The 121,896-nt window shown below is 45.4% G+C and overlaps 1 protein-coding gene across 8 annotated transcripts; it reads left to right on the top strand.

Moving 5' to 3' along the window:
- Nucleotides 1-285: 285 nt before the first annotated feature.
- ADD2 (adducin 2) lies at nucleotides 286-93,766 on the top strand. 8 transcript variants are annotated; one of them, XM_054701706.1, is made up of 18 exons: nucleotides 286-468; nucleotides 1,534-1,662; nucleotides 4,348-4,452; nucleotides 56,158-56,273; nucleotides 58,996-59,215; nucleotides 60,986-61,124; nucleotides 64,647-64,798; nucleotides 65,265-65,345; nucleotides 66,980-67,129; nucleotides 68,399-68,542; nucleotides 70,376-70,474; nucleotides 75,186-75,362; nucleotides 79,221-79,478; nucleotides 80,406-80,525; nucleotides 81,750-81,839; nucleotides 83,736-83,883; nucleotides 85,158-85,277; nucleotides 92,184-93,766. In XM_054701706.1, the coding sequence occupies exons 5-18, from the start codon at nucleotides 59,030-59,032 to the stop codon at nucleotides 92,489-92,491; spliced, it is 2,172 nt and encodes a 723-aa protein (XP_054557681.1). In that variant the 5' UTR covers nucleotides 286-468; nucleotides 1,534-1,662; nucleotides 4,348-4,452; nucleotides 56,158-56,273; nucleotides 58,996-59,029; the 3' UTR covers nucleotides 92,492-93,766. The 8 variants fall into 8 exon arrangements, with proteins under 8 accessions (XP_054557681.1, XP_054557680.1, XP_054557684.1 ...); XM_054701705.1 differs by lacking the exon at nucleotides 4,348-4,452; XM_054701709.1 differs by lacking the exons at nucleotides 1,534-1,662; nucleotides 4,348-4,452 and having other exon boundaries at nucleotides 85,161-85,277.
- The last annotated feature ends 28,130 nt before the right edge of the window (nucleotides 93,767-121,896 follow it).

Genomic DNA, 121,896 nt, shown 5'->3' with positions numbered 1-121,896 from the left:
ACTGCGGCAGCGCGGGGCGCGGGCACTGCGGGCGGGGGCACTGCAGCACCGCGGCCCTGGGGCGGCCGGCCCGGCCCGCTCGAGGGGGCGCTGTGGGCACCGCCGCGCGTCCTTTTGTCAGCGCACACAGCCAAGAGAGCTCTCATTTCCTCCCAGCCGCGTGCGGGAAATGGATTTCATTCTGACGGGAGGGCTGTGAGGAGGCAGCGGGAGCGAAGCCTTTTGTCGGGGAGCAGCAGCCTCGGTGGTCCGTGGTGCCCGCTCGGGCGGAGCAGCCGCAGCGCCGGTGGCATCCCCGGCAGCCCGACAAGCGCGGGGCGCAGCATGGGCGGGCGGCAGGGCTCCGCAGATTAGCCGGGCGCATCTAAGCAGAGCCAAAAAGGAAAACAAAAAACAAAAAAGCAGCAGAACAAAAAGGCCAGCAGACCACAGTGGAAAGGCAGAGATGGAGACGGTGCCGTGCAGGAGGTAAGTCTGTCTCGGGAGCGGCGCCGTGGGCTCGCCGGCGTTTTGTTTATGTGCACGGAATTCGGGGAGCCTTGCGCATCCCTCCTCGGCGCGCCAGCTCGCGGGTCCTGGCCGCTGGGCTGGTGAGCGCGTCTGCGAGGCAGCCCTCCCCGGCAGCCGTGTTTTCTGCCGAAAGGTTTTGTTGCTGATGTAACAGCGGAGGTTCGGGGAGCCGGGATGCCGAGCACCGGCCTCCGCCCGGGACGCACCCCGCCCTGCGCGCACCGCCGCACAGGTGGGGCTTTCTTCCCCGTCCAGGCCGGCGGCGGCGAGCCTCCCGGGCGGTCTCCCTCCCCTTCGCGCTCAGCCGCCGCCCTCGGTCCTCCCCGAGCGGGGTGCGCCGGGGGGCCGGGGTGGGGGGTGACGGGGGGCTGGGCGCGTTCCTCCCGGATCTCGCCCCCCCCGGGCGGCCCGCTGCACCGCGGCTGCGGGGGGAGCAGGTGAGGCGTCCCAGCCGCCGCGGGCTCTCGGAGCAGGGGCGCCGGCACGGGAGCAGGCCCGGGTGGGCTTGGATTTCTAGGCGAATCTGAGGGGGAAAACGCCACTATCTCCGAGGAGAGCTCGCCAGTCTGCTCATCTCTTAGCTTCCATCTTCCCTCCACTCTGTTCCCCAGTCTCTCCTCGCCATCTGAACCCCGAGTGGAGGTCACCCTCCATACTGCAGGGAAGTGGGGGCCAGCGTGTGCTTGTTTTGAAATCGCAACCACTGCCTACCTGGTCTTGGGGGGAGGGGCGGTGGGAGGGGCGCACTGCTTTAGGGTGCTGATCAGGCGCTGGGGTCTAGCCTATTGTCTAGCCTTTTCTCCCCGTCCTTTTCTTCTCTAATCTCCACCCCCTGCTGAGAGAGGGCGAGAAGAAAGGAGGGTGGAGGGGAAGAGAGAGAGAGAGAGAGAGAGAGAGAGAGAGAGAGAGAGCGAGCGCCTCAGCCCACACACCCCATCAAAATCTTTTAAAAATTGTCATTTATCTCTGACACATGATTATTACCCATCTGTTTCCTTACTCCCACTCTTCCCTCTCTTGCAGTTTGTCATCTAAAATTCAACTGACTCAAATGAGCCTTATAAATAATAGAAATCAAATCTCAGTTTCTTAAATGGACATTCTGTGCTTTCTGATTAATCCCAGAGGAGAGGAGAGGACAGGCATCCTGGAGTAAGTGATGGAAGAAGGTGGGCTCCACTCCTTTTCTGTCTAGTGTGGGGGTGCAGTTGGGACAGATGAGATGTTTAACTTGGGCACCTAGGGGTATCCTCTTTAATGGGATTTGAAAATTATGTTTCATTTTAAGGTAAAAATTGTTGGTCAACATTTGTGACCAAGTGGTCTTAAATGAATAAGACCAGAGAAGATGTCAATACATTTCGAATGTCAGTACATTTTGGAGAACCACTAAAGATAAATCATTATTTTCTCCAAAACCCCACCATTTTTTGTAGCAAGTCCTATGTTCTTTCTTGCCCACTGAATTGCTTAACCCTACTCCAAGTGTGCTTGTCACACATACAGTACACAGCACTGCCTGAAAGGACACCCCACTTGCTGGTTACAGGCTAGGGTTGAATTTGCTTTCAATATTAGCATATTGCTGGAATGAGCAAATCTCAGCTATTTTTTTTTTCGAGTTTACAGGTGAGCAAACGTGTATGTTGGCAGACTTTAATATTAAAAATTTAAATATATAAAAACAGACTTTGAGAAATATATTTATTTATCAACAGCCTTATTCTACAAGGCATTTAAAATGGTTTACAGCGGTTCCTACACGATAGCCAGGCATATTGACTTAGAAGTAGATGGGGAAGAAAAAGGGAAACTAAGGATAAAAACAGAAAATGGTATTAAGAATGAGACTAACACAAAAAAACACAGGCATAAAATAAGACCCTCTAAACTTGCTAGGAGGGGAAAACAAACTCAGCTCTAAACTTTTAGCAACTCATGTAAAAAAGGGAAATTGACTAATTCGTGACTCATGTGTTTTATTTATTCATTGACTCATTCACTCATTTGTCCATTCAACAAACACTCTGCCAGGACCTACTATGTGCCAGGTTCTGTGAGATGTGCTGAGAACAATGGGGTGAAGCAGACTGGTCTCTGCCCAGATGGCACTTACAGATGAATATGCAGGAAACATATTCATCAGGAAATTCTTCAACTGTATATATAATTGCAAATTGTGATAAAAACTGAGAAGGAAGCAGAAAACATCACATGTTCAGAACATAAAATCACAAAACAAAAACTTCTTAAGAGGAGCACAAATCCTGCTTCTAAGATCAGTAAGGAACTTTAGTCAGATAGAGTGTTAGACTGATGTCTTCAGTCACCTGGTGAGACATGAGCTTGGGTTTCATGTGGCTCTTTTCATAGTGCCCTTCCCTGTGAGCTCATGGCCTCGCATCAGTTTCATAGGCCTCTGAAGTTCTGAGGATATTTGTATTTTGGAGGGGTCTGTGTGTTCTCTAAAATTGATGATTTTATTTCGATAATAACCTTGAATCATTAACATAATAATCTTTAATAATATAAAAATGTTCCAGATCATACTGGGGCCTGGATTTACCTCTGTAGCTTCCCATTTGAGCCAGGGACTGACCTGACAGCTTGGTCACAGCAGAGATGGGCTGGGGAGAGTTTAAATAGAGACATGTAGGGAGAGAGGTGAGTCCTCACAGGGCCCAGGCTTGCCAAACTCAAAAGCACAGCTCCTGGCAGCCACTGCTGCCTTGGCAAGGAGTGAAACACTCATATCTGCTCCACCTTCGTATAGACCACGTTGCAGCAATTTGCTAGCGGCAGATGTTGTAGAAAAATGCAGCGAAATAATTGCTGTTGCTGGTTTCAGCAATAATTGAAGTAGAGCTCCGGCTAATGCAGATTTAGTAAGCTCCCGATGTCCAGAGTACTTATGTCTAAAGTAATGACACAGGTAATTTGGTATAATGGCTAACTGGAACCAGACTGCCTGGCTTCAATTTTGCTTTTCTTCTTATTAACTGTGAGACTCCAGGCAAGCTACTCAGCTTCTCTGTTCCTTAGTTTCCTCTACTACTATGAGTATAAATATGTGGAATGATTTCATAATGGTATGGCAAGGACTGGAGTTATTACATGTGGAAGACTTGGAGCAGGTAGTAAGATCCAATAAAGGTTTGTGACCATGACTGTATTATTTGTATGAAAACAGCATTATTAGTATGAAATGGCACTTCGTAGAGGCACTCTAGGAAGGTTTGATAACAAAATTTTAAATTACGATATATGATTATCTTCAAGTAGTGAATGTATTTCTGAGGTCATCAGTATTGTTTTGCTTCACAAGTTATTAGTATTGGTACTATCGAAATTAAAATTCAGAATATGATTAACAGGTAATAACTAGACCTGAGGCTACATCTGTTAAGTCTAAAGTGATGTTTTAGTTTCAACAAACAGTACTATCCATGGCAGTATTCATTTTATTAATTTCACGTTTTAAAGTTTGGTAGATGTTTTATTTCTACTTGGCTTTAGCATTCTGGTGACATACAGCTGTAATGTTTGAGTGTTTAGAACTGGTCTTTATGAGTATGCATATGTTAATATTTTGACAAAAGTGACTTAGGTAAAATCTGGGACCATTGGAAATCTTTGCCTTCAAAAGAGAATCCTATGTAGTTGCAGCATTTTGAATTGTGTATCCCAAAGACTCTGTGATAGAAGTTTGAATCTCCAGAAGAAAGACAGCAGCCCCAATGCTTGACTCCACAAACCTTGGCTGCCATAGTTTCAACCTGAAAAAAACTTAAAGTAGCAATATCAAAACTGCCTCTTTTCAACAACAATATCCCCCAGACTCCAAGAGCACCTTTGGAATGACCAGCTTCCAGCAGAGATTCATCCTGGCCTGTCTTCCAAGATAAACAACATTTAATATGTTGGCCTATATTATTGAATAAGGTGAGCTCTCAGTGGCATTCACCACATTCGATTGTATTTGATTAAAACAAACTTATTGATTGCAAATTTGTTGATTGAATTTTCTTTGTACCTATGTGATCTGCCAGAGATAACAAGAAATATGTCAAATTTCTCACTGTAATTTATAGTTTTAATAGCTTTCTTTTTGATAAATACATATCATACACATGTACACTTATATGTACATATCACACATGCAGAGTTATGGTTGATGCTCTGTTACATAGGCCCCTGGTTGTCCAGGACTGATGATTTTTCCAGGATGGGAACTGTTAGTGCTAAAACCAGGACAGTGCCAGGCAAAAGAAGACACATCTATTTTAGTTTTAGAGAGTGGGGGAAGAACAAACAATGGGTCCAGGTTCTTTAAGGGTTCTCTAGAAGATAAGGTACCAATGGTGCTAAAAACATCAGCCGTCTATGACTCAACAAGGACCCCTCCTGGGAAGAAGCAGACAGGTTCTCCCAGTTGAGGACTAGAGTAATCCTCAGACTCAATGCACTGGATGGTCTGAGGTGTGGTCAGGGTGGGTGGTGATTTAAAGGGTTCTGGAAATCTGACAGCTTCTTCCACCTTGAATGGTAACTGGATCCCCAGTCTTGGCATGTGCTGAGGGAACTCCTGGTAAAGTAGAGCTTTAACATTGTCAGCTTTAAAAACCAGGTCAGTTCTTATCACCTCAATTGCAGCTGCAAATATGGACACATAAGTACATAAATAATTGCCACATGGTCCAGATGCAAATACCCTTAATGTATCAGATGTGACACAGGACCTCAACCCACAAGATCTCTGGGCAGTACCTGCAGGCCTGGAAGGCTAGGATATGGTGCCAGAAAACAAATGTCAGTGCTCCATACCATATCTGCAATGAGCTTCTGTGGGCAGAGCCCTGAAGTGGCTGAAAATATCAAGTAGCAAATCCCTCTGGCTGCTATAAATGGTAGCCCTGAGGACCATATGACACTCATGACTGGCCTATACACACACACACACACACACACACACACACACACACAAGGACTTGGATTCTCAGAGTTGTTAGCCATACAAGGCCATGTGCAAACTGGGGCGGGGGTCAGTTTGTAAAGACCAAAAAAAATGCAGACATGCGGGGAATCATGGGTCATCCAACCCCCCCATTTCCCACTTTGCCATTTTTGAGAAGAAGCTACTTGGTTCCCTCGAGGTGGCCAGAGTGATTCTAGTTATAGTGGCTTTCATGGGGCCCGGCTAGACTTTGGTCCCTATGCCAATGAGGTTGTCCTTCACCCTGCCAGCGCTAATCTTGGGGTTCTGCTCCACACAGTTGCATTGCTCCTGGCTAGAACTCTGGATAGCGCCAGAGACTCCTCCTCCCCCACATCCATCCACAGTGATCTTTCCAAAACAAAAATTTGATCTCATCATTCCTCTACCCTCAGGAGGAAGCCCCAATTCTTTACCTATCTCTACTGTTCTAAGTATTCCTTCACATTCTACTTGCCAGGCAGATTGAAACCCCATCTTTCTAGATACAACCCCACCCTCCCTCCAAACTTCCACACCTTTCACAAGCTCTTTCCTCCATCTTATATACCTTCCACCCACTTTTTGTCTGGTAAGTTGGTTCTTTTAGAAAGCCAAAAAAATTAACAAATTTCTAGCTCAATTGAGATTAAAATAAATAAATCTTTAAGATTAAAAAAGAGAGAGTAGTTCTAGAAGTGAAATAAAAGGGAAAAAAGATTTAAAATCCTAAAAACATTATGCATTATTGAATCTTAAAATATATGAAAATCTTGATGAAGTGGGCAATTTTTATGGGAAACATGAACTACCAATATTTGCTCCAGAAACTGGATGGCATGTTCCTGGATGGAGGAGGCGATGTTGCAAAGATGTAGATGCCTCAGATTTTGCCATGTGGGTGGCGGCCTTCCTGGGACGTGGGAATGATGCAGATTTGTTCCTATTTCTGCAGACCTTTGGTCATTTTCTGTGGACTGTTGAAAGGTCTAGTTTAATGTGTATGCTCAGTTGTGTTGTATTGAAGGGAAAGCTAGTATGTGTGCATATAAGTGTCATTTATCAGCTTTTTTTCCCCTGGAAGAACAAATGAAGTTATTAAACTTTGAGATGCATGGAATTTCATTTAACAACAGACAAGATTTCCACCCATATTCTTTCCTTGAGTGTGAATTGCATCATATTTGCTTTCTCTACTCAGTTTGGAGCCCATATAAGACTCTCTTGGCTTTTGCTTTCAAAAATCTATGGTGGAAAGACTTGGGGAAAGTGAGGGCGGTTCAATTCTTTCCTCTTCTACTTGTGTCAGATGGCAGAGCATCCATACTGATTATCTCAGCATTCCTTTATTTAGAATTTATTCCCCTTCCCTCTTAGCACCACATTTCTCTTAGATCCTTCCAACACCCTCATTTGTGTCCTAAATTAGCTACATCTGTTACCATAGTTATGCAGTATCCAGCTTAACCCATCCCACGCTGCTTCCTACCACGTTGCACAGGAGACTTCCTTTCTCTTATTTCATAAAGTTTATTATTATTATTTTTCTTCTTCTGTTCCCCAATTTTTACTGGTTTTGAGGCAACACATGTGCATAGTACACAAATACATCAAATAGGACTGAATGACTTGTAATGGGAAGTGATGATCACCACCCCACCCCAAATCCCTTATCCACCGGCCCACTTTTAGCTGTGTTTTCTATTCTGCTACAGTTACTTCTGTGCCTCCACACTGCTCTTGCTGAATTTATCACCTTGGATCCTCTTCTAGTGACTTTCTGCCATGAAAGTCAAGTGTGTGGTTTATTCACACCCCAACTACATCTCCTTACCTCCTTTTCCCTAGTCACCGCTCCCACTCCAAACAATGCATTTGTTAAAACTACCTTTCTTTCTTTCTTTCTTTCTTTCTTTCTTTCTTTCTTTCTTTCTTTCTTTCTTTCTTTCTTTCTTTCTTTCTTTCTTTCTTTCTTTCTTTCTTTCTTTCTCTTTTCTTTCCTTTCCTCCCTTCCTTCCTTCCTTCCCTCCTTCCTTCCTTCCTTCCTTCCTTCCTTCCTTCCTTCCTCCTTCCTTCCTTCCTTCCTTCCTTCCTCCTTCCTTCCTTCCTTCCTTCCTTCCTTCCTTCCTTCCTTCCTTCCTTCCTTCCTTCCTTCCTTCCTTCCTTCCTTCCTTCCTTCCTTCCTCCTTCCTTCCTTCCTTCCTTCCTTCCTTCTTCCTTCCTCCTTCTTTCTCTCTCTCTCTCTCTCTCTCTCTCTCTCTCTCTTTCATTTATTTATGCATACAAGAATGGGGGTGGAGGCCAGAGGTGTGGGGGGTGAGAGGATTCACCAGAGACAGAGTGAGGAACAGAACAGGCAGATCTACTGAAATACACTGCTGAGGGGAGCAGCAGGTGAGACAGGAGAGGTCTGCTGCACCATGTGGGTCAGCTTCCTGGTCAGGATTGAACTCATGCCACAGTAACTGGCGATAGCTTGATAGCACTGTTTCTTTAACCCTTGTGCTACGGGGGAGGCCCCAAACCAGATTTCTCATTCCATTGACTTGATGATGAGAACACTTGACTCTCTAAGATAAGACTGTTACCACCCCCTCTACACACCAGCTTCCCTGTCCCCTCTAACTGCACACTTACTTTGGCATTATCAAAGTTAATAAGATAGTAATTCTGTTTCATAGTATAATTGGTTTCTATGATTTATCTATAAAGTAATTCTAAAAGTCGAAAACTCAAAATGTCCTTTGACCAGGTGGGTGTTGCTCACAGCACAGTAGGTAACATACTGGGATTTTTAGATTCTTCTCAAGGGCTTCAACATCTCAACCCTTTGGCCACTAAGTGTGTTCTTTAAGAAGATCCAGTGAGGGCCTCCCCTGGTGGCACAGCGCTTGAGAGCTGGGATGCGAAGCTGACCACAGCCTTTGCAGCGCCGTTTCTAAGCCACTGGCGAGGGTCCCACATGGTGCGCAGACCTCTCCTGCCACGCCCGCTGCTCCCCTCAGCAGTGTACTTCGTCAGTCTGCCTGTTCTGTTCCCCACTCTGGCTCTGGTGAATTCTCTCACCTTCCCGCACTTCTGACTGTACCCAGTGCCTGTATAAATAAATAAATAAAACTAAAAAAAAAAAAAAAAGACCCAGTGATCAAGGGGCTACATTCAGAAACAGCACTATGTGTGACAGTTGTGACATGTGGTGGTAACTACAGCTGAGTACCTGGCTGTGGATCACTGGATGTGGGAGCAGGAAGGGAGTAGACAGGGCCTACATTCCATATAGAGTCCTGCAATTTATGCCCCTTTGTTCAATCTCTTGTTTTCTTACCACCCCTAGAATACCTGCCACCTCAGAGCGCAGGGCAAGTTTAGGGCTCTGCTGCCTTCCTGGCGCCAGCATCCTCTGCCTGACATTGAGGCTGAGGCTTCTTTTGCCTTCAAACTTTAGCTCCAGTCCCCCATCTTTTTTTTGTCCTCCAAAACATGTTGAATTGCTCCTCTGGTAATGACCTCCTTTTACTTCATCGTTGTGGGGTTACAGGTATCTGCCACTTTTTGAAAGTTTTTGCGAAGCCACTTTGCTTTTATGAGAGACCTAAATTAGTACCCTTTTTTGCTAGCCAAAAGAAATTCAAAGAGAGTTTTTGCTTTCATGACAAAAGATGAAAGGCAAAAATAGCATACGAGCATTTGTTTTGAAACAGTGATAATTGAGAAAGCAGCACCCCAAGAAATGAGTGTGGCATCACAAGAAGTGAGTACTGCACCCCAAATTCCTTTCCTGGAACTATTTATAGAGGCTCTGCATCTATGATACCATTCCTGCTTTAATTATATGTTATAGTTTATTTACTTTATTGTTAGTGTTATTTTAGGGTTTCTGTGTTATTTGGTATGATTTGGTTAGATCATATTTTGGATGTGGGAAGGTCAACATTTTTTCTGTATAAATTAATGGCAATTGTTTTTCTATATGCCATTTCAGCTTATGAAAATTTTCTTTCTTTTTTTTTAATTTATTTATTTATATAAGCACTGGGTATAGTCAGAAGCGCGGGAGGGTGAGAGAATTCACCCTCCCAGAGCAGGGAGCAGAACAGGCAGTCTGAAGAAGTACACTGCTGAGGGGAGCAGCGGGTGAGTCAGGAGAGGTCTGCGCGTCATGTAGGACCCTCGCTTACGGTCGGGGATCGAGCCCGCGCTGCAGAGGCTCTGGGCAGCTTCGCAGCCCAGCGCTCAACCGCTGTGCCACTGGGGAGGCCCTTATGAAAATTTTCATAGAAATGTTCTACTGTCAGATAGTGAGGAAACCTGTGTATATATTTATTCCCTTATGATCAATTTAATAGAGTCTGAGGAGGGGGGAAGAGAGAGAGAGAGAGAGAGGGGGAGAGAGGGAGAGAGAGGGAGAGGAGTAGGATTAGGCTTGCTATATTAAGGTAGAAACTTAGAACATTAATAGTCAATCTAACCATGCATATGAAACAAATTACTGACATGACCAAAATTTAAACCCCAGTGAGGTTTGCTTTTATTTATTATGAAAATGCCTCCAAAAAGTTCCTGTACCTGTAAGCTCAATTCTAATAACTTCTTCCATCAGAGTAGTCTAGACATAGTGAAACATTCTTTTATCTCATTGAAAAATTGATGACTTTTGTCTATATATAGTTCTAACAAGCTCAATTTCTCTTAAGAAGCTTCAGAAGAGTGGAAGTGGCAAGTCAGAAAGAAGAGCTTAGCTAATAGTCTAAGAGAGTTGGGATAAAAATGAGAAAGAGAAGATGAAAATTCTCCTGAATAACCTGAATAGCAGTTATTGCCATGTGCTACCCAAGATCATTTGTCAGAGCTGCCAATACTTGGTCGAGACACTGAAAGTCAGGAACTCAGTGAAAGCAGGTGAACTGGCAAAGCATGTCCTCCCTGGGAGAGGGACTGATGGACCTTTTTCACCTTGATGAGAAAGAGGGGTTTGTGGGCTCCTTGTTTAGAAAGCAAATCTAGAGTTACAAAGCACAAGAAATTTTAGTGGCCTCCACGTTCATCCAATTTGAAAGCTGTTGCTTCACTTTTCTGTCTTAGCAATGATCAATAAGACTGAAAACTATTTTTGGGATTCTGTTTTATATATATATATATATATATATATATTTAACAGGTTTATATATATATATATATTTAACAGGTTCTGTTAGAGTTATAGGCTGTAAAGCTGTTGCCAACTTTGAAGTCTGTACTTGTTATATTTAACATTGAACTGAGGATATATCAAGATTAAGGATGTTAAAGAATTAAATCTCTTTTTGAAAAAGTCTGTTATATTTATGGATGAAATGATGTGATATCTGGGATTTTTCTCAATAATTTTTTTTATGGGGGGATAAGTAAGGAGGATAAGAAGTGAATTAAGATAGACTATGAGTTGCTAAATGTTAAGGTTGAGTATTATCTATCATCTAAACTAGCATTTTTCAAAATGAAAGGAGGTGATATTAATTACATTAGAACAAGAGCATAACCTGGACTTTTTCCAGCAAACTGAAGTCTACTATGCAGCTAAGTGGTGGGTACTTGAGATTCATTATAGTATGCTCTGCAGTTCTGTATGTTTTTCATAATTAAAAAATATCTGCTCTTTTGTATGGTTGGCTGTTTCATTAAAATTAGAGCTTTAACCATGATGTGGAACAGTCAACTTCAAAGACAAATAAAAATAGATAGGGAACACTGTTAAAGGACAAATCTATTATGTTGATTTACAATAATGGGACAAAAATCCATAGATTATGCAACTGGGACACCCAGAAGGCAATATTTAATTAAGTCAACACTGTTAAGCCTTGGTTATATAAAGAGGCCTTATTTTTATTGTTGTGAATTGGATTCATCAGGATTTTACAGATGGGCACATGCAGTGCCCCAAAGAACAAGTTTGTTGGAAAATAACAAGCGGGGGCCTCCCTGGTGGTGCAGCAGTTGAGCGCTGGGCTGCGAAGCTGCCTGCAGCCTCTGCAGCACCGGTTCAATCCCTGGCCACAAGTGAGGGTCCCACATGGCACGCAGACCTCTCCTGCCGCGCCCGCTGCTCCCCTCAGCAGTGTACTTCTTCAGTCTGCCTGTTCTGCTCTCTGCTCTGGCTCTGGTGAATTCTCTCACCCTCCTGCGCTTCTGACTGTACCCAGTGCTTGTATAAATAAATAAATAAATCTTTAAAAAAAAGAAAGAAAATAACAAGTGGGATCAAAAGAGCAGAGTTCCCATTTACAGAGTAAGTCTACATGCTGATCTGGAGCAATATGGGTGTCTCACCTATTTGAGGTTCTCCTTTACCTTTTACCTGCTCATTACCAGGTTTTAAGAGGTCTCCATTCCCACTTTGTAATTCCACATGGCAGGGCAGGGCATGACTTAGTGGTGTGCAGCTGTAAGGTGGTGTGGGTAACTAGCCAGGAAGGGTGGGTACTCCTTTTAGATGTCAGTAACTTTGTTTTTTTTTTTTAATTTTTTAAAAAGATTTATTTATTTATTTATACAAGTACTGGGTACAGTCAGAAGCGTGGGATGGTGAGAGAATTCACCAGAGTCAGAGCGGAGAGCAGAGCAGGCAGACTGACGAAGTACACTGCTGAAGGGAGCAGCGGGCGCCAGGAGAGGTCTGTCGCGCCATATGGGACCCTCACCTGGTGGCCGGGGCTGGAACCAGTGCTGCAGAGGCTGCAGGCAGCTTCGCAACCCAGCACTCAACCACTGCGCCACCGGGCAGGCCCAGATGTCAGTAACTTTGATTCCACCAATAAGAGGGCCCAGGTGTGATTTTGAGTGAGGTCTTCTATGCCCTATTTGTGGGGGGGCTGCTGTGAGTGACTGCCCAGCTCTCAGATGGTACCTTGAAATGGACCTGGGAGTTCTAGGCAAGGCATGACCCATCACATGGTGCCTTCAAGGCTAGGGTGGAATCAGATACCAGTTCTTTAGAAATGTGTTTCCCAGTATTATACAGAAAATCACCTTTTAATTTATTTACTTGTGTGTTTTTTAATTCAAGCTTATTGAAATATCATATGTTTATAGTAAAATTTACCTTTCTTAGTGAATTCTTAAGGATTTTGACAAATACATACAGTCATGTAAGCACCACTGTAATCAAGATAGAAACGAGTTCCCTGTGCCCCTTAGTAGTGAATCTCTGTGCTCCACCCATAGCTGCTGGCAGCCACTCATCTGCTTTTGGTTTTGCTTTTCCCAGAACATCATATAGATGGGATGGTACAGTGTAGTCTTGTGTGTCTGACTTCTTTGCATTATATTTTAGAGATTCATCCCTGTTGTTACAGGTACTTCTAGTGAGTCCTGGACCTGGGACACGACGGTGAGGGAAATCAGACACGGGGGACTGTCATGTCCAGCATGCAGTGAATCTTTATTTTCTTAGTGCTCATTATATACCTTCTCAGAGTGCATTAGGCATAACATCAAAGCATACCATACGGTGACAACTTAAATGATTAACTATTTTACTTTGCTACTGATATCTGCCTACTCCAGACTTCTGGGTGCCAGGTGGTCAGCTCCTATATGCAATCTGATTGCTCATTAGCTAGAGCACGTAATCTAATCATTCGCTAACTAGAGCAGAGTAGTTTTGCTCCTAATTAGTTTTTGGCTGTGGAGAAACTGAGGCATGACTCTACGCAGGTCACTTTTTGGGCACTCAACACCAGGTCCAGTCACTCAGAGGTTTTCCTCTAAGACGCATGTGTTTTCACATGCCTTAGAGATTCAGGTCAAGGCCCTTCTGCTCGCTGCGTGGGGTCTCTGCCAACAGTACTGATAGTCCATGGCCTTTGAGTACTGAGGACTAGTCCTTTGGATGACTGCACTGCAGTGTGTTTAGCTTTTCACCACGAAAGTACCTTTGGGTTGTCTCTAGTTTTTAATGATTGTGAATAAAGCCACTGTATATATTGACATACAGGTTTTTGTGTAACACAAGATGTCAGTTCTCGTGGGTAAATATCTGGAAATGGAATTGCAGTGTGGTGTGGTACGTGTACACTCAACTTTATAAGAAGCTGCCATACTATCTCCAGAATGACTATTGTTTGCCTTCCCCCAGCCATGTATGCAAGTTCCAGTCATGCTGCACTGGGTCCTGCTAGGCTTTTCTTTAATTTTAGCCACCTCAATAGGTGTGACGTAGATTTGTGGTTTAATTTGCATTTCCCCAGTGATCTCTGATGCTGAGCATCTTTTCCTGGACTTGTGTTCTAGTATCTCTGTGGTCATTTCTTGTCTTTTAAAGTGAGCAAGATTCTGCTATTCTCAGGCAGAGAAAGTTTCCTTTGTCTCAAAGGGGGAGCAGGATAGTAAGGGGAGCACTATGGAGGGCATGTGGGGAGCATTGCCGAAGATATCAGTGGGGTGAAGTCAGAGTCTGGGGTATATGGTCTTCCTTCCTAACAGGCTGTTTCTGAGTTCTTTTCTGGAGGCTGTTATGATCTGTATTATGAGGGGCATCCCCGTTGGGGAGAGGAGGAGGGAGAAGGGAGGAAGACATTGCAACAAATATTGATTCTTTTTTAAAAACTTTGCTTGCTCCAGGTTCTGGTCTTTATATTTTTAGTTCAATAAATATTTCTTTAAAGTAGATACTAGCAGCCCAGATAGCAACCCTACTGTTCATTTGGGGCAGGGGAGGAGAAGAAGAGAGAATAACATAAAGGATGTTCAAGAAAATGTATACTTAATTTTGATTGACCTGGGGGCTTGAAGAGATACTTGTACTATTCACAATAGCTAAAACATGAAAGCAATACAAGTGTCCGCTGACAGATGAATCGATAAGCAAGATGTGGTAAATACATACGGTGAAATAATACTCAGTCTTACAGGAAGGAAATTCTGCTGTGTATGGGGACCAATGTGAACTAGCTATTATGGCGATCATTTTGCAATGTATAAAATATCAGATCATTATGTTGTATACCTGAAACTAATACATTGCTGTATATCACTTATACTTCAAGAAGATAAAAAAGATAAAGGAAGGGAATTCTGACATACTAGAGCATGGGTGCACATTGAGGACACACTAAATGAATCAAGTCAGTCACAGAAAGACAAACACTGGATGAGTGTTTAGGAGAGGCAAAATCATAGAGACAAAAAGCAGAATGGCAGTTGCCAGAGCCTGGGGGAGGGGAATGGATGGCTATTGTTTAGTGGATATAGTTTCAATTTTACAAGATGAAAAGTTATGGAGATATAAGGTGGTGATAGTTCCCCAATATTTTGAATGTATTTATGACCACTGAACAGCATATTTTACAAAGTTAAGATGGCAGATTTATGTTTTGTGGATTTTACAAAAATGAAAACTTTTGTGAAAATGTGTTTGAGGTGTACGAGCAATATGAGTGATTTGTCACAGCGATGGGTAAGTTTGTATGGCCTGACTGTTTATCAGTCAGTTGACAAGTGTTTACTGAACACTCTCTATGGACAGCTACTGTTCCAGGTGCCAGAGATGCTGCAGTAAACCAAGGGGTCACTGTAGCAAGGACAGAGTGATGCAAACAAACCAACAATGTCAGGCTGTTATGCAGAAGTAAATTCAGGCAACGGAGAGTGACGGGAGGAGGCTGAGCAAGAATGACCAGGAAGAAGAGGGTGGGAGGTGGGAAGTGGCATTGAGCTGACTCAGGTGGGTTACTGGGACTGGGTTGGAGGATGAGGCAGTGCTAGCTGACTGCAAGTATTTTAATTGGCTGAGAGTGGGGTTAGGTGGCTGTGGGAGAGTTGAGGAAAGATGAGGAGCAGGGACTGATCCTCTTGAAGTGTCTCTTCTGGGGAGGGCCAGGTTGCCTGGCAATGGTAAGGAGTCATTTGAAAGGGGTGGAGACAATTTTGAAATGAGTCCAGCCACAGAGTTGCGTGCAGGGGTCAACTATTCAGATGTACTCCTGGAGCAAGATAACAGGGTTTAAAGATGGGTCTGTGCAAGGTAAGAACAGTGGAGGAGAGAGGAACAGAGGAGTTTAATAATCACGTGGTCACCCAGCTGGACTATCTAATTTAAACCAGAGAAGGAGAAATGGAAAGAGTGGAATTTGGGGATATTCACTGAAAAAATGAGTAGCTGGTCTCAGGGACATTAAATTACTAGAAGGGGAATCTCAGAGTGAATAGGCTGGAAGGAGCTTGTCAAAGGATAGGGTGTGAAATCCAGATGTTGGAGGTGGTGATTCATTGGTGACAGCAAAATCTTGGGTATATGACCTTACGAGTGGTGGCTGAAACTGGGGTGGGATGAAGGGCGATTGGCGTTAGAGGGCAAGGACTTTCAAGGCTGGGTATTTAGTGGATCACTATATGGATGTGGATGTTGCAATCGTTATGAATGAGTAAGGACAGTGATGGAGGGGTAGACAGTCAGTCAGGAGCTGAAGTCATCAGTGAACAGGGGCGTGACCGGGAGAGCATAACAGTGGAAGGTAAGGGTGATGGGAAGGCTAGTTGGAGGATGTGCACTCCCAAGGCAATGGGGTTTCGAATCAGTGGAAACAGATGGAGGTGGCTGTAGGGCCCCCAGATGCTGTCTCCACTGCACCCAGGCCCTGAGTCTGTGGGATATGTGCTGTGGGAGAACAACGTGCTTAGGGAGGTGGGGGGCAGACTAGATTTTTTATTTTGGAGTCACAGAAATTGGTTTTCTGTAGCTAGATTAGGGAATGCTGCAGAGAATTATGTGATTGTTCTGGAAGATTTGTTTCCAAGCAGGAAGGAAGGTCACTAAGAAGGCATTATTGACTTTGGGCTTGTTCAAAACTCAATTAAAGGCTATTAACAATATCTGGTGTTGTTTACCAAAGTATGAGTCTCATGAGGAATCTCATGAGAAGAGATTGAAAAAAATCACATGAGGAATTGTGAGAAGAGAAGGAAAAACTTCCTCTCTTGAGGCAGCCTGTGTTTTCATGCCCTTAATTCTTGGATTGCCTCAGTGATAAATCACATGAAGTGGGCAGCAGGTGTCTGTCCTCTTGTGCCGTCATCTTGCTGTGTCTCTGTCTAGTCTAGCCCTGTTTTGCTGAGGGCGACCTTTAATTCAATAAACTGCTTACAGGAATAATGAAAATCGATGGAGAAGATGCATTTTCTCATAATTCATGGCTCATGTACAAGAACAGAACATTTTTTGCAGGAATCAAGCAATTGTGTTATGGGAAAGTGTGTGGTTTTTTAAATGCATGGCCAAAAGTCTCAAAAAAGTATCCCTCACTACCTGGCAATCCTGAGGTATTCATCTTCTCCCTCTTCAAAATACACTCTTCCTTCCTTTAGATCTCCCTTCCCCCCATCCCTCACCCATGACTTCACTGAGAAACAGAAGCAATGAGCTGAGCGGCCCCGCTTCTATCACAGGCGATCCTGCCTCTGGGCTCTGGGCTGCCTCTTCTGCTCATGTCAAGCACGCCTCTCCAGCAGTGACTGGAGTTTCCGTTTTCTACATCATCAGTCTCCCCCAAAACCCCCGCCTTCGACATTCCCGTTGGCACTCAGGCATGCTCTAGTATCTCCTAGGCAAGCATCTCAGCTGCCACCCATTTCTCTCTTTATGTTCTCAGCCAAATTCCTTGCAAGAACTGGCTTTGTTCACTGTCTTCTCCACTTTCTATTCCTGGGCTTCTGTCCTCTCTGTGCCATAGAATTGCTTTTATCAAGGTCATTGATGACCTCCATTTGCCACATCTAATGACCTCTACTCTCTCTGTCCTTATCTTAGTCCACCAGCAGCATTCAGCAGTTGACTCTTTCTGGCTTCTGAGGCCCACTGTCTTGGTTTTTCCCTTGACTTACTAGCTATTCCTCCCCCTTTGTGGGGTTCCCTTCTCCTCCACCATGCCTTGAAGTGTTGGAAAACCCCCTGGATCCACTCTGGGCCACCTAATTTCCTTCCATACTCTCCTTAAGGGAGCTCATCCAGATCTTAGCGTAAGACTCCGTTTATACACTGATGAGCCTGTCTCCCCAGGGCTCTAGCTTAGTGCCTCAAACTTTAACGTGCACACTGATCTCTTGGGGGAACTTGTTAAAATGCAGATTCTGATTCGGGAGGTCTGGGGTGGTCTCTAGATTCTGCATTTCTTTTTTTAAAAAAATGATTTATTTATTTATGCATACAAGAACCGGGGTATAGGCCAGAGGTGCAGGGGGTGAGAGGATTCACCAGAGAGAGAGTGGGGAACAGAACAGGCAGACTGACTGAAATACATTGCTGAGGGGAGCAGCAGGGAGACAGGAGAGGTCTGCCATGCCATGTGGGTAGCTCCCCGACAGGGGATCGAACTTGTGCTGCAGTGGCTGTGGACAGCTTCACAGTGCTGTGCTTAACCCTGTGCACCATGAGGGAGTCCCCAGATTCTGCATTTCTAACAGGCTCCCAGGTGATGCTGCTGCTGCTCTTGGGATCTAGGAGGAGAGCTGAGTTGAGCAGTGGTGCCACAGATGTGGACGCCTGACGGCCTCCTTGCCGTCTCCGCAGGAACATCTCGCAGGCAGCTGGCACCTGACCCCACCTCACCCTGTCCATGTTCTTGATGTCTTTCTTCAAACCCACTTTTTCCCCTGTATTACATCATCTTCCTAGTAGTTCCTGCCAAAAATTTTGAAATTGTCCTTAGTTTCTCTCTTCCCTCTACTTTCCCAATCAATCCATCAAGAAATTCTGTTGGCTCTATCCTCCAAAACATGCCCTGAATCTTTCCGCTTGACTCCATAGGCGCTGACATTTACTGAGCACCTCCTACATGTCAGGCTGTGCTAATGAGCGCTCTACGCTGAATGTTTGTACCCCTCCACATTCATATGTTGAAACCAAAATGTATTTGAAGATGGGGCCTTTGGGGGCAGGGATTAGGTTCTGCCCACATGAATGAAATCAGTGCCTTTATAAAAGAGAACAGAGAGCTCCCTTGCTGCTTCTGCGGTGTGGGGACACAGAAGTCTGAGACCAGGAGCAGGCTCTCAGCAGATACTGAGTTTGCTGGAGTCTTGACCTTAGACTTCCCAGTCTCCAGAACAGTGAGGAAGAATTTCTGTTTATAAGCCACTAGCTATGATATTTTGTGATATCAGCCTGGGCTAAGACAATGCTTGTGTTTATTGTGCTTATGTGTATTTAAAGTCTAATTACTATGCATATTGTACTCATGTATATTTAAGTCCAATTGCTATCGACAATGTATAAGGTAGGTAGTATTGTTCATCTCATTTTTGGGATGTGAAAAGTAGACTTATAATAAGCAATAAATAGATCTTTGTGGAGGGAATATATGAAAAAACTTTTTAACTGGTAACTAGTAACCCTCCATAGACCTGCAATGTATGACTTTAAAAAGTCCAGTGCATTCTTTTGGCTTATCTTTCTCCTCTGTTATAAATAAAAATCAATAGTATTAATGATATACTTTAGACATTAGGGAGAGAGTCTTATTTTAAGCTTCCTGTGTCCTTGCTCAGCACAAATCACGTAGCAAATGTCTGTGGGCGAATGTCCAAGGGATGTGCATGTTATAGAATTTATATTCTCTTTGCTTCCTCACCCCATCTTTGACAAGGGATACATGCATTTAAAATATTAAAACTATTTGTGTACATTGTAATGTACCTTAGATGAAGACACCCCCACCCCCTCCCCATGTGCCCTTGCAAAAAGCAGGGATTCTTTTATTTCTCATCACATCATTGTATTTTCTTTAACCTGTGGAGGTACATTGGGAAAGTGACATTCGCGTTCCAAGGTGCATTCCTTTCCTAAGCTTCCTCGGCAGGGATCAGTTCTGAGGGCATTGTGCTCAGTGGCTCATCACACTTGGGAAGTAGGATGAGACATGACTGGGGTTCAGGGAGAAGCAGCTGACATGGTCAAGTAAATGAAACTAGTTCACATGAAGACTGTCTACAAGGACTTGTGCTTTTAAACTGGAGAAGAGCTGTTTGTTTTTAAGGAAATCTTTCATAAACTTGTTCATAAAATTATCTTTTGTAATTTGAATCATATACTTGGATTTCTAAGTGGGAGTTTCTCTTAAGGGTGGGAAAGAGAGACACACTCAATTCATTATTGTCCTGGTAATTTCTATTACAATCTGCTCTAAAGAATCAATCTTCTCTTTTAGAATCTTCACTATGCAAAGGCCAGCCCTACCCCAAACATAACAGAGCATTCTTCTCTCTAAATCAGCTCAAAGAAATATCATAGGAAGTAAGATTCTTATAGAGAAGTGAACTTAGAAAAGCTCTAAAGGAGCCCGAGAGCATTAGCCAGGGCCTGCCTGTCGTTATGTTTCTGAGAAAAATCTGTCAGATGTCACATCTGTGAGATGTTTCACTGGAATTTCAGCATGTCAGAGAAGGGACCATAGAGATTGTCCTGACCACTCCCCGAATTATAAAGATCAGGCAAATGAAGCTGAGGGAAGACAAGACACTGACCCAAACCCAGGTCAGAAATTATACCCCAGCAAATCTGGGGTTCCTGAAAAGCTGCTCTTCATTTCTGTCTAAATGTCAACTTCTCCCTTTTTTAATGTCAGAGTTTTCATGATGCTATGTGATTTAAAGGAAAGAGAGATTCTGTGTTCCTGACAAGAATCTAAAATCTTCTGGAGGACAAGGGTGGGGCTGAGGCAGCTGTCTAGCCAGTCGGGGCTCCCAAGGGATTTACTTCTCATCCTTGGACACAGGGGAAAAAAGACATGTTAAGTCTTGCTACTATGTTATAATGTACATTAGTTTCCTAAGGTTGCCTTAATAGAGTGCTACAGCCCGAATGGTTTGAAACAGCAGAAATCTATTCTCTTACACTTCTGGAGCCTATACTGAAGCAGGGCCCGCTCCTTCTGCAGGTGCTAGAGTAGTGTCCTCTGTGCCTCAGCCGCCAGCAACTCCAGGTGTTCCCTGGCCTGCAGCCCCGCCTTGCCCCACTCCAGTCCCCACCTCCATCATCACATAGCTTTCCCCTGTGTCTGTGTGTTCTCTGCATGTCCAAGTCTCCCTCTCCTTACAAGCATCCCACCACCCCAATCCATTGTGCTTTCTTCTAACTTTCTGCAAAGAACTTATTTCTTTCGCACTCCTACCACCACCCCTTATATCCCTTTGACCTTTTATCCCTCATCCTCCCTCTTGCCTGAGAAATCTCACTTTATTTATTAGTGTCTAACAGTTTCAAAGACCCTCCTTTTAAATAAGGTCACATATCCAGGTTCCAGGGGTACAGAGTTTCTGGGTGACACTATTGAACGTAGTATGCAAAATTACAATGATTTTATCTTTTAACTTTGGCTAAGAATTTATGCTTGTACACCCTACAAAAGCATGCTGTTTTCTTAGTCTAGGAGAGAGAGATAGTCAGAGACAGAGAGAGACAGAGATGGAGAGTCAGACACAGAGAGAGACAGAGCCACTTGTGGGATGCTTCTTCCCTGAGTATATCTAACACTATACTCCAGAAATGTAAATGAAACCAGAGTCTCCATGGTAATGATATTTGGGAGACACTTGAGACTCTCTTCCTCTTGAAGCATCATTAAGCACCTGGCATATAAAAGTTGGGGAAAGTCTTGTAATGAGGACCCATATTTACGCCATCAATACCAAAGTTCATTGGACAGGGGACTCTCTTGTCTGTGATAACACTCTCTGTTGATTAAGAATTGCCTCCAGTTTCTTGAAAAAGAAAGCCAAGTGCAGTCACTTAGTCCAGTAGGAGTTTTGTTCCCTCCTCTGGAAAGTTCAGTGGTCCATGGTGGTGTCTGGCACCGACAGTGTGCCAGGGTCCTCCATCTCTCTGATCCGCCATGCTTAGTGATGGTGTCCATTCTTGTGAAAGTCTGCAAACCATTTACTCCATTTCCAGGCTCCTAACTACCTTCTAGACAGAAGGAGACGTGGTGAGAGAGAAGGGATACAGCATTTCTATCAGAAAACTAGACTTCCCCAGACATTCCCAGTAGATTTCTGCTTACCATTATTGACTAGACTGTGTCAGATGGTTGCTTCTAGCTTCAGGGAAGGTAAAGAACTGCAGTTGTTGTTGTTGTTCATCATTGGGCACACTGTACAGTGGACAAAATGGGGGTTTGGTTACGAAGAAAGAAGAGGAAGTGAATTTTGCCTAGGCAACTGGCTGTGACCACCACAAGTACAATCCACCCCACCCCAACACACACACACGCACACACACACACACACAGAGGTAACCAGGAGCTCTCTCTCGTTAAAATTCACCCCTGTTGTCCTTCACAAGAGAGTGCTTCCTGTAGGAGCCCAGGTTTTTAATGTTAGCCTCCAAGATTAATCCTGCCAAACATCGTAGCTCAACGCAAGCAGTTTGAGTGCCCATACTTTTATAGCTCCATGCTACACTGAGTGCCTTTTAAATTACTTAATGGTTGATGTGTGTTTGCACTCTCAAGCTAATTCCAGTTTCTTTAATGTGCTCTAATGGTATTTGGAGCTTCTCTCTCTGCCTCTCCAAACCCCTTAAATATACAGTTGCCATGTTTAAAGTGATACTGGAAGCCTTATAGAAGCATCGTCATTTCTTCTGGCCAACATTTAAAACAGGGAAAAGGCAGCGGCTTCCACCTTCTCAAGACAATGGGTGCTGCTTGTGGCTGGGGGGCCTCATCCTGGCAGGGCCAACAATCACTGCTGTGCTCATACATCCTAACTTCCAGGGGAGCCGGGGTACAGCCTTCATTCCCAGGTAGGACCAGAAATGGAGTGTCTACTATAGGAAAAGGAGAAAACCTTTTGGTTTTCGCTCTTACTCTGTGTGGTCAAGAGGAGCACAGAGGCCAGGGGGAAGTGAGGCTAATTAGTCAGCACAATGACCTACCCTAGTCTGATAAATAGAGCAGATAATAATGTCAAAGATAAAGCTACAGAGACATGAGACAGATTCTAAAAAAGGTTTCCTTTTTACCTCTGTTTGAATATGCTATATTTCTAATCTCACCCTCAGAGAGGAGTGAGGAGGAGGAGGAGACTGACAGGATAAGGCAATCATAAGATTATCAACCTTAAGAACAGGAATGTTCTTTTTAGCATTTCTGCCCATTTTTTTGACTGGATTATTTTCTTTGTTTTTGTTAAGTCTCATCAGCTCTTTGCAGATTTTTGTGATCAGTCCTTTATCATTAGTGTTGGGTGCAAAAATGTTCTCCCAGTTGGTGGGGTTTCTCTTTGTTTTTGTTATTGTCTCTTTTGCTGTGCAGAAGCTCTTTAATTTGATGTAGTCCCAGCTGTTGATCTTTGCCTTCACTATCACTGCTTTGGGTGATGTGTCTGTAAAGACATTTTTGAGGTCCATGTCATGTAGTGTTTCGCCTATATTTCCTTCTGTATATTCAAAAGGGCACTTTCACCCCTATGTTTATAGCAGCACTATTTACAATAGCTAAGCTTTGGAAACAACCCAAATGCCCAAAAATAGATGACTGGATCAAGAAGATGTGGTACATATACACCATGGAATATTACTCAGCAATCAAAAAAGATAAACTCAGGCAATTTGCAGCAACATGGATGGCGCTGGAAGGGATCATGCTCAGCGAAATAAGCCAGAAAGAAAAAGAAAAATACCGCATGGTCTCGTTCGTAGCAGGAATTTAGAAAACCTAAATAAGGGACCAGGAAAGACTAATTATTATACAGAAAAAAATCAAAATCAACAAGCAGCTATAAACCAGAGATACCCTATTGGGGGGGGGAGGAGAGGAGAGATTAGGGTCAATATAAGGGGGGGGTGCAATGCTATGGGGAATATAACCAAAATGAAAATGCATACATTGTGCAAAAGTGAAAAATGATGTAAGAATTATATAAAATAAAATATATTAAACATTAAAATAAAAAACAAAGAGGACAGGATTAGCATTAATAAATATTTAATCATTTCTTATTAAAAAAAGAACAGGAATGTTCTTTCCAAGTGAAGGCCTGCTGGTCTGGGGAAGAGAGTGGTAGAAATTGTGCCATTCTTCATTCTCTGCTGTGAATACAAACTCTTTCCTTTGTTCTGAGTGGAGGTAACCAACCTGAAATATCAAAAATATCTGTTTCTTCTATCAGCAAAAACATGTCAAGAATTTTTTTAGACCATCAAAATTGTATGCCATCATAACTTTCCAAGAATGTCACACTGGCCTCATATGCAAAGGCAACAGCTAAGAGGAGCAAATGCCCATGTACAATTTTGGTAGTTGACCTACTGTACCAAGGAAAAATTGCATTTCAAATTGTGAATTTCCCTGCAAAGGAAATGCAAAGGAAATGATTTATCACTGAGAAATACTTCAGGTCAATCTGAAATTGTAAATGATTTTCAAGCTACTGACCCAGAAAGAGATATTGTCCCTGGAACACAAATTATGTGTAGAAGGTATAAGGAAAGGGTAATGAAGCAGAAACAAGATGAGCTCCTCTCCACCGAATGACTGCGCTGTGGCATGACGGGAGAGCACGTGATGTGACATGAGAGCCTGTGCTATGGATTTCTGGATGGTAATTTCAAAGCTCTTCTTGCTGGACTCATCATTCCTGGAGTGCAGGGATCATTTGCTAAATGTTTGCTGTCTCCCAGCACTTAACCCAGTGCCTCATTTGGTCTTCAAAAGCTGTGAGATGACTGAAGTAGTGCTGCCCCAGTAAATTCATCTAAAAACAATTTATTTCATCAAAAACATTTGGCTCAGATGCTAATCCTGCAGCCCCAGACTGCTCAGCAGTGGGAAACCCAGTCAGGGAGCGGTTGCTGCCTTGCAGGTGAGTATGGATTCGACTTGGAACTTGGGATTGCAGGGACATCCCAAGGACCAAAGGGGTGCAGTGAGTATCCTAAGGCTACAAAACTAGCAAACTACCAATTAAACACTTAACCCCAGATATTTTGACTCTCAGGCCAGTGATTTGCCATTTTACCCCAATAGGGGAGTTGGCAGAGTCAGATTCCCTGTATTATAATAGCACCCTGATTGTCCTCACTAGCAGTGTCCTTTCACTAGTGAGCTTGGCCATGTCTTCTCACCTCTCTTGCTTAGTTTCCTCATTGTGATGGTCCCTACTTCATTAAGGTCATTGTGAGGATTAAAGGCATGAGTGCAAGGAGTTAGTGGCTGGCCCCATAGACTAGCTCACAAGTGCTAGCAGCTTCCAGCTCTGCTACTGCCAAAGCTTTTCATGTTTGCAACTCTTTTAAGGCCCTAGCATGAGAAGGAAACTGAATAGTATGCTGGGTATGAAATTGAAGAGAACCATCAGAGAGACTTACCATGATAAATAATTCCCCTACTCACTCATGAACACAGTTAGGGCTTGGAGGAGAGGTCTGTTAGTTCTGCTTGAGAGATCAGAGAAAACTTCACCAAGGGCTTGACATTTGAGTTTAGCAAGCTAGAATGCTCCTATTTGATTCCTTCTTAAAAGAATCCTTTAAAACACAAAAGCTATTTTTTTATTGGGTGTATTTTATAAGTGATAGTCACAACTGAAGTCTCACTGGCTCATTATTATTATTATTATTTGAGTTCTGTTAAGGGGATATTTATTATTTACAATTTTCCCCATCATTTACATAATCTGTAAAGTTTAAAGATAGATTTTTTCACAGTGAATTTAGATTAAAATAGTCCTTGTTTTGGCAATAATCTGCATGGAGAGGTATTTATGTAATTTATGCAGTTAATCTGCTTCTCTGTCTATTGACTACAGGGGCTGGACTCAATTTGTCTCCTCTCTGCAGGGTCTTTTGTTGTCCTTGGATACCCACCTCACATATGTCCCTGAGTGTATGCGACTGATTAATCATAAAAATAATGACATTCCTTGGAATAATTGGACAGTATATAAAAGCATCTGCTGTGCTTTCTCAAGATGGAAGGGCAGACAATCTCCCAGTTAGCTTAGACAGCTGCTCTCCCCAGGGGGCATGTGCGCTAAGGCCCATAGTCTGGCTGTGAATGGGGGTCTGATCCCCCCACCCCCTGCATGTGGCATTTCCCTGCTTTGTGCTGGGATGTTAGAAACACTGTGTTAACCTCAGAGGTGTGCCTTGTGCTTCCAGAGGAGACCAGTCCCCTATCTGTCTAAGTCCCATTTGCATACTCTTAAGGCCTCCTAGCCTCAATATAACTTGCTGGGTTTCTGTTCTATACGTGGTGGCACTGTGCAAAGAAGAAACGAAACAAAGCAAAAAAAAAAAAAAATACAACCCCACCCCCTGCAAACCTACAGTAAGGATGGGGTAGGGGCACACTAATAGTTCATATAGTTGAAATCTTCAGTTCCAACTGATTCAAACCTCAAAAGACAATCAGAGGGCACATCCAGGTTACCACCAAGCCCTGATTTTTTGGTCTCCTACACATCCCCCAAATCATACACTTTCCCCCATGTCCTCATTGCCCTGAATGCAAGCCCCATCGCTCCCATCCCAACACGCAGCCTCTAACTCGTCTCCCCCTGCCCATTTGTGCCCCACAGCTAGTCTTATTCACACTGAAGCCACTGTGAGCTTTCGGTAGGCGAATTGGAGCCATAACAGCTTCCTGTTTAAAATCCACTAGTGCATCCTAGCTCACAACACTTGCTCCCTCCCCACTCAACTTCAGCCACTTTGGACTTCTTTCTGCTCCTTAAACTCACTGAGTACTTTCCAGCCTCAGGGCCTTTGTACTAGTTGTTCCCTCTGTCTAAACCGCCCTTGCCCAGGTCTTCTCTGGCTCATTCCTTCTTGTTGTTTACAGCTCAACCCAAGTATCACCTCATCAGTGGGCATTCTTGCGCCTCTCTCTCTCTGTCTCTCTCTCTGTCTCTCCCTCTCTCTCTATATATATATGGATACATATAAATACATATATATGTATATGTATATATACATATATATGCATATATATGTGCACACAATCCTTTCTGAACAATTTTGAGAGCAAAGTACAGATATTATGCTCTGCTACTTACCCCAAGACTTTCCCTAACATGTATAAATGCAATTATCAAAACAAGGCAATTAACGCTGGCACAATCATATTACTTAATCTACAGATTATTCATTTTATCAGTTATTTCACTAATATCCCCCGTATAAAAATAAAACAATTTTTTTCTAGTTCAGTATTCCAGCAGAGCCATGTCTTTTGAGGTTCTTTAGCTGGGAACAGTCCCTCAGCCTGTCTTTATCTTTCATAACCTTGGTATTTTTAAAGGATGCAGGCCTGTTATTTTGCTGTATGTTCTTTAGTGCAGACTTGTCTGATGTGTTGTCATGATTAGATTCAGATTATATATTCTTGGTAGGAATACAAGAGTTGTATGCTGTGTTCTCCATGCATCCTATCAGTTAAGGTGGCATCTGCCAGTCTTCTGTAAAATTGCTTTATATCTCTTGTAATTGCTAAGTATTCCTTAGCAATATATATATTTTGAGACTGGGTAAAAATCCTGTTCCTCATCATAGTTTTGCCCAACAGTTGTGGTATCTTGCTTGAAAAAATTATCATTGTAGATGCCAAATGGTGATTTTATGTGTTTGTTTAGAGTCTATTTCCCCCAATTTTTAAAAATCATGGTAAAATTCACATAACGTATAATCTTAATTATTTTTAAATGTACAGTTTAGTGATTTGCTTTTTAAAAAATTCTCTTCAGAGCTTTTATTACTCTGTGTTTTAAAAAATGTGTTGTCTCGGGCCTCCCTGGTAGCGCAGCGTTTGAACGCTGGGCTGTGAAACTGCCCGCAGCCTCTGCAGCACTGATTTGATCCCCGGCCGCTGGCGAGGGTCCCACATGGTGCACAGACCTCTCCTCCCATCCGCTGCTCTCCTCAGCAGTGTACTTCGGTCCTTCTGCCTGCTCTGCTCCCAGCTCTGGCTCTGGTGAATTCTCTCACCCTCTGGCACTTCTGACTGTACCAAGTGCTTGTATAAATAAATAAATAAATCTTTAAAAAAAAATGTTGTTTCTTGGGCCTCCCTGGTGGTGCAGGAGGTTGAGCTCATCACTGTGGGGCTGTCCATGGCCTTTGCAGCATGAGTTCAATCCCTGGCCGGTGGGAGCAGCCAGACCTTTCCTGTCTGCCCACTGCTCCCCTCAGCAGTGTATTTCAGTGTATCTGCCTGTTCTGCTCCCCACTTTCTCTGGTGAATCTTCTCACCCCCAGCAACTCTAGCCTGTACCCCACTTCTTAAAAAAATAATAAAATAAAAAATGTGTTGTTTCTTATCCATCAAGGGTAGAAAGACCAAGGAAACAGGCCCTTATCTGTACTTTTCATGGTCTTTTCTCCCTGGTACCTGGAACACAATCTGACACACAAAAGACTCTCAATAAATACTTGATTGATGAATGCGTGAGCAAATGCATGGCCGAATGGAAGCAACATTTGGCTCCCACATGTCATCCCCACTGACCTCTTCAGGCTGCTTAGTTCTGCTCTGGCCACTCTAGCCTGCCATTGATTTTTCATGCACACCAGGTTCTACCACAAGGCCTTTGCATATGCTAGTGCCCCAGCTTGGAATACTTTCTTTTTTTTTTTTTTTTTTTTTTTTTATAGAGGCATGTTTTTCTTTATTTGTTTGTTTGCTTGTTTGTTTGTTTTGTTTATACATGCACTGGGTACAGTCAGAAGTGCGGGAGGGTGAGAGAATTCACCAGAGCCAGAGCGGGGAGCAGAGCAGGCAGAAGGACCGAAGTACACTGCTGAGGGGAGCAGCGGGCGGCAGGAGAGGTCTGCGCGCCATGTGGGACCCTCCTCCGGTGGCTGGGGAGCAGCCGGGGATCGAACCGGCGCTGCAGAGGCCGCGGGCAGCTTCGCAACCCAGCGCTCTACCGCTGCGCCACCGGGGAGGCCCTTGGAATACTTTCTTCTTCCTGCTTCCCTGTTGACTCTATTCTTGCCTACAATGTCAGCTCAAGATGCCACTTCCTCAGAGAAGCTGTCTCTGGCCTGCCTTACTAGGAAGCCAAATCATCCAGTTTATAGATACACTGACACACTGGTCTCTCCATCACAATAGCTATCACAGGCGCAGGGACCATTGTTTTAGTGATTATTGGTCAATGCCTGTTTCCCGCACCCACTGCAACTTTCATGCTTGCTGGGATGTTGTCTGGTTTTGCTCACCATTCTACCTCCTACATAGTGTTTGATAAATGCTTTTTCCTCACTTGAATCACTGGCAACATCTAACAACAGTGTTCATTTCTTTTCAGCAAGTGTTCAATTTGGATGGAGTTGATTGAATGAGCAACTCAGCCAATTGAAGTCTTCGGTGTTTGGTAGAACATTCTTCTCAGTGTGCTTTTAATAGTACAAAATGTTCAACAACGCTATTAAACATTTCCTTAGTCTTCCCTTCTCTCAGATATTTACTCAGAGTTTTAAAATAGTCAAATGCATTTTGTTTAGAGTGTTAAATCTAAATACTTTTGTTTTTAATAAATAGCAGGTTTACAATATTGTTTAATAATATTGTGACCCAAAATTGTCAAATTAAGCTTATTTGATTTATTAAAAATAACTCCAGACCTGCAACCAAGGTTATGTTCAGAGGTATTTAGCTGAGTTTCTTATCAGAAAAATAAACTTAAAATTTCTCTCTTCATTTGAAATATTTATTTATGTCAGCACCTTGCTTTGGACCAACCAATAAACTTTGTAATGAAAAATGAATATTCTGGAATTCACTCCTCTAAGTATTACAAGTAATTTTACTATATGTGCTGCCGAAGCGAGCACAGTATTACAAGTAATTTTGAAAAGAATATTTAAAGACAGTGTCTCAATTTGCTTAGCAAATGAAAGTCTTAATTTGAGAGGCATCTCCACTTTTCTAATAGTTTTGTGCTCGTCTTTGCTAAGTATGGGGATGACTTGAAGGAGGCTCTAGCCACAGCTTCTGGGGGGGCCTCTACCCCTGGGTTTTTAAAAGCAGATTTATGGAAAAGTAAACCCAAGAAATCTTGGGTTTTCAGAATTTTACAAGCTTATTTGACATTCCTTGCACCAATTGAGAAGAAAAAATGTTTTCTTCTCTTATATCTTGAAGCAGGTTCTCCCTCATAAATTGCCTGAGTGATTATAATGTACAAAGAAATGTTAAGGAAATGTTTAATAGCATTGTTGATTATAATATATAAAGAGAACCACAGGTACTGCCTCTTTGTCAATGAAACACTGACTATTTCCGGTAGAGGAAAGGTGTCTTATGGTAATCAACTCCCAGAGAAGTAGAGTGAAAATATCAGCAGATTGTATTTTGCACTCATCCTTCATGAGTTACACATTATGATGCACATATTATACATTGTACGTGCACACTACTGTTTAGGGCAATACATACAAAAATCACGCTCTTTGAAATGTTCAAGATAATTTGGACTATTGTCATTTTGATCCCTTTGATGGACTTTGGAGCCTACCCTAAGATGTCACTTCTCTGTGCTGATTGTGTCCTGTTCACCTAATTGATTAGACACACAATCTTGTATTCTCTGTGGACTGTGCTATCTGACAACGATACTGGTATATTTGAAGCAGACTTCTCATTGAACACATAGATAACAAGGTCCATAACATAAGACTGAATGTGCTTTTCCCAGAAGCATGTGTTTTTCCCTCATGGGCAATGTTAACTTAAATATTATATAACTTTAAAAAAATGACAGTGAGATAGTTGCTCTATGCTGGAATATAGCCAAGATCCTCATTTTCAGGATCATTAGATAGTGTTCAAACAATGTTCTAAGGCATGTACCTTAGAGCCATTCTGTCAGATTTCTCCATGTAAAAGCGCATCTAGGACTTGAATGGATTTTATTGCCTTAAAAGTGAGCCCCAAAGACAAATTATGGCTACTGCATTTTCTCATCTTTGAGTGTTTGCAGCCCTCCTCTTATTTTATTCACTGTTGTTCTGTAGCCAGTAAACGTTGATGCATCAGCAGGCATCAACCAAATTGGTCTAAATTTACATTTTCATTGAAAATCCTCTCTCTTCAACTAGTCGTCCATTTATCAATTTAAGGGTAATTCTTTATTTCACTTCACCTGGAAGAAACACTGTGTATAAATATGGAAAATTAGTTAGAACACACTCACTCAGCTTGGCCGTGTCGAGAGCTGGCTCCGAGCAGAGGGGTGTGAGCTGCTGGTGTCTCGAGGCCCTGCTCTTGTCCCTGGCAGTGTACTTGGTGGCACATTTTCACGCGAGCAGACAGGAGCAGGCTCTCTTTGCCAAATGATTGCCAACTCAGAAACAGAACTTTCCTATTCAAGGATGTGTTTTAGGCTGTTCTCAAATCTGCAGGAGGAAAAGAAGTCATGGAATAGAAGAATTAGCACAGGGTGTCGGTAGGATTAGATGTATTTATTTACATTAGGGATGTTCAAGGCATGAATTGTTACAGTCTTTCAAACATTTATTTTTTTATTATTTTTTTACATCATTGTTCATTTTTAAGCAATATTTGCTTCCCCCCACCCCCTCAGGTGTAGTCCCCATAGAGTTTCCTTCCCCAATGCACCTGGGCACCATCACCTCAGTCCCCTGTGCTCCTCCCTCCCTCCCTCTGATCCCTCTCCCGCCTCCTCCCCTGCAGGATGTCTCTGATTTATAATTGTCTGTTTTTTGCTTTGTTGTGTTTTGTACTGTTATTTTTTTACACTGATGTCTTATTTGGTTCCCCTATATTCCTGCTATAAGTGAAACTGTCTGATATTTTTCTTTTTTCCTTATCTGGCTTATTTCACTGAGCATAATTCCTTCCTTCTAGGGTTCATTCTTACTAAGTAGATTTCTTGTAGAAGGAAGGGCTTGGCCAGCCACAAGAGAAGTAGGGCTTCGATCATCACTGGCCACAGAGGTAGAGAAGGTACATCTTGGGGCAGGTGGGGGGTCTCTGCCCTCACCATCTCTCCAGCAACTGTGAGCAAACAGCTTTGTACCTGGGGGAGTATCTTCCTGCCTTGCAAGTTGCTCAAGGCTTTTGCCCAAAAGACTGTCTTATTTCTCAGGCATCATGATGTTTTGAATTTTTACCAGTTATTAGTTTTTTTAAATTATTTCCTTGCAGTATTTGGTATAGTCACACCTGTGTGAGGCTGCCATCCTGATCCCAGGCATGAGACAGATGACACTCCAGTCATGTAAATGGGTCTGCTCCTTCCCTCCCTGAGAACTGCAAAGCCAGAACTGGACTGTTCTCATTGTTTAGAATTATGCATGGGCCTTGTTGAAAATATTACTCTCCATTGAAGTTGCCAGATTAAATGCTAACATCCAACACAAACAAGCAGCCATTTTCTAATACAAAGCTGCCATTAAATAACATGCCATGTTCCTCCCACCCTCCTCTTACCTCTCCCAGTCCCATCAGCTGGGCTGGTCTGCTTGCAGGTGGTCTCCTCCCACCCCTTTCTTTGCCTCCTGCAGCCCACATAGATTTTTGTTTTCTGTATATAACTGATCTATTCTCATACCAACTCCCAGTTTTATATACGTGACTTCTTTATTGAGTTGCTAAGAATGTGTGATTTATTTTTAACCAGCTCTTGGATTAACTAGTTCTGTCTCTAATTTTTATTTTAATTCCTTTTTCCTTCCTTAAATTAACTGTTTTTCAAACTTTTGACATTGAATGCTTAGCTATTTTCATTCTAGTTAATAAAAGTATTATAGGATGCATGTTTATTTCTGAAGGTGAATCTATGGATATGTGTCCTCTGTCATTTTCTAAATAATGTGCCGTTGCAGTTTAGATTTCCTTTCTGAACAAATATCATTGAGGGAGTGTTTTAAGATTTTTAGGTGGTAGATTTTACTGTTAAAATTTATTACCTAATTTTAATGTTTGGTAGAGAGAATATGTCTTTCTCAACGTTTGGGGTTAATTGGAGGTTTCTTGGGGTCCTAATTTGTAATCAGTTTTTGTAAATGTTGCATTGCTGTATAATCCAAATATCTCTAAGGCCTCCAAATTGCCTTTAACATGCAATTTACCCTCTCTTTCAACATGCAGTCGAAGTGACTATTCCACAAGGAAGGCCTGTACCTTTCACAGGTTCCCCGAGACTTTCTGGGTGGAGGGACATGTACTTCTTGGCTCACCCTTTCCTACACGCTATTGCTGCTTCCGAACATGGCCTTATTCAGATTATTAGTCACAACAGGCTGATTAGATTCAGTTATCAAGGCCCTCCATGATCTCAGCAGGTAGACACAATAGAGATTTCTTTCTTGCCCCTGCAGTACAGCCATTGAGTTGGGGTGTGGGGACATGTCCCATGCCTTCCTTACTCAGAGACTTGGGTTGATGGAGTTGTCCTCATCTTAAAATTGCCTGTGGCTGAACAGGAGGATGTATCCTAAAATGGTTCTTCTCAGATGAACTCTTATTCATATTTCATTGACACACAAAGATACATGACAATGCTGAACTAGAAGAGGGCGGGGAATTATTCATTCTCTGCTGTACTGGAAAGCAGAGAGAAAACAGATACTGGGGAACATACTCAAGAGCTTGGCTCCCAGAGGAGCTGCCCTCTTTGTTAATACATTTGCCCTCACTAAACACCATTCTTTCTCCATTATTCTCCCAAAGCACCACTAACACAAAGCTCTTCTGCATGTCAGGCTCTTAATCAAAGGCTAGGCTCACAGAAGGTATTTATAGTGTAGGAGAAGTGACTTTTAAATTCACCATCAGATATCCATGACTCTCGACATTTCTTGGTCATTGTCCATCCCAGGGAACTTGTCAATGTTTCTATCTGCCGCTGTTTTCTGTCACATTCTTGTCCTGGAGCCCCTGCCTTTCCTTGCCCTCCCCCCACCCTCATCTTTCCATGATTTCTATTGGTGCACCACTTCTAATTTTTTGGTTACTTCCTCAGTAGGGAAATTTATTGCTTTGTTTCTCCATCTTCCACATCAAGGCCATTGAGAATTGACAAGTGAAAGAAAAACACTTGTTTTCTTCTGACACAAAATTGGCTGGGTTTTTCCCCAACCAATTCCCCAATACCAGCTGAGGGTCACATTCAATTCAATTCTGACATTGACCTGGCGCTAGGGTCAGATTCTCAGTCCCACAGGACTGCGTCCACTTCAGATACCAGTTACATGTCTGGGCCTCTGCATAGTTTTGACTGACTGCCTCTAAACCAGGGGTTCCCACAACCCCTTTCTCGGGTTGAATTGTTTGCTAGAACAGCTCAGAGACCCCAGGGAATCACTAAGTCTGCTAGCTTATTATCTAATAAATGGTATCATGAAAGACACAGATGGATAACCCGATGAAGAGGTACATAGGATGAGGTGCGGAAGTGTCTTGAGCACAAGAGCTCCATCCCTGTGGAGTTGGTAACACCACTGGCCTGGCTTGTGATGCATTTATCAACTTGGAGTCAGAACTGCTGCCCCCTGTGTCACAAGACTGATTGTATTCACTGGCTTGGAAGCTCCCTAAACACTAGACTTTGGCATTTTTATGGCGGTTTCATCACATAGGCACAATCAATCATTAGCCCCATCTCTAGCTGCCTCCTCTCCCGGGGGAGGCTTGAGGGTGGGGATGAAAATTGCAAGCTTTTAATCACAGCTTGGTCTTTCTGGTGACCAAGCCCCACCCAGGAGTTCACCATAATTCATTTATTTAGAATAAAAAAAAGTTTCTTATAATCCAGAAAATTCCCAGAGATTTAAAAACTGTGTAAGACACTCATCACTTCCACCACACAGGAGATGACAAGGATTTTAGGAGCTCTGTGTCAGGAAGTAGGGGCAGAGACCAGTATGTATATATATATATATTTTTTTTTTGTTTGTTTGTTTATACAAGCACTGGGTACAGTCAGAAGCACGGGAGGGTGAGAGAATTCACCAGAGCCAGAGCGGGGAGCAGAGCAGGCAGAGGAACCGAAGTACACTGCTGAGGGGAGCAGCGGGCGGCAGGAGAGGTCTGCGCGCCATGTGGGACCCTCCTCCGGTGGCCAGGGAGCAGCCGGGGATCGAACCGGCGCCGCAGAGGCCGCGGGCAGCTTCGCAACCCAGCGCTCAACCGCTGCGCCACCGGGGAGGCCCATTATGTATATATTTTTAATAGTTCACAAGAAAAGAGGCAGGAACTTATTTTTCATATTTTAAGGAGCCCCAAAAATTTCTCAGACAAAACAAAACAGAATTCCCATCTCTCTCAGGATAAACGATGCTTCCCCTAAAATGAAGAAATTTTGGTCAAGTGCTTTAACCAGCATTTACCCTACTCTCAATGCTTGTAGTGAATCTACTTTCCACAATGTAAATGTTCAATATACATCTTGCCCCCCAAATCTATTGGGTTTCTGAGTTTGTATTGTGAGAATGTTAACAGTGAGTGATAACTTTACATCTCATTAATCAACTATTCAGATTCCTTATGTCCTCCTCATTCCCCTATCGACCTCTTTAATTTGTCATGGGCTGGGAAGCACATTGATGTCATCCATTATTGTTGGGATCCTGTTATTTTTCCCACCAATTCTCCATAGTTTTTGCTTTATGTATACAGTCCAATACTGTTATTTGATACATAATAGTTCAATATTTTATTTTCATTGTTGGAATTCTCTTTTCAAATATAAAAACAATCTTTGCACCACTTAGAGGTTTTCACCTTGTATTGTACTGTCTTTGATATAATACTGAAACCTATGGCCTATTTTTATGTATTTCTTCACATGCATTTTTCCAGCTAATTATTTTAAATCGTATTGCATGACTTTTTCACATTTGTCTTTTTATAAGTACCCTGGAGGTGCATTTTGTTTGACTGCCACACCCAGTCTGCCATAGGAACTTCGGTGAGTCTTCAGTTCTCTGGGTGCAACATTGCTTTGGAATCCATACCCATTGCTGGCTATGGTGCAAGGCTAACACCGCAATCCCAAGGCAGATGTAGCCTGAGAGATGCCCACAGAGGTCATACGTGTGTGAAATGGAGCAGTTTCCACACCATGGTGGGAGGGTGGTTAAATCTTCTGGAGGGTGCAGACCCTGAGCCAGGAAACAGGCTGTGGGGGAGGAATATGGTCTCCCCTTCTATCTGATGCACTTTCTCTCTCCAGCTGACAAAGACAAAGCCCGTATCAGTCACTACTGTGCCTTTCTTTTCAACCACATGGGTCTTGTGACCAGTAAATGTTCAGCCATTGTTCTGACCCTGATCTAATTGTCATTCTTCATTTCCAGAGTTCTTATGAGGTATGACCTGAATCTGTATGTGAATTGCATCTTTTTTTTTGTGTGTGTGAAAAGCCAAGGGCAAGTGAGTTATGGATCTGTAGTAAGACACCATCTTAAATTGGAATTTTATCATATTTCTAATCATCTAAAAATTTCTAGTTGTGCTTTACTGGAATTTTGTTTCATTTAGAATGAAGACTCCCAAGTAGTATCTACTATCATTCTTCAAATAAACCAGCCGTGGGAATAACTGGAGGGCTTATGCCACATTGCAATAGATGACTCCAGGTCCAGTGTTCAGCTCTTCCACTTATTAGCTGTGTGTTCCTGAGCAAGTTACTCAAGCTCTCTGGGCCTCAGTTTCCTTTGCTATAGAATGGGGATAGCAAAGATCACAGGCAATCTGTGGTATGTCAGCAGGACCTGCTCTCCTCTGGCCTCACCTAGATGTAAGGACCTGAATCACAATCAGAGTTCTTAGGGAGACAGAATCAGAACAAGGGAACTTAAATGAATTAAATGTTTCAAGCCAGTATCAAGGCTGAAGTATCCTTTTTGTAACAGGGATGTTCCCCTCTCTTCTGAACTTTTATGAGCATCTGGGTGACTAATGGTTCTCCCTACCTCCAAATTGGTATTATTTAAGTAATCATTCAGCTCCCTTTTAAAATCAGAAATGGGAAGAAATACTTTCTCTTCATGTTCAAAATAAGGAACTCAATAAGATTTTTCTGAATTAGGCAGCTTCTTGCAAGGTATATAACAAGTTCTATGGTATAGAGTAAGCTAAATAACATGGTACTTAGCACTAAGATGTGTATCATGTATTATTTGGTGCAGAAATTTCAGCTGAATATGGTACAAGACTTCAGAGGACAGTCACATTTATACTGTGAAACCTGGAAGGGCATTTTGCAAAAATACTTTAAAAACTGTAAGTCAACAGAGTCAAGGAGATGTTTTAAGTTTTCTGTCTACTCAATGGGAGCAGAACCACTCAGTGGCCAGTGCTAGGACTTTGTGAAAGTGAAAGTCTCTGTAATGTCCCAGTAGGCAGGCCCCAGCAGGATAAGTGGGCAGAAGGCACAGCTGAGGCCAGGCCCAGGCTCTCTAAATCTAGAGCTAAGAACAGACTGGTTTCCTTGACAACAGAGATGAAGTCTGCTTGTCTGCATCTGGGAGTGGGCTTTGTGCGTCTGTGGAAAGCACTGGGATTTGGGGGCAAGAGCGGCAGTCCTTTCTTTATTAGTGCGGCAACTCATTTCTGAAAACTCTCCAACTCTGATTGTATTATTAACAATATTAAAAACTTCCCATGCGGAGCGTTGGCATGACTTATGTAAGCTGCCATATGGAATCTTTGCTTCTTTTTCACTGCCTTGTCTCTGATCCTTGAGGTATTTTACCAGGCAGGCAACACCTTTCTGATAACACATTTTAAGATGTCAATCAAATATGCATTCATTCATATTGTTCTAAATCAAAAGCATTTCTTCCTTTCTCAGCTAGCAATGATTTATGTGGCCTGGCTTCTAGGAGGAAATGAAAGTCAGCACTTGACAAGTGGATGTTGGCTCAAAACTGCACTTATCAGATGGCATCCTCAGCAAAGGCTTTAGGATCCAAACCCTTATTCTTGATGCAAACCAGAAGACAGGCTAAAAGCTGGTCCATTTTCTTTGCCCACCAGGCCCAATTTCAAGGCAGCACACTGTGGTATTTAATTCATGCACCGCCTTTCCCTCTATGCATTATTAAAACCTCCTTCAAAAGCTGCCTACAAATCGCAGGGGAGAAGACCTGCCAGCAGTGATTTTATGTCTTCAGAAAGAAGCAACATCTGCTGCCAGAAAAACTCAGAAAAGATTCTGCAAAATCGTAGCCTATGGCAGATCTAATAAAGATGGCCCTTGGACCCTGAGCTTATAAAAGCAGCTAATTTGTTCAAACCTGTCTTATTTTTGTGTGTCTATGTCAGTGCAGGGAATGTTGATAATATGGGTGGGAAACTGAGCAGGACTTATGTGCCAAGAGTGACTGTGATGAGCTGGGAATTAATTAGCAAGGAAGGCAAATTCACACAGATGTATGAGCAGACAGATGGAGGCCAGAACCTGGTACCTTTTCCATCAGGCATTTTAATGACTTTCTTTTATGAAGTTCACAGCATTGGGGCTCAAATTTAGCTCCCGCGTGTCCCCCTCCCCCAGTAACCAGGACAGAGCTGTGGTGTTCTGAAGTCCTCCGTAAGTTCTTTTGTTTCCTTCATCTCTCCAAAGGAAAGATACTGACTCCCCAAGTGAATGGTGGGTTCGGCTTAGAGGAAGCTGAGTTCTTCGTCTACAGCCTGCTCCCCCCTCACCTCCCCCCCCCCCCCCATACAGCACAGGGTCTTCTCTCCACCCACCTCTCGCACCGGTAAGGACTGTGAGGATGGTTCCCTGAGAGGGACCAGCTCTGGCATTTCCCACCTCAGTCTTTCCCCCACGTCGACCACCGAGCACAGACACAGGTTGATTAGGGATCCCAGATTCTCGATAAAAGAGTACCTCTGAGCTGGAAGGAACTTCGGAGGCTAACTTGTCCTGATCTTTAGTTTATAGGTGGAGAAACAGAGGTCCAGGGGCTCCTGGAGTCATCTTGTTGGAGACCCAGGACCGGACTTCCTGTCTCTTGAGTCTGTCCAGAGCTCTTTCCCAGAGCACAGTACCCAGGACGCCCCTTGGTGCTCTGTTTCTTGCACGGTGTGCAGTTCAAGAAGTGGGGAAGCTTTCTGTGCATGCATGTATGTGCTCAATTGGTCCAGATGCACGTTGCATTCAAATGCTTCTCAATTGGTCAGAAATTATCTAGGGACTTACTGTGAGCCTTGCATTGAACACAGTGCTTGTGTGGGTCAGGATTTTTGTAGACAGGTTTAGGTAAAAGTGTTAGTGACTAAATCCAGTGCTGTTTGTTTGTTTGTTTGTTTGTTTTTTTGATTGACAACATGTTTTGGCAAACTGTAAAGATCCTCATACTAAATATCTTTGCTCTATTTCCTATTTTGATTATAAGTCGCTAACTTTGTTCTGCTTTCCTATAGGATCATGGCTAGGCTTTTGTCTGCTGCCTGTGCCACCTCATCCTCCCAAACCAATGAAAATGGAGGGGAGGTTGAAAATATGACTTTAATAAATATCACCCTGGGGCATGGGTCCAAAAGAATCTCAGCAGTTTCATTTTGTCTGTGGTGTCCAAGAATGAAGGGTGAAAATTGTTCCAAAGAATTTCCCTCGGGCATCTTTTTGTGCAGAATTTGCTGCCTGATGAACAATGGAAAGGCCTGGTAAGGGGAGCTAAAGGTTGACTGGTGCAGCATCTGCCTCCTGTCCTGGGTGTCAGCAAGGACCCGGTCTAGGCTGCCTCATGTGACATGTGAGCTGATCATTTAGTAGATGCTGCCTAATGAAGGCGCTGACTCAGGGGGAGTGCCAGGAAGCCAGCTGAGCTCAACATGCATCTCTGTAGTGGTCTGCAGAGGGATTTTCTTTTCCCCAGAGGCCCATTTGTAACTCTAACAGTACACATAGTGGGACTGGAGGTGGCTCCTCATTCCACATTGGTCTGTACCATCTCCTTCATCTGACCAATTCTTCTCGGGCACCTCTGATCTTTCAGGCCCTGTTCTAGATGCAGGGGGCAGTGAGGAGCAAAATCAGACAAGACCCTTTTCTCTCAGAATTTCTAGTCTAGTGACAAGTGAAAGCCTATTCTAATTCTTTGTTATTTTTAGAATTTTGACAGAGAAGTTTCCACCCAATGAGCTTTCCCCCCATCACATTCAGCCTTTCCTGTTATTTCTGTTCCCTGCCTCACTGTCAGCCTTTTGCTCTTATCTCCTCCTTTCCTGCTAAAGAAGATGCATTTGAGGCTGGCGTGGGTGTGGAGGGTGGGAGCCTGTCCAGGGCACTCGTCCCAAGCAGAACCCTGGGTAAGCAGGTACTTGGTGCCCCATCCCCCTCAAAGTACACCTTTTTCTTGACTCCCCAGGTGTCCAGAGTCACCGGTTATAATACTGTAAGGCAGCCTCCATACTCCCAGTGCATCTCCCCAAGTATCCCATGTTCTCATTGCATTCCCTGACCTAATGGCCTGATGTCTGCAAACCTCCAGGAGGAGAACTGTCTCATTAGCTCAGACGTAGAAGAGATGAACAAATACCCAACCAAGCCTCCCACAGGTACTGGCTTTTAAAGGAAGGTGACATATTAGCCCAATAAACCTTTAAAGGGTCCTACTTAAGGCAAAAAAAGGAATGAGGGGAGGACCTTTAAGTAGCCTGGAGAACTTTGAGGGGAGAGCACCCCAGGCCCCCACTCTGCACCTGTGGCTTAATTTACCTTTCTTTCAGGCTCATACAGACTGGGGTCCTTGCCCTATTTTTTTTAAAGATTTATTTATTTATGCATACAAGAACTGAGATATAAACCAGAGGTGTGGGGGATGAGAGGATTCACCAGAGAGAGTGGGGAGCAGAACAGGCAGATCTACAGAAATTCACTACTGAGGGGAGCAGTGGGCAAGGCAGGAAAAGTCTGGCCATGCCATGTGGAAATCTCCCTGGCTGGCCAGACCAAACTGGTACTGCGGTGGTTGGCAGTAGCTTAATAACACTGTCTTTAACCCCTGCGCCACCAGGGAGGCCCCATTTTGCCCTATTGATCAGCTTTTTCTAACCAGTGCTGTGTGTGCATATATCCATGTGTGTCCACATCTTCTGCTTTGGTCACCACTTAACTAATGTGGGTGTTTCTGTGTCTACCCTTGATCCATGGGGCCTTTTGCCAAACATGAGTGTTTGAGGGCCTGAGGTGGTGCTGTGTTCACATGTCCCCCTCACCGAACCCCAGGACAGCCACACTGCTCTTCTCCTACCAATCCACTCAAGTGGGGTGGGAGAGACAAGGCGCTTCCCATACACAGGCCCAGGGCTGCAATTTGGGAACAAAATAGGAATCTTCTTGAGCCTATCTTTCACCAGTTACATGGTAACAATTGCCTGTGGGACTCTGGAGAAATTAGGAAGTGTTAATTAGCAGAATCACTGTGTATTTAAAATCTATGGCTTATTTAAATAACTATTAAATTAGACCTACTTTGCAGATTTGAGAAACCATCTGGTCTAAAATCCGAGGAGTTGAATATTGCTGCATATAATGAGAAAAACATTTAAATGCTTCTGGAAACAGTCATTTTGTGTCATTATTGTTTCCTTAGATATGGAAACTGAGGCACTAAAGGGCAGTGATCGGACTATGGCCACAGCAGGGGCTACTGTGATTGATGTGTCCTGTTCTCCAGGAGTGAAGGTATAAATCGCTCCTTCTGCCCAGAGGGCGTGTTCAGAATGTGAAAGGACTGTGGTTGGTCCTTAGAAGTCACACACTCAAACCAGTTAATCCCGCTTACACTTGCATTGAAAGTAAACAGAAAGAATTCCTGCCATAGTCTGCAGAGTTGGGGACCAAGCCAGGAATCCTCCTCCAGTCTTTGACAACTAAGTATCCGTGTGTCTTTCATTCCCTGTTGGCCTCAGTTTTCTCAAAGGTTTAATGAAGAGGGAGGGGAGGGCTGGACTCTGTATCAGACAGCCTCTAACAAGGAAAATAGGACTTCTTTGGTCTCAGCAGAGGGCATTTAATGCAGGATATCTGCATAGGTGATGAGGGAGCTGAAATGGGCGTGGAGGTAAACCTCAATGGGGGAGGAGGTGATCCCATCCCAGCCCAGGGAACATGGTGGGCCTCTTGGGTAGGAGCTGGAGCCTCTTGGGGAGAGGCGATGCCATTGAGGCAGAGAGTGAGGGGGGAAATGCGCTGGTGACTTCATATTCAGCCAGTGATTCCTACTGCCCCCACCCAGCAGGAAGTCCTCTGATAGGGTCAGCTAGGAGGCCTGAGGAAGGGTTAGGCCAGGAGCTGCCCAGGCCAGGTTGCCTTTGAAGTCCCCTGTAACTCTGTCATTAGTGGGATCTAGATGGTCAATGTGCCCTTGAGGATTTTCCAATGGGAAACCCAGGGCCAGAGAGCCAGAGTGGCCTTGGATGAGACTCCTCTACTCCCTCATGAGAAACAAACATTCCCCAGGGGCTCCTACCTTTTCTGCACTGAACTTGTCTCTATGGGGGGAAGATGAGGCACGTTGCCAGTGTAGGTGCTTGTAGGTGAGGGGGAGAAGGAGAAGGGTAAAGACAGGGAGGGGCTGAGAAAGAGGGGACAGGAGAGGAGTCACACCTGTAGGCAGAGGGCCAAGCTCAAACACAAAGAGGTCCAAGGGCCTTACCTATGACTAGGTAAGGCTACTGTCTGTGCAGAAGGATGCGTCTCCTCCTAAAATAAATCTCATCAGCTAGAGTCCATAGCAGGTTTTTCTAGAATGCTTACCATATTTTCATACCCAGCATCTTTTTTGTAGATTGCTTCAATCAGTGTCTCTCCAACTGAATAGACTTGATAACCCCTCACTGAGGAACCTCCTCCCTAGAGAGGGGGAGCAGTGTAAGTAGTTGCTCTCTGATGTCAGCTGAGGACCAACTCCTTATACAGATGTTTCAGCGACAGTGGAATCTGAGATACTAACACACCCCCTCCTCTGGACTTCAGGCTCTTTTCTTATAAGGAAGGGGGTCAGGTGTGTTTTCGGGGCCTTCCCAACTCTGTCACTCTGGGATTGCCCCAGACCCTGCAGACAGGTGCGGGATACGACACTAAGACGTGCGGGAGGAGAGCAGGTGAGGTGAAAACTGGATGCTTACATACCCACGACCCACCAATCCAGGCAAAGCGCAGCTGTGGCCTCCAGGACAGACTTAAGGAACCAGAAACTCTTTGTAGTAACTCGAGGCCTTGCTTTTTTTGGCTGCAAAGTGGGGAGTGTGTCATTTCCTATAAACCCACTTTCCTTGCCACCTGCTCCCCTCCCACTTCATGAGGCTGCTCCTCTTTCAATACAAGGCCCCAAAACCCACCAACTTCCCTGAGGTCCCATGTCTTGTTCTTTCCCATGTCCCTTCCCTGTCAATTCTGCATTATGAAGCCCAAAGCGCCTGTGAGGAATGTCAGGGTCCTCTTGGGTTCAGAGCGCAAAGGGCCATTTGGGGAGAGGAAAAGCTGGGAACATTCATACATTAATCATTTTTGTCCTGACTCATATACAGAGATGAGTAATTGCAGGAAAAGTTGCCAGTTTGGTGACAAATGAGAGATCCTGGGGCCAAGCAGAGGGAGAAAATTAGGCTCTGGAGGATGGAAAGGCCTTGGCCGGGGAGGAGAAGACATCTGACTCACACAGAGGCAGGGCTGCGGATGGTGCTGGGACTGTCTCGTGGGGTGGAGGGGTGGTCCTGTCTGTCTATCTGTCTGTCTGTCTGTTGGAGTGGACATTTTCTGTATAAGAGGAGGGGGAGATGATACTTCCATGCTAGGGATGAGCTTGATAGCCAAGACGACTTTATCGTGCTGTCCAGAAAGAAATGGCACCTCCCACTGCCCCTGTCCAAGCATGGTGGGCGCCGGAAATCAGCCCTGTTTTCCCCGCCTGAATGCAGAGGACCCAAGCAAGCTCTCCTGAGGCAAGGCCACTCATCCATTAGAGTTGCTACAGGACATAAAGCCTGTGGCCCTCTTGGCTACAGACAAGCATGTTAGAGATATAATCATGTGTGCAGATTGTTGACAGAGGGGTTGCTGGGAAAAGAGATGAGTGGGGAAATTAATGTAGTGAGAATTTAGGCCAACAGATGCCTGCATCTTCTTCTGTCCATTCCCGCATTTGACTTGGTGGACCAGATGTTTTGTTTTTGTTTTAAAAGCCTAGACTCAGTTAGTGGATAAAGCTACTGCTCTCCCACCCTCATCCTGGGGCACACATGCCAGTGGCTTCTCCTCTCTTGTCAATCAAACCAAATATATGTAATAGGTTGTATATATAAATTATATGTATAAAGATATTGTGCATATTATATAGGTGATATATTGTATATATACACACACAGATATAAGATCTATATATAGTTTTTTTCTTAACCAAAAGTGTGAGACCACTCACTTCTTGTTGACCCTGCTAGAGAGTGGTGAACTGGAGCAGTCAGAACCCATTAGCTCTGCCCCAGTGAACTTCTGTTCAATTCAGCAGCATTGGCTGAGCCCAGGGAGAGTCACCAAAGGTCAACGACTTGCATCCGTTCTTTATCCTGCAGCTGAGCTGGGCTTCTCTGCTGTCACAGTGGCTCAGACTGGTGACTGATTGGCTCTACAACTTTTGTCCCTTTGTTCCAGGGGTCTGCCTTGTCATCATGGTGCTGGTGATGACAATGTGCTTCTAAACTATTCAAAGTGTGGTCTGGGAAGGAATGGCATTGGTACCTCCTGGGAGCTTTTGAGAAATGCAGAATCTCAGGCCTCACCCGAGACCTGCTGAATCAGAGTCTTCAGGTTAGCAAGCTCGTTAGACAATTTGTTTGCACATTGAGGCTGGCAATTCCTGTGACAGTTCTGGAGGACAGACATGTGACATCAGGGGTCTGTAGGTCTGTGGTGCCACCAAAGGCGAGAATCCTCCCTTGATTCCTTCAGCTTCTGGTGGCTGCTGTGATCCTTGGCTTCACTCCAGTATCTGCATCTGCCTTCACTTGGCCATCTATTAAAGATCCACTTTCCAAATTCGGTCACATTCTCAGGTCCTGGAAGTTAGTACATGGGCATAGTTTTGGAGGGGCCACTGCTCAACCCACTGTAGTCCCCCTTGGAATGTTCCCAGGCAGCATATTTCCCAGCAGTCACTCTCCTTAGCTGGTCCACCTTGGTGCTCTGACTTGTCCATAGTGCTGACAACTGCCAAATACTACTGGCATTGTTGGTACTGGTGTTGGTATTGGATGACAGCCATTGTTCTACATGTTTTACGTGGATGAATCCATTTCATTGCAACTACCTCTTAGGGTTGCTACCATAGTTACCATCCCCACTTTACAGATGAGGAAACGGAGGTATGACATGCTTCAGTAACTTACCTAAGCTAATAGAAGTGAGCCTGGGCTACACAGCAGACATTCTGCATACTTCATTATATGGAATAATGCTTCTGAAATTATGAGGGTTCAAAAGGTGGAGGAGAGAGATGGTAATTTCCAGGGAAGCTGGGCATAAAGAAATCCCAAGACACAGCATGGGCAGCAGTCCTGCTCCCACCCAACAGTGCATGGAGGTTGGGGGAATCACCCCCACCACACACTTGTGGTGCCTGAGGATGGGGAATACACTCACCAATGGGTGGCTAACAGCTAGCAAGTGCCTCCCTTCTGTATCAAAGGAGAACCTGCATTGCCAGGGACATAGCTCAGGTCAGGGACTGGCAAGGGACTCTACTGACCCACATAAGATGGATGCTTGCATCACTAGAGGGCATAGAGCTGAACCCTCAACCCCAAGATGGTGTCTAAGTCAAGATCTAAAAGCAAAATTTGAGAGCTGAGGACTGGAACGTAGAACCCCCAAGGGAGATGCTACCAGGCCACCTAATGGTGTTTGCAGGGAAACAGCCCAGTCAGCCTCGAGCTCTGGAAGGCCCACATGCATGGTTGTGTTGGCAGGGGATTGTGGTGGGAGCAGAGGCTTAGGTGCCCTGGACAGGGGCTCGACTTCATTATGAAACTGGCAGCCAAGCCGTGTTCTGAATCCCTCATGATGAGGCCACCCAGAAATAGAGGTCGGGGACCCTTTTCATAAGAGAGGTGCTGCTATAGCTGCCATTTAGAAATGAGACACGCAGAGATGGAGGGACTTGCCCAAAGTCCTACGGCTGCTCAGCCCTGGCCCTGCAGCACAGGGTGGGCTCTGGGATGGGAGCTCATGCAGGGCAGTGTCGAACATGGTGCTTGGACATAGCAGGCACTTAAAAGCTCTATATAGGTATGGGTATCGGTATTGATATAGAGAAGTAGATAGATTCCACCCCAAATCTTTTTCATTTAGTCCTGTACCTGTCTGAATGAGATAGCTTGTCATGACTAAATGCATTGTGGGTGCTCATAATCAAAGGTCTTTATGCATATTTCGTGAGGCTTCATCACTAGGCACTTGTGGTCTGTTATCATGCCTTGGGCTAACGCATTCCATTTGTTCACTAACCAGTAGGTGAAACCATATTTATTTATTTAAATGAAGTACCATTGTTTTACATCCATATTTATATTTTGACAGTATAGGATTCTCCCCTTGGGTGTGGTCATCATAGCTCTCCTACCACCAAAGCACCCACAGTTCTTCACCATGGTCCATTGGCCCTACCCCCTCTCTCCTCCTCTCCCCTCCCTCAGATCTATGTTCAGCTTTTAAGGGTTGGTTTAACATTTGTCTTTGTCTGACCCTTTCTTTGGTTTCTCTATATTCCACATATAAGTGACTCTATGCAGTATTTATTTTTCTCCTTCTGCCTTATTTTGCTTAACATAATCCTTACAACTCCATCCATGTTGCCACAAATGACATGAACTTATCTTTTTTGATCGCTGAGTATTCCATTGTATACCACTTCTTATTCATCCACTCATCTGTAAAACCTCATTTAATTTGCTTTAAAAACCTTTGTTTTGAGTGGCAAGATGTGGAATCTCCCTTGCATGTACCTTCCTTCAACCCTTTATGACTTCTGCCTTGGTTTGTAGTCCTTTGCCTCCTTTACATTTCCCAGACTAAAAAACTCACCCTTTTCTCTTGAGTTCCAAGCTTGACTGAAGCCCTTCCCAAGGCAGCAGCGTGTAAAGAGCTGGATGGGCACAGTCTTTGTGCCTATACCAAACGGGAAGGTTGAGGGGATCAGGGAACTAGCTGGAAAAACCTGCAACCCAATCCAGGCAGTCTCATCAGTGAAGCAAGTAGCTGTGTAACCAGCACTGGTACTGTTTTAGGTACCTGTCTGGATGGAAAAATGGAACTCCCCATTTAAAACTGAAAGTGTATCCTGTATCTTTAGTACAAAAATTCAGCAGCAGACAAACCTGCCTATTTATTAAGCTCAGTTTCACAAATTCATTGGCATTCCCTTGAGAACCTATGATAGGGCAGCCAGCCCAGATGTATGCTTGCTGGTGAGATGGAATCCAGACTGTGATTTTAAAACTTCAGTTGTTATAATGTCAATAGACCACATGAAGAATGGTTTAATACTATCACCTAACATCCATTGAACCCTTATTATTATTATTTTTTAAAATTAATTTATTTATTTACACAAGCACTGGGTACAGTCAGAAGTGCAGGAGTGAGAGAATTCACCAGAGCCAGAGAGGAAGCAGAACAGGCAGACTGACGAAGTACACTGCTGAGGGGAGCAGCGGGTGCGGCAGGAGAGGTCTGCGCACCATGTGGGACCCTTGCCAGCGGCCGGGGATCGAACCGGTGCTACAGAGGCTGTGGGCAGCTTCACAGCCCAGTGCTCAACCACTGCACCACCAGGGGAGGCCCGAACCCTTATTATTAATCAGGCTCTGTGCAAACCAGTGATTCCATGCATTATTGCATGTAGTCCTCTGAGTGCTCTGAGAGGTTCTGTTCCTCTTTCGATTGTACAGTGTAAGAAACTAAGGTTTAGGGAAATTTAGTAACTTGCCCAAGGTCATACAGCTAGACACACGAAGGTCTTGGATTCCAATCACCGCCCCCCCACCTAAAAAATGAGTTTGATTGAACTTTGTTATGTTTTCTATAAAATGAATCTGGTACCAGATTTATAATGTGGATGTGGGATTGGGCTGGTTCCCTGGATAATTGTCCTTCAATATATCTGATCAAAATGGACTGATTATTAAGGTAATTCCTATGGTCAGGTTAATGCAGAAATTGCCTAGAGGCATAAAAAATCACTATTAGTTATGTATGCATCACACCTGATTTCCAGAAAATGTGGTTTCCTGACCACCTTTTACTAGAAGTTATTTTCCCTATAGGTTATCTCTTCAGGGACTTGAATAAGGAAAAAAAAAAAAAAACAATTAGAAGTATCTTGAGAAGAAACTTCAAGAGAAAATAATTGATCTGAAAGAATCCAAAGAAACACCTTTTAGGGCCTCCCCTGGTGGCGCAGCGGTTGAGCGCTGGGCTGCAAAGCTGCCCGCAGCCTCTGCAGAGCCGGTTCAATCCCCGGCTACCAGCGAGGGTCCCACATGGTGCACAGACCTCTCCTGCCACCCGCTGCTCCCCTCAGCAGTGTGTTTCCTCGGTCTGCCTGTTCTGCTTTCCACTCTGGCTCTGGTGAATTCTCTCACCCTCCCGTGCTTCTGACTACCCAGTGCTTGTATAAATAAATAAATAAATAAATCTTAAAAAAAAAAAAAAAAAAAACAAACCAAAGAAATGCCCTTTATAATAATCCGCTATAGGAATGAGAAGAAAAACCCGAGAAAACTATTTGATATCCTTTATATAGTTCAAAAAGGCAGGACTTCTAAGAAACAGGTGAGGGCAGTGATTGGAGAGAATAGTCTATGATGAAAAGAACTGATGTGAAAAGGGAGCAATGTAAGAAAAGTATGTAAAAGATAAAATGTTCAGTGTTAGAATTACAATCTAATTAAAATCCATAATCCATATTGACTTTGCTGAATTAGAATTTGTGAAGTTAGAAATAACAATGTCAAATTGTCAGAATGGGAGGAAAATGTTAACGACAAAACCGAGGAAGAATGAAACATTTAGAGAATAGAGATTCAATATGGGGAAAACTGGTGATCCTGAAGAAGACACTAGATAACTGGGACAGAAGCAGTTCCTACAGAGTGAGTAGAGACTATCTTGAGCTAAGGAAGATGTGAATGTGTTTTTCAGGGCAGGCTACCTTCTGTAACAACAACCTCGGAACCTCCGGTCAGTGGCTCTGTGGGCTGGCTTCAGGGCTCCTTCCGGTTGGTGGCCACATCGTGCCCAATGGTCTCGTGTTTCCATTGATTGCATCTCTGTGTCCGGCGGGAGACAATGGAGGAGACAGAGTGTGAGCAGAGAGGCACCTCTGCTTGTAACTGCTCCAGTGTGCAGCGCATGTGCACAGGTGATGCACATCACTTCTGCTTCTGTCCCTCAGCCCTATCCAGATGGAAGAGGGACTAGGAAATGTGGGTGCCCAGGAAGAAGAGGAAGTGGGTTTGGTGAGCACTCAGCATTGTTTCTGGATAGTTTCTGAAATAGTTTCCCTTAAACATCCTCATGATAAAATCCAAACCCCACAAGATAATGTATGGAAGGAAGTGGAAAGTCAAACAACATGCCTCCCATTTTTGTCACCTTGTTCCCAACCCCCTGTGACAATGCAAGCCTCTCTTCTCAGGCTTTTGGGATGTCTCCACATGGGTGTTCTAGAGGCCAGCAGAGGTCCCCATGTGAGTCTTTGGACCTTCTCACCCTTAGGCATATTCCCTCCGGTACCCACCACCCCTCTTCCTGGACCTACTAACTCTCCTCCCCCTTTGCCAAACCAGCAAGTCCCAAGTCTCGTTGGACTTGTGAATCTATAGGTTTCTTTGTCTAGAGACTGGCAGAAAACTATCAGCTCCCCCTCCAGACCTAGATGCAAAGTATTCTTAAAATTTCTTTTATTCCTATTTAGTGAAAAAAAGGAAACACCATCTAAACAAAGCCATCAAAACAACTTTGACTTCAATGTGTAAAAGATCTATTTCCATGTCTTGTGGCCCTGGATATGATGTATTTTACTAGACAAGAGAAGGACACATCACCCAGTGACTGTTTCCAGGATGTCGGCAGGAGTGAGGATGGGAACAAGGATTGTCTTCCATGTGTTACACTTCACTTTCTGTTGGAGGACAGATGCTTTCAGATTAAGCCAAAAAGCAAAATCAACTGTTCTCTGTTTGAACTTGACCAAGGTTAAACTTTTCAAAATACAGCTTCAATAGCTTTAGGTACACTTTTGCCTGAGGGCAAAAGGTAGCTGAGATGACTGCTTAAAAGTCTCTGTGACTGGTTCTAAGACAGCCTGAGGTGTGGAGCAGTGAATCAGAGAATATGTCAGTCCATTTAGACAGGCTTTTGAGGAGCTTTTATCCACTGAGTATGCAAGTTTGGCTGACCTTTCACGAAAGGAACTGAGCCTTTAAAAAGTGAGCCCAGCCAGCGTGCTAGTTCAGCATTGTCTCTGCATCACCAGGCCTTCCTAAATGCCCCTTCATTCCCCTTCATTGACGGCATGAAGTCCATATGGTTTTGTGATTTATGACAGAGGATATTGGACCCGAGCGACTCATGAATGTCTACTGAGTAGGAATTACATTCCTGGGTGTCCCCATGCCAGAAGCAGGATCTAGAATTATCCTTTGAGATGCTGGCTGAAATCTTGGGGCTTCTTCCAGGAATATGGAGCCTGGCCTTGGGTGTCAGCCACATGCTAATTTCCATTCTCTACCTTCCTACCAGGCCCCTCGCACCTCCACACCTTCATTTAAATGAGGGGAGGAAAGTATAGTGAAGTGAAAAGAGGCAACAAGTTCTGGAACCAGATGGGATAAAACCTAGGTTCTGGCCTGTAGTAGGTCTGTGGCCCTGATCAAGTCACTCAGTTTCTTGGAGCCTCAATGTCCTCAACTGAAACAGCCAGGATGAGGGACCCTTCACTGCAGAGCTGATGAGAAGGGCCCAGCCCAGCACAAACACCTATTTGGGTTTAACAGCCTAAGTTGTTATGATTGTTGTGACTGAAGAATATCTTCCTTGAAGGTCTAATGCAGGACCTTGTTTCTTATAAATGTGGACCCAAGGTTTCTACTCTGTTCCACTTATTCCAGCAAGCATTGACCATATTCACTTTAGAATACCTCTGACATTCATTTTCAGATTGCTGTGTTCTACTGAAATCATTGTTGAGTAAATGCCCCATCAGCGTATCTCTTTAGTTTGATTTATATTCATATTTTTACGTCAACATGGTTAATGGGCTTTTAACAACCAGGGACCAAATCTTATCTCTGGGGGCATCTTCCCTCTCATGCCCAATTCCAGTTTTTGCTCATTCTTGGGCACTAATAGATACTTAACAAAAAACTGTTCTTCAGCGAGAGGGAATGGAATTGATTCTAAGTGGTGAGAAAGAATCTTGGTCCATTCATTCCCAGTAGTGTAAGTCTTGGGTAATAGAAGAATGGAAAATTTGCCTACTTCACTGGGCTTCACTAGGAAGTTATGTATCTGGGAGACTCAGAAATGAGCACTTCTTAGGCCTGCAGCAGTTAGGGGGTTAAAGGATTCTTCCAGCCAAAGGGATTTCCAGAGATGGATGGAGGTAACTTTATTATTTATTTATTTAAGATTTATTTATTTATTTATTTATTTATTTATACAAGCACTGGGTACAGTCAGAAGCGCGGGAGGGTGAGAGAATTCACCAGAGCCAGAGTGGGGAGCAGAGCAGGCAGAAGGACCGAAGTACACTGCTGAGGGGAGCAGCGGGGGGCAGGAGAGGTCTGTGCGCCATGTGGGACCCTCCTCCTGTGGCCTGGGAGCAGCCGGGGATTCAACCGGCGCTGCAGAGGTGCGGGCAGCTTCGCAACCCAGCACTCAACCGCTGCGCCACTGGGGAGGCCCAGGAAACTTTATTATCTCTCTCCTACCTCCTTCTCCCTTTGTTTTTTTAAACTATTTTTTTTTTGTCCTAAATGGTCACAGCAGTTAATACCTAATGTAGAACGTTGGAAAATTCCGAAGGATGTGAAGAAGATGATGATAAGTTTTACCCATAATCCCCCCCGCCCAGAGGCCTGGGCTGGCTCTTTATCTGAGCAGGCCAGGCAGGGTGTGGTCCAGCCCCTTTATTCAGGCTGTTCCATTTACTCTGCAAGGTAACAGCAGCAAGGCCAGACTGCCTTCTCCCTCGCTTTTGGAAGTTTCTTTCAGGGATCGGGTGAGTTTCAGCTCTGACTTCGAGTCTAAGACTTGAAGCAGATATGCTGTCCTTGCCAAGCATTGGCCAGGGGTCTGGGGGCCGGGGCTTTCAGAGGCCAGCAGCAGGAGGAGGCTACCGTGCCTGTGGCAGTGGTGAGAGCAGCTGGGAGATGACAACTTGCAGTTTTCCACTTTGGGCTTAGGGTGCCAGGTGCCACAGACTGTCTGTTCCTGTCTGGAGACCGCCCACTGAAGAGGCAGGAGACAGGCACCCGCCTCTCCTCTGCGCATGGAGCTTAAACAGATTTTAATAAAAAGTCAGACAACTTGGGCATCTGTTACTCCTCTTCTAGACCTTCTGTTCCCCTTAGAGCTACAGGGAACAATCCATAGAAATGTGATTTCATACTCCAATGATTTACATGTACCTGGTCTTCAGTGGGACAGGGAGGAAGACAGCCATGACAGAGAACATCTTTAGTGATTTACAGACCCAGTGGGTGACTCTGAAGCAGAGAATTGACTGAGCAAGTGTCAAGGGTGCGAGGATGCAGACTGCAGATGCTGAGAGAGCTCCTCCAGGGCTCACCCTCCCGCCCCCCTCAAAGAGTGAAGAAAGAGCAGAGGAGGGGCTGCTGGAGGGGAGAGATGAGGCAGGTGAGGGACAGGGCTGATCTTTGGAGAGTCAAGGATTTGTAGTGCTGGTGGGAGATGTATATTATCTTCTCTGTCTCCCCATAATCAATGTAACATTGTGGAACTGAATTTGTTAGTGTGAGAGTTGTAATTAATTGTTGGAATTCTGCTCCAAAATAGGCAAGAAGAATGGCTGCCGGAGGGGACCCAGTCATTTGGATTATATAACAAAAGAACATTTCTGTTTTTAGGGGAGGTGATTTAGGCACTAGGGCACCTGCCATGCTGCCTCCATGAATGCTAAGCACCTTACCCTGCAATGGGCTGCTTAGGGCTCTCTCCCACACTATACCATGAGCTCCCCTGTGGCCTCACTCAGCTCTGGGGTCACTCAGGGTCTGGACAGTGCTGCTTTGCTGAACTGGTCTAATTTGTCTCAATTAACTGTTAATCAAGTTTCACTTCAACTAACGTTCATTTAGCCTCTACCTGACACCAGGCCCTGTGGCAACACAAGGAATAGAAAAATGCCCAAGACAGAAGCCTGCCAGCTAGGAACTCCTAGTAATAGATGGTTGCTGGAAGACTAAGTGAAATGACAGAGTAAAGGTGACTCTGGAGCCCAGGAGACAAGGGCTTGGGGGAGAGGATAGCCCAACAACATTGCTCCAGGCAGGGAGGTGACTTCCAGGTCCTGGGAACAGCCCCCAGGGCACTGCTAGGCAGGGAGAGAAGGAGGGCACTGAGGGGCCAGGCTTGGCGCCAGTGAAGAGATTGGGCCTCTCTCTGTAGGCTGGCTATCTTCAAGAGCAAGGAGGTGGGCAGAGAGAAAAACCACAGGACCCTGGCTGGAGATGGGTGGGTTTGAATTTCCAACATGAAGCATCTGTTTAGTGTGATAAAACAAATTCAGAATTGAAATTTTATGTTGGATTAAGGTGAAATGAATACCTGTCACTTTTGCAATGCAATCTAAATTTGACTAGTCTTTGGCTAGAGGAATAGGAATTATAAAAAGAGAGGGAGGAACACTGCCTGGGGTCACGGGTCTGCATTTTGAGAACCAAGTTTCTGGCTACTGATTGGATGGGAGAGTAAAGACTGCGTGAAAGACTTTGAAAGAAATGGGGAGACTGTGCATAATTCAGGGTGTGGTGCTCTGAGCAGGGAGATTTTTAGAAGATAAAACCAGAGAATTTGGTGGCAGGTTAGATGCATAAGGTGAGAAGGGGGAAGAGTCAAGTGTGCCTTCTAGACCACAGAGGAGGCCTGGCTGGGGGAGGGAGGCTTGGGTGCAAGGTTGTCTGAAACAGTGCATTAGCAGCTGGATTTCAAAGTGGTCATGGGATACCTGGTGGGCAAAGTGTCCTGAGCAGCTGTGACTTATTCAGGTTCATGGCTAGTGAGTGGCCAAATGGAGACGGACCTCCAAATCCAAACTCTTCCCACCTCCCAGTCCAGCTCCACTACATACCAAGATCAAGGAGTATGTGGCCCTGAGATGCTCTGTCTCCTAGGAGATGTCAGGCATCTGGGGACTTGATACTCTCTGGGGCACCCCTTGCTTCTCAGCTATGTGCTCAGGGCATGGGTAACTGGAAGTTGGGGTGAGTTAGGTTCTCATAGAGCTATTTGGGGAAACTGAAGGCTGAACAGGTGGTGATGCTGACCTTGATACTGCAGCTGGTGCAGGCTCAGAGGGTGTCAGGCCATTGTCCCCCAAGCCCACCCAGCATGGCAGCCCTGCCCCAGGTGCTGGACCCGTTCTAGGGGCCCTGGCCTCAGTCTCTCTCACTCTCTTTTTTTCTCATTAAGACTTGCTGATCTGGGTCCTCCCTGGTGGCACAGGGGTTAAAGTCTCAGTGCTATATCAAGCTATCACTGCCAACCACTGTGCATAAGTTAGATCCCCAACCAGGGAGCTGACCCACATGGTGCAGCAGACCTCTCCTGTCTCGCCCACTGCTCCCCTCAGCAGTATATTTCAGTAGATCCATCTGTTCTGCTTTCCACTCTGTCTCTGATGAATCTCTCACCGCCTGCACCTCTGGCCTACACCCCAGTTCTTGTATGCATAAATAAATAAAAATAAATCTTTTTTTTTTTTTTTTCAAAAGAAAAAAGACTTGCTGATCTGGCACCTCTCCTGTCCCTGCTGAGCCTGAATTTGTAGTCAGAGATTTGACAGTTTGGGTAACACAGGAGAATATTTTACAAATAATGCACTTGCCTTCTTCTCATGCCTATTTTCATTTTAATGAGGGGATAGCAACAAAATTCAACATATGGCGGTGGAATTTCAATATGAAAGGAGATTAGGATGGGAATTCTTTTGTTCAGTGTATATTTATATGAGGGAGAGATGTCTGCTTCTATGCACGGCAATGTCACTTCCGGGGGCAAAGGATTCATTCTCTAAGTGGACACAAGAAATAGCTCAGACCTTAAAAAATTCAAGTCTTGGGAGATTATGGACAGGGGCAACCTCACTCCTCTGGCAGGGGGTGCTGGGAAGGGAGAGGCTTGTGCTCCAGGTAAGATTAGGAAGGTCAGTGACCACCCATCAAAATCCAGTTATGTCAGTAAACCCCACCCGGGAGCCAGCAAGCCATGGAAGAGAGGGCTTCCGTGGTGGTGGGTAGTGGACAGCCGTAGCATTAAGTGGTGACTGTGACCCTGTTCTAGCTAGAAAATAAGACCAATGGAAGGAGGGCCCAGATGGCAGCTGGACATGCAGAACAGAGAACTGCTTTTGGAAGCAACTGCCAGGCCCCTAATGAGAGGGGTGAGCATCAGGACTGGGCATAGTCGCCACGTCAGCACTGAAATGCTGATCCCTGGGCTTCTGGGAAGCTGGCCTCTGCACGAATGCAGTGTTCTGGACTCCCACAGGCACACCAGACCGAAAGGTGAAGTCTTCTTGCCCCTTGAGACAAGCTTGCCCCTTGAGACAAGCTTCCCAAATGCTCCCCTGTGGCTCAGCCAGGTCAGGGGTGGAGCTGGGCTGGTTGAGGAGGCAGAACAGGCAGGGTCTGGCCCCAGGGCCATGTAGGGGTGGGGTGGGGTGGAAGACACACGGCCCTTGGTGAGGCAAGCATCCCTGCATCTTTCACCCAAGTGAAAATGGACAAATATCACTTGTCTTTAAAAAAAAAAATTTCAGTAACTAATCCTTTGAAGGCCTTGATTCCCAGGGTTTTTGAAGTAATAACCTGCTGTTGTTTGTAAGATATTTATATTTCTTCTTCAGGAGTACTTTATGACCTGTTACCCAGGTACTCTAGATGAAATGGTCTGGAATCTTCTAATCTACTAATTCATGACCTGGCAACCCCCAATCCTTCCCACCTTGCTGGGATATGATATTCTTCAGGCTTCTTCTGCCTCTGGGACTACATCCAAAATCACTCACACCAGCATCTGTGAGTTTAGTATCTGTTAGTGAAGTATTGGGGTGTTGTCAGGAAAGGGTCACCCCTTTCAGCTCAGCAGCTCATGACCCCACTGAGCTCATTCAGGGGTTCCATATTCCACTCCTTCCTTGCCCAGAGCAGCTTCTGTCCTCTGGGCTTCTCAGGGCCAATACCCAGCAAAAGGGTGTTCCAGTTTCTCTCTCTGAAAGGAATTTTGATCCCTGTCATAAAGATAATGAAGCTTTCCTTACACCTTTATAGATATAAAATAACAATATCTTTCAAGCTCATTTTTAAGAATTTTTCAACAGTCCTTCAAACGCATCAGTACCTAATAGTGCTGCAAAAATGGGGTGCAAAGTCGCAGGAATGCGGACAAGACCTGATATTTGTGTGGTTTGTATTTTCCAGTTCCCGCCTCGATGTCTGAGTTCTTGTAATGTGGTCAGTGTCCCTGAGAGCAGAAGCGGGCGTGCAGGCTGAGCACTGAGAAGAGGCAGCCTGCGCAAGGCTGGTCCAGCCTCCTGGTAATTCATTGGTAGTTTCGGGTGGTGAGGAGGTGGGGGCAGGAGGGGGTGGGATTGGTAGAGGTACATTTTTTTGCTTGGCTGCATCTCACCAACAAGGGGATGACCTTAATCATCCCCACGAACTCCCCCAATCCTGCTGACTTAAGAGCTACCATGGAATCTGAAGGATATCAGAGGTCATTAGCTCAACCCTTTCACAGAGGCAGAAGTCCCTCTAGAGCACCCTGTACTCACTCTGACTCTGAGGAGAGAGCTCACCACCAGACACAGCAGCCTGTGCCATCTTCCCTGAATTGGGCAGTTCTGGCTGTTGGCAAGATCTCCCCCAAAACCTCAGTTAAAAATCTACCTGCTTGTCCCAGCCACTTAGTTTTCTAGTTCTGGCCCCCGCGTCTCTAAAAAATCAAGCTAATCCCTCTTCTACACAGCAGCTCAACAGGTACATGGGGCCACTGAGTGGAGACGTGCAGGACCCAGAGCCAGAGAGTCTGGGTCCTGGTTGAGATCCTGACCCCACTGGTGTCTGTGTGATCATGGGCAAGCATCAGCTTTTTTATCTGTAAAACTGGGACAATAATGTCTGCTTCATCGAGTGGTCCTTCAAAAGAAAATAAATCAAGAGTAGAAGTTGCCTGGTGCTGTTGTTCTGCCACTGATTCACTGGCACCGACGAAAGGGTGTCCTTCAACTTCATCCTGCCACTCGCTACTCTGAGGGAAAGGGCAACCAGTGGGACCCCCAGGCCACTTGTACTTCAGACTGACTTAGCTATGAATTTGGAGGTTCCAGCCACCAACCTTCCCCCCTTCCATTTCTATAATTCACTAGAACAATTTGAAGAACTCACTGAAAGGCTGTTACTCTGATTACAGGATGACTGTAAAGGGTCCAGCTCTGAAGCAGTTAGATGGAGCAATGCCTAGGGTCGGGTGGGGGGGAGAGGGGTGCTGTGTTCATTGCCAGGAGTCACCCTCCTGCTAAGCTTCCGAGTGTGTGTGTGTGCGCGTGCAAGCGCTCATGCTTGGAGGTAAGGTTCTTATGACTCGGCATATTTGATTAAATCATCTATCACTTAATGCAACTCAGTCTCCAGTTCTTCTCTGCTCCCTTCCTCCTTGGTTAGGGAGAGACTGAGGTTGCAACCCTCTAACCATGTCATTGTTTTTCACAGGGGCCCTCCCTTAAAATACCTAAGGGCCCACCCCAAGTCACCCCATTAGGATAAACTCAGGTTTGGTGGCAAGGGGCTCATTGTGATTGTGAATAACAAGACATTCCTAATGTCTTTTCGGCACTTTAGAAATCCCAAGATTTCTGAAGCTCTGTGCCATTCCTGGGACAAAGTCCAGAATTACCTTTATGACGTCACAGCTAACCCAGCCCACCGGCCTCCTCTGATCTTCAGCATCCTGCTCACTCTCTCTTGTCATCTCCAGGTCAACATGTTCCCACTCTCTGGCCAGAGAACTAGTCTTTCTCATTAGCCTTTATCTGGATGTTCTTCTTTTTGTTAATATAGCTCAAGACTGAATTCAGTTTTTGGACTGAAACAGTCATTGAATGTGCTCTGTTTACAGTTGAAATGTAAGCTTCTCTTTACTTGAGTTCTTAAAGCTGAATGAGTCTAGGCACTAACTGACATATAATAAGAGCAAATTCCTAATAGCACTTGCTATGTGCCAGGAGCTACTGTAAGTACTTCACATACATTAACTTATGTAATCCTCACAGCAACCCACAGAGGTTGGTAAACAGTTACAATCCCCATTTGGGGGCAACTGAGGAGCAGAGAGGTTAGTTGAGCTGCCCAGTGTCACACGGCTAAGAGGCATAGTTGAGACTTGCACTCACCGCTTGTTCCAGAGCCCCTACTTCCAGCTACTAAGCCACGATGCACACAACTGTGATGACTTATGCAAGTGAGGGAAGGGAAGGAAGCACGAAAGGATGCCCCTTTACAAAGCCTAAAGAGAATCACGACTTCTATTTCCTACCCCTCCCCTATAAGCACCCTTTAGAGCTGAGCTCTAAGAAATGAGCATGGGGGGGGGTGCTCCTGTCTATCAGAACCCCAACTTGGGGAGGGGAGAGCTACTTCACAGCCTTCACAGACCCATTCCTGGGAAATGCAGCCAGTCCAAGGGGAAGGGGCCGGGACCAGCTTTTACCTGCCTGGATGGAAAGGATTTAGAAGAGGAAGGCTCAGTACAGGCTGCGCTAGCCAAAACTTTGCGAGTGCCAGAGACCAGAGCAAAGTCAAACTTGTGAAGAAAAGCATAGCATAGCCTCGCTCAGGTTTTCGGCAGTTCCTGTTCTCTTTTGTAAATTGCCCACCAATTATTTTTAGGAAGCTTCTTAGAGGGCTTACCTTTTAGATGAAGTGTGAATCCCCAGTAAATACTATAGCTTTACACTCTCTAGATACGCAGGTCCGGCTTGCACTGGGGGAACTGTCCACTCGAACCCACGCGTGGCCAGTGGAAGCTGCCTCTTAGTCTTGGGGCTTGCGGAGCCCTGAGCCGGCCATATTTTCACCTAGTCCGATGATGCATTAGCGCCCCCTATAGATCGCTGCCTGCGCCGCGCCCTCTAGTGCACCTCTCCACTTCCAGGCCGCATCCCACCCTGATCCAACAGAATCCAGCTCCTTTGCTTTAGAAAATGTGAGCCGGGTCAGGGAGCATCTAGCTGTCCGCCCACCCTCTTCCCTGCTCTGTAGAGTTCCAGGAGCGGGTTGTAAACCCACCAGGAACATGAGTGGAGAGACCGTCCCGGAGGAGCCCGCCTCCCCCCCGGCCCCCCAGGGGCAGCAGTACTTCGACCGCTTCTCCGAGGAGGACCCTGAGTACATGCGCCTTCGCAACCGCGCCGCGGACCTGCGGCAGGACTTCAACCTGATGGAGCAGAAGAAGCGCGTCACCATGATCCTGCAGAGCCCGGTGAGGGGGTCTGGCCCCGGCGGGCGGGAGGGAAGTACGCTCGGAGCGAGGGCGGCGCGTTCATCCATCCGCTGACCCCGAAAGATAAATAACACCTCTTCCGCTGGTCAGCATCGGAGGCTTTTTTACTTATTAATTTATTTTGAACTCGCTGATCAAGGTGCTCTGGCAACGAGGGTGTTCGATTCTCTCCCTGGTCACTGGAGGTTGGTGAAACCTGGTTTTTCAGGCAGGATGATGGGAAGAGGTGGGTCTGAGCAGCAGGAGCCCCACCTCGGTTTCCTGCGCTTCGGAGCTCTGGCTCCCAGCCTTCCCTTCTCACCAAAAGCTGACAGTGGACCGTGGGGCAAATTCTTGTAAAGCTGAGGCCAGCACGAGGTGCCACCTGGGCAGTTGCGGCTTCGCTTTCTGTAACCACAGTCAACTATTAGGAGCAGAGAGTCCTTGACCTCCACGGGGCGGGGGTGAAGAGGATCTGGAAGCCCCAGGAGGTGGGGGGAGTGGCGGGATCAGGGGGCTATGGGGCAGGAAAGGGGGGTCATCTGTATCACCACGCCATGGCTCCGACTGGAGCTCCCTTAATGCCTGCCTGAGAGACGCAGAGCTCATCCTTGAGGAGGCGGCCATTGAGACGGACTGATGTGGACCTAATGGAACACTGATGGGGGGTGGGTGACGTGGCCCCGGGGGTGGGGCACTGGGAGGACAGTGTGGAAGGAAGCAAGGAGGAGTCTGAAGGCAATAGAGCTCCGAGGTTCTCAGGAATCTGTGCATGACCAAGGTGCTGGGAAGCCCAGGACTGGAGCTGGCATCTCCAGGTCCTCTCCAGAATGGGCTCCTGTGGGGCCAGGGCATGTGTGTAGGCCTTGTGTGACTTGGTGGAGGCATCCCGTGAGTGCTCTGGCCTCACAGAGGAGCACTGCTGGGCTGGGCAGGAGGGACTGGTAGCTGCATGCTGCGTAGAGGAGCCTGGAGGAAGATGGCAGGTACTAAAAGCATAGGAACAATGGGAAGTCCCCAGCGAGTTGAGGCTGAATGACAGGTATGGCAGGAGAAGGGGCAGAGTTAGCATGAACCCAAGTTTCAGGGTCTGACTGGACTAGACTCTATTCTCTGGCAGGAGATGGGAGTAGGAGAAGGTTACACTTTTGTCCTCCAGGTTCACCAGCACCTAAATGACTCCTGTTTCTTCCTGTTACCCGATGCCACCTAGTGGGCAGTCTTGTTTAGATAGGGGCCTGGTGGTTTGAATGGCCAGGCTTAGTAGGTAGTAGGATATCTGAAGTGCAAATGACCTCAGATATCATCAAATCCTTCTGTTCATGAGGGAACTGCAGCCCAGAAGAGCTGGAGGCATGGCTAGTGAACAGAGTGGATGGCATGTTTTTCATTTGATTCTTTTTTTTAAAATGTCTCTTAGACACTAAATTCCTGCCGGGTCTGATGGGGAGAGGGGCATTGGCTATCATTTAAACCCAAGAATCTGAATTACTGCCCAAGGGCAAAGGGAACAGGATCCATTCCCATAATCCCCTTGCTGCTCCCCACAGAGCAGTTTGGGGAAGTGCCTGAGGTCCCAGTGCAATGGCCCAGTGTCGTCTGGGGCCCAGGGACCCCAAGTGTGGAGTGGTCTAGCTAACACCTAGGCTGGGGGTTGGGGTGGGCACTTGGAAGAGCTCATCTTTGCAGCTGGGGTAGGGGGGTTCTCCTCTCAGTCTCCTGCATGAGCTGCATTGTGGGGACCAGCACCTTCTTGGGGGCCTGCTTTAGTCTTTCAGGGAAGAGCTGGAAGGCCTCATCCAGGAGCAGATGAAGAAGGGGAACAACTCCTCCAACATCTGGGCCCTACGGCAGATTGCGGACTTCATGGCCAGCACCTCCCATGCAGTCTTCCCAACATCTTCCATGAGTATGTGGGGAGCTGCCAGGAGCAGAGGTGGAGGAAGTGGGGCGGGGCAGAGAGGAAGGAGTAGCTTGGTTGCCAAGCTACACATCAGTGGTGCAGTGTATTAGCAGCCCTGGGGGAGATGAGCAGCAGCCAGAGAGTTACCTGGCTCTGCTTCTGATGCTGCTGCACTTAAAGACTCCCAGGAGATTTCTCCCTGAGGCCCAGAAACAGGGGAGTGGTGGTGGCAATGACTTAAAAGGGAACTTGGTTCTGGTCCTGCTTGGGGGATTGGTGTCAGGATAACACACATCACTTCTGTGAGAGGCAGGACAGTTCATGCATGACCCCCACCCCCACAAGTGGATTGGCATCAAGTCTTTTTTCAGTTCAGAATATTTTTCTATGATGTGAACACTGATGATATATGCTGGCTCTCTGGTTTTCGTCTCCCTTATCTATCATGGTCTCTCATCATCTTCATGTCTCTGTCCTTATACTCTTCCTTTTGAGAGAGAACTAGGGATAACCATCAGGAAGACAGTGGGATGCCTGGAAATCTTTTTAGTACACATGCAGGGTATCTGAGTGAGGGAACGTGGGAGGGGAAGTTCCAAGTGTCATGAGTTCAAGCCCCATGGGTATTCTATGTTCAGCTCCATTTGCATTGAATTTTTTTAATTTAATTTTTTTTCACAGAAGTAACATTGGTTTTATAACATTATTTAGGCTTTGAGCCTTGAAATTCTTGTTTTTTATTGTTTTTTTCAATAGTGAGTCTTTCAGCTTTAGCCTTCAGGAAGTTTGGTGAGTTTTCATCATTTTTTATTGTTTTTTTTAGGTACCTTGAATAAATGGTTCAGTTAGATCTGAGTCATAAACCTGCCACTCAGCTCTCCTGGCTTTTGTGAGGCTGGTTGGAATGAGCATTCTTTCTATCAAGATTTGAGAGCAATGGGGTGGGTTGGGGGAGGGACTCCTGTGGAGACGCTGGTTCTTTTTTCTCACCCTTGGGCCTGTGGGTGGGGTAATCCCACAACCAAGCTCCATGGGGCGGGGAGGGAGACTTTCTGACACAGGACAGAGACAGCATGATAGAGTGCGTTTCAGAGCTATTCTGGCCCGCCTGCCACCCTGGAACTTTATGGTTATTTATAAGAGAAAGATTCACTTTGGTTTGAGAACCCTCCCAACAGCAACCCACCTGCCTGACTTGCCTGGTGGCCTTGTACCTTTAATATGCCCCCTTCTTGCTGCCAGGGATGAAAGCAAAGAGGTAATTGTTTTAAAAAATTAAAATTAAAAAATGTTTTATTGATTTGCCATGAGTTTACATAACTATCTTTTTGGGAGTACAGCATCACATCTGCACGTGTACACGTGCTTCCCAGGCCCTCTTCCAATGCTCTAGTGCCCAGCACTGTCACTTCCCTGTCTTCTGCGCTCTCTCTTCCTCCTCACTTCCCCTGGTATAAGAATTATTCTTGTTTTGCCAGTTTGTTCTCTTTGGTTATTTATATTCCATGAATGAGTGAGACCATTCGATAAATGTCTTTCATTTTCTGACTTTTTTTTTTAAAGATTTATTTATTTATGCATACAAGAGTGGGGTACAGGCCAGAGTGGGGTACAGGTGTGGGGGGGCCCGTGAGAGGATTCACCAGAGACAGAGTGGGGAACAGAACAGGCAGACTGACTGAAATACACTGCTGAGGGGATCTAACTCGTGCTGCAGTGGCCGCGGATAGCTTCATAGATTACGTCTTAACCCCTTGTGCCACCAGGGAGGCCCCATTTTCTGACTTATTTCACATAGCATTATCAACTCAAAATCCATCCATTTTGTCCCAAAGGCACTATTTCATCTCTTTTAAATTTCTGAGTCGTACTCCATTGAGTATATATTCCACAATTTCTTTACCCAGTCATCTGTTGATGCACATTTAGGTTGGTTCCTTGTCTTGGTGATTGTGAGTAATGCTGCTCTGTACACAGAAGTGCATAAATCTTTTCATATTACAGTTTTCATATTCTTTGGGTAAATACCTGGCATTGCTTTTTCTAGATCACATGATTTTAACATTTTTATTTGTTTGAGGAAACTCCATGCCATTTTCCTTAGAGGCCACATCAGTTGCATTCCTACCAACTGTGGATGCGAGTCTTTTTCTCCACACACTTACCAGCATTTTTGTCATTTCCAGTCTTTTTGGTATAGACCATTCTCACATTGGTGAGGTGAATCTCATTGTAGTTTTGATTGCATTTCCAAGATGTAATTTCTTGTTTGGGGGAACTCGTAGAGGAAGGAGGCCTGCTAGACTGCTCAATTTGAATTAGAAATCCTCAACTTCAGAATTTTATTGTTATTGCTGGTTCAGATGAACCTTTGGATCCCTTCTGTCCCTGTCAGCTACTTTTACTGGACACATTTCCTAGAGATGTGTCACCTCTGATGTGCACAGGCACTTTGGGGTCATTTTCCTGACATGGGGTGTTTGAGGCTTGCTCTGCTTGCTTTGTGCCCTACAGCACCTAGTGCCCCCTCATATTTGAAACTATCTCATCATTTCAATTACCAGCAAACCTGATATAGGACGTACATCACATTGTATAGCAGTGAAGTTTATAGAGATGGTGGAAGCTTCTAAAGAGCATTTCAATCTTTTAAGGTTTTTAGTGGGATTCTGGGAGAGGCAGCATCAGGAAGCTCCCAGCCAGAAATCATTTATGATAGGACCTTCTCCCATGATTGGTTCCTAGACACTGATTAATCATGGTGCTGGAACTCAGACGCCCTCTTCTGCTTTCCTGAGGCATGCAGGCAGTGGTCATGAAGGTTGATGGGACAGGTTGTATGTAATCTTCTGGACCCTTTGAGTGCCTTGAAGACAAGACTACAAACCCTTTAGAACCATTTCCAAATCCCTTCTGCATCCTTCAGAACTCCCAGAAAGAACCATAAATAACCAAGGTCCTGCATGTCCAGTGTTGGGGCACCACTGAGGCCTCAAGCCCTTCAGCCACACTGACTTCTGGAATTTTATTACTTGTTAGAAAAAGTTGAGGAATTTACTTCCCTGTTGACTTGCTTTCTACTTGCCTTATTTCCAAATGAGAGAAAAAGTTATATGATATAGTTAAAACAATATAATAACATCTAATTATTAATAACATTTTCACTAAAATGAGCTCACATAATATACCCATATATCCACTCAGAAACTTATTCTTGCTTTAATTCTATGTCTGCCTTTAGGATTTATGGTAAACTTGGCATTCTGGGAAACTTTCATTCTGTAGCCTTGAGTCTTGCCATGGTTTTTGGTCCAAAACAATGCCATCCTGCCCCCATAAGCAGAGAACTTTATTGAGCACAACTATCCATTGTATGGATTTGGCCCCTGGGTAAGGGTCAAAGGATGTTTAACTTACTTCCTATGAAAGTCACTTATACAGTTGTAGTGCCAGTGAGTTTTGAAGAGGTGGGCAGGGAGGGCGGGCCTAGGGAGTCCCAGACTCTGAGAGCTGCCCTGTCCCCCACAGACTTCTCCATAATGACACCCATCAACGACCTCCACACAGCTGACTCCTTGAACCTGGCCAAGGGGGAGCGGCTCATGCGGTGCAAGATCAGCAGCGTCTACCGACTCCTGGACCTCTATGGCTGGGCGCAGCTGAGTGACACCTACGTCACGGTGAGGAGAGCATATTGGAGTCAGGTGGGGTACTGTCTAAGGCCCCCACAAAGTCCAATGGGAGAATTCCTGACTCTTGTCATGGCCATGGAACATCTGGTGGCCTGCAGATAGAATACACGGAGTCCTTCCAAGGTCTCTGACAACTGTGGTCACCCGAAATAGCTAGTCTGCCCACAGGGCACTTCTTTAGATAAGGACTGGGCCCTCCTAGATCCTATTTCTAAGGCTACCTTTGGGATTGGGAGATTCCTCTTGTAGCTCCATTTCCCAGCTCCAAATAAAGGTGAAGTCATGTTCATCTTTCATGATTGGGGTTGAGGAGTAGAAGGGGGCGGGACAAGATAAGAGTTCTTAGGAGGAACATCTAGGTGCAGTGGTTTCATGTGAAGAAGTGACTCAGGCAGAGTATCCTTGAAAACTACCTCTCTCCCTCGTTGTCACTGAGAATGTGTGTCTTCTCCAGCTGAGAGTCAGCAAGGAGCAGGACCATTTCCTGATTAGTCCAAAGGGAGTTTCTTGCAGTGAAGTCACAGCATCCAGCTTGGTGAGTATAGTACAGTGCCTCAATGTCTGCTCCTTATAGAAGTGACAGCACCCCTTCTGCTCATATCAAGATATGTTATCACCAAATTAACCATTGCCGCCCTGTCCCCTGTGAAACTGACAACTTGATGGGACAGAGAAGACAATGGACACCAAAATCAACTGAATGCCTAGAGCATGACGTGAACAAGAGACCAAATGTGTGATGCAGGCAGAAAGCACAGTAGGAGGGAGGAGGAAGAGGAGATGGGCCTGGAGTCCTCAGAGCCTGTGATTGTACCACAAAGTGTAGGAGTGAGGAGGCCTTCCAGAAAGGGAGAAATACATTAGAATGACAGCCAAGCCCTGTCCCAAAGCAATGCATGGCTTATTTTGTTCTGGTGCAATTAGAGAATAGCTTCTGGGACCCCTTTCTCCTGCTTCTCTTAGCAAGAAACTTCCAGAAGTTCATTTCAGTCAGGAAAGATTTCTGAGTGAGAAGAAGAAAGCAGTAGAAGGGGCTATTTTAGAAGTTCTTTCTAAGAATTTTGGGCAGAAGAAGCCCAGTGTTTCTTAAAGACAGGGACTGTAGCTGCTGTGCTCTGTACCTATGAGAAAATAGACTGTAGACACAGTTGAGTCCAGATTAAGTCCAGGTACTCAGTTAAAAGAACAGGTTAATTATGAAAGATCTATACAATGAAAATTTTAAGACACTGTTAAAAGATAAAAAGACACAAAGAGCTGAAAAAAAAAATAACCCATGTTCATGGATAAGGAGAATTCATGTAGTCAAAATAACCATCCTACCAAAAGCAGTATATAGATTTAATGCAATCCTTATCAAAATACCAATGACATTTTTCAAAGCAGCAGGACAAAAATTACTAAAATTTATATGAAACCACAACAGACCCTGAATAGCTAAAGCAATTTTGAGAAAAGAAAGAAGAAAAATGAAGGCATCATGTTACTTGCTTTAAATTATATTTTAAAGCAGTAGTAATTAACACTGTATAGTATTAGAATAAAATAGACACACAGCTCAATGGAATACAATTTAGAGCCCATAAATAAATCCACATATACATTAGCATCTAATTTATGACATGGGAACCACAACTATACAGTGGAGGAAGGAAAAATCTCTTTAACAAATGGGGTGAGGAAAACTGGACAGTCACATGTGAAAACAAAACTGGATCACTTTCTTATCCCATATGCAAAAATAACTTCAAAATGAATTAAAGATTTGGGATATAAAGACTTGAACAAATCTGTGTATAGAATACATAGAAGGAAACATAGGTAATGCTTTCCATGACATCTGTGATAGATATGTCTTTGGGGATTCAACCCCAAAGGCAAGGAAATTGAAAGCAAAAAAATAAACAACTGGGACTACATCAATTTGAAAAGCTTTTGTACAGTGAAAGAGAACCTCACATTAAAAAGATAGCTTACTAAGTGGAGAAAATACTTGCATATCACACATCTGATAAGGGATTAATATCCAAGGTATATAAACAAAAATATACCATTTAACAACAAAAACACAAACCAAACAAGTCTGGCTCATGTATGCAGTGTCTGGAGGTAAGTTAAGTTGATAGGGACCAGATGAAGATCTAAAGTCTCTCTTGTTCCCTGGCTCAGATCAAGGTCAATATCCTGGGAGAGGTGGTGGAGAAGGGCAGCAGTTGCTTCCCAGTGGACACCACGGGCTTCTGTCTGCACTCGGCCATCTATGCAGCCCGGCCCGATGTGCGCTGTGTCATCCACCTGCACACGCCAGCCACGGCCGCGGTGAGTGTTCGCTATTCAGCCATATTTTGCTCCCGAGGCTGGCACAGCCCCCAAGCTAGTAACATCTCATCATTTGAAACAGTTCTGGAAAGATTTCTTAGACTTACATCAAGGTAAGAAGAGGGAACACCCAATGCAGGACCCTCATCCTCTCCACTTTTCTAACTAAATAAGTGTTGGTTTGGGGACATAAGGTAAAAATGTGCCCTGTCTGGCTCTCCACCCTGTAGCAGATGCAGGGGTCACTTACCCAGGTGACAACCCCTCCTCAGCTTCTACTCAGGCCAGTCCTGCTGGGCAACACTAGCCCTCCCCACTCAGCCCAGGCTCAGGCAGAGATGGAAGAAACCAGGCATGTACTCTCCTGTCACAACCCATGTGCCTGAGGGCTGGGGACAGGAGCATGAAAACCAGGGGAGAGTAGAAGGGAGACTGTCAAGAACAGGGTGTCCCACAGGCCTCAGGCAATTTCTCCATGAGTACCTAAGGTACCTGGAAAGACAGCAGGTCACCTGTTTGGGGTGTTCCTCTTATGGACCCCCAGGCCACATACCTTCAGGGACAGAGCAGCCTTGTCAGTAGCCTGTGGTTTTCTTAGCGAGTCTCCCCTGTTAGGTGCCCTCAGACCTTCTAGAATTTGAACCAAGACTGGAGATATATTTGTGCCAATGTGCATTTCTGCAGAGCCCAGGCTTACAAGGGGGGCAAAATGAGGAAAGAGGCTCTGCTAAACCTCGCCACACTCCTTGCTTTTAATAAAAGATGGGGAGTGGGGGCTACAGCCTGGTTTTAGCCTGTCCCCTAGCACTTGCATGGCTAGGCAAAAAGACCTCAGTGGACTTTCCTGCTAGTGAAGAGTCTTAGCTCGACTGACCTCAAGCCCAGGGTCTTCACCAAGCTACCTCAGGGGACCCTGGGCCCTGCCTCCCCACCACCTGTGCCAACTCCCCACCCCAGCTTCTTCTCTTAGGACAAGTCAGTCGCGAGGGCAGCAGTGGCTCTCTAGAGTGCATTTTTTTGCAGCAGTTTTCGAAGCTATTAACATGACTACTGTAAAATTGGGGTGGAAAGACACTAGAGGACGCAGCAAGGAAGCAAGACCTGAGCCAGGTGAAGGGGGAGAAGGACAATGCCTTTCCTGTGGGCTTGCTTTCTCCCTCACTTGAGGTCTCCCTGAATAGAACATCATGGGCTGCTCTGGGCAAAGGGCTAAGGTGACAGAGGGGCTGGGAGAGCTGCAGGCGCTAACCATTCATCATCTCATTGAAGGTGTCGGCCATGAAGTGGGGCCTCCTGCCTGTCTCCCACAATGCCCTGCTGGTGGGGGACATGGCCTATTATGACTTCAATGGTGAAATGGAGCAGGAAGCAGATCGGATCAACCTGCAGAAGTGCCTTGGACCCACCTGCAAGGTCTGGCACAGCTGTTCTGAGAAGATGCTCTGGGGTGGGATTGTCAGAACATTGACACGTGTTCATTGGACAATGTTCGGAAGTTACAGATAAACAAGCAAAAAGAGAAATAAAAATCTATCATGCTACCCTGTGGTATAGGTCTGTAGGCCAAATGTATTTGCTTATGTTTACAAACTAGGATCATAAAATAGATACTTATTCCCCTTAATGTATTTGTATGTTATATTAAATATTTCTAAATCACTATCTAAAATTACACCTCATTTTGTGAATGTCTATACCACCATTTCATAATCCTCTTTGGTTGGACAGTGGAAGGATTTTTTTCCCTTAAATTTCTCTTGATATAAACAACACTGCAATGAAAATTCTTTCACTAAATCTTTGTGTATGCTTGAGATGATTTCCTTAGGATCAGTTCCTAAAGATGCATGTTTAAAAACTGTAACTTCATATTATCAAATTGTTCTCCCCATATCTAGTATATGAAAATGCTATTTCCCTGCAGTCTTCCTAAATTTGTGGGTTTTTTTCTTTTTCTTTTTTTTCCCTGCTGTCTTGATGGAGAAAAACACAATCTTAGAAGTGTTTGGTTTGAAGACCTGTTTTCTAACAGCACATAGTTAGGGATGGCCAGGCCAGTGTGAGTAGTTTCAGAGTCAAGTCTGGGATAATGGGCATTTGCTCCTTGAAAATCCTTGTCCTTGAACAGCACTCGCTGCCTGAGTCATTTCTCATCCGAGAGTCCCATCACCCCCTCTCTAACGGAGAAATCCCTGCTGCCTCTCCTGATATTCTCTAGGGCCTCAAGAGTAACTGGGGAGGGCTGAGATGTTCATATCTATGAACTGCTACAGGAATTGGGGAGATGGGGGCCTTTGTTATCTGCAAAATCTTTTGTGGGCCAAACTCATCATCTCTTTCGATTTCTCTGCACTTGAGAGGAAAACATTCCAACTGTTTTCAGCAAGAGAAGATGTGATGAGTAGGCCAGCAGGCTTCAGCTTGGGTCCTGCAAGGACAGATCCAACACAGGGGGTCTGTATCCCAGCTCCCAGAGAGATGCCACCTGGCTTCAGAGAGTTCTTGAGGTTAAAAACCAACTGAGAAGAGTTTCTGGCAGGGAGTGCGCACCTGGACCTTGGGGAGTCAGTCTCCTGATATCAGTGCCTTCCAGTTTCCTTTTTATCCGCCTGTTCTGCCCGAGTCGGATACTTTGCCCCAACAGCGAGAACACCTGGGTTCTAGTTCTCATTCTGCCCCTTGTTAGCTGGGAGGCTTTCAATTCCTTGAGACTTCTAGTTTCCTCTCCTGAAAAACCAGTGAGTTCAATTAGAAGGTCACTGCGGCCTCTTCCATAGAACTGTGGGGTCGCAGTACTGCCAGGGCCACACTGAGGTAATGGGGAGGAAAATGAGGCCTGTGGGGATGGGACTCACTTGTTTCTCAGAGCCCCCTCTCAGAAGAGGCCCATCCCAAGTCAACTGAGTCACAAGGGGCACGGGGTTGCTTTCTAAGTCAGAGCCTCAAATTGTACATTAAATAACCTCCTTCACCTTAATACAAACACCAGTTTCTAGATGAGCTCTCCCAGGCTACACTCCGAGGCTAAAGCCCAAGTGTTGCCCAAAGAAATCCACCAAGTCTCAGTACTCAAAAATACCTTTAATTTTTCAAAGTGAATGTTTTGGGTGGCAATGTGGTATTTATAGAGGAGAATGAAAAAGTTGAGGGGAGGCTTTATGGAAATTGATGTACATAAAAAATCTCTCCCTCTTAACGAAGGTTTAGAAGGCTTAAGGTTTTAATTGGTTGTTTACTCCCCTACAGATCCTGGTGCTAAGAAACCACGGAGTGGTTGCTCTGGGTGACACTGTCGAGGAGGCGTTTTACAAAGTCTTCCATCTGCAGGCTGCGTGTGAGGTACAGGTGAGCATGTTCCTCCGGGGAGTGGCCAGGACCGCCTCTGACAGGCCTGCAGCAAAGGCGGATCCCCCAGCTGACTGTGATTTAGGGCATCCTATTGAATGTGCCTATTTCCCTGCTATAGCACTCCCTTATCCTTCTAAAATTTTACGTGTAGAATTAGTTTGGTAATTTTAAAAAATGTATCATCCTTGTCTACCAACCAATACGCAACTCTTGGGTGTCTGTGACCTGGGCAGGGTGCTGCCTAGGCTCACCAGTTGGACAATGGAAGAAGTTGTAATCGGGTATGTAAGAAGTCCTTCCTGCTCATGTATTACCTGCGTATACCTGTTATATCTAGCTGTGCCCCTTAGATACCACACAGGTAGATAAGCGCTCTCTCTCTCTCTCTCCATTCTTCCTTCCCCCCCTCCCTTCATCCCCTCTTCCTTTCTTTTGTTGGAGGGAGGTAGTAGGGCCTTGCACAGCCGACTCTGCGCCATCATCTGCGTTCTGGGCTGTGTGCCTTTGGGTAGGCCTTTGTGTAGTAAGGCAGATGTGGAGCCCTAGAGTGCTTATGAGCTCAGGGCCTTTCAGACAAGGAGAGGTGCTGCTTTCAGAGGAGAGGCGGTATTTTTATGACTCCATGGACAGAAAGGGAGGCTGGCTGTTCCAGGGTGAGTCAGGTCTGTGCAGAGCTCTTTCGATGCCCTGTCTGCCCTCTTCTGGCTGGCCCAGGCAGAGCACCTCCACGAAGAATTGCCTTTCCATGGCAGTTGTGGGGATCTTCTGGCTTATCCCAGAAGCATCACTAGTGGAGTTTCCACAGGTGCTACCTTTTTCAATAGTTTTTTTTTTTTAAAGATTCATTCATTTTTATGCAAGAATTGGGGTACATGCCAGAGATGTGGGGGGTGAGAGGATTCATCAGAGACAGAGTGGGGAGCAGAACAGGCAGATTAACCGAAGCACAGTGCTGAGGGGAGCAGCGGGCGAGACAGGAGAGGTCTGTCCTGCCATATGGGTTTCTCCCTGGCCCGCCAGGAATTGAACTCATGCTGCAGTGGCTGTGGATTGCTTCATAGGTTGTGTCTTAACCCCTGCGCCACCAGGGAGGCCCAATCTTTTTCAATAGTTTTAAAGGACTATGTTGAGAGGACCGTTGTCAAGACAGTATGAAGAATTGCCAGAATGGGAGAACATGGAGAAGGAGGAACACAAACAGTTTTGATGTGGTGTCCATTCCCAACAGCCCCCAACCAGTAATGCTGGCCCCTGACTGATGTTAGAACTGGGCGAGCCCCCCCCCCCCCACACACATATCTCACTTTCCCTTCCCCACATTTCCCTTCTTAGTAATTATCTGTCCTCCTTCTGAAGAAGAGGTATCCAAGAGAAAATAGCTTGTGAAAAACCTATGTCTTTGCAAATGCAGACCAGCCCTAAAAATGAGTGGAGAGAGAACCACACCTCACCCAGGCTCCAGACTCCTAGAAATGGCCACTGTGCAATTTAAACAAAGAAAGGATGGCCGTCTCACAACTGCAGGAGATGACAGGGCAGAGCTGCCAGTCACTCAGAGCCCCCGATGCTTCTCTTTGCCTTGCCTGCTGTCGCCTTCTTATAGTCAGAATTGGCATGATGCGACCCTGTTAAAGTGTACCAGGCAATGGAGGCAGACAACGCCCAGAAAACCCAGTGGCTTTTATTAGTGGGCAGAGCAGGGAAGGTTCTAGAGGGAGGAATGAAGCTGGAAGGTATGGAAGAAAACCAGGAAGGATTAGACTAAAGAGGTGCACAAGCCCAGGTGCCACAGAGGCTGCTGGGATTGCAGTCCCAGACAGGACATTTCTAGTCAGATGGCCAGCACTGAAGCTCGATTTTCATCATGAGCCTAATTTTCTCCCTCCATGAACTTGGCAAACAGGCAAATGTGGCTCTGGTCATTTTAGTGGTTCAAGGCTAAGAGCCTGTTCTGTTCTCCTGGGGACAGTGTTCTATTTGCTCCCCATCAGTTTGGGGTTCCAGGAAACTGGGTCATCCCCAGCTGAGAGAGGCAGCTCCCTGCTCTGCTTATAGGCAGATGGAAAGAAGTTTAGACAATTCTTCTCCATCTGCTACCCATCACCATGGAAACTGATGGGGGAAGAGGCAGGTGGGAGGAGGCAGCTCTTGCAAAAATGTGGGCAAGTTCCTCCTCATCTGTGAAAAATTGGTCCCCAGGAAATATTGCTTCTCAGTCTTTCATGATAAAATGTCTGGACTTATTTTATCATAAACATTTATATGACATTCTCTATGCACCAGGTGCTATTCTAAGGGCTTTACAATGTTACCTGAAATAATCCCCATGAGGTAGGTACTACTGTTTTTACTTTACAGGTGAGTAAACGTAGGCACAGAATATAATTAGTCACCAAAAGCTGAACATTGAGTACGTGGCAAAGACAGGGTTTGGATTCAGGCAGCCTGGGGCCTGAGTGTGTGTACTTCAATATTCCCTGGCCCTGTCTCTCCGGGGTGGTAGGTGCTGCTGGGAAATGCTGACTGACAGACCAAGACCTCCCCCTCAGGTAACCAACTCTTGTAGTAAGGGCTTCAGGATGCTAGGAGGGAAGTCCTGTCTTGGCCAGGTAGGGGCCCAGGACCAACGAGGTAATTGATCAGCCATCAGGGCTTCCCTAACTCTGAGAGTGTTTCCTCATCCAACCTCGGTGGGGCTGTGAGGAACTTCAGAATAGGGAAACACTCAGCAGAAGGCGGGACTTGGACAGTTGAAAGGTAGATTTCAACTCATTGTAATCTTTAGCAACTCACAGTAAATCCTCCTTCACAGACAACAGTACACCAGGCTGTGTCCCCAAGCGTGGAGCTCTTGGGGCTATTAGACGAAGAGTCTTACTTTTGGTGAAAGGTGGAATAAATGACCTTCAAAGTCTTTGCCCAGGTGTGGAATCATTTTTTTTTTTAAAGATTTATTTATTTATTGATACAAGCACTGGGTACAGTCAGAAGCATGGGAGGGTGAGAGAATTCGCCAGAGCCAGAGCGGGGAGCAGAACAGGCAGGAGGACCGAAGTACACTGCTGAGGGGATCAGCAGGCGTGGCAGGAGAGGTCTGTGCGCCATGTGGGACCCTCGCGGGTGGCCGGGGATCAAAACTGTGCTGCAGAGGCTGCGGGCAGCTTCGCTCAACCGCTGCGCCACCAGGGGAGGCCCTAGAATCATCTTTATAAGATAAAAATGGAGTCTTCCATTGGAGACATCTTGGATGAAGAGGGAATGGAAAATGCTTATGCTGTTCCCTTCCCCTTCCAGGGTGATGGGGGTCACCTTGAAAAGGTAGCCTGACTGATCTCCCAGAAGTCTCATTAGGACCCTTTGGCATTCTGGTGAATTTAACACATTCTGGGGTCTGTCCCAGACCCTCATGAGTTCAGAGACCTGTGTTTGTCAACAAGTTAAGTTTGGTCCGTTTGTTTTTTAAAAAATAGCTATCACAAAAACTGTAATACTGAAAGTTTATATAGTCAGAGCAGTTCCCCATAATAAGCAGGCTTACATGGGATATGAAATACTAGCCAGGACACTAGTATATTGTTACGCAGTGCAGACACTGGGATCACTGCCTACAGCAGTTGGAGACCACCATCTCTTTCTGTCACTGAACTTACCAGGAAGCCAAAGCATAACCAAGTATATCTGAATGGCAGATACCGGGAGTCAACCGAATGTACTGGTAGGCAAGCATGAAATTAGAAAATTAGGGGTTTGGTTAAATCAATGAATGTCTTTTAAGGTCATTCTAAAATCACCTGTTACATATACACAGCTCTCGCCCCTGAGCACAAAGTCCACTGCTGCGACCACCTGTAGAGTCCCTTCCCGTGGAACCAGGACAAGGGCAGCCCTCAAGGCCGCTGGCAGAGGAAGCCCAAGCCCGGCCCTGTTACTGGCTGTGCACTACCAGCATTTCCTCTGCTTCCTCCTGCTGGTGTCCCACGATCGACTGACCACATTGTGGAGGGGGCATGCTTCCTTCAGACCGGTTCGGTCAATCCATTGTTGGCCTAGAAGCCAGGTTCTTTCTTTTAATTGACTTTTTTTTCCAAGGATATTTAAAACACACAGGAAAATACAAAGAATAATATATACACACGGCCAGCCACTTAGATTTGAATCTTAACGGCCTGTTGCTTCAAATCTTTTCCTCTTGAAATAAAATATTAGACAAAATAGAGGACCCTTTTTTACCCTCCTTCCCTCCCCAGAAGTAACCACATTCAAAGTTGATCTGTATCCAAGGTAATTTTTCGGTCCTTTGTATTATTTTATTCTTTTTGTGTGTGTGTATGTGGGACCCTCGCCGGCAGCCAGGGAATGCAAACTGGCGCTGCAGTGGCTGCGGGCAGCCTTGCAGCCCAGCGCTCAACTGCTGCACCTCCAGGGGAGGCCCTGTATTATTTTATTCTTAATAATAATGACTTGCTACTTCCATCTTCCCTATAGTTTCTAAGAACTAACATTAAGAAACTAATACTTCTCTTCCAGGGGTTGCCAACATGCCACAATGGAAGTAAAAAGCCAAATACAGTTTTCCAGACATTTCTGTTTCTAACCCTCCCTGATCCCTACTCCCATTACACACCTGAAATGGGTGTGTGTGGGTGCATCCAGCACCACCACCACCAACACACACACATGAACTGGGCCTCTCTGCCTCTTGCTGCAGGTGTCCGCCCTGTCCAGCGCAGGGGGAGTGGAGAACCTCATCCTCCTGGAACAAGAGAAGCACCGGCCCCACGAGGTGGGCTCTGTGCAATGGGCAGGGAGCACCTTTGGGCCCATGCAGAAGAGCCGACTAGGGGAGCATGAGTTTGAGGCCCTCATGAGGATGCTGGACAACCTGGTGAGTGTCCCACCATTGCCGTTCCAGGCCAGTCCATGGAGACTTAGCCCCGAGGAAAGTCAGTACCAGGCATGAGGTATCATGAGAACTGCCAGCATTGAGGTTAAGTTGTGAAAGTCTCATTGATTGGCAACGTGACTTAGATTTGTGCCAATTCCAACAGTGGGTGAGTTTTCTTAAATGATGACTTTTTTTTTTTCTTTTGCTGCAACTTTTCTTAATTATATGTTTTTTTATTGAGCTAACATGGGTTTACAATATTGTGTATGATTCAGAGGTGTAGGACCACCCCTTCTCAGATGTATGTCACCACACCACTCCCAGGCACCCATAGTCCTCCCCCATAGTCTGTTGAGCCCTTTCTATGCCCTTGTAAGGGCTGTGGATGTCATGACACCAGTAGAATGTTCATTGGAGAAGGGGTAGGAAATTATTGGTTGGCATGAGAAATAGTAATCCAGTAAAAATCAGAACCACAGAGTCTCACAGGGAAGCTTGGCTCATTCCTCTTTGTAATTAGCTCTGCCTTTCTTATCTCATGACTTGAATGCAGAAGACCCATAGCAGCACCTGATGAACATTATGACAATATCCCATTGTAATCATTGGATGAAGTGATCACATATAGAGATAACCGATATGTCTCTAGGCATGGCCTTTAAAGAAACACTATATTTAAAGACTTTCTTCTTCTAATGGCTAACAGTTTAGCTGATGACATGACATGTAAACAGGAGACAATTCGAGAACAAGAGAAAGCATATATAATGAGGAGCTAATTTCAGGAAGAGACTCTAACATCTTAGATTCCTCAGAGAAGTGAAGATGAATCTATCTTTGTAACATTTTTAATACCTGATTCATTTTTCCATCCTTGCTTCTACTACATGGGGCCTCTTTATGGTGTCTAAGTCATTGCATTTCTCCTTGCTTCCTGTTCTTCCAGACCATCTCCATCTCATTACCAGCTGACTCACAAGGGTCACCTTATCATGATGAAAAGTACATTTGTACCTTGAAAATAAAAGTCCTCTTAATATTTGGGTGCTGGGTAGTCCATGCCTAGAGTAACAGTTTCAGATGATTCATGCAGGAATTCTTCCAAATTTCTTAAGAAACAAAGTCTTTAAGAAACAGACAATTCTTGTGCTATTTAAACTGTTTCAGAAAAGAGTGAGAGAAAAACAAGCTATAACAACTGTAACACATTCAGACCAACTATTTTGAGTTGATGAAAAATGCCACATGAAAAACTAGCAAACAGCATCCAGTACAATACTAAAATAATAATGCACAATAACCAAATGAGGGCACATTCCTAGTATTCAAGGATGGTTTAACATTCTAAATCTTCTCAATATATGTTTATGCTGCTGCAGTGGCTGCTAGAAAGAGGTGTGAGGAAACAATGTCCAGATCAGTCATGTCCAGCCTAAAATAAAATAAAAATTATTGGAAATTCTGTAGCAGGTATAAAGGCAGAGGACCAGCCCAAGGCGGGTTATTAAAAGTCCTTCAGTGGATTCTTTTGGGGTTCAGACAGGGCAGAATCATTTAAGCAAGAGAAATAAGAGGGTTATTGAAATTATGGATCTAGCCCAGGGGGCAGAGGAGCAGCAGTAGCAATGGGAGGAGGAAAAGTCTATGCTGTTCTCAGCTCCTGCTCAGGATCCCAGGGGAAAAAAAAGTCATAGAAATAAGATAAAATCTTTATCTTTCATTATATTAATGAGTCAAAGGATAAAAACATTTAATTATTTTAATAAATATTAAAAGGTATTTGATGAGATTTAAAATGAATTTTTAAAAATAATAGCTGTTAAGTAGGATGGAATACACTTATTTAACATGGTTCATGCTAAAACACTGGAAATAGCACTGTTAAACTTTGAAACAAAACAATGATTCATGCTATCAGCACGGTTATTAAAGATTGTTCTGGAATAATATTGGAAATCAATCCAAAGCAGGAAGGCACTAACTATGAATTACAAATATTGCAAAGCAAATAAAATTACTATTTTTATAGATAACATGGATATATTCCTATGAAGTCTGAAGAGTCAACTGAGAAAAATATTAGCAGTAATGAATGCATTTGAAAGTGGTCAGTTATGAAAATGTATACAAAATTCATTAACTTTTTATATACTCACATTTATATCCTATTTGCAAATGCAGCAAAATCATAAACATTAGTGAGAATCCATTTAAAGAAAACTGTTATACTTTATCAATAGACAGAAGAGGAAACCTAAAATCAATGAAGAAGTATATTCTTTTTTTTTTTTTTTTTTTTTTTTCTAAAGATTTATTTATTTATTTATACAAGCACTGGGTACAGTCAGAAGCGCGGGAGGGTGAGAGAATTCACCAGAGCCAGAGTGGGGAGCAGAGCAGGCAGAAGGACCGAAGCACACTGCTGAGGGGAGCAGCGGGCGGCAGGAGAGGTCTGCGCGCCATGTGGGACCCTCCTCTGGTGGCCGGGGAGCAGCCGGGGATTGAACCGGCACTTCAGAGGCTGCAGGCAGCTTCGCAACCCAGCGCTCAACCGCTGCACCACCGGGGAGGCCCAAGAAGTATATTCTTGGTTAGAAAGCTCTAAGAGGGTAAAGAGTCACTTTACCAAAAATAATCAGTAAACTCAATGTAATTCCCTCAAAAATGAGGAAAGACTTTAGCAAAGTGTTCTTCCAGGTAAAATTCAGAATAGCTAGGGAAATCCTTAAAAAGAACAGTGATTAGGGATACTTGTCCCTTCACACGGCAAAGTGGGTGAAAGCTTTAGTAACCAAATGAGGGGCTCTCTAGTGGGAAGGAAAAGGTAAATCAATGCAACAACTTTGAGAATTCAGAAATAGGCCCCAGACAACTGAGAATTCAACACAGAACAAGGGGGCATCTTATAGATGAGACCAACTCCTAGCCATTTGGGAAATGAAACTAAGGTGGATTCCTACCTCTTTGCATTCAACAAGATAGATTCCTGATTTATCAAAATTTAAACATAAAAAGTAAACTCACATAAGTATTTAACAACATAGATTAATATATTTTTTAAAGATTTATTTATTTATGCATAGAGGAGCTGGAGTACAGGCAGGAGACACGGTGGGGTGACAGGATTCACCAGAGACAGAGCGGGGAACAGAACGGGCAGACTGACGAAATACACTGCTGAGGGGAGCAGCAGGCAAGACGGGAAAGGTCTGCTTCACCATGTGGGTTTCTCTTTGGCTGGCTAAGGATCAAACTTGTGCTGCAGAGGCTGCAGATTGCCTCACAGTGCAGCACTTAACCCCTAGCACCACCAGGGAGGCCCCCATAGATTAATATTTTTGGTGCTTTGTGTTAGGGAAGATCTTGTCGAGCACAGACGGAAAGTCTGAGATCATGATGACAAATACTGCCAGATATGATCACAAAATTTGCAAAAAAGTGGCAAGACCTAAGTTTCATCATGATGATTTAAACCAAGCCCTTTATTTATTTTTTAATTAATTATTTTTTAAATTAATTTTTAAAAACTAATTTTTGGACAATATATGATTTTTCCCCTCAGGTGTGATCACTGTAGTTCTCCCACCACCAAAACACCCATAGTCCATCACCATCGTCCCCTGTGCTCTTCCCCACCCTGTTTTCACCCCTCCCCAGGCCTTCTCACCTCTCCCCACCCTTTTTCCCTCCCCCTCCCCTCATGGATATCTCATTAAAATGATCAGCTTTCAAGGTTTGCCTTTGTCTACCCTTTGTTTCAACTGAGTCCTTAAGACAGAAGGGAGCAGAGCGCGTGTTGGGTGGGTGAGTACAGACCATTCCCCCCATGATAAGTGGTTCTATTTTTGTCCTTTTTAGGGATACAGAACAGGTTACACGTACCGCTACCCCTTTGTTCAAGAGAAAACCAAACACAAAAGTGAGGTGGAGATCCCAGCCACAGTCACAGCCTTCGTGTTTGAGGAGGACGGCGCGCCAGTGCCCACTCTGCGGCAGCATGCCCAGAAGCAGCAGAAGGAGAAGACTCGCTGGCTCAACACACCCAACACCTACCTGCGGGTCAACGTGACTGACGAGGTCCAGAGGAGCATGGGCAGCCCCCGGCCCAAGACCACAGTAAGGCGGGTAGTGGGCAGTGGGCAGCAGGCAGCGGGCAGTGGGCTGAGAGAAGTGGGGAGAGGGAGGCTCCTGTGGGATGATCAGGGTGGAGGGAGTGCCCAGCTACACATATGTGGAAGCAGCTTCAAAAAGGGGAACAGAACAAATCTCTGTTGGGCCTGAGTTGGTACACGTTCCCCTCAGGGGTTCCTATTGTGCATCTGAATCAGCTGCTCATCAGTTTCTTGCACAGATGTGCTGAATTTTGGGGTCTGAGGAGCCAGTTTCTCCAGAAGGTGACTGAACCACGTCTCTCCCAGCAACATGAAACCTAGTAGCAATTGGATTTTGCTTCTTGCTTCTCCATCTGGAGGAGGCTACTGAGAAGTTCAGGGAATAAGTATCTAATATTTGCAGTACAGATCTGAGGGCAACCCAAAAGGTGGGTGGGCTCTTCATTTCTGTGAAGTTGTCCTTCATCTCTCTCTCAGCCTCTCTCTCTCTCTCTCTCTGTCTCTCTCTCTCTCTGTCTCTCTCTCTCTCTCTCTCTCTCTCTCTCTCTCTCACACACACACACACACACACACACACACACACACACACACACACCAGCTAAATAGAATAGCTCTTCATAAAAGAAGAAGCCCTGGGAATTAATATCAATGAGTCATCCAATACTGGAGTAGATGGCCGCTTGGCTGTCAAAGCTGCTTGCCAAGCTTGTGATTTGACTCTGCTGTGTTCTTTGGATTGGGGCTTGCGTTGGAAGCCGGGTCATTTGTTGCCCATCTCTGTTCCGGGAGACACATATCAGGAGGAGAGAACACATGCATTGAGCTTGCTGACTTTTCACATAGGCAGCTGGCCCAGATCCCATAGGGTGGACCACTGGGGAAAACATGTGGCTTAGTCCTTTGCCTCAGCCTTTGTCTTGTGTGTGTTCAGTGGATGAAGGCCGACGAGGTGGAGAAATCCAGCAGTGGCATGCCAATACGGATCGAAAACCCAAACCAATTTGTGCCTCTCTATACTGACCCTCAAGAAGTGCTGGACATGCGGAACAAGGTAAGGCAGTGATCGCTCACCACTGCCATCCTTTCTCCTTCAAAGCCTAGGGGTGGAGATGAGGGGTAGGATGGGGGTGCTGGGAGGGGTCTCAAGTCCTGTAAATATGAGTTGAGTTTCCAGGATGCGTCTGACTTACCAACATCCCAGATGCCTCTTTTATTATTATTTTTTAAAGATTTATTTATTTATACAAGCACTGGGTACAGTCAGAAGCGCGGGAGGGTGAGAGAATTCATCAGAGCCAGAGCGGGGAGCAGAGCAGGCAGAAGGACCGAAGTACGCTGCTGAGGGGAGCAGCGGGCGGCAGGAGAGGTCTGTGCGCCATGTGGGACCCTCACCCGGTGGCCGGAGATCAAACCAGCAGAGGCTACGGGCTTCAGAGGCTGCGGGCAGCTTCACAACGCAGCGTTCAACTGCTGTGCCACCAGGGAGGCCCCCAGATGCCTCTTATGGGAAAGAAGCTTGCATCGTCTGGCCACGGTCCAGGTGCTATGTTCAGGGCTGTAGGTACGTGGCCCTGCAGACCCTCCAGGCCGAGCTGTGCCTCTCACACTCCATGTGTGTAAGAGACGTGCCCACAAATTGAATGTTTACAAATGTTATGCTGTTTTCCTCTGGGCACATTTTCAGGTTTTCAAAATCCTTTATATTTATTTCTCGAGCTTTATGGTTCTCTCGCTTATATTTCTAATATTATTTTAAAAGACTCAGTTGTAAGAAATGACCTCCAGTAGGTCAGATGCTCTCACAGAACAATGGCTCCATGTGTGCTCCAAGGACCCTCTGTGGGTTTGTTTAAAATGCACATTCCCAGTTTCCTCCCTTCTCCCCCAAGAAATTCAGATTCAGTAAGTGAGGGGGTAGCCCCAGGAATTTGTATTTTAAACAAGCTTCTCAGGGATTTCTTAGGGATATTAGCATCTGAGGACGCTCCTCAGGGATCTACTATGCCTCATTTCGCTCACCTTTTAATGGTGACCTCAGAGCGAATGAGAATCTGGTGTTTTTCATAAGCCAATTCCCTTTGAACAGATACAGAGACTCTTTCGGAGTGGCTGTGCTGCTTGACACAGAGGAGACAGGCCCCATGCCACTGGAGGACCTTTTGGGAGCCAAGTCAGAGAGCACACTGAACAGCAGTATGTGCTGGGAATGTCCACTCCCAGATTTCACACCCTCAAGCAGACCAGCTCACTCACACTCCCTCCCCTTTCCACACAGATTCGAGAACAAAACCGACAAGATGTGAAGTCAGCAGGGCCTCAGTCCCAGCTCCTGGCGAGCGTCATCGCTGAGAAGAGCCGAAGCCCGGTACAGCAGCAGCTGCCCCTGTCTGAAGGGGAACCGTGTTTGCCTTCTGGGTCTTCAGTGCCCGGGGCTGGGCAGCAGGATCCCTGAGTCCTCATGCCCACCGTCCCCTGAGACCTCAGGCACTGGTGCTCTTGCTGCCAAGCGGATGCTTTGAGGACTAGAGACAGTGTCTCCTGCCCCCCTGTGGGCGCTGGGTCTGCTCCCACACCCAGCCTGCCCGGGGTGATGCTGACTCCCACCCTTCCCCATGAGTGCCACTCTGCCCTCGCTTAGTATCCTGCAAAGTGGGGATCCCAGGAACATGGCTAGCAGGCCCCAGCTATTCCAGGCCTGCCCACCCCAAGTGTTTCTGGCCTCTGCGTGTGGATGTGGCATTTTCAGGCGCTAGCTCTGGGAAGATGCCATGGGCACACCTAGGGGAGGCCTGTACATTGGGACCCAAGCTCCTAGGGATGGGAAGGCCTGTTAGTTACCATAGAGTTAGAAAGTAAGTCATTGTTTCAGTGCTTGAGATAGAGTAGTGTTTTTCTAGTGCTTAGCAGACGGGGTGTTAGGATTCTGGCTTATGTTAAAAATCAGTGCCACTTATTGCAAAGTAGCAGTGGCCTTCTCCTTGGCAGTAAGAAGGGGGAAATACAAGAACTGGGCCTCTCCGCAGAGTAAATGGAGATGCTGTGATGACTTGAGTCAGCTGCAGCCCACAAGTGGGTGTCTGTTGCCAAAAGTGTGCAGGTCGTGTCCACACACCCCTCCGTCCCCCTCACCTTAAATGAGCAACATCAAATGTTTCTCAAGGTCGAATACAGAAATACCCCTTGATACGGGGGGAGGTGGGAGTTCAGTACAAAGAGCAAAATTGTTTTAAACTCTGCCACTTACAGCCTGGGTCCTCTGCAGCTCCCCTTCCTGGGATCCTGGTTTTGGACTCTCTTAAATTCCATGATTCCTTCAGATAGGTCCAGTGCTCTTCTGCAGAGTCCATGGGCCATCACAGAGGTGCTGTCGGGCCAGGGATGGCAGTCTGGGGGCATGTGGTGTGGCCTAGCTACTCCAGGCCCCCCTCACCTGGGTTCCCTCTCTGGCTGCTGCTCAGCTTCAGGGTACAGCATTCTCCAAGGCCAAGATGAGGATGCTGAATTAGGAAAATCGGCTGTGGGGTCTGAATTTCAGCTCCTGTCGGGCTAGCGGGGTCAGAGGATTCCCCAAGCTCACCCAAGGCCCTGCTGGTGACTCCTCAGAGCAGGGGGCTCCACAGATGTGATGAAACAGCGATTTTGCCAATGACCCCCATAGGGACCTGCAGTACAGGCGGGTTGAAGATCTGAAATTCAGGACTTTGTCCCCCTTGTAATTTATGACTATATGCAAAACAGAGCTAAGAGTTCGGACTGAGAATGCTGAAGCCTCTGTGTGTTTTGCATATGACACTGCTGTGTGCTGTGGCTTGAGCTGCTGTTGGGGATGGGAGGGGCTTGGCGGGGAATGTGAGCATGAAGCTGGCTGGAGCCCATGCTTTGCTTGCTGGGTGTTGGCTGACTGACTTTGGGTCTCTGACTGTATTTTCATAGTGATGGCTTGGATGCATCCACAGGAGGGCTTGCAATAAAGGTGTGTCTTCCTTCTGCTTGGGAGCATTTTTCGATTTCATTTCCGGAGCAGAGGGTGGAACCCCTGCATTCATCCAGGCAGTTGCAAAGAATCCTGGTCTGGGGGTGAGGTAGCCTTGGGGAGGAGTGAACAAGCCCTACCCCAAGGCCCCGAGCTGTTTCCAAGGAGCTGCATGCCACGCTGTCCCTAGCACGACCACTGGCAGCCACATGAGTCTGAAAGGAAGTTCGGGCCTGGGCCGAGCCCCGGGGCTTAGAGAGCAACACACACTCTGTGGTTAACTTTCAGTCTACAGAGAGCCAGCTGATGTCCAAGGGGGATGCAGATACCAAAGACGATTCAGAGGAGACGGTGCCCAACCCCTTCAGCCAACTCACTGACCAGGAGCTGGAGGAGTACAAGAAAGAGGTGGAGAGGAAGAAGCTGGAACTTGAAGGTAAATAACCCAAGCTTTGGGATCTTCCAGGCTGGAGGAAGAGCTAGGGAACCCCGAGAGGCAGCAGGGCAACCAGCAACTCCTGGAATCCCTACCTTCCCACCCCATAGAGTCCTCGGGGCTCAGTCTAACCTCATCTTGCTTTCATTCTCAATCTCACATACTTCTCTCGCTCTTCTCTGTCATGTCCTCAATTTGACCTTCCTGCCCACCACCGACCATATTTGTGTTAGCAAAATGCCACTGATCACAATTGCTCAGCGCCTAGCAGTTACATGGTGTCTTCACCACCTCATCTGACCCTCTCCCCTGGTGACAGGAGTTAACCTTGGTAGAGGGCTTCCTATAGAGCCTGTAAATATTGCTTGGGTCAGTCATACCAGATAAATGTCAGATAAGATTATTATAATAGTGGTCATTATTATTAATAATCACATCTGGTATAAACCTTGCAGCCTGAACCATCAAAACTCTCCTCCAGAACCTCCATTCTGTTCTTTCTCTTACTCCTTTATTTCAGATTCTTCAGTCAAGCCACTGACTTTCAAATATCCAGACACATGACAGCTTTCTGCCCTAGGCCTGCTGTTGTCCCTTCCTAACATGGTTTCCCTGCTCACCTAGCCTGATCCAAAGTTACAGCTCTTTAGGCTCCATCTCAAAGCCCTTCCAGCTTGGAAGCCCTCTCTTCCCCCCACCCCCAGTCCCCACACTGAGCTGACCCTTCTCTTTGCTGCAAGAGCACTTGGGGTCAGAGATAGCATTCGGCCAGGCTTTCATTCCCTGGAACCCCCCTCCCCACCCAGAGTCAACCACCTTCTTGGCACAAAGCCGGCACTGGAAAAACTATTACTGATTTGCTTGGAGTTCTCATGTGTAGACTGAAAAAGCAGATAGAAAAATATGGTGCTTTTTATCCCCAGAGATCATGTGGACTAAACATGCACATGGGAGAAGTTAGACTATAAATGTGCTACATGCCAACAAATCATAGGTAGGAATTCTCCTGTAGTCATGCCACTCTTGTTAGGGTGACATATTCTATCAGGGGAGGTACTTTGATGGAGCAAACAGAACAGGACCCAGACTTCTCCCATTTGCCTCCCCCAGAATGGAGCAGAAATAGAAAAAAAAAAAAAAAAGGTTAGTGGAAACACTGAACTTCAATCAGGAGAAATGAGGACCAAGTAGAAAAATAATTCTCTGTCTTTCTCTCTCCACCCTCTTTTGCCCCCCATCTTTCTTCTGCTTGAGGTGGTTTTCTGTATTTTCAGGAGAGAAGGAAACCACCACACAGGAGCCTGGCTCACCTGTAAAGTCTGCTTCTCCAGCACAGAGTCCAGTGAAGTCAGAGACCAAGAGCCCGGTGGTCTCCCCGTCCAAGTCTTTAGAGGGTGAGTAGAGAGGAGCTGGTTTGGGGAGGTGGGGGGACAGGAGCATCCACAGGTTGAAGAAGGGGTATGCATTTGATGGAAGGCCCCCCGCCTTTCAGGTATCGCCCTCTACCCAAAAAGTTTCCCTACTGCTATTTCTAGGGAAACTGAAATAGGGGTTACCAAATTTAAGCTTTTATTCACAAGCTCTAGCAACACACTTTCAGTCTAAGCCTCGTCTAATCAGTGATGAATAGGTTGTGACTGACTCACACCTTTCATCTCTAACTCAGACTAGGTTGGCTGATGAGCTCAGAGTTAATGTGCACAGGAATCTTGTTAAAAAACAGATTCTGGTGTAGCAGGTCGGGGGTGGGACCTGAGATTCTGCATTTCCAACAAGCTCCGGGGTGAGGTTGATGATGTCATTCTCTACCTTGACTGCACATTGAAACATCTGGGGAGCTTTAAAAATCCTGATGTCTGCCTGGGTCCCACCCAGGGACCCTAAGTTAATGTTCTGGACATTTGGTCAGGAAGGAGGGCAGCCTGGAGTGTAAGATCTTGCCAGGTGAATCTAATATGTCATTGGGTGGAGAACCATTTTATTAGCCGCTAGTTGAGAGTCCCAACTCAACAGCTAATTTTAGAAAATGAAATAATCTCTGTGCCTCAGTCTTCTTGTCTGTCAAATGGGCTACTAATATTTCTCCTTTTAAGGTTCTAATATAAATAAGGGAAGTTGTGGATAAGATCAGACTTTGAAAGAATGATTTAAATGTAAGATCTAATCATGATTGTGATTACTAATGTACATATGGTAGATAATAATTCTACCACTGTCCACCTAGAGCATGTCAGCATCCTCAGTGAGCTCCTGGGACCACTTCTGGGCATAAACACTCCTCCTCAGGCCCCCACGCCCTCCCTTGGGAGCTGCAGTGACTTGGGGAGCTGCTTGCTGACCTTTTAGCATCTTCTCCCGCCTGGGTAGAGTGGCCACATGTGTGGATGCTGATATACACCCCCTCCCAACCCCTGAGTTTCCCACCCTAGCGAATTGCTGCCATGAGTGCAGGCCCTACATTGCCGGAGGAAACCCATCTGCTTGAGGCCAGAGCCCCAAGCGGATGTCCCCCGACTGTTTGTGTTCATTATGTCTCATCGTGGTGGTGTTGTCAACCTGTCTCCACAATGTCTTCCTTTCTCTTCCCATTTGTGCCTTCATCAAAGGAGTTTCCTCCGAATCTGAATACTTATCTCTGTAGTAAGTATAGAGAGGCTGTTTACTAACTCCAACACTTGAAATGGGGGAGGGAGGACTTTTTCAAAAGAAATTTATTTCTTCCCATTTTTTTTTTATTGCAACTCACAATGCTGCCTTTGGGAGGTTTCCTGGCTAAAAACTTCACCACCAATTCCTTGTGTGCTATGCATGGACCAGGCTTCTGTTTAGGATATGCACACATAGGACACACTCATGCGCAAACACACACCCTACTCACATGGGGCACGGTACCCAGAAGCAACAGTCACGGCGAATGGCAGGGGGCAGTCCTGGCACTCCCTGTGGTGGAGTGTTCACAGCTCTTGGGACACATCTGCCTCGCTATTCTAAATGCATGGGCGCCACCATGGAGCCCTGACCTCTTCTCCAACTCTGGGCCTGAGCCTGCATGCCTTGGGGACCAACTTCTTATGGAGATGCATGTATCCCTACTGAAGAAGGAAAATCTGGGCTCACTGAGGAGTAGGACAAGGGGTGACATTTTCATTTCAGCTCCTGGGAGCCCTTGGGTGTGTGGAACTCGAAATAATAATCCACCATCTGAGATTGTTCCCACCGCAGTGGTATTTCTGCTTCTATCTGCTCCAAATCCATGTCCCTGGGTCAGGGGGCATACCATTACCATGGGTGAGTTGTTAGAAAAGTAAAGGTCTTCTCTGAAGACATTCTCTGTAACAGAAAGAGCTGGGCAGCATGGACCTCCTTGGAGCAGACCCCCTGTGATGAGGAGTGAATTGTAGCTACTTGGGGTGACCAATGTGAAGTGGGGCTTCATAGTGGCCGGAATGCCCAGTGGCTTGTGCAGAGAGCAGATAGGGCTGACCTCTCAGCAGCACCTTCACTTTCACATTAGCTCACCCATCACAGCAGGGTGAGCGAATTTTCACTATTTGTCACAATGCTCTCAAATCCTCTTGTGCGTGTTACTTCGATGTCATTCTTCACATGTCTCCCTGTCTTGTCTTTCAAATCCTCTTTCTTCACATGTGGCCATCACCAGCTCTTTGACTAGCTCCTAACGACTGCCCCTGCTGATTCCACCTCTCAGGGACTCCTCAGGGGCATGGCTAAGTTGACAAAGAAAAGGCCCTGCATTTGACATAAGAAGATCAGTTCTGCCACTTACTAAGTTATCTCAGAAAAGTCACTTAAAAACACTAAAATGGGAGAGTAACGCCAGTCCTTAGTGGACATCACGCCCTTCCTAACTCACAATATTGTAATCAGGATAAAATGAGCTAATGAGTATAACAGGACCTTATAACAAGCTTACAGAAATTAGTTCTTACGATATAGTGTGTTTTGGTGGGTGTGAGAGAGAATATTTCATTTACTGTTTTAAGCCACTAACTTTTGGGGTGGTTTGTAATATAGAAATAATTATTAAGCCATGGTGCATAATAAGAACTGTTTTTATGGAAATTAGTTCTTGTGTGGGTTGACTGGGCTCAGCTGGATGGTTTTTATGCTCCATTGAAGTCAGCTGTGGTCATGTGGGAGCTTAATTAAACTTGAAATGCAAGATGATGCACACATGTCAGGGGACCTGGCAGGGGCAGCTGGGAGGACCCTGGGAGGATGTCCTCCCTCTACCCCACCCTCCCCCATGTGGTCACAGGGCCTCTTTATGTGTGTTTTTGTCAGAGTACTTGGACTTTACATGTAGCGACTCGGGCTCCCGAAACTACAAAACAGAAGCTACAAGTCCTTCTTAAGTCTTGGCCTGAGCTGGCTCCTGGCACTTCCTCTACATTCTGTTGGTCAGTGCGCCACAGGACCAGCCAGATTCAGTGTGGGAGGGACCACACAAGTATGTGAGTCCCTGGAGATACAGCTCATTGGGGTCACATTTGCATATCAGCTTCCACACACTAATGCATATTTGGGTGCTCAGGAACTTTCGAGTTCCAGCCATGGTGAGTGGGTGCGAGCTACAGAGAGTCTACTGCACCTGCTTACCACAAACTCCACTTTCCTGCTGTGAGTAGTGCTGCCTCAGGCCTCAGGGAAGGAAGTAAAGGTGGAAGGAGATCTCACTCTAAGCCCGCAATTCCCAATGTGAGGTCATGCACCACCTGTGTCCGAATTACCTGAGGGTTGTTAAAAACGTGTCTGTTGGCTCACCTTCTGATTCAAAGTCTACTGCAGGTATAAGACTGGAGAGTTATGTTTTCACAAGCTTCTTTCAGACCCAGATTCTTTTGGACTTTGGTGTTTGAGAATTTACACCCAGACTGAAGCCCTCCTGAGTCCCTCTCTGCTAGCCAGCACCAGCTCATTGAGTGGCCGTGAGGTTGTTAGTCCTCTTCGCTGGTCTTCTGCAACCTGGCCTTGTTCTCTGAGCACCGTGGGGGCTTATTGGCTGTGTTGCCACATGAGTCAGCAAAGGTCATGGAGATGTGTTATTTTTCAAGACCTATAACAAATCTTCTTGTGGCCTGTCTTTGCAATGGTGTGGAGCCACCCTGTCATCATGGAAATGAAAGGACGTGGCCATTACCAGTAACCCATGCGCTTGGTATATTGTTTTTAAGCAGTTTAGTTGAACTTGGGTTCAGAAATAAGTCAGCAAATCCAGTTTCTGGGCCTTCCATGGGTGTCTCTCTGGCTGCAGAGAGGGCGTCCTCCAGCATGCTGGCAGTACCAGCGTCATGTGCTGATTCTGAGATGTTAGCCAGCTGGGCTCACAGAGCCAGGGGAGGAGAGGCACTTGCTCGTTCAGTCAGGCAGAGTCCATAGTCTTTCCCCACATCCTCATCTCAGTGCATTGACACAGAAGCATCCAGCGGCTGAGGTGGAACAGGGTCTCCTCTGGCTCACTTAAGAAAGCCAGCAGCAGAAACTGTGGTTTGAACATGTCCTGAGCTGAGTGATAGTTGTCAGAGAAGTAAAGTTTCTACGCTGTGTAGTCTACTTGAGTGATGAATGAGCTCTTGAAAAACGACACATGCAAGTATGAGATGAATGTGTCAGCATAGGCTTAGGAGAGTAAGATCACTGTCAAATGCCAGGGGAGGCTAGAGCCAGACCACAGGGAGATGCACATTTAGATTGGCAGATAGGAACAGAGCGAGTGGCCAGGGGCAGTGGCCAGAAATCTGGGGGAGGGGACATTCTTGGAAGGGGACATCACAGGACCAAGAGACAATGAGTAGTTGGTGGCTGAGTGATAATTAGATAAGAAGTCAAACCTGAGAGGCAGTGTCCAAACAAGCTCCGTGCCTCCCTGAGAGGCATCCCCTCCTCTAGTTTCTTTCTTTTTTTTTTTTTATAGAGGCACTTTCCATGTGCTGCTACTCCCCCAAACTATTCATAGCACAGCAGCTCCCTGCGCTCCTGGTGGGTGCACTGGCCATGGCCTCATTTTTGGATGATGAGAAGAACCTTCAACCAAGACAGGGGCCAGGGAGGGTTGAGGCTGCTGATGAGATTGGCAGCAGGGTGGGTGTGAATGAGGGGCGTGTTGGACACTCATCCCTACCAGGGCAGGAAATATCTGGACACAAAGTGAGATCCCCTCATCCACAGCTGTGTTCGTGGAACTGGATCATCCGAGAGGGTCAGGTTCACGAAACATGTCTGAACGGGTCATCCGTGAAGTGGGGCCTTCAGTGGAGGTCAGAATTGGCGCTGTAGAGCCTCAGAGATGTGAGAGCCCAGGAAGATGAAAGCGAGGATGGGCCACTAGGTTCAGGAGACCGAGGCCAGCACTCAGGGCTGCTGTTACTTTATGTAGCTGGGTCCTGTTTAGCCTAGAGGCCTTGGGCTAGGACAGACAAGAAAGAAGATGAACCAAGGCATTGACTAGAATGAAACCATCCACGCTTGCATTTGTTTGCTCAGGCCCTGGACCATTCTTGGATTCCACAAACATTTTTTAGTGTGCCTCCTATGAGCTAATTACACAGAAATTGGTCACAGCCTTACCCTATTTTATTTCAGTTTTAAGGGGGAAGATAGATTTAAAAAGAAGTGTGACTGTTTGACAGTTCCTACGATGGAAGTTTACATCATAGGGGAAGAACAGAATGAGTGATAAAGTCTACCTGGAAGCAGGGGTGAAGTCAGGAAAAACTAAGGGAGCAGTAACTCTCCAGCTGATTCAGTGTATGGAGCCAAGTATGGGGACACAAAGAAGGGACTTTGTGGAAGAGGAAGACAGGCTGGGATGACAGGGAGGGGCCCAGGGGCCAGAGGGCTTTTGAGGCCAACTAGCAGGTGAAGTGAGAAGGGCGGCAAGAGAAGGCTGGTCACTGCATTTAAGATACCACCAGGCGCTGGCCTTGGATGGGGGAGGGGACTGAGGCTGCAGGGTCATGGGCGCTGGAGAACTTCTTAGCTGGATGATGACAGGACATGGCTGGACAGTAGGAGGAAGGGGAGGCAGCAACCAAATGTTTTGGCACTGAGAAAGAGACAGCTTCCCAAATCGCCTGAGCTAGGAGCTTCCCAGCCAATCAGAAGTTACAAAAGCCTCACTGTACGAACTGGCCCAGAGAGTGAAATTAGCCCCCTTCTCACTGTCCCCCAGCCTAACCCCTCTGTCCCATCCTCCACGTAACCATCATGCCCCCAGTCTTTACCCCTGGCAAAACCTAGCCTTTCCCTAAGACCTCTGACTTCACCCACTCCTGACTCATGTTCCCAGAGAGCAGAGCACCGGGGGTCCCGTAATATGACAGCTCACACCCATTCACCCGCTCCCTCCCTCGGGTGCACACAGTCACGACAACACTGAACTGGACTCAGGGCACTGAGGCCTGCCCATTCCTTCACGGTTTCCTTAGTTTGCTGTAAATCGGGAAGGAGGTGAGGTCAATGAACTTGACATTCCTTTCTGCTTTTCAAAGTCTATGTTTTCATTATTTCCCATCTCCCTCCCATCCAGGCACTGCACAGCTCAAGTGGAAGCAGGGCTCGGTGAGAGTGAGGAGAGGGGGTGTAGTCATGAGGTCCCAGCAGTTCCGACCTCAACCACGGTGGCAATCCTAACAGGTTCCCTTCAGGTGCAGCAAGACCTGGGGGCCCCGGTGGCTGCCAAAGGGCATATTCCCCTTTTAGTTAATCCATACCTCTTGGAGAAATGAGGGCACACCACCCAGGGATTTCATCCTCTCTCTGTCTACCTCTCTCTGCCTCCTGAGAAAATATTCTCCACATTTCTGAAATATCCTCATTGATGTAGATGAAATGGGTTTGAAACATATGATTTCCCCAATTTCATTGGTGAAGCTGAACCAGTTTAGCTGGCTCCCCTGTGTTGCTTCACAGGATACTGTGTCCCCTTCCCACAGCCTCTCTCCTCACTGTGCCTGTTCCTTCATTCTGGCCTAGAAAGTCTCTGGACCCGGCCCTTGCCGGGCCGCCATAGCTTGTTTGGACGCCATAGCTTGTTTACACTTGTATCAAGAGCCAAGAGTTATTGGACTGCCAAGGGCTCATTCCCCAGGGTAGGCCGCGCGGAGGGGAGTGCAGGATTTGGACACAAACCCACCCTGCCTCCTCCACTGTCAGCCTGGCCCTCCCTTTACTCTGGACTTACTTTTTATAAAGTTGCCTGGAAATGGTTCTTTTAACTCCACGTAGAAGCTCTCTCCTGAATGAAATCTCACGGGCCATGTCTTTTGATCTTTTTCTAGAAGGTGCTAAGAAGACAGAAACAAGCAAAGCCACCACAGAGCCCGACACAACACAGCCCGAAGGGGTGGTGGTCAACGGGAGGGAGGAGGAGCAGACCGCAGAGGAAATTCTCAGCAAGGGCTTGAGCCAGATGACCACCAACGCTGACACGGATGTTGATACCTCCAAGGACAAAACCGAGTCAGTCACCAGCGGCCCCATGTCCCCAGAGGGCTCACCTTCCAAGTCTCCCTCAAAGAAGAAAAAGAAATTCCGAACCCCATCCTTCCTGAAAAAGAGCAAAAAGAAGGAGAAAGTGGAATCCTGATTCGTGGCACCCCATCTGCATCCTCTCCCCCTCCCCCTCTTCTCCCGTCTTTGTCCCTGGAAACACAGGGCCAAGGAGGGGAAGAATAGGGCCCTGGATCACACTCTGAGGAGAACTTAGAGATTGCCCATCCAACCCCTCATTTTATAATCATCCCAGAGAAATCAGGTGACTCTACAAGGTTACACAGCTAGTTAGTGGCAGAGCCTGTGCTGGAATTAAGGTCCCCTGGTCCCAGTCAGTCCAGTGCTCTTCCCACTACACCACACTGCCTAGTTGTGGGCCACCCTTGAGGGATGCTGCCCACCGAACTGAGCCCAGGGCAAGACCAGAGTGGGCCCAAGCTCTCCCAGGCTCAGAGAAATCAAGTGTCCCCGAGAAAGTCCTTTTCCTCATGGGAATCCAGTCTCCTGCTGATGGAGCTGTCACACATTTAGGAATCTCTCTTCTCTTCCATGGGGCCCCTGTCCTGCTGCTCGCAGTAACCAGACAAATTGACCTGCCCCCTGCAACAGAAGTTAATCTTTGTCCCCAAGGGCTGATGGCTTAGCTTGTGCTTCCCTGACCACTAACCCTGAGATTTCTTCATGGAACCTTCTGAGTGATGGGCGAAAGAGTTGTAAGTGTGGCAGACATAAGGGCAAGCCAGGGCAGCCATAGGATTGGGGGCTGTTTCATCTATATAAGAAACCAGGAAGTTGACCCATTGGAATCAAGCATCTCAGACCCTTCAATACTAAAACCAAATTGAGCTTAAGAAAAGGTTGGCTCATGCTCAGGGCAGAAATTTGGGAAAATTTTGAGCCTCAGTTGGCTTGAGATGGTACAAGGAGGATCAAAAAAGGATGCGAAAACCTATGCCTTTCTGGCTTTGCATGACACACAGAGCAATGCAGCACTCCCTGCCTCATTCCTGCTCAACAGTCAGGGGTCCCCTGATTTTCCCTCAAGCCTAGAAACACTGGCTCACAGGCTGGAACTGTTATCTTACCCTTTAGCACCTAGAACCTTGCCCTCTTGGGTTCCAACTCAGTCACTCTGGGTCCAGCAAAGCAGCATGAGATGAGCCCTTTGGGACTAGTCCCCTCGGACCAGCTGTCAGAGGAATGCTTGGGTGTCCCAGGCCCTCTCACTGTCTATCATGGGTCCTGGCAATAGCTCAGCCGTTGTTTTAAATGACAACATTATCTTTTAACACTATCTTTTCATATTCTTCCATGGAGCATTGGTTAATGCACACCATTGGCTTGCGGAAATTAGACAATCCATTCTCTTTAAAGCACAGTGTCTTCAAAGAATATTTTCCCCTTTTGTCCTGATTATTGTAAAACTATTTTTGAAAGTTCTTAATCATAGTTTTCCATCTTTGAGCACTTATTGTATATATACAGAGAGAGACACCATGCAGGCTTTACATACATGATATCCTTTAACTCTCTTGTTCATCCTGTGATGTGGGTTAAGATTATCCCCACTTTATGGGCAAGGAAACGGAGGCTTAAAAGGATAACTGACTTATTCCAGGTTACTTGGCTGGAAAGATCAGAGCCTGCATTTGAACCCAGGTCAGCCTGAGTCCAGAACCTCACCCTTAACAGCTGTGGTGATCAGAAAACTTTAATCCCCAAGGATGGCTGTTCTATGCCAGCCCTTGAGATGAAGGTAGGAAGTCACTAGTGCAGGTTAAATTACTCACCAACATGGACTGGTGAGGCCAGTGTGGACCGCTGACAAAGGAGAGACAGGAAACTTCTGGTTCTGGAAGGAAATACCATCCATAGTTGGGCTATTTCTTGGGAAAGAAGGAAACTGACATATGATCAAGGAAAACCTAATACTTTATCTCTAATGCAGATTCCTAACTACCACTCCAGGCCCCCTCTCTCTCTCTTCCACCCTCTGATTAGGTAAAGCCTTACGATGGACAGTCCAGTGGTTAGGGACTAGTGGACTCAGAAAAGTCTGTGATATAGAAATGCTTTTAAAAGCCAATCCTTTGATACTTCTAAAAAAATAGATCTCACATCTGTTCATTCATCTCTTCACAGTATCAGGCATTTTACTGACACTAAAAGAAAAAGTCATCAGCAAGCAATGTTCAGACTGGAGTGTACACAGCCACTGATGCAGCTCTTTGCATTTGAGTGGTTCTAGCTCAGAGATGATGCTGATTGATTCTGCATTCAACAAGTTCCTTTGTTCCCTCTACAGCAGTGTGGCCAGATTTAGGTGAAGAAGCAGAGCCTTGCTGGAGCATCATCCTTGGAATTTTTGTCATGGGTCCACTTCAGTTTTATCCATTTGTTCATTCCTCGTACATTCAAAAACTGCATGAACTTGGGTCATGGGCCAGGCCTGAGGCAGGACAGAGCCCCTGCCCATACATAAGCATCAGGGCATGCAGTCAAGTTACGGCACAGACAGGGGCACAGAGGTGGCAAAGGAAAGCAATAATTTATTGTGTTTGGGGCCAGAGAAAACTTCTGAAAGGAGTGATGGCTGAGTTATATTTTTCAAAACAAAGAGGAATTTTCTAGGAGGACAGAGGTTGGCAGGATATTTGTGATTAGGAGGAGCACTTGCAAAGCCTGGAAGCCTGAAACTGATGGGCACACTGAGAGAGTCAGCATTGCCAGGACACGTGGGAAGGTGGCATGAGGCTGATTTCACAGGTGGGTGGGGCTGGGTTATAAAGCAACTTGTAGAAAGTGTAGAGGAGTGAGAGTTTGTCATGTAAGGGGCTTGGAGTTTCTGAGGGCTTTTAATCAGTTGGAGTCATAATGACCTGGAGAAGGGAATGCTGGAGGCACAGGCAATCTCTTAATGAAGTCTTTCTGAAACTTCAGTTCTAAAGCATGTTTGGTGACCTGCTAACACTGTATTTTTCTTTGTAGCAAATAGTAGGCTTCTGGCAGGGAGAGTTAATTTCCGTAAAATTCTTCGGATAAAGCATCATAAGAGAAATGTTCAACAAGGACAGGGAAATGTTCAGAGAACTAATGCTCAGTACAGTTTCCAGTTCTATTTTGTCTTGTGGCAGAATTGCTGGTAGAGCTGTTGAGTCTTTCTGCGGATTTCTTCCTCCTTTGTATATGTAGGCTGTGGCTTGCTTCACCCCAGGCTGGAGGCCAGATACTGAATGCTGGTGAAACAGACATAGAGGCCAAACACAAACATAGGTGTGTAGGGCGAGAGGAGGGAGCATCTCTTTGACTCTGCTAAATGTTGGCTAGAAACTTCCATTAGTATTTGGAGGAAATGTATATATGGAGAGCTCAAGATTGGCAGGTAATAGATTTGTTTCTGGTAAAACTACTGTGCTTGCATATGAAAGGCAAAAAAGGGGCACAGAGAAGGCAAAGGAAAGCAATGATTTATTGTGTTAGGGGCCAGAGAATACTGGCCCAAAAAGGTGGTGGAAGTTTGAACCAATCTGCTGTGTGGTAGCAGGCTAAGCTGGGAAGTGGAGAGGTTTCTTGTTTCCATGAGAAGGCTGGGAGGAGCGGTTTACCAGGGGGAGATGACTTCAGAGACAAGCGTGGCAGTGATTCTGGGCACTGGCACCCAGTGCCATCCAGGCCACATAACCTCTCCTTAAACTTTACGAAAAGTACACAAGAGACAACCTCCTAACCCAGACCTGGGCTCTATAAGAGCAACCTGGCCTGCAGGGGACCCAAATAACCCTCTGACTTCAGCCAGCTTATACAGACCAAAATAGCTTCCCTCAACTCTCCTAGAATGAAAATGGGGTGAGGGAGGTCCTTCCTCTGCAGACACACATGTTCTTTTTAAAGGATTTGAGGGGGGATTGGGATGAGGAGTCTGGTCCAGTGAGGTCCCCACTGGAAAGCATGGCCCTCCTACCACTGATTTCTGTCTCCTGGGCCTTGAGTCCCATTCCCTGTGTCTAATAGCATGTCACTCACTCATGAATGTGGCGAGACAGTTGTTCAGATGTGGTTAGCCCTTTGTACAGGGGGTCTGCTCTTGTCAACACGGGAGAAATGCCATGAAGCTCCTGCTCTGGTTGTCATGGACTTGAAAGACCTGCCACCCAACAGCATGACTCACTTCTGACGGGTTAAAAATAGACTTGGCTTTTCCTGTGCAGGTCTGAGGGGCTAGATGGACATAGCCGCCTCTGGTCTGCATGTGCTTTTATACAAGGGCGAATTGTCTTTTGTGGTTCCAGACTCTTGAGCTTGTGAACACGTGAGAAAACAGAGTGCAGACTCCTCTGGCGGGTCAGTGGGAGCTCAGGGCTGGCTGGCACGGTTGCCATTGACTCTGGGTGCAGAGGAAACGGGTCTTACCTCCTCTCACAACTTGAGCGCGAGTGAGCTCTAGGACACTAACACCTGAAGAGTGAGAAGAAAAGAGAGAGGATAAATCTTCTCACCTCTCTCCCAGAATTCCCTGCAATTCAAACCTGATGGGACATCCTGGCACCCTGCTCCACATCTCTCCCCAAAGGGGAGATTGAACAGGAGAAGTCAGAGGCCTGAACGGTCTTGAGGGAAATAGGCTCACTTGGCATTTATCTGAACACAGTTCCACTTGTAGAACTGTGGAGTCATCATTTCCAAATGCCCCAAGTCACCAGCCTATCCACCTGGGTGTGGCATACTTTTTTGTCAGAAATAAGGGAGTACAGGAACCTTGTCCCCCAGGCACACCCAACCCTCTTTAGTGGAGAACACTCTTTCTCTTTTTAAGAGCTGTTAGAAAAGTATCTCCAGTTGGGGGTTTTCTTAAAAATACAGAAGTAATTCTTTGCACTGGTTTATGCTTAGGCAGTACTGGGTTTTGCCAAATGGTTTGGTGCCATTAGATTTCAAGATGTCCCCCAAAGATGGGTTACTGCTTTGAGAAACTGGGGCCTGACAATGGAGAGATGGTCACTGTCACTGACACAGGGAGGGACTCGGGCCTGAGTGACTGGAGTCAGAGCCTCTGACGGGAGAGCAGCCGTAGCTTCCAGTCTGTTACTCCTGCTTTTGCCCACTGCTTCCCAAGCCACAGGCTGAGGCTGGCTGCGCGTGGTAAATCCCCACTGGCCTAATGGTGTGAAGAAAACGCTTCGAGGGTTTAGGGGTGGCAGGAGGATAAGTGTAGAAGAACCCTAAACTACTTTCCCTCCCGTGAGTCATGCTATAGAACTGAGAAGTTCAAAGGTCGGTTCTTCTCTTGTCAAGTGAATCAGAAGAAGAATGACAGTTGGACCAAGGACAGAGGAGTCACATGTAGATCAAAGCCCTCGCAAAATGAGAATATATTTCAAGGGCCCCCAAACCTACCTTTCAACTCCACTTCATGAATACTGGGGCTGTCCATGGGGCCTGTCATCTCCACCACCAGTGCTGAGTCCCCGTGTTCGTCCTCCCAGGAAGAGGTGGGGTGGGGAGAAGTAGCTCAAAGCCTGTGCTCCCCTGGCCGGGGAGAGGGTCTAGGTGGAGACTGTGGTGTTCTCTAAAGCTGTGGATGGTTTCAGTGAAATGTCTGTGTCTGACAATCGTCTTCCCTTGTACATACATGGTCTGTGTTTGGGTTTTCCTGGTATTGTGACATTTCCAGTAGGGGTTCCATGTAAATACTCTTTCTGCTACTGAAACGCCAGTCCCTTGGATCCTGCAACGTCCCCACAAACAGTTTTGCCTTTCTCTACGCTAACACTTTTTGAGCCACTGAAGTGCAGATTGATGATTAGTTTCTTGAGCTTTTATTTTGCAATTTTATATATATACACATATAATATATATATATATATATATATTTATGGGTTGGTTTTGTATAGTTTTCTGTTTGAATCTCTGAGCACCAAAGCTGCCCTTTGATTTTCAAGAGAACTTTCCAAAGCCACTTCCAGAGCGCCCCCCTCCCCACTGCTTTTTTGGTGTTTGTGGTGCTGGGTGGTATCTCTGCCCATGGGTTTCTGTATGTATGTGCTGTTACCTCACCTGCAGATATTGCCCTAGTAAATCTACCGTGCTTGGCTTCCTAGTGTGTGCCCATCTCTGTGAGCCCCCCAGTCCTCCCAGCTGCTGGGGAGTGGGAGTCAGAGAGGGGTCCTCCTATGGAAATTTGACCACACAAGAAACTTATCCTTGAAATCATTCCCCACACACGGGAAGCAGAACATGATATATGAATAATTGAGTTCTGATGGGGGGGAGGTAATAAAATGCTGTCATTCTCTGAGAGGGATCGGCCATTTGGATTTGCAAACGGCTCTGTGGAGAAAGGTAGATTTAGATGTGCTAGTCAGAGAACAGGGGGTGAAGGCAAACATGGATGGAAAGTGGGGAGCTGGTTTGAGGGCTGGAGGAGAAAGGGGTGTCATGCCAGAATTAGAAGGGTGGGAGAGCTAAGAGATCCCCCTAAAGGGTGGAAGGAGAATAGAGATACTGGGTGGTGGGAGGTTAAAGAAGAGGAAAGAGCCCTTTTTCTCCCTCCCAGCATTTCCTTACTCAAATAAGGGGTCCAGGATTCGCCAAGCACTCCCACACATGGGTCAGATGTTGTTTATGTGTCTGATGCACTTTGTTTCATTCCCGTAAGAACCCAGAGGGTGGTCCTATCAAGACTGCCCACATTACGGGTAAGGAAAAGGGCTCTGAACTAAGGAGTTTTGTGTGGGCCACGCGTCAGTATGTGATGAAGCTCAGATTCAAAGCAAAATCACTAGGTACCAATTTCTACTCCTTCCCACTGCCCAAGTGTCCTGGGCAAGACTCTTCAAGCAGTCCTATCATCACTTCCGGACCCATTGCTTCCTGGTGGACCTGTTCCCCCAGAGCTGCCAAACTCTTGCTCCTTGTCCTCCTAAATGTACACGGCAGAGATTAAAAGGATACCAGCATGGGAGCCGAGTGCCCTCTACCTGCCAGGAATGCCGAGCAATTTTTTTCAGCATAAATAGTGCAGGAAAGAAGAATCTAGGGCCAACCAATCCAGGGAGGGTGTACCCATGCTACCCTGGCAAGCTCTCTTAGATAAGAAGATGGAGTTAAGTGTCCTGAAAAAACCAAGGAAGGCAGAGGGCAGGAAAGGAGGGACCAAGCACAGAGTGAGTGCTGGAGAGATGCAGAGGGTGCCCCAGAGTTTCCAGCCCACTACCAAACAGCAAGGGTATGTGAGGAAATGCCCAAGGAAATTATGCCCAAGGGTATGCCCAAGGAAATTATGACCCAAGAGGACTGGAAGTAAGTGTCCAGTGCTGACACAGGATGAGGTGTGACGCTCCCTACGGGGCAGACTGGAAAACCAGGTGATTTGAGGGGCACAGGCCAGAGTCACAGATGGCTACTCTCCCTTGCCTCACTAGGAGAGGATAATCAGTCCTAGAATAAACACTGCATTGGCTCTCCTGAGCAAATCTCAAATACTAGACCTGAAAGGATCACACTGTTTCTAAATAACTTTACACACCAGAGTAACGGTCAAGACTATTTACAAGAATACAAAAATATATAGCAGCCCATAAGGAAAATTCACAATATCTGCCTTGTAATAAAAGATTTCCAGGCATGCAAAGAAGCAGGAAAAATGAAGAGGAAAAAAAAATCAATGAATAAAAACTGACTTAGAACTCACCCAGATGTTAGACTTCACTGACATACACAATACAGCTGTGTTCCACATGTTCACAGTTATATATAAGATGAATATACATCTATATAATATATATGTGCACACACATATATCATCTATGTCTCTATTAACTTTGTAAACGTGGAATACAGTTACACTGTTTGATTTGACATAAACCAAACTTCTCAAATGTGTAAATAAAAAGTACATTAAGAGGAACTAACAACAGATCAAGCACTGCAGAAGACCATAGTGGATATAAAGACATAGCAATAGGAACTATCCTGATGAATAAATGAAACAGAAAGAGAATTTGAGAAAATGAACATGGCAGCTACAAAACTATGGATCATCTTCAAGCTGCATAATATATGCATGCTCTGAATTCCTGCAGGAGAGGAGGGGAAGACAGAAAAAGCATGATGAAATAATGACCGGAGTTTCTTTAAATTTGATGAAAATTATAAATCCACACATCCAAGAAGCTCAATGAACCTCAAGCTCAAGAAAACCACATGAAGACACATCATTAACAAATTGCTTCAAGCCTGTAGTAATGTGGAAATCTTAAAAGCAGCCAGAAAAAAAAGGCAGCATGTAGACAGGAAGAGAGAAGAGCAGATTTCCTGCTGTAAAAAATACAAGTCAGAAAACTGTAGAACCTATCTTAAGTACTGAAGAACAAACCTATAAACCTGGAATTCTATTCCCAGTGAAAATATCTTTCAAAAATGAAGATGAAATATTTTTTCAGATATACAAAATCTGTAAGAATCCATCACTACTAGAGCACGCTATAAGAAATGTTAAAGGAAGTTCTTTAAGTATAAGGAAAATATCTTCCAGGAATATGAATCTGTACAAAGGAGGAAAAGCACCGGAAATGGAAATCACAGGGGTAAACATGTAAGATTTTTTGATGATTTAAATCTTTTTTAAAGGATAACTGACTGTATTAACAAAAAAATGTAATATGAAGTTTTAAACATATATAAAAGTAAAATGTCTGACAATAACAGCACAGAGATTGGAATGGAAGAAGAGGAAGTGTGCTCCTGTAAGGTTCTTATACTATCCTTGAAGGGGAATAATATCACTTGAAAGGGAAGGTGGAATGTTATAAGTTAAGATATAAATATTTAAACCCTAAAACAATCAGTAAAGTTATAAAACAAAGAATTACAGCAGTTTCTCAACCTCAGTACTATTAATATTTGGGGCTGAATAAGATGGACAGAGGATCTGCATGCAATATATATAGAGAGAACTCTCAAAACTCAACCATAGAGGGAAAAAAAAACAAAAGAAAATTAAAATAGAATTTTTTTTAACAGATCCTTTCCAAAAGGAATTATATGAATGGCCAGTAAGCACATGGATGGAGTCTCTAATGCAAATGAAAGCCACAATGGATATCACTACACACCAATTAGAATGGTCAAATTAAGAGCAAAGCCTATACCAAGTGTTGACAAGGAAATTTCATAATTGCTGGTGCTAAAATGGTATAACTTAGGAAAACAGTGGGCAGTTTCTTGAAAAATTAAACATATACCTACCTCGTGAACGAGCCGTTCAACACACAGGTAGTTATCAAGGAATGTGAAACTTTCATGTCCATCCAAAGGTTTGTACACAAATGTTCATAGCAGTTTTGGTTGGAAAAGCTAAAAACTTGATACAAATCAAATGCCTATCAGCTGGTGAGTAGATACACACACTGTGGGATATCTTTCTCCAGAACAACACTCAGCAATAAAAAGGAATGAATATTGACGTGTCTACAGCATAAATGACTCTCACAATACTAGTGCTCAGCAAAAAAGCCAAAGAAAAGTATATATACTATGTGATTCCATTTACATGAAATTAAAAAAAATGCAAACTAAACCAGAGTGACAGAAAATATATCAGTCGTGACCAGGCTGGTATGAGTGGGGTGCAGGGATTACCAAGGGGAGCAAGAATGTTGTTGAGAGGGACGGAGATTTCATGTCTTGATTGAGGTAATAGCTTCCTGGGTGTATACTTATATTAGGTATTCTCACAGTATATGCATTAATAAATATGTACTATCTATTGCATGTCACCTATCCCTCAAATTAAAAAAAATAATAAACCCAGTTATAAATGTCAGGAAAAAAAGGGCAGGGAAAGCCAGTAAGCATAAAAAATAATGGAAAGCATAAAACCAAAGAGGAGCGGAGTGACCATGGAAATTCCCATAATAAATGTGAATGGATTAAACTATTCCAATTTTTGAGGAAAATTTCAGATTAATCAGAAAATAAAATCCACTGTCTGCTATTTAAAAGACATACATATCAACATAGGAATGTTCAAGATACAGGGATGTGTAAATAATCAAATATAAAAGAAATAATCAAATGCAAATAATCAAATGTAAATTCATGTGCAGGAGAGCACACGAATATATCAAAAACCAGGAGTGAAAGGTTTAGTAATAAATGGTCCAAAGAATTGATTTCTATAAAAAGCATTCAGTCTACAACAAAGTGATCACAATTAAAACTTTTTTATGTTGAGTAACAAAGATTCGACATGTGTAAAGCAAAAACTGATTGGGGTATAAAGAAAACTAGATAAACCACAATTACAGGTGAAATAATAGGTAAGACAGTTTAACATACTTCTCTGCCCTTACAATTTAGTAGACAGGAATAGCTAGGTAGTGCGGTAGATAGACAAATAGATAGATGAATACAGACATATATTAATATAGAGGATTTGAAGAACATAACAATGAAAACGTCTTGATTTAATGGGCACATATAATAAACAGAATGCACGTTCCTTTCATCTGTAAGGTAGCTACAAAAACGGATTATCCACAGGAACACAAGAAAGCTTCCTAATCTTCCACCCACCATACCTACTAAGGCAGCTGGGCCTCCTGATGCTAAACCCCAGACATCCACCAGGAGGTGACATTTCCCTTTTCTGCTTCCACTTTGCAGAAACAGTCCCAAGCAGGACTTGTTCCATTTTTGGCAGGCAATGTTCCAGCAGCGCTGTCATGGACCTTGGTCTCTCTCTCTCTCTCTCTCTTTTAAAATTTTTATATATATATATTTTTTACATCATTTTTCATTTTTGCACAATGTATGCATTTTCATCTTGGTTATAGTCCCCACACAATTCCCACCACTCTTGTTTTGATCCTACTAGGCAGCAAAAGGATCAAGCATAGTGAACCTCCTTCCTCACCTAAGACCTAACAACCCACCTGATTTGTGAGCAGCCCTGAACACTAGTAGATAACTACTATCTGGCACTCTCTGCCTGGCTTGCACAGTTCCCATCTTTTCGGAGCCTGCCCAGTGGCCCCCTACTCAACAGGATCTGTTTTCTCACCCAAGAGGCCATACAGTGTGAGCAGGGCCCCAGAGCTATAGAGACACACTGCTCGGACTGAAACTTGGTCCTGGGCTCATGAGCTGTGTGCTCTGGGGTAGGTAACTTAACACCTGCAAGCTACAGTTTGCTCCTTTGTAAAATAGGGAGTTAATTAATATAGAAAAACATCAAAATTTTGGAGGGGCTAATTTTTTATGATTTAAGATTATTTTAACTTTGAATGATACAGTAGGGGACACCATAAATTTTTCACTGCTTCAGACCTCTAAAGATCAGCTTCTACATACTCACTAGGCATATACTCACACACACACACACACACACACACACACACATAAACATAGACACAACCACACACACACAGGCATAGTTATGCATGGTTGGTATCATTTTAAATAAACTTAAAACTGATGATCTCAATTTCCATTGTTGTATCTGTTTAAAATCTCCTGACTTCAGAGCAGGCAGTAGGAACCCCTCTCTAGAAGTGGTTCTTCACCTTGTCCCATCTCAGCATGTAACAGAGGTCGTACCTAACCCATGTAACTGTCCTGAACCTTGGGGGTGCCAGGTCAGAGTATAATTGAAGACTCATATAATGTATATTTAAACATTGAAAAGTTTTAAAGCAAGCTAAATATTTCAGTTAAATGTGTTCTGTCCTTTGCAAGTATACATTCATCATGAGGTAGAAGACCAAGGTCAAATTTAAAAATCTCAGACTCATTGGAATTCTGCAGAGGAAGATGGCAGAGTGAGGAGAGCTAATCTTCAGTCTCTAACCACTAGCCTGAGGCCTGTGACCCTTCTCTTCCCAATGCCTGGGTCACACCATGACACAGGTGCCCATGTATGCACATGTGCCCACGGCCAGGTTTTCTGTACATACCTCCCATCCAAGCAGTTACCTTTTCAGCCACTCTGAATCCTTGGGAATAGGAATTTTAGGAGGTATCTGTGCAGACATTAAAAGTTGGCAAAGCCAGAGCTTGGGCAACACAAGGTGGGCCTGTCCCCATGGCCCTGCTGACTCCACCCCATGGAGGGTGTGGTCAGCGAAAAGGTCAGGGCAGGACCCTGTGCCATGCACGCCCCAGGATAGGGTCCCTGTCAGAGTCCAAGGTCAGTATGGCTGCCCGCAAGCTTAAGGAGGACCAGGACGCAGAGTCTATCTTCTGTGAATTTCCCTACAGGCAGTACACTCTCCTCATGCCCATTAATTTAGAAACCAAAGCTCACCACGGGATTGGATGGGAAGTGTTGTTATAACGAGAGAAGACAAACACTTGACAAAATCTGGTCTAGATGGTTGGTTGATTTGCTAGGTTAATGAGGGCTGAAAGAAACCAATGCTCCTTTTTGTCTTCACCGGACTCTAAACGCCATTCTCGGTGAAACTGAAGTGCAGTAAGACCAAGAACACTTGCACCGTGTTAAAAACTTAATAATGATCCATTTCACTCCTTTCCTCATTCTTGGCTGCTGAGACTTGATAAACATAGGCAGGAAATGGCACTGGCCTTCTGGCTAAGTCACCATCTGACTCTTCCCCCTTGGAGAGCCAGAAACTGACTTTACCAGATCACCCAGAGGTGCTCCGGCTCATGATGACAGCTTATTTTCCAAAGATTGCATTTTCAAGTGGCTACTTCCTGGTGATATGCAGGGAGGCACCTTCATCCTGTCCTTTAACCATCTCCCAAACATAGGGGCACCTTCTAGGAAAATTCCTAGGCCTCTGATCCCAGTCTCTCCATCACAGCTCTTGCTAGGGCTGCTGCTGGTGGTTCCATTTGCTGACCGGGTCTCCAGCTCTGGGCCTGAAGCCTGGATATATTTTCTATAAATATCACCCATGACCTGTGACTAAGCTTGTGGTACAGGTGCGATCAACATTCTTTTCCCACTGACTGTTTAGCCTACATAGGACCGTGTTGTCGGAAGGCCAGGATTCCCTTCTTGAGGCCCCTCCAGGCTGCTCTGGAACTGTCTTAGCACCAGGGGCTTGCGTGTGAAACTGGCCTTCTACTACTAAGAAGACTGGAGAGACATGAATCCACTTCTGTCATTGTGACTTTGCCAAGGCTCCATGTGGTCATGAAAAAGATCCCACATGGTCTGATAGACGCTTGTCCACAGCAGCGATAGTTGCCCAAACACCAGCCCAGTCCCCACAGAGATCAAGGGCTTCCTCCCAAATACTGCACCACAGACTTGGGGGGGGTGGTAGGTCCAATGCAGTCCAGCCTCAGCCCCACTGTGTCTTTGCTTGAGCCTCTGGCTCCCTCAGGGGTCTGCTTGTCCTTTCAAGCCAACAGATTGAGTCACAGCACTTTCATCCACTTCTCTCATTTTCCTCACTGCCAAATGCAGGGGGAACTTGGAAGCTCACTCTCCTGTGGCCCTGGGAAAGCCAGTCTCTGGCTCTCCCCACGATTCTTCACATTAAGGGGCAAGGTCACCGTGTCTGCCTTGTACTCTTGCCCCAGGGCAAGAGGTGCACTCTGAGCCCAATTTATATGGCTTAGAAGGACTATTCGAAAGTGGCTTTCCCCCAAATAACAAACATCTGTCTTGTCATTACCTGCCTTCGCAGATGCTGGAGATGATGGTGGAATGATCCCAGCCTCTCCTGCGTCCAGGCCTGCTGCTGTGTGGTGGGTAGATTGAGGTGGGAGAGCAACTAGGTAACAGAAAGGTGTTAGTGCGGGGGTCTTGGTGAGAGGTGCAATGGTGGAATGGACAGGGAGGGTGGGGTGGGAGCCAGCTCCGGTGCTGACATGCAGCTAACTCGACAGATTTGGGGATGGGATAGAGCAGCTGTGACTTCCCTCTTTTGCTGGTGACCAGAACCAAGTGGAAACTAGCTCAGCAAAAAAGGGGACTCTAGGTGGATCTGCAGTTGCTCAATGAGCCAACAGAAGCGTGCCGGAGTGGAGGCAGGCTCGGGGACTGGAGTAAGTGCTCGGAGGCCCAGGACTCTCAGCTTTGCTGACTCATCATTTTCTTTATGCAAACTTGCACCTCATAACTTTTTTGGCTTCCATAAACCAAGAGGCGAGGGGGAATCTCCATGAGACCCAGTTAGAATAATCGTAGGGAAGGGCTCTGATTGGCCTGGCTGAGTTCATATGCCTATTTTGGGGCCACTTACCAGGGCTGGGGGTGACTGTGGTTGACCCAGCCCATCCTGAGAGCAGGAGCACCGGAGTCAGGCCAGGACAGACCATGAGTTCCGTACGGACGCGCTGTGTGTGGAGGGCGCCTGAGGCAGCCAAGTAGGGTGGAGAGATTCGCTCGAATCTAGAGCTCGCAGGAGTGGTCCAGCTGGAGTCACCAGTGACGATGACACAACCTGAGATGCAGCAGTCATGGAAATGGATGCAGGGAGAGAATCAGAAACAAGCCTTGATGAGCTTTTGAGACATCGTCAAGCCATGGGGGAGTAAGATGATCTGGCAAGGGATGCTGGGGATTCGAGGGCATGAGGGAGCAGGGCACCATGAACCCAGGGGAGGGCACCAAGACAAGGAGGCATCAGTGGGAGCAGAGGCTGCTGGCAGGCAGATAAACTGAGGCCTCAACGTGTCTATTGAGGTCAGGGACATGGTGGAGGTCATTGGTGACCTTGGCAAGACCTGCTTCAGAAGAATGATGGGGACAGAAGCTAGAATGGGATGGAATTAAAAAGAAGATCCAAGATAAGAAAATGAATATGGGGCCTCCCAGGTGGCCTAGGGGTTAAGTGTCAGGGCTAATCACCGCTACAGCCTGAGTTCCATCCCCACCAGGGAGCTGACCCACATGGCGCAGCAGACCTCTCCTGTCTCGCCCGCTGCTCCCCTCAGCAGTGTATGTGAGTAAATCTGCCTTTTCTGCTCCCCACTCTGTCTCTGGTGAATCTTCTTACTCCCACACCTCTGGCTTACACCCCAGTTCTTCTATGCAAAAAAAAGAAGAAAAGAAAAGAAGATGGAAGAAAGGACAGCTTTCATAGGTGACTATGAAGGGGAAGAAAAAAGAGCAGTGACAGCTCGAGGCTGTAAAGATATTAAGGCTGAGAGTTAAGGTGTGTGGTGTTTTATTAAATTTTATTAATTATCATTATATATAATAATATATTCTTATTTTATTTAAGATTATTATGTCATATAAAATAACATAGTAAGCATTATTTGTTATATAATGCATAGTAATAGTAGATGTACTAATAGTATGTTATTGTATTTTATTTGTAAGGATATATGTGCGTATGTACACATATACATATCATACGTAATATACATATCATACGTAAAACATATCACACATATAAGATCATGATTAAAATTAGATTTTATAGTTAAGATTATATAACAGTATTATATACCTACATTCATGACACATTCTCATCCTAGCTTCATGTCAGAGCTATTTATTTATTAAAATTAATATTATAAGAAACAACTGCACCTACCCTCATAGGGAAGAACTAGACCTTTGACAACACCTTGCTCCATCCTCCTTCCCATCTTGCCCTTGGCCTCCCTGCCCCGGGAAGCAGCCACCATCCTAAACCCCAGTTGATCCTTTTCTCGTGTGAATTTTCACTAACGGAACATTTAAGAGCCATTTCAACAAATGAACAACAGGTCCATGCTGCATATGGATGAATCCTCACAGTGTGTATTAAGTGAAAAAAGCAAGCCCCAGAAGACGGCCTCTAGCACGCTGCCCTTCTAATTAAGTTTTATGTTCACCAAAGGCATTTAATAAGAGCAACTACGACCGGAGCACTGGTGGGACAGGCACGGGCGACTGGTGAGGTGCAGGCAGGTGGGAAGTGCTGCTGCAAAAGGTGAACAGGCCCTTTTCTGGCCACCATCCTCTCTGACACAGGAGACAAGGTCACCTACTGAGAGTCAAGACAGAGATGGAGCTACAGGTGTACGGCAAGAAGAGAAAGCCTGACACCACGCTAGCGGTGTCCTTAGTGAGCTCACTGGAGACGCCCACACCGCTCCAGGCAGTGGTGGCAAATGGCGTGTGCTGGTGGCCTCAGCTCTGTAGTCTTGTGGACTGTCCTGTGGAGGCCGTTCTTGGCCCTCAGCTGCCTGCCCGCAGGCCTGGAACAAACAGCACCGCGTGAACTGCATGGTCGTTGGCCTGGGGAAAGCTGGAGGGAAAGGAGTTTCATTTGCTCTCAGGTGAAGGACTACGGACTCGGAGCTGGAAGGCCAGAGTGGAGAGAACTGGACAGAGAAGAGGGAAGCAGGGCTCAGGGGCTGCAGGGCCTGAAGGGGAAGGAGGGCCAGGTGGAGGCCGATGGACTAGCAGCTGGGTGATTAAAGGTGGACGCTAGAAGGGCAGAGCCTGGAGCTGGGGTCACGACAAGCTTAAGGGTCACCCTGCAGGTGGGGATGGGGCACTCAGGCCGATGGATGAAGAGATGCTAAAACAAAAGCCCTGAATTTTGGAGGAAGAACGAAGACTAGAGTCCTGGCAGCAGGAAACGAGGCAGTGCAGGGCCGTGGTCGGGTGCCCCCCTGCCCAGGAGACATGGAGGCCGAGTCGGCTCCAGCAGGAGGGCGGGGTGGCAGTCACCACTAGGAAAGAATGTAGGTTTTCCGTGTTTTTCCAAGAGGCAGGACAGAGATCCGAAGGTGGAAAGGGACACAAGGAGGTCACCAGCCCAGGCTTCTGACCCTGAACATGAGGTAAAGCGTCACCTCCAAAGAGGGTTGCCCAGAAGCAGGGACCTGAGATGAGGTGCGAGGAGCACTCAGAGAGGGAGAGGACTCGCCGGCAGTAGAAGGAAGAGAGGCAGAGGACACCACAGGATCAGGGACTAAGGAGCTCAGGCCAGGTGACAAGGCTGGATGGGCGATACACGCAGGCTTGGCAGGGTCTTCGTCCTGAGCGCTGGTTTAGGACGCCGCTGGACGCACAGGGTAGGATCCCACTCAGAGCAGCCTGGGCAGCGGTCTCAATGCTCACAGGCTCCGGGACTACCACATTCTCAGGGGGGCTCTGCCTCCATGCTCACCCAGGGTGCCGACCCCCAATTTCCTCCCAGTCCTCCATTGTCAGCAGAGAGTTTGGACTTAATGGCTGTTTCCCCGCGGAGTAGGTGGGGAATGCAAGCTCCTTGGAGACTTGGCTAGACTCAGTCTTTCCCTGTAGCCCAGGTCCTGGCAAAACACGAACCCCTGCATGGAAGGAACGCAGATATTTACCAAGCTGACTCAGAGCAGCAACGGGTCAGAGTGGATGAACTGATCATTGAGGTCGGTTTATTACCCCTTCTCATTTGCAGATGAGGAAACTGAGGCACAGAGGTGAAGCCACCTGCCCAAGGTTATGTTGCTTCATGTCTTAAATTCTTACCAACTACACAGAACATTGAATAAGCAGTAGTTTCATTTGCAGAAAGTTGGACAAAAAAGTCAAAAACAACACGTGTGTCTAGGTCCCCAGTGAGTTGGTCTCACAGGTCACCCAGGTTTGGGGAAGCAGCTTGTGTCTTCCAGGTTTGCTGTGTGACCATTCAGCCTCCTGGGAGCGCCCTCCCACACATGAATCCAGTACCTTCTTTAACATGGGCAAGATCCTTCAAGGACTGCCTATTCTCCCAGGGGCACACCACTGTTTCACACCACTGACAAGGGTACCTTGGATCTGGCCCTATGTACCCTTCCAGCCTCACCTGCTGGACTCTGGGGCACCAACCTGTGCTCCAGCATCCTTAGTTCTGATGCCTCCTCGCCTACTCTTCACTTTGTCCTTCAACACTCAGGGCAAGTGGGGGCACCTATGTTCGTCATCTGAAACAGGGGTCTTCCTACTCCACCCATCCTCATCCCGTAACTGCAGCATCAGTGCAGTGCCCCAGTGAAAGGAGGAAGAACCGAGAACAACAGGGCTGGGAGGGACTGCCTCAATCAGCACAGGTGCAGGGCAGTCTGGGGTGTTCGCCTGCCTGGTTATTCACAGGCACGCAGGTGAGGATCAGTGTCCCAACGCTGTGAGAACCTGACATCACTAATCTAGAGGACACCATCACTGATTACAAATCAGGCATCTTTTCAATAGCAAAAGGAGAAATGACATGTTGTGTCCCACCCCCACTTACTTTCCACCATCAGATAATGTTTCTCAAGTCCCAGGAAGGGGTCGAGAACACCACATGGTCAGATAATACTTTTAAATCATCTTCTTCCCATTTGGACCACTGCTTTCCAGGAACTGATTAAGGCTGAAGGATTCAGAAGCCATGTCAGAAGCTGGAAAAGGACAAAATACGTTTTAATCTAGGACATTCTACACTGTTCCTCCCACATAATCCAGCCACTGGAAATCTGATTAAATCTCACACAGGTACTGGCTACAGAGAAGTCGGATCCAGAGCGACAACAGCCTGCAGCCTGGGGTGGAAAGCAGGGCGGCACCTGGGCCAGGGACTCCCGTGCTGTGAATCTCTTCTGTGTCAGGTGAGATTTCCCCAAGCATTCCACATTGTCTCAGTGTTATAGGGCAGCCCCGATATTGAACGGGTTGCCTGGCTGTGGGTCCTCACCCGTGCGCTTAAAAGGGACTTATGAATACTCCACTACAGGCACACACAAAAGGTTAATAAAAGGTTTATTTACAAGGGAAAAGGAAATAAGGAAAATGTACAACTCAGGGAGAAAATAGGGAAATAAAGTCTTTAATGCGTCCTACCCGATCCGCTGACCTGGAAACCCAGGTCGGTGGACGCTGCGAGCTGGCAGAGAGCCAAAATGGGGGAACCCCTCCAAAGCCCACGTGTCTGGCTTTATCCCAACCTGGCTGCTTAACCCCACCCTCAGGTCCCAGCCACCTTCCCTTTGGTGGTGATGGGATTTGGAGTTCCCAGTGTCTTTGGCTTTGGCCTGGGGTGGGGGTGGAGTCCACAAAGCCTATATGGAATTAGCTTTAGGACATCCTTTTCCCCCTAACATCAGGAGGTTTTCTTCTCAGCCTATCAGCCCTGGCTCTGCAGTCAGAAGTCCTGTGTCAAAGTCCTGTGGCAAAGTCAATCACTCTCTCCAGGTTTTGGTTTTCTTGTCTGTCAAATGTACTCCCTGGCCTCTAGTCTGGCCTGCAGGCTGCCCAGGATAAGGCAGGAGCTGCTCGCAAAGAAACCAGCATGTGCAAGTGCTTTACAGTCAACTTTTTCCTTCTTGTTATTTTCATCATCATCATCATCATCACCATGATGTCTCCCATTTTTAATATAATGAAACCAGGACTCCCATTAAGGAAGGGATTTACCACACTGACAGGCTGAGGCCAAAACCTCAGGTGCTGGCACCTGTCCAGCGTTCTTCCCAGGTTGCCGAGATGTCCTGCCCCGGTGACAATCACAGGCTCCTCCTCCTTCCAAGGGAAGGGAGACATAATTAAAGCTTTCAAGAGTTTCCAGATGCTCACATCAAAGGAAGCTCAGGCATGTCATTACCCAGCGTTTTTGTCTTATCACTGCCTTTGAAGCTTGTTTTTGTGGAAGAACGTGATGGTCCCGAGGTCCGTCCCAAGTGGCCAGCCTCTGGACCGCCCCTCCAGGTCCTCCTCTCCAGCGAGCCGATGGGGCTCCTGGCCTGGAAACCCACTGGCCACACCAGGTCTGGCCTTGTTTTTGCAAAGGGCTTTGTCCTTTGGTGTCCCTCCCGCTGCTTTGCTCTTTAATAGTGCAAACTTCCCAGAGGGGTGACAGCAGCTCACACAAAGGTGGGTGTGAACTCTTGCTTTTCGAAGGTCTGGTGTAACTTGTGACAACTAAGCGGAGATGGGAGCCAGGAGGGGCAAGTGGAGGCCTCAAGACAAACTTCTCCTCCCTCACAATTATGGGGAAGGCTGAATCATTAAAGACATGAATCAGATTTATTTATTCTCATGGCTTTGAAAATAAACACCGCAAGGCCAGTATGACCTGACAGCTGGCTCTTGCCCACAGAGGCCTGCGGTCTCGGTTGAAAAGGAAAAGACAGCACGTTCCAGCCCAAAAGATTGTGTCACCCTGCATGGAGACCATCATTCTTGCTCCTCCCTGCAAGAAAGAGAACTGTGACCCTGGGCTCCTGTTTTGAGTCATTGTGGGTCTAAGTAGAGGGGAGTGGGGAGCAGCCAGGGATGCTGGGCAGAGGCACTGACCCTTCAAGAGCAGGATGGAAGCAAGCAGGATGTCATCTGCTTCCTGCAACCTCCCGGCCACAGTCAAGATCCGAGAGATGGGGGGAGGGGTACAGAGTGGAGCTTCCCAAACAAGCCGCCCTCTGGGACATGGGTGAGCATTTCTGTCCTGATTGCCCTCCTTCACGTCTGTGCGCTGAGAAAGCAGAGGCTGGAACTCAGGAAGCGTGATTGATGGAGAGATTCCAGGAAGGCACTTTCTCAAATCTCTCTTCTCCCCACCCCACTGCCTTTCAATGAATCTGAAATTCTATCTCTCATTTATCATTTATTCTATTTACTTAGCTTTCAAAGGAATCTTCGATTTTTAAGGGCCTCTTTTAAAATGTAAACTTACCCTTAAGTGGTGAGATTAAAATATTCCCATCTGCAAACTGGAAGAGCTGGGTGGAGCCAGACATCCAGACCAGAGAGAGGGGCAATCCTGGGACTGAAAGGTAGGAGGTTCTAGATCATAAACAGCTTCACCTCAAAGAGGTGTGCCCTGAAAGAGAAAAGACAAAAAATAAAAGATAAACACTCCAAAGGACATCACAAAGCATGAAAAATTCACAAAATTTTACAAAGATTCTAATCTAACTATATTGCGAAAATACAAAATAATGTGTGTAGATTCATAGCAACTGCACAAAGAACTGATTTTCTTTTGTGCATGCACCTTTGTTCATAGTACTTTATACCCACATGCGCACGCCTGCCCGTGCACACACACACACACACACACATTTGCAGAGTGTGAAGCCAGATCACATACTACTGTGCTAGCAAATGATCACACAGCCATTTGCAAAGAGTTGGTTTCTTATTTTGTCAATGGAGAAATGAAACCAAACTGTCAGTTCTTTTCTCTTTACAGCAAAATTGCCTTATGGTCAATTCATTATGCAGTGAAAATGTTTGCAGAGAAGTAACTTGTGGCAAAAATACTGGACACCATGGTCAACCTGCCAAGCCAGGGATAGAAAATCTGTTTTCCATGCTGTGTGTGTTGACAGGTGTCTCCCACCCCCTCCAAAGGAGTGTTCAAGTTTTAACCCCGGCTACTCTCTTTGGAAACAGGGTCCCTGCAGATGTGGTTAGTCAAGATGGAGGGTGACTTTTAATCCAATATGATTGGTCGTCTTGTAAAAAGAAGATGGGAAAAGTGAAACTGGCAGGGGCAAATGCTGTGTGAAGACTCCAGGCTCAGAGAAGGTGGCCGTGAAGGTGGAGGCAGAGACTACAGTGAAGGTTGCCACAAGCCAAAGAACTCCTGGGGCTGCAGGAGGAGGAAGAGGCCGGGAAGTACATTACCTGGAGCCTTGGAGGGAGCATGGTCACACCCACACCTTGATTTTGGATGTCTAGCCTCCAGGAGTGTGAGAGAATACATTTTTGTTGTCAAAAACCGACTAGTTTATGGTACTTCATCACAGAACCCTAGGAAACTATACCTACACCTATTCCCATCCCTAACTTGCCAACAACCCCCACAAATGTTGGCTCCTATATAGGCTCCTATATTGGCTCCTCTGCAAAATGAGGTGGTTGATTTAGAAAAACTACTCTCCCTCCAGCTCTAATGACAAGTTAAGAATTATTCTAAGGTTAGGAAAGCCGTCCATCCATTCAGCTAATCATCTTTGAGTATATTCTGTGCCGGGCTCAGGCAGTGAGCAGGACGCTGTTTGAAAGGTGGGTACATCTTGTCTCCCAAAGATGATGAGTCTTCATCGTCTTTTGGACACAGGCTCAAGCCCGGAGGAGTCTGGGCCAGAGCAGGTCCCGAGGATCTGGGAGCCCATCCATGCACACGCATCTGTACTTCTGTGCAGCAAATGTAAGGGGTGGAAACTGAAGATTTCCTAAGAGGCCAAAAAGGAAATTGGCTGCACGATTAAAAGGATTGACATTTAGGAAGGTGTTTATCTTGTATTTAAGTGTTTTCTGTGAACATAATTATAGTTACAGTTTTCTTGCTTGCGACTACTTTCTTCACTCTCCCAGATATTTTATATAGGGCATAGTTTTTTGCAATAACAGCACATGCTAAAAAAAAAAAATACCATACACTTATAGAAAAATAAAAGGTGCTTTTTGGGAGAGGGGAGAAAGTGAGACTGGTGCTATTTCTAAACCTCACCTTTGGGCCGGGACCTTCAGAATAAGGCATTATAACATAAAGAGACAGCCTCCGAGACTTGCAAGCAAAGGTGCCAGGAGAAATTAATCTATGTTTTAAATTAATTTTTGTTTTAACAAAGTTAATATATAGTTTTAAATGTTAAATCAATATATATTTATAGTAACATATATGTGTTGTGTTATAACACAATGTGAGGATTCCCTGTTCCACATCTACCCATTCCTCATTCCCCTCCCAAAGGTTGCTACTTTCAAAGGCTGTTTGCCTGGATTTACTCATCTCCATGTTTCTAAATAACATGTGTGTGCTGTTATCTTGTACTTGGTCAATTTTAGATGCTGTCTACAGACTTCCTATTATGGTAGATGAGGATCTACTTCTCTTACACCATCATCCCATCCTGCCACTTCCTGTCCCCCCTCCCTATGTAGTTAGATTACAGTTTAGTCAGATCAATAGTGCCTGTTTATGTACCTAGACAAATATTATTCACAGTTGTGCATTGTGGCCCACTACGGTTATATTTCCTTCCTTAGTTTTTGTTTCATCTGTAGTTAATAATTGCCTAGGTTTTTATTTACTTAATTTCTTTGTACTTTGTACTTCATCCCCCAACTTCCAAAAGTAACTCAGAACATTTTTCTCCAAGGCCAATAACATCAAGCAACCTAATTGCTCCTATTGTTGTTGGAAACATCCCACATGGGAGTCCTGCTTTCTTCCATCTGGGCTGGTTGCTGTCATGACCTGCTGCATAGCTCTCTTCCTGGGACTGACCTCTCTTTGCCATCATCCTTGGAATCAATTTTGCCTTTCTCTTTAAGTGGATTCTCTGCTTCTTTGATTTCTTCCTCTTTTTGTTTAATATTTTGTTTTCTTGTAACATGAGCCAATCGTCTCATCAAGTTAAAAATGTGGTCCAACAATGGCAGGTACAGTGATGGACTGTCCTTTGAGTGACACTGGACAATTGCCTTAAAATACTGGCCTATAGCTGTGACTCTGGGATCTCCCTTCACCATATTCCTAGTGATTCATTTCTTCTCTGTGTTGAAATTCTTTTTCTTTGTCCATGTCCTATTCTTTTTTGCTTTACTTTCAATAGTTGACAGTAGCTTCTTGAGAAAGGGTGTGTGGAGATACAGTTCTGGAGAACTCGTTATCCAAAAATGGCTTTATAACATCAGTTTCGCACTTCTTTGACTTCTGGCCGACTATGGAATTCTAGGTTGGAAGTCATTTTTTAGGTTGGAATATTTTTTTCTTAATTTCTTGGGGGAGATTGCTCCACTGTCTTCTTGTTCCCAGTGTTATGACTAAGAAGCTGAAAGTCATTTGGATTTCACATCCTTTTATGTGATCTAGCTTTTCTCTCTGGAAGCTGGTAGCATCTTCTGTTTGTCCTCAGAATTAAGACCTACCCCAGCCTCAGTATTTCTTACAGATTTTCTTAAAGATTTGTGTGACTGTCAATATTATGTGAATGTTTTAAACTGTTTCTTTTGAGTCCTGGAAAATTTCTTATATTATTTGTTTGATCCACATTCTTTGTTTTTTTTTTTCCCTCTGGAGCTTTTCTTAGTCAGGTGATTGACTTTCTTGGATAATCTTTTGCAGTTTTTTATCTTTTTTATCATATTTCTTTCTCTGCCTTATGTTCTAGGAAATCCCTCTGATTTAATCTTACTCTATTCTATTATTTTTCTAATTAATTTTATAATTAATTGTTCCTTTTTAATAGCATCTGGCTCTTGTTTTTAATCCTCAACCATATAGTATCTCAAAAACTGTGAGGATATTAATTAGAGTGTTGTTTGTTTTTATGTTTACTTCTCACTAAGTTACCTGTTTCGTTAAGAGGGATTTGTTCTGTTTGTATATCTTTTTCATTTCATGCTAAGATGTTTTTCTTCCATCTGATGATTGTCAATCTTTACCTAATAATGGGGAATGGTGTTGATTTTTCTCCAACCTTGCTTATGTAGGGGTGTGGCTGTTTTTCTTGCCAGGTCTCTCCATTCCTGGGTGTGCTGACTGAAAGCTCTGCAGGGTTGGTGGGGCTTGGCTGCGGCCTCACTGGTCTTTTGGATTAGCATGTAGATAGCCAGGCTTCGAGCTGCAGCACCCCAAATGCTTAAGTGGAGAACTTTACTCACGGGTGCTGTGGCTCACTCTGGCTGTTATATTTAACCCCAGGAATTAAGTTCAATATCTTAAGAAAAGATAGTTTTGGGGCTGGGGGAAATTGCTGGGCTTCCTAAAATCTTCTCTTGGCAATCGGGCTGCAATGCAAAGGGGCAGTGAGAGGGATCCACTTTGAATTAACCCTTCATTTTGGGACCCTCCTTCTCACCTCTGCCCTCCATTATCCCTGCCTTCTAGGCCTGTTCCTGGAGCTTCTCTGGGGTTTTCTGGGGTGATGGGCTTTCTCCTATGTTATTGTTTCCTCCCACATGTTCTGGGTGCTTTGTTTCACCCTGTTTAGTCATCAGTATTTTAATTTTTTTTCATCTATAAGAAATTTTTTTTTTTCATCTACAAGAAATTTCACCTACCACTGGTCCCTTTTTCACTTTTTTCTACAATGAGCTGGCTCCTTCACTATCATTTTACTGGGAACTCAGGTAGAGAGGGCAAAAAGTGTGTCCTCAGCCTGCCAGTTTGAACTTTAAAACCCCCATGCTACTTTACCTGTTCCACAGTAAAGAAAACATTAGAGAATACTTCCTAACTCACTTTATGAATGCTCCTACTCTCCTATTTACACTGTTTCCCACCACTTTCTCAAGTGAAGGCAGTTTTCTCTTGCCTCCTTGCACCACTGAGCCTCGCGGGGACAGCAGGTGGCTGCCTTGCTCCTCGTTGCCTTGCCGGCATTAGCCTGGCATTCCCGTCTGACTATGACATGTCCCCTGATTATGCCACACACACTAACCCCCTCACAGGAGTCCTTCACCACTAGCTAGTCATGTCCCTTTATTCCTGGAAGATTTTAGCTCCTGACTCATAGTATCTCTAACACCACTCCTTTCATAACTCATGAGGTTGTAATAGCCACACAGATGATTTTCCCCCATCCAGCACCTCATTTCCTCCACCTTGTCCCCTTCAACGATCACGTTCCTCATCAGAACTCAGCTACTCGCTCCATGATTATATCCTCGATCTTGTTGTCACCTAAAGATGCCAGTTTTAAGCATCCACACCATGACCACCACTATCCAAATTCCCAGCTCACCTCTTCAAGGACTCAAACTCCAGTAATTATCAAATCTTCCAGGCCATTTGTCTTACTGCCTTCCACTGCTCCCCATGTTCTTGTGTTTGACCTAGAATAAGCGCCCCGATCCAATCCTATAATCCCTTTCTTAAAAACCCTTGCCCTGTCCCTCTCTCTTCACACTACTTACCTGAAAAGATCTCAAAACTAGTTAATCCCAATTCTCCACTAACTTTACACCTGAACCACCTCAGTGATTTAGGCTGGGTACACACATTAAAACCATGCTGACTAGTTGCACTTTATCATTTTGTTTCTTTTCCATTTGCTGAAGTTTGTTCTATGACTCAGAACATGATATATTTTGATAAACACTCCCAGTCACTCACAGAGAATGTCTATGCTGCTGGTGCAAGTGGAGTGCTTTATCAGTGTCATTTAGGTCAAGTTGGCTGTTTGGGTTTGTCTTTTAAGTTGTTAATTACTTTCTGTTTGTTTTTCTATTGATACTAAGAGTAGAGTGGAAGTCTCCAACCATCACTGTGAACTGATTGGTCCATTTCTCCTTTCATTACCCTGTTTTCTTGTCATTTACTTTTAGATTCTGTTGTTAGGTGCATATTTAGGATTTAGGATTGTTACATCTTCATTCTGAATTGACCGTTTATCATTATGTTATATTTCTATTATTACTAATAATATTCTTGTTTTGAAGTCTACAGTGTTATAATAGCTACTCTGGCTTCCTTTGATTAGTATTGTATGGAATGTCTTTTTCCATACTTTTACTTTTATTCCACCTATATATGTATTTTGAAAGTGATTTTTTTTGTAAAGAGCATATGGTTGAATCTTTTTTAATACAATTTAACAATGTCTGCCTTTTAATGGGTGTTCAGACTCTTTATGTCTAATCTGATTCCTGATATGGTCATGTTTAACTCTACCATCTTGCTGGTTGTTTTCTTTTGTCCCATCTGTTCTTTGTTCCTTTTTTTCCCTTTTCCTGCCTGCTTTAGGAATTTTTTTGGTATGATTTAATTTTTTCTCTACTACAAGCTTATTAGTTATATCCCTTTTAAAAATATTTAATGGTTGCCCTAGAGTTTATAATGCATGTTTTTATTTTGTTACAGTCTCTTTCTAAATAACATTATACCACTTATGAATGGTCTAAGAACCTTACAACAATGTACTTCCAATTTCTCCCTCTGATGCTTTGTACTACTTTTGCCTTGCATTTTACTTTTACATAATTTGTAAATCCCACAATACACTTTTTATCATGTTTGCTTTACACCAAAGGTTAGCAAGTTATGATCCTCAAATCAACCAAACATTATGTAAATAAAGTTTTGTTGGAACACAGTCATGACCATCTGCTCACATATTGTCTATGGCTGTCTTCCTGCTGCAATAGCCGAGCCAAGTATGGCCCTCAAACCTGAACTATCTGGGCCATTAACAAAATACTGATCCTTGATTTTGAAAATTCTCTTATAGACCAATTAAAAAGAATTAATTCAGCTTTATGCTCAGTATTTCTGGAACTCTGCTCATTGTTTCTGCTCTTTGTTTCTGGATCTGAGTTTCTGTCTTGGATCATCTGCCCCCTGCCTCAAGAATTTCCTCTAACATTTCTAAAGGTGTGTTGGCAATAAGCTATTGTGGTTTTCTTTTGGAAAAGTTTGTATTTTGCTTTCACTCTTGAGAGACATTGTCACTAGGTATAGAATTATGGATAAATAGCTTTTTTCTCTTTCAGTATTTTAAGTTCTGCTGTCTTCTGCTTATATAGTTTCTGATGAGATTCTACTCTAATTCTTCCCTTTATTCCTTTGAATACAATGTGCCTTTCTATTCCCTTCCTCCTCACTGCTGCTCTCAAGATTCTCCTTTCAGGGTCAGACAAAGACAAACCTAAAACAAACCCTTAAAACTGACCATAGTTCTGAGGCCTCCAGGAGGGGCAGGGTGTGAAAATGGGGTGGGGAAAGCACAATGGACTGTGGTGGAGGACTATGGTACTTCAGTGGTAGAAGAGCTACCGTGACCACACCTGAGGGGAGAAACCCTATAAGGTCAAAAACTTAATAAGGATATAAGAAAACGGTACTTCATTAAAATAAATAAATTTTTTTTAATGATTAACACAGGGTTGCAACATTTAGATGATAAAATATCCAGGTGATTTTGTTTGTTTGTTTGCTTGTGTATTTACCTTCTTGGTTGAATTTTTAGATCTATGCTTTGATGTATTTTATTATTTTAGTGGAATTCTGGACCACTCTCTCTTAAAATATTTTTCTGCCCTAGTCTCTTACTTTTCTTCTCTTATCCAAGGGACAAATTCTGGGGATCTGTCCCCACACAGCCATTAGTTATCTTTTGTATGCCTGCCAGTCAGACAGAGGCATTCCCCATCTCCCGCTTGCCCTTCATTTGTTGGAAGAGTGCCCAGAGGAAGCCTGTGGGAGAACTGAGTTAGGGCAAAGTACTCTTGGTCTCAAGTCACTAGCCCACACTTGGCCTTGGACAGCTGGATGAAACTTTACCTTATTTCTTCTTCCTCACTGTATCTCCTGCACCCCCCCCCCCGTCCCCATATCCAGCCTCGGGTGACACAGCTCATGTGTCCCCTGTCTCCTTAGAAGGCCTTACTGTCGTTGGAATTCTTATAGTTTGCTGCTTTGTGACTCAGCTCTCCGATGGTTTCAAGAAAAAACTACAATTGTGTAGCAGGTGAGGGCGGGGTGACAACTGTAGATTTCTGCATCCTAAATGGAAATGGCATCTCCAAAGGCTGCCCTTTCTATTCATCCCTGATACCCCTTACAACTGCTGGACAATCCTATAAGGCTCCCTGGTATAATTTTCTCTCATTCTTCTCAATGACTATTTCAACTTCTTCCCTCTCTCCTCCTACAAACTCACTCTCAGCTGATTAATTTACTTCCTGCTTCACTGGGAAAACCCAAAGAAACCACCAACTCCCACTGTGACACCCACCACCTCCCTGTGTCTTCCCTCTGCCTTCCCTCCTGTTACAGGAAGACCAGCCCGCGATCTTCATGGAAAACAACACCCTTATTTGTCCTTCAGATCCCACCCTCTCCACCTACTCAAGGACATCACTCCAGCATTCCCTCCCCACTTTTATCATCACTATTCCCCTCTTTGTCCCAAAAAGTAATGTCTGATCCCTTCTAAACCTTTCCAGGTACACTATCTAACAGAGGCTTACATTTGGCATATTTTACTTTCTCATTATGGTTACATTGGACTTTATTGCCATTATGAAAATGGAACTTAAAAAAAACCCCTCCTTTGAACTTAAAAATTTCTCTCAAATTCTGTTTCTCTAGGCTCCTGCCAGTTGACTTGCAAATCGCTGAAAATACTCCTCGTAGCCAGCAGAGGTCGCCCTCATTGTGTCCTCGCTCCTCCCAGAAGCAGCTTTACCGAGTGGAGGGGAGCTTTGCTTTGGGAATCATTTGCCTGGGGTTTTTGGTTATCCTATTTCCCCAGCAGGTACCTGTTTGGCTGGCATTTCCTGGCACCTACACATCTTAGCATATTTCTTTGTCGGTTGAGTTTGGCTAAAAGGGCAGTTTCAGTCATTTATTACCTCACACCATCAGGTAAGTTCAGATTTCCTTAGCTTGGAAACCAAGACGAGCAGGGTGATGAAAATAAACATGATCTTGAGTAACTCTACATGAATATTGCTGTTATACTAATAGGATGTTAATTAGTAAAGAGCGCTTAACGTTTTTACTGCCAATCTAAACAAACTGGCTTTCTTTTTGGCTAGGGTCCTACAACTGCATCTCAAAGTGATTTGCAAACATTAATTAAATACTTCAGTGCAATCCAAGTGGTAAGTATCTTATGCCC

This window comes from Talpa occidentalis, unplaced genomic scaffold (assembly GCF_014898055.3).
Source record: "Talpa occidentalis isolate TD23 unplaced genomic scaffold, MPIMG_talOcc4v2.1 talOcc4.5, whole genome shotgun sequence".
NCBI classification, from domain to species: Eukaryota; Metazoa; Chordata; class Mammalia; order Eulipotyphla; family Talpidae; genus Talpa; species Talpa occidentalis.
Note: the sequence above shows the minus strand (reverse complement) of the source record. Positions and strands in the feature narration are given on the sequence as shown.

Coding starts and splice junctions, on each gene's coding strand:
- ADD2 (XM_037527572.1), top strand. CDS start 59,030: ATGAGTGGAGAGACCGTCCCGGAGGAGCCCGCCTCCCCCCCGGCCCCC. Junction 61,125..64,646: donor CTTCCCAACATCTTCCATGA/GTATGTGGGGAG, acceptor TGTCCCCCACAG/ACTTCTCCATAATGACACCC. Junction 64,799..65,264: donor TGAGTGACACCTACGTCACG/GTGAGGAGAGCA, acceptor TGTCTTCTCCAG/CTGAGAGTCAGCAAGGAGCA.